We start from the raw sequence: 144,179 nt of genomic DNA, 5'->3' as shown, positions 1-144,179 counted from the left end.
CCTTCTGTATTGCCATGAAAGAGTGCAGAGTGACAGACGTTTGGCACAGCCATATGACCTGTTGTCTGGACAGCTGCTGAGTCACATTTGAGTGTACCCCACCAGTGAGCCTGTGGTGAGCACAGCAGAGATGCTTTCTGAGGAAGCAAATGGTGCATCATTGCCATGACACAGCACTGCAAGTTTTTGCCCCAGGTTGTACACACATAAATATCTTGACAGCAACATTTTGAAGATTAATATCTGCAGCAGCTCTGGGCTCCTTTTGTTGAGGCACTGGAAACCTTCTCTGTTAGAGAAAATGTGCTATGATGTAGCATCTGAAGTCGATGGGGATTCCCTCTAGAACAGCATATTGTTGGCTGCTGGTGCACAAGTGATCCTCCTGAGCGTCAGAGCACAAGGCTTTCAGTGTGTATAGTACAATCATGTGGGGCTGGAGCTTACAGCACATCCCCCCCTTTCTAGTGTATCTTACACACTGCATCCAACCTAGCTCGAGAATAGCCTTCCAGCTGAAATTGTCTGAAAAATGAGGCACTTAAATAATGACACCAGTGCTCAATTCTGAGCGAGACTGCAGAGTGCTTGCATGTCCTCGGGTGAGAGATTCACTCTCCTTTTCTCAATGCTCTGCTTGCAAATCAATGCTTAATATGTTACTGCTCCCTAAGAGGATTAACAGGGTGCATGTGAGGTACATGGAAGCTATTGCCTTAAAACAAACAAACAAAAAAACACCTTCCAGCAGCCCATCCCAGATGTGCTAGGCCTTATTGCACAGAGACATGAGGATGCATAAAGGGTGCAAGGATTTCCTGGGGGGATTAGGTTGGCAGATCCTGCCCTGATGTCTGTGTCCTGCCACAGTGATAGGAGAAGTTTATGGGGCACAAATATGCCCTCCCTCTCTTGTCCTTCTGTGACTCTGGTACAACATATGCTGGTGAAGATATCTCTGAGCCATCTTGTCCATATCCTGTTGTAGAACTGTAGTCTATCTGTCCATCTAAAACATTTCCCACCATGTTGATGCCACCTATCCCAGATGCCTGTGGCAGCAAATTACAGAAATTACTAATTATGTGGTGTACTGGAAAGGAAGGACTGTATTCCATGTGGTTTAGGCTTACCGCCTACTGATTTTACTGCATGTTCCCTAATTGTCTGACTGCCTGACATTCCCAGGGAAAGGTGGGACCTGTCCCCCAGAAAAGCAGGTCCCACAAATCAAGTACCTCTCAGCCAAAAGCACCTCTGCCAACTTGATTGTGGTTGAGGTCTTGTTGCCAGTAAATCTCTGATCCTTCTGCAGGTGGGCTCAGACACTTTCCAGGAGATCCAGCAGCTGTCTGATCTTCTTGGTGCCTCTCAAATAGTATTTTTGCCAAGGCAGACAGAACTCTCCTGAAGATGCCTGGATGAATAGAAAGCACAAGGTAAGGTTTCCCATGGGCAAGGTGGTTTGGTTGTCTCATATCTCACATGGAGGAACTGAGAGGATTGGTGAACTCCGTGATCAAGACTCAGCCAGGAAACTCTAGTCAACACTTTCAGTTTCAGGCTGTCATTTTGTCTTGTCTCTTTATTTCACCTAAAACAGAGGGAATACTTTTAATAGTTATCTCTATTTTCTCTTTTGGTTTTATTTTCTTCTTTTTTCGTTCCTTTTTCTTTTTTAATTTTCCCCTCTTTTCTCTTTTTTCCTTTTCTTCTGGTCTTTTTTTCTTTTTTTCTTTTTTTTTCTTTTTTTTCTTTTTCAGAAGCTTAGTCTTACTGAAGCATGTAACAGAAGGGCTTCGCAAGACTTTCTCACCTGCTCATTCAGTATCTTAGCCAGTACAAGAAACACAGTTTCCTTAAAGTACCAGACAATTCTTTGGGCGTAGGTCAAATATGTCTACGGTGTCTTGAATGCTTTCCTGAGGATTTTTTTTCTGCTCTGCCTGGTACATCTTGCTCATTCCTGAAAACAAGACTCTCCTTCTAATCAAATACATTTTTTACAGTCACTGGTCTCCCCCATCCTGTAATTCTGCTTGTCAGATGATCTGGTTCTTCCTCACTGCCTCTTGAGATTTGAAGTAGGGAAACTGCTTTGTGCATCACTACCACAGGAAACTGGAAGTCCACCAAACCCAGCATGCTGTGGGAGGAGCAGATCTGCAATTTTAAAAGGACAGCATCTGTGCTCCCAGTGCTCAGCTAGGAGGTAGGCCAAGAAGCACCAGGTTACCCCTCTTCTTCCCTCTTCTAATCTGAGCAAATGAAAGGAAACATGTAAGCAAATTTGTCAAGCAACACTGCACAAATTCTGCAAGCTTTGCAGAATTGCTCTTCTCACCTCAGTTAAGTCATTTGAGGAAAACCACCTGAACTCAGAAGTGAGACTCGCATAAAGTGTTGGCATCCGTCCAACTGTCATGGAATTTTGCTGACTTCACAGTCCTGGTGACACCAGAGGTTTAATTACTGCAGTCCAGGAGGGATTTCCTTGTGTTCTCATATTGTTTTACATTTGGCACAGTTTAAGAATGTACTTGCTCTTATTTGAAACAGCTGCTTGCATTCTGCTCTGCAAAGGACTTATAGATGTTGCCATGGCTTTCTGACTTGTCTTTGCTGCTACAGGGATTTCTTGTGGTGCTACAGGACTTGTGGTGGCACCACCAAACAAGAACAGCATGACCTTAATGTGCAACCTGTATTTACAGGGCTACTTCAGATTGTCCAGTGCTCTTGCCATGCAGCCACCTTGCTAATGGCACTGGTAAACTGCATTTAAAGTATAATAAGGTAGTGTAATTTTTTAAAGTACTGAACTCATTAGAAGTCTGAAGAGAATGCCTTGCTATCCTTGCTTCAGAATCAAAGGTACTCATTTGCAAATGTGATCTGTTCTGTTATGGAAGGAGGTTAAATTTTATGTATGGATTCATAGAAAACAACTTATTCTCAAGATTGAGGTTTTACCAGTCAAATATCACTGTCCTTGTGACTTGGAGTCACTCACACCCGAACAAAATGTTTGTTTGAAGACGAGGGGCATAAGTGTGCTTTTGGAGGGTTGCTTTGCTCATGGACACTGACCCTGTATGTGCCTCCATTCTGCAGTAAAAGCATTGGTTTGCTTGTCACAAGCAGCTGTAGCAAAAGCAAGAGATGTCTGTACACTGTAGCTAAAACTCCTTGAAATATACTGTTGAAATGAGTTCTGCTCCCTCTAAAGAGAGGAGCAGGGAAGCAAAAAACATTGAAGAGTTTGTTGTGCATCTCCAAAGGGTGAAAAGGTTTTCAGATCTGAACAGATCTTGATATTTTTTCTTTTGTTTCTATATGGAAGCAGTTTATAAGAATTCAACAGGTAGTCCTGTTACCAGTGTTTAATCTCTGACTGTTTTTGGGGCTAAGACTCCTTATATTCCTCAATCCTCATGGGTTTCAAGGAAATCTTGCTGCTACACTTAGTACCATAGAGTAAGATTTGTTATTCCAAAGCAGTTTTCTTTATTGTGGATTGAATAGTGCATGTGCAAATTCCTCAGTCATGAAAGATTTGCTCCCTTGCATCCCAGAGAGCAGCTCAAACTGTACTAATCAGCCTGATTCTTCACTCATGCACACAGATGATCAGTGGATTCTGCAAACTCTGCTGCTCCTAGAAGTGTGACTGCATCAGCAACAGCTAGATCGCATATTAATAGAAAGCAATGTGCAGAAATTTGATCCCATGAAGGCTGCAGTTATTTTGGTTGGATTAAGCAGTGAATATTATGCATAATTTCAGAGCAAACTCTAGATGTTTTAAAAGATACTGAATCATATGAAATGCCTGACATGAAACAGATAAATAAGGCAACCACAGTAGATCAGGAATGAATGAAACTACGGAGAGTAGTTGCGCAGGGCTTTTGGAAAGAGCTACAGCAGTATCTTTTAAACTGTTTTCTCCATTTAAAACAAGCAGAGCAATAGCCCTGAAAGTCCACAGCAAAGAAATTTGCATGAAAGTTTTCAGCCACTCAGTAACTGTACCATGTTGCAAATAGACTTTTGAATATGTTCAGGTTAGAAATTCTCTCACACAACACTGAAGGTTCCTGGGTGTCCCAAAGGAGATGTTCAAGCATCCTCGTGTCTCACCATCAGGCAAAGGCAAAGGCTAGGGAAGAATGTCAGCTCTCAGGATTGTTCCTGGGGATTACCAGGAATCCACTGAATCCACTGAACCCACTTGGATGAAATATATGGGAGCTACTGGTGGCAACCACATCCGTGCTGACACACAGCAGTGCCAGGGCTGGGCAGCACACGGAGAGGCAGATGTGCTTTTGTCTCTGCCACTTCTGAATTTCAACCAGTTTTAAACTTTGCACTCCAGCTCAGAAGCAGTTGTAACACCTTCATCTGGGGTGATGTGGGAATGAACCAAGTTGGGATGCCTGATTCCTGTCTGTGTGGAGACACAGACCTCTCCGCTTTAAATGCTACTAGTTGCCCACTCCATCCCTTCAGATGTTAAACAATAAAATGTAATTCAATCTTGAAACCATAGATGACTGGTAATATACGGGAAATGAAAGCACCTTAATCAGCCAAATCTGAGCCAGGATTACTAATTCACATAGTGTAAAATGGTATCCCCAAAGTGTTTTGGAAGTTAAGGACAGCAATTCAGCTTGACTGCTTTGTGTGTGATTACCATAAGCACAGTAGGCTCAGGTGCTGTATTAATAGCTGTGTATGCAGAAGTGAGAAATGTTACAAGGCCAAGCATCAGTGATATCCATTTGAAAATTCATGCTCAAACATTCCCTATTTCCAGTTCCAGATTTACTGATTAGTTAATAACCTGTTCTAAAGTTTACTGTTCAGCCAGAAAAAGGAAGCCAGGTTCTGTGCCAACCATGATCAATCACATGTGAGGAACTAATGGCTTGACATGACTGACCTGGTACCCAGTACCAAAAGTGAATCTCTGGGACTTCAGAGAAGCAGGATTTGTTGGGGGAGAACAGCTGGATGGTACCATAGGACTGCAACATGTTATTGACCTTCATTTACTGACCTTCTCTGGTGCACTGGGGACCACAGAGAGGAGATCTCTGGGCTGTTTTCTCCTTTAGAAATGGTGTTTATCATCAATTTGTCAAGTGAAGAAAAAAAATACTACTTTTTTGTTTTGAAGCACAGTCTCATTGTCTAATTGCAGTGAAAAAAAGGTAAAAGACAACCAGAAATGAATATACAAAGTTAGAATAGGAAAAAGTTTCAGTTGACCTAGATAAAATTTTTTCTGGAGTTGCAGTTTGGGGAAGATCATGAGATTTTAATTTTTGTCTTGGAGAAAGCTGTAGCATCATTAATAGTTTAAAACTCAAGAAATTACTCCTTGTCCCATTGTTCTAGCATCCCATCCACCCAAGAGTAAAGATGGCTCTGGAGGCAAGTAGTGTGTCGTGCTCCAAATCTCCTTCTCCACTGAAAAGTAGAGAGAAGCAGCTCAGCCTGCTCTGCCCGCACTCCCCTGTTTGGTAATAACACCAGCATGCAGACAGGGTTATGCTGGCCTTACTTTTTCCTATAAAAACTCAGAGCAGAATCTAAGCAATGTATGGAAGCTTCTTATGAAACCATACTTGATAGGCTCATAACTAGCTTTTACAGGACAGAAGAGAAATTAACTGAAATGCATCTTTTTTTCCTGTTTATCACTGGTGGCAAGATTTGCGCTATGTGGGAATGATGAGAACCAGAGCTGTTCCTTTGTGTGGTAGATCAACTTCATGTGGGAAGTGGATGTTTTCTGCACCCAGTTCAACACTGGCAAAACAACAGGGTGTTTGTTTAGCAAGACTAAACCCATGTCTGTTCTCCTGCCCAAAAATATCTCTCACAACTTATCTTGTGACTGAGGTCAGCTTCAGATAACTGAGTTCTTGTCTGTGCCTCGCTGTGGTGCGAATGAGCAGGCAGGGAGGAAGGTTTGCTTTTATTCCCTAAGCTCCCACTGATGTCCCTGTGGCCTATGCAAAGCAAATGTGTCATGTGCCCCTAAGCCCCATGGTGAAATTCTTCACAATTCTTATTTATCTAAGACCCCACTTCATTTCAAACATCACTCCCACCAAATTCAATGAAAAACAAACACAGGAAGCCTCTAGATCTTGCCTTTTAACAGTGTTGCAGTACTGCTGGGGTATTACAAGCATGGCAAAAAATAAGGAACCAGGAAAATATATCTGCTGCTTTAGCTGATAATTTTCAAGAAATTTCACCTTTGAATTTTTATATAGGCTTTTTATAGTTATACTGAGTAGCAAATAACTTCTGAGTACATGCTGCAGAGATGTAAAAGCACGATTTCTTTTGGAACACAACCCTTCAAGAAGAACACATATGTGGATAGAGCTCCCTAATAAAATTCCTCCATAAGCTACGTAAGTAGATAATAATTGTACAATTATGAAGCCACTATAACCTGAATGGTGATTATCTTTTTTCATTTTACAATAACATCAGCAGTATAGAATAAGTCAATGTGTAGGTCTTTGCTCCTGTTTTGAAGAAATGTTTCAGACAACATGCTGTGCCTAACTACAAAAAGTTTGCCCACTTAGAGGGGGATTGTAAGTCTTTGGAAGCTTGGAAATAGGATGAAAGACCACAGACATTTTTGAACTCCATGCCTTTCTCATGCTTAATATCACGTCCAGTCATCTAGTTGGATGGCAGTCATGTGTTTGCTATGCCTTTGAGATAGTCAACTAAGATACTGCCTGGTATGCTTTACATGCCTGTACATTTTTGCTGGAGATAACTGTGGAGAAAAGACATCTTGAGGACAGATCAATAAATAGGAAAAGTAATCAAGTCACATCTTGGCATGTAGCCCTAAGCAGCAGTGGAGAGGTCTTTGCCTCAATTACTAGCCCTTTCTAGTTGCAGAGGAACTTCAAATAATTGTAGCAGAGATGTCCTGACACAATTTAGGCTCCTCTCCTCATTTTCTTCTACATGTAGTTTATAGTATCTGTCTTTTTGCTCACAGCGAAGGAAATATAACTACAACTTAGCACGAGCATAAATTGTTACGGCATCATTGGCCAGGATGCAGTTCTCAGGACCTAGACAGTCTGATTTTTCAGTTGAATGCCACAAAAATCCAATTAGTGATTTCACGTTGTCTGAAACACAAGTACAGTACTGAGCTGGGTTCAGTACTTGGTCATAAAAGTGCGGGGCAGTTCCTATGAATAGCATGCACGCTGATGTTCTGCTAACTAGCACACTTGTTCAGGCAATATGTTTGTCATACTGTACGGGTCAGTTCAGTCTGGCTTCTCATGTGCTCATTTCTTTGATGACATTACGTTCAATTGTATGAGGATGGAAATTTCTCCAAGGAGGTGGGATTTATCAAAGATGACAAGGTTACTCCTGGGATTTAAAGGGAGATATAGAGCTCAGGCCACTTCATTTCACAAAAAACAAAACAAAACAAAACAATAATTGACTTTCATGAACTCATTTCTACCTTCTTTTTCAACCAATATATCTTCTGCATAGCAAAATGTTACATAACTTTCAATTCTGCAGAAGATGGAGATTGCTCTGAAATTCTTTAAATACCTCTACACCAGAATGTTCTTCCTCAAAAGTGTGCTGAAAATGCTGTGAAGGCCGCAGGGTTTAAGCCCTCATTTCTTAATGCACTGGACGTGATCAGCAGCAGACCTTTTAATGGATGAGAGGAAATGTATCAAACCTCTCTCATTACTATTCACAGACTGTTTTGAAAGATAAGTACAGAGTGGCTTGCTGTCCAGAAGGGCATATGCCCTTATTCTCTTGTAAATCTTCCCAGGGAGCATTTCACAGGATACCAGCCTGAATTATATTGCTCCTGGCAGTGATGTCAGAATGCGCAAATACTGAGGTCATCTACAAGAAATGTTGTCAGCATGGCACAGCAATGTTCAGCTTGTAAACCTATGCTTTCCTTGTCTTAAAGACAGCCGAATAGCTGCCTTTCAGTTTCTCAGCGTAATTGCAGGAGCCTTTACTGTTTGCTGCAAACAGGCAGGGCTTCCTGGATGCTTGCCTGGGCCTGGGGCTGCTTCCTCCTCTTGCTGCCAAAGGAGCCAGATGCCTGTGGGGGACAAATGACAGGGTGGGGGCAGCCTATGACCCCTGGCAAGGCTGTCTGCAGCCCTGCTGCCTTTACTGGGGTTTCCTCCTGATACTGTTGATGCCTTATGTCTGCAGGAATTGAACCCACATTGATCTGTTTTAGTATTTTCTGTGTCTCCTGAGTATTTTTCAAAGAAATTGAGAAAGAGCCACCTTTGATTTTTCTTTGACATGGGACCCTGCTCTGTAAGTGACCACTGATAAGAGTGAAGTTTGCCCTCCAGGACAGACCTCAGTAGTTTTAAAATCTCTTCACCACAGCACCATACTACAATAAAGTACAGCATTAAAAGTACAGCTTCCAAACACTGTACATCCAGATGTTGCTGGGAAGCCTGATATTACAATATTTGAAGTGGAACGAAGCAAAAACTAATTGAGGCTGAACATCTGGGCAGAGAGATATATGTCATGGACATATAGCAAGCTGCACAAGGACTGGCTGTGCTAAAGGGCAAAGTGCCTTGGCTTGTAAGGAAGTGATTTCCCTGAAGCAAAACGTGTGCACAGGCAGAAACCAAGGGGGCTGCCACTAAGGTCATTTGGCCTTGGCTCTGGAGAAGTAGAAACAGGCAAGGAGAAACACCCCTCAAAGGTCATGGTAAGAAGTGCCTTCCTCCCACAGGCTTTTGCAGGCACATGTTAATGTCTTGAGTTTGATTGGTCTGCACAGCTGTTGCACCCCTGTTGCGCCCCATTCCCTTTATTCGTATCCATCCTGGAATGTTCTCCCCATTGACTCCTGACCCCCAATGGCTATGTTTTGCCACAGTGCTCCACTCCTGCCACCCCACTGGTTCTCCTGGTTGGTTGCCCCCCTCTGTACCACTTTCCCCTGTACCCATTGGCCCTTGACCCTCAGATCCACCCCTTATTCCATGTATTTAACCCTGTGTCCTCAGTCTATGTCCCTGGACCCTCTTTGAGACCCAAGAAGCCCCAAGCCCTTCCCTTGGATTTCCTTGCAAAGACCCATTCTCTGCCTGTATTGTCAGTCAGTTTTCTTTTAAGCAAGTGTGTTCCGGGCTCCAGAAGTGCAGGTCGTTCCCAGAGGAGACCCATTGAAGAGCACAGCTTCACCCACAGCAGGAGCAGGAGCTCCAATGCTGTTCTCCTGTCAGCTTCAGGGGCAGCAGAGTAATGGAAAGGAGGCACCGTGCAAGAAGAGAGGAGCGGGTTTTGTCCCATCTTCCCCTGCCTCTGCCTGGTTTCATTCACAACCAGAACAAGCATGTTTTCTGCACAGAACTGGCCTGCTGGTGACAGATGGATGTGCCTGCTAAATTTGGGTGGGCTTTTGATCATTTTCCCAAAAGGGAGAGGAATTTTCATCAGAACTGCAAAGCCCAGTGCTCTACTGTAGGTCAGAGAGAGAAGGATCAGTGGACTTTGCGAAAAGTGCATGGTAAACACCACAGGCAGCCGGTAACTGGTGAAAATCCTCAGCATTTCTGCCTGAGCTGCTTTGCATGTTTGAAGTTGCATGTCAAAAAACCTACAACATGGAAATTTCAACTACCCACTGCAGTGAACCCATTTATACTGTTTCCAATATTTTTTCAGAGCTATTTTTTATGCTGGAGAGATCTAGCCCACCTCCTGTTGTTCTTTGCTTTCCAGCATTACCAGCATTTCCGTACTGCTTCTGCGGCATGAGGACAAAGCTAATCCTTATTTGTCCTAACGCAAAGCTGGTCCCTGAGCATCCCTTTGTCTCTCCCTGCTTCTGCTGTGTGGTCCTGCTTCACAGCAGGATACCACTATTTTGATATAGAGGAAAATTAAAGGCTTTGCCCTTCCTGATGAGTCTGGTACAGTCTGTTGTAAGTTTGAGATTGACCTAGGGATTCTCTGAAGGAGCAACACCTCCAGGTAATAAAAATTTACCCTTAATAAAGGTTAAATTTGGAGGTAATAAAAAAATTACCCTTAGGGAAAATAATTGCTGGAATTTGTAGAAGAAACAAGACTGGATGCATCTCAAGGTTTGTTTCAAGTTCTCAGAGATAAGGGGGCAAACAGGTCTAGAGACTGAAGCATATCCTGGCCTGGTGTGATTAGACTTCTCTTACTGAAAAGGGGGAGAGGCACTTAGCTTGGGCCATGCTGTCTGCAGGACTCTGCAGATTCTGCAGTTGAGAAAGGGTTTTGCTACCTATGCTAAGAAGCACAGTGCTATGGCCACTTTAGTAAAAGTTCCCAAATTAAGTTCATGTGTGTCTACATGGAGGCATTCCTTATGTAGCGGTGGGATTTGCTTTTCTGGAGCTGCAAACTGCTCTGCCACCAGCTGTCCTGCTGGTGTCCTCTGCAAGAAGGCACTCACTACCTCCATCCTTAGGTGAATTAACAAGCACAGACTTGGTAGTATTCTGTCTTACATAGAGAATTTTTTCTGCCTTTGACAAGAGAACAACACTACATTATTGAAAATATTCTAAATTTAGCACAGGCACCTGGAGTACTAGTGCTTTGCACCTCTTTGAACTGAGACAAGTCATGTAATTGAGGAGTCATGCCAAACTGAATCTGCTGTTGAAGCAGAAGAATTGAGTGTAAAAAATATCCTCATAATCCTGGAGAAGCCAAGTCCACTGTCTTCTATTCTCCATGTCAGACAGAAATTTAGAAAGTCTTAGAGAAAAACATGCCATCCGTGCATATCTAAAGTGTTGCTGAACTCTTTTGTATACTGTTTCAAATATTTTAATGTAGAGATAGACACAAGAGAAAGATTAGGATTGTTTTTGTTTCTGTTGATAAAATACATCTTGACATTTCTCACAACATGGTGAGTCACCTCTGACCTCCAACCAAGGTCACGGTCTTCATTTGCTACCTGTTGTACAAACACAGAGTAGATAACAGCATTTGTTCTGATTAGTTTACATATAGTGTAAATAAACAAGGTCAGTAAAAGATTTAGAATGACAGCATACTTTTATATCCAGCTATCTGAGGCACAGATGAGTTGGAAGTCAGCTGGAAGGTGTGGACAAGTGCAGTTTTCAACAGTACACATCTAAATCCTCTGGGGAGCCCCAATGAAGGTAAATGGCCTGTTTTACCACTTCTGTAATTCTGACTGTAATTTGTGATTCTATATATGGAAACTGTTTATCAAACATACCATTTATACATTTATAAGTACTGTGAACAGTGTATCTTTGGCTGTTTGTGTGTTCTTGATTAGTTTGGGGTTTGGTGTTTTTGTATTTTCATTCTGAACTGCATAATGTGCAAACAAAATTTTTGGTATTGTTTTTAAAGCCCAGAGACCATTAGCAATGTAAAATCAGGGTTTATTTCTGTTAGGCAACAGCGATGAGTCTGCAGTTATTGATGAACCTCAAAATCATACAGTCTTGGTGCTTGATGTTAGCAGCTCCCAGTCAGGGCCTTCCAGGTTAATAGACAGCTGCCCTTAGTGCTGCTAAGTCGCCCAAATATGCAGAGAGTGCACAGCACTTCACAAGCCACCCACCTTTTTCTGACATGTTTGACACCCGCTGGTTGAGGAGCAGTCTGTTTTTCAGTTTCCTGGAGTCAAATGAAAGAAAATACTAAGTATGCTGTTTTCTATCAGAAATGCTAAATATTATGCTGGCAATTACAGAGAAAGATATGAAACCAGAAAATAATTGATTTTGTTCTTGTCAAAAAGGGTCTTTCCCACCACTTTATTTACCCGAGGTGATACTGATTTACCAAAATATGAGTATTGGTCTAATACCGATACTCAACTGTGACGGGCAAAAGACTCTTTAACAATTTAAAGTTACAAAGGGTATGTTTATTCAGCCCTGGGCAGCAGCGTGGGGTAGCCCCCTAATATGCACTGCGAAATTACAGGTGGTCAAAGAGTCTATTTATTGACAAAAGGTTTAAATAAATACATATTCATAATACCAGCCCCTCCCATCCCTTGCTTCCTATGGTAATTAGTTTCAATAGCTATTAAGCATGCTTGGTTGGCTTCTTGAATTAAGTCTGGGGTCGTTTTTGTGGGGAGGGGTCTTAAGAGGAGGAAGTAAGGTGAGTCTTCCTTGCCCTGACCTTTTCTATTAATGACAATACAAATGGCTTTTGGGGCAACTCCAATTTTGCAAAGAATGAGTTTCTGGTTGCAATTGTTTGTGTTCTTTGGACCTAACTATTAGTTTCATCCTTTCCCATTGCAAACACAGCTAAGCAAACATAAATTGACAGGCAATCAATTATTTAAGTTTCAGGTAACTATCTCAAGCCCAACTTCTTCTAACTTTTAACTAAAATCCTAATTTCTTTAAGATTAGTGTTTCATTACAAAGTGACTCCCTGCTAGAGGAAGCCCAGGAGGCTGGTATATCTAGGAGGGGGGCAGGCAGGGGTAACCCAATATCGTTCATCCTATGTTGCTTCCAGCCAAGCTCCCTTCATTCAAAATTGCACTTCTCATTCCTATTTTCCTTCTCATTTGTTGTGCTGTCTGGCATTTCTGCTTCATGTCTTTGTATTTGATTAGTGAATACATTCATTGCTGTGTTTACACCTTCTATTTCTCCCTGGCCTCTCCTAGCACTGATGAACTGATGGTAGAAGTCCTATTTGTACATTTAATAATTTCTTATATAAACCCTGCAGGTTTCATTCTTAAACGAACATCACATAAACATGTACAGTAGTTTCACGAATACAAGCCGCACGGATTATAAGCCGCACTTCCGGTGCCTCGACAATGTTGCTGTCTTTGTCAATAGATAAGCCGCACCCCGAATATTAGCCGCACTTTCGTTCGTCGCGAGAATCCGTGCGCAGCTTTCACAAATTGGCCAATTAGTAACAGGATCGCGGCATAGCGGGCTTTACTGGCTCGGGGCGGGGCCAGGAAGGCTCGGCCCGCTCATGGTTGCCGACGGGGCCGGGTGGCCCAGCTCAGCGCCACGGCTCGGCGGAGCTGGCCGGGTGGTGCTGCCGCCGCCGCCGGGCTCGCTGGCCCCCCTCTCCCGTCAGCACAGCCCCGCTGCCATGTTTGCTCGCCCTGCCGGCGGGGCTGCCGCCGCCGGGCTCGCCAGCCGCGCCGCGCCACGTTCGCTAGCCCTGCTGGTGGGCTGCCGCCGCCGCCGCCGGGCTCGCCGGCCGCCCCCTCCCGTCTGCACCGCCGTCGCGTTTCCTCGCCCTGGCCGGCACTGCAGGCCCCCGCACCGCCGGGCTCCCCCACGCTGCTGGCCCCGATTCTGCTGGGCTTCCCCCACTGCCAGGCAGCCCCACCCGCCGGCCTTCCTGCTTCTGCCATGCTCCCCTGCACTGCTAGCCCCAGTTCTCCCGGGCTGCCCCGCCCTGCTGGCCCGGGTTCTGCCGCCCCCCTGCCCCGCCCTGCTGGCTCAGGCTCTGCCGCCCACCCCCACACTGCTGGCCCCGCCTCTGCCTGGCTTTCCCACCTCAGCCGGGGCCGGCCGGGCTCCAGCTTGGCTTGGGGCTGCCGCGGGCTCTCACTTCCGTGTTGGCAGCTTTTAGAATTTTGTTAATGTATTAGCCGCCCCGGAATATTGGCCGCACTTCCGGGTTTCCACCAAAATTTTGGTCAAATTGGTGCAGCTTGTATTCGTGAAATTACTGTAATGTGAAACACCTGATGGTGAGTTTGTGTAGCTGCTGTATGCAAGGGGCTTATACAGGGAAGCTTCCTCTGGGGGCCTCTACCCAGCACACTGAGAAGAAACTTTTTGTGGAAACATTTCTGTTTAGTGTGGAAGACTACTTCTGAAGCATACCTGAAGCACACTGACTACTATACACGTGAAGTTGATACACCTCTCCCTCCTCACCAAGCTGAAGACCTGATGCCACAAATGAGTCTGTTTATCAGCAGTGCAACAAAACTTGGACCAATGATGGCACAGCTTGGTGATCTTTTCCAAAATGGCATCAATTCAAAGCCAACGCTTCCATGCAGCCCCAAAGGACCTCAGTCTTCTGAGTAGTGAGGGGGTGTTTCCAGGCAATTGCTTTCCCTCTCTCTCTTCTTGATGACACCTCCTCCAAAATTAACTGCTTTATTCTGGATGTTCAACAGGTGAGACTGGGAGCAATCCTTCTTGCTTATGTTATGCTACCAGTCAATGTAATTGGCTACACAAAAGCAGAATCAATCACTGTTCTCCTTTCCACCATGTGCTGCTCATAGAAAGAGGGTAAATTACCTGATTCCATCTGGTGTGGGTGCTGCATTTTTTATTGAGATTCTCCACGTAAGATCAATACAAACTTGTTGGAGAGTAAATGCAAAAAAATAGACCATTTCATCTTGGCTTTGTAGAGGACTGCATGATGTGTGAACAAGCTCCTTAGGGTCCAGTTTTTACAAAATTTTCAGAGTGTCAGGCCCTATTTTGATGTTACGTGTATAGATTTTCTTCACCATCTTCACCATTACTGCTTTGTCTTGCCCACTCTTTTATACTATTATATGTTAGGAAGCATTTTGCTTAGTGATGTTACTATTACTAGTTTATAGCAACAGCAGACATCTCCAGACATTTGGCTGCAACCACCTCAGACCTAGAAAATCTTCCAGGTTATGGTAAGAAAGTCAAGTCTAGGTGAATGATGCCCTCACTGAGCAGATCATATACATAGTGTTTCAGCTGGCACATTTCATGAATGTGTTCAGCTGAACAGAAATACCTGTGTGTGCTGAATAACATACACCCACTGGTACAGGCACATCGGCTAACACTACACTACACAGAGTGAACATTTCTAAGTGTTTTAAAATTCACAATCAGGGAGATCTTACTGCAAACGAATTGCACATTTCAGTCTGAGTTTAGTAAATAGAGTGTCAGTCTGGAAGACATCTAGCAAAGGTGAGTGGACTTCTTGCTCTACCTGTAAATAGGTGTATAGTCAGTGAGGTATATATTAAACATACCAGATTACAGGGTAAATATTGAAATACCAATCCTTTTGGCCTCACAAAGATAATGAAAGAAAAATATTGCTATGTGTCTCAGTTGATTAGTTTGGATAAAGATGATAAAATCATCTTTATCTTTGGATAAAATCAGGGAGAACATAGCTGTCAAAAACATATGTACTACATGTAGTTTTAAGAATTGGTAGAATTTTTTTATTCAGTTGGCTTGATACATATTCACTTAATAATACCATATATTTTATTCACTTAAATATACCATATATTTTATATCTCATTGGCAGACTTCAGAACTGTGTTTAGACATATAAAAGTACCTGTGCAAGCAGGATCACACACATGCACATAAACAGACACACAGATCTAGAGAAATATATTATATATTATATTATACTATATTATACTATATTATACTATATTATACTATATTATACTATATTATACTATATTATACTATATTATACTATATTATATTATATTATATTATATTATATTATATTATATTATATTATATTATATTATATTATATTATATTATATTATATTATATTAATCAATAAATATATCATATTATTTATATTATTAGAAAATTTTACCAAGTATAATATGGCAGAATGATTGCAATGGTAAACTATAACAGGAATATCCAATGCACGTTATGAAACACAAATGTAGCAAAAATGTAAATGAGACATTATAGGAAAATCATTAATGCTTTCTATTTCTGTCTTCAGAGTATGAATCCTGCCTTGCTCTGAGTCTATTTTTCCCAAAGGTTAGTGAAGTGCTAATTACAAAGTGTGAGGAGCAATCTATTTCCTAACAGATTTTATTTTGAAACCATTTTTACTCTGAGCCTCCTATCTACTCTCTCCATAATTTACTCTCTTCAGTGTTGTTCCTTCATGTTTTTTGGAATTAGTCTTTTAAGATTAAGAAAGATTTAGCAAAAGAAACCCATTCTGAATTACTAAAGCAACAAAACATTTCTATCCAAAGAAAGACAAAACCGAATCAATTAATAGGCATGGAAAACATAGTAAAAATAGCTAAAAAAGTGTTTAAATTAAACTTTCAGGGATTGAGCCCATCATTATTTGTTTAAGCAGTAGATTTGGTGACCAAAATAAGAGCAGAAATAGGCATAGAAATCAAATCATAAAGATTAATGAAATATGTATTTCTGCAGACCATACATGAGACATTTTTAACCAGAAATGAGTTTTCTAGCCTAGAAAAACCGTCCCACAAATTTTCTAAGTTTAAATATGATTACATTTTACAAGCAGAACAACAAACCTTTTTAAAGGTTTGAAAGTAGTGTAGTTTTTTTATTTTGTTTTGTTTTTGTTTTTAATAGACCATAGAATATAAAGGGCAGTTAATAAATCGGGGAATTTGTTCTCATGAAGGATGTTGCCTGTATCATATGTCACCTGAGCATCGAGGAAGTGATGCTCTGCAGCATCCAGAGGGGGAGGCTGAATTCTCCAGGGACAGCAAGGACACACTCAGTAAAAAGAAGGAAGAAACTGCAGGTCTTGAATCTTAATCCTACTTAAAATGCTGAATGCTGTAATTGTGTTGCCTATTGTTGCTAACAGTGGCTACTAGAGGCAGAAGATGTGACGATTCACATGTGTTGTGGATAATGTACAGGAGAGGAAGATTCCCACAGCATACCAACAGCAACACAGCAATAAAAATGCATGTATGGAGTAAATCATGCTATCCCAAGGTTAATCAAGAAAACTGGAAATTACTGTTGTGTAACAAAGCAATATAGAGAAAAAAAATTGAATTCTTGAAGACGTTGCAAAAGAAGGAAGGATAGTATCAAAAAGCTCTTATTTGCACTTTATTGCACTGAGTCTATGCAAGACGTGTCATGCTTTGTCTCCTACCTGAGCTATGTAGAGCGGGCAGCCACCAAAAAATACCCCCAGCAATTTGTATCCCATCAAATGTATGGCTATATAGATCCCATTCCTCATTTATAAGTGACATTTCACACAGAAGTGACTTACTGAAAAGTAACCTCCTGGGAAAATAGCTTCATGATCATTGATCTGAATGTGCATAGGCACAGCAGGCAGCTAAAAGGGTGTCATTCAGAAATATATCTTATTATTTAAAACAAATGAGCTTTATGCCATCTTTGTCATTGTGAAATACAGTACTATTTCTCTGACTTTTGTTTTAAGTAGTGTTCTGATAGCTAGTTAGGCATACTCCATTCTGTAGTATTGGGCTATGATTTATTTGACTCAGACAAAATGTTTAATTTAATTTTTCACAGACAGCTCTCACACCTGCTCTCCCCCCTTATCCCCCACCAACTGTGAGGAAAACCTTACATAACTGCAGCATGGCAGTGATGTTTGGCTTTGCACAGAAAACAGTAGCTCTCTTTTCCATTAAGGAGACTACACCCACTTTAATCATCTGCACTTTACTGATGTATTTATGTGTATGTTTAGATTAGACCAGAGAGCATATTTTATTCATTATGAAGAAATTAGAACCCAGGTGTGATATTTCAGTTCTTGCCTGGAGTTACAGTGTGTCTCTTGGCTATACACTTCCAGTAAGGTGGATGCTTGCCTGGGGGAAATCTTGCTGAAAAGTCAAGACCTGCAGGTATTCTGCCTCCAGTCCCTTGGTCCTGAGCAGATCTCAGGCCCCAGCGCTCCATTCCCTGAAACCATTTTGGGGATCCTGTAGCTGCACTGCCCTGATGGAGGCAGAGTACACAGAATGTGCTTCTTGCACCTTGGTAGACCTTTCTCTGGGAACCCCAATGGGAGTTCTGGTTCTTTCCTTGATGAAATAAAAAATTTAAGTTTTTAGTCAAAAGTCTAGCAACAAAAATATACTTATAAAATAAAATTTAAATCACAATTGTGATTCAAAATTTAAAATGTGTTTAACAGTCTATTAAATAATGCTGGGCAATAAATGGGGGGCTGAATCTTATAGCTGTCTGAGACTACAAATTGTTGCTCTATTATGAGTTCATCAGCAAGCTGTTCCCTAGCATGACAACATAATGCCTGTCAGAGGAGCTAAAGGCTGCAATTATCCACATAGATTAGTAAAGCCATGATTTCTGAGAAGTAATCTGTGTGGTGTAGAGTCCACAACTGATACATGAATTATGACAAGGACAGACTGATTAACAATGTACTTTGCAGTAGCATGCTACATCTTCTAAATTCAAAATATTGTAAATTCAGGATGAAGGTTTCACACAACTAATACATGGATACATGGAATGTTCTTTTCAAAAAAGAAAAAAATTAATAATTCCTTTTTATTTTTTTCATTTACCCCACCAGAATCACGAAATCTAAGTCCACTCGTCTATTTCTCTCGAAAATCCCAGCCTAAAACAATTTTTTAAATCCCTGAGATATTCTACTCTAATAATACACTTCTTTTAAGCAAATCATCACTTTCACACACCTCTAAGTGTGTTTACAGAGAGGCAAGCACATGCTGCCATCCCATGTTTCTGATTTCCCACAACAGATGACAATGAAAATTCCTGAGCCCTAGCCATGACTTATGGATGTCCTTTCCTCATTGCTGCCCCTATTTTCTTTTCTTTCATGTTTTTCAATGTCCTTTCCTTAGGGAGAAATGCATTTATTTAATAAGCACTGAATTTAGGGAATCTGTTGTAGCCTTCTCGAAAGGGCTGAAGCCCTGATGTGTAGAAGCATTGATAAGCCCATCCTCAATTACAAAGGTACATTCATCTTTTAAAAAGGAAATTGCAATCAAAATTTAACTGAAGTAAATAGGAAAAATACAGTAATTTCACGACCATAAGGTGCACCGGACTATAAGGCACACCTCTGGGAGCCGGCAAATTTCACAACTTTGTACATTATATAAGATGCACTGGACTATAAGACACACTTTTTTTGTGCAGTGAGGGGCTGTGCCGCGTGCAACAATGTAATGAAATAGTAATGGAATCGCACAATCGCAGGGTTTACTGGCAGGTGCTCAATTTGCAAACCTTTTTCACAGATTGGCGTAGCCTTTAAACGCAGCCCCAGGTGCCCTCCCCATGCTGTGAGCCTCGGCACTCCCGCCTGTCCGTGGCGCTGGTTCGCAAGGCGCAGCTCAGGGCGGCCGTGGCTCGCGGCGGTCTGGGGCGGCTCGGGGCTGCCCATGATCTGGGTTGGCTCAGGGTGGCCGTGACTCATGGCTTCTGTGGCCGCCTGCTCCCTCCCTCCCCGCGCAGCTCACGCCAGGTCAGTGGTGGTGCCTCCCTCTCTCCCCGTGCAGCGGTCAGGGCCGGCCCGGTGCCGCTCCGCTCTCTCCCCGCGCGGCACGTACAGGACCGGCGCTGCCTCCCTCTCTCCCCGCACAATGGCCCAGGGCCAACGCTGGCTTCCTCCCTCCCCGCACTGCTGCTGGGGCCGGGGCCAGCGGCAGCTCCCTCCCTCCCCACACGGCTCCTGCCGGCTGCGGCTGCCTGCTCCTGCCCCTCCTTGTGACTCGGTGCTCCTGCGGCACCGCCCCCCCATTGCGGCTCACACTTCCTGGTTGGCAAATTTCGCTACTTTGTCCATTATATAAGGCGCACCAGACTATAAGGTGCACTTCCAGGTTTGGGGGAAAATTTTAGGCAAAAGGGCGTGCCTTATAGTCGTGAAATTACTGTAATCTGAAGAGATTGCTTAAGTGTTGCAAACTCATTTTCTGAGCTGTCTGGGGAAAAGAAAACCACTTATACAAGATTCCAACCATGAAACATTCACAAAATTACATTTCATTCAGAAAGATGAAAACACACAAAGATGAGCATTTCAAATGAAAGTGGTTTGTTTTCTTTCTGCCCTGGAAACGTTTCTGGTGAACTTATAAACTCGATGTATGCATGTATCCAGCAAAACTTTGCGTATGTGTGCATACACACACTGCACACACTCACACATATCTGCTCAAATGAGTACCTGACAGCCTTTCCTTTCTGACAGGCAATATCAAACTAGATACAAAGCAGTTGTGACATCCTCACATCTGGCATGCAGGTCCGGGCAGCTGACATGATATTCACATTCTGCTGGAATGAGGAATTAAGTGATTTTTTTCTCTCTTGAGGAAGTGATTTTTTTATGGGAAGGCTTTTTTCCACTGGGATCATGTGTGCAGTCTGTAACATCTAGTATGAGTTAATGCCTGAAAACTACTATTTTTGTGTCTTGCTGCTGGTGCTCAGGTTTTCCATTGACACAAATACTGTGATTACCTTTCATTTGAATAGCACCTCTATGTCAGCCAGGGCAGCTGTTTCTGCCAAGCAAACACAAAGTTCAGTGAGCAGTGTAAGGAATTGCACAATTGTTACAGAAATCTTCATGAGCTCTTGTTGAAGACAAAGAAACACCATGATTTTTTCCTATAATGTGCCATTATTAGCTGGGAAGATGCTGAGATTTCACAAAGTTGTAAGCACATACAATGCATGCAATAGCCTAGTTCTGGCTTTGAGAATAGCAGCCTCCTATACCTTCAGCTGCCCTGTGACTGTGCATTTCAAACAGCACTTCCCAAGCTCCCTCTAGTCTTCTCCAAAGCTCCCAGTTTTTGAAACTGAAGTAATTAATCAGTTAGGCATCAGTTACTAGTAAAATTTAATCAATACCTTCTCATATCAATACCTTCTCATACCAAATCTTCAAAACCAATCTAGATGATGGCTTTGCTTCAGTTGTGACTCTTGAAGTTCCCACATCTGTGAAGTATAGAATCCCCTGAGCACTGCCTTGCTAAAGAATTTTGGCTTTTAGAAGTCATGTCAAGACATGCTCCATGTTGATTTGAAAATACAAGAGCAAGATTGGTGTGAATGGTTTTATCTAAGTTTTAGAGGACTGTGTGCATTCCCATGCTCCAAATCCCTTCTGCAAAAGCAATTTTTTGTGTTTGTCCTGTGTTTGATGAACTTTTGGAAGAAAGTAAGTACGAGTAGCAGAAAACATGCTTGTCGGTAAATACTGATTGTATGAAAATAACTCATAACTGTGTTATATAAATTCCATTCTCTCGGATATTTCCTACTATCCTCTCCAGTGGGCATTATGAAGGCATACCATATACTGGATGTTATAGCCACAGCATGATGAGGAGTTATGAACTCCGTTTCTGTGGCCCTGGGTGAGGGTGCACTCAGGGTACTGTGCAAGGAGAACATGAGGCACCTCTGAGGGGCTAGCTGAGATTTCAGGTCCTAAGGCACATGGAAAGACAGGAGCCAATGAGGTGGCTTGGTCTGCAAAGAGGAGTCTACAGTGCAGTCTAAGAATTTCCTGCAGTTGTGCAAAGAGTGCCTGCCAAGGTGGTGGGGTACCAGCAAACCGGTGAGATGAGTCTCAGTGTTGCAATTTGCAAACTCGGGACAGGCATCCTACTCCCTAGGAGGGGATGCAAAACTTCACAGAGAGGTCTCCAACCTTACAGGCTTGAAAGGCTTGGCTAGGCAAAGCTCCACCAGCCTGTCAGAGATATGGAGAAAGTCCTGCCTCAGACAGTGTATCCCTTTTCGGACAAGGAAAGATCTCCAGGGTGCCATCCCAGCTAACATTTCTGTGATCCTCTATATGAACATATGGATCATGCCACCATGCTGCAGACCTTAAATATGCAATGTATTTCACTCTCTTATTTAACAGTTAAATTCACACTTTTTTCTGCTTAAATTCACAGATCTTTTCTCCAGTCCTCAGTGCAGGAGGTGTACAGGAAACTGGTCCTTCTGGCCCTTCTCAGGACTGTTGTGTGTGTTCCACCAGGTGTCTCTGCCAGAGACTTGCTGCCCTTTCAAGCTTTGCCCTCTCTCCGATCTATCAGATCATAATTGTGGTGTTGCATTTGGTGGTGCTAAATTTAAATTGAAGATAAACCATGGTACAGCGTAGCTGTAATTTTTCTTCAGAGTAATGACGTACCTAAGCTAAATGTCTCAGCAGCAGAATTCAGTCTGAGAGTTCATCAGGCTGTGACACAAGTTTCTCAAGCAGAAATGAATCTTTTGTGTGTAATAGGGAAGAAGAGAGTAAGGAAAGAGGACATTGTGAAATAGTGGAGAAGCATGTCTCTAACTTCTCACAAACCAGTTTGCACAAGATTTCTGAGATGCAGAAATTAATCTGCAGGGAAAGTGATGAAGCAAGATCACACCAAGCCACAGGTGGAAATATCATAAATATGAGCACAGAAGGAGTATCTAGATGTCTATTTACATCTGTCTATTTGTCTATCAACCATCTATATTTTCATAGCAATCTCAGAATTATAGTCCATCTAATGCCAGCACCTTGACTGCTAAAAATCACTCTTACTTCAGTCAATCAGCTTTTGCAGCCACTGCCAACATGAACCCCTTTAACATAAACAAGCCATGGTGGTAATCCACATATGAATCCCTAAGTCTGCCTACTTGTTCATTTCCTTTTGTAATTTTTATGGGAGAAAATGGGAGAGTCCTCTGAGAAGACATGTTAGCGAAGTTTACAGTGGAGAGAGAGGGAAAATTAGAATAATCACCGGTGGGCAGTATTTCAGTTTCTACAGTTAAAGGGGATTAATTAAATTACATTAAATATATGGCATACAAGAATAGCAGTCAGGGTCAGTGACAGGAACAAAGTGATGGGAGGTGGCTTCTCATTAGCAAAGTAGTGATAAGAGAGAGGAGAAGAACATCGTGGCAAAGATATAGGAAGTGAAAAGTACCCCTTCAGAGAAGTGTTTGTCTCTAACCTGCCTTTAAAATTGTCACTGTGCAACCTCCTAAAGTAGTTTATTATTACTTAAGAATCCCTAATCTTCTTTAGGTTCTATTTTTGATGATGCTTTTCAGTTACCTCCCAAACTGACGTGGTTATTTGTTGCCCTTCTTGTTTTCTAGTGTTTCCAGTTTACTTCTTCTTTATCATGCTTTCTTTTTTAAAAATAATTTTAAATAAACACAAAGTTTTCAAATTAAATCCGGATGACCTATTGCCTTTCATCCTTTCCAGTAGTATTACATTGAAATCCAGTACATTTTCTCTAGGACTTAATCTAAAAACAGCAGGCACCTTGCAATGGAAGATAACAATAACCCATCATGATTAATATCTATGCATTTTTCATGTATAACACATGTGAGTTTTTCAACTTCATCTGCATTTAAACATGTAACTGTCATCACAAATGTCAGCCAGTTCCAAAGGAAATTCCAGAAGAAAGAAAAAAATTCCTCTTTTCCATACTTCATCTCTGTAAAAAGAGATTCTCTTGTCTTTTTCCTCCTTATTATTAGCTCTGAAACAAAGAAAATTCTAGACTGATGCTTAGGCCTCACATCTTTCTCAGAAAAGTCATCCTATTACCTTTCACAGATTGATACATGTGTGTTCATAGTACCAAGCTTTTTTTTATTAAATTTACTGCAATTTGTTCCTAAGTAAAAATACTCCAGATGTGACACAAGGACACCTTGGCTTTAACCTTGTTTTTACCCTAAGTTATTCTCTACCCACTACATAATTTTCCCTTTGACTTTTGGTTACACTTCCTGTGTACCCTACCTTCACAGCAGGAGTCTGCACAGCTGTTACAGGGGTGTGATTGCAATGAGACACCTGCATTTTCTGCATAGTGTCTGCTCTTACCATGGAATTTCAATATGTGCAAAAAAACACCATCTCTGTTAAGGGTATGGAAAAATCTCTCTTACTTTGTAAGTGGATGGCTATTTTAGCTCTGGCTGCTGTCACTAAAAGGGTCCAGCAAATGTGCCTCTAAAAATACAGAGATTATTTTTCACCTATAAATAGATGAGAAATGAATACAAACCTCAGGGAGATTTTAACAGTCACAGGCACATGTAATGGCTTGCCTGTGGTAGCTGTAAGCCACCTTGCTCTTAGAGCAAGCAGCAAGAATGTGCAGCTGGGTGATGGATAACCACTGATGAGCAGCATGCTCAGCCTTTTTGCTCAGTATCATTTGTCTGTGTATCTGGCCTGAGTCTTTTGAGCTAAACAGAGCTATAGGCTTCAGTCAAAGATGGTATGTCAGCCCAGCCAGTGAAATGGTGAGGGTTAACTCCTCCAGGCCAAGAAGGCTCAGGCTAGTGTACCCAGCCTTTCAAAACCTACTTGAAATTCTGGAATAAGCACAAGGCCAGTGCTTGTCTGCTGGTCTATGACATCTCCTTTACAGAAAAGGTCAGATAAATCAACCAGTCACAACCTGAACTGTGTTTTCATCTCTTACTGTGGTTTAGAAATACATACAAATTTTCATAAGCATCTATCTCCAAGTAGTGTTTTCTCCTGAGCAAGACACAGACTCCAAATGTCAGATTAGTATTTGAGAATCTCCTTTTTATTTCTCAAACAACAACAACAAAACTGCCAAGAAACTGAAAATACTACTCATTACAGGAACTGAAATAACCAAAATTTTAAAAATGACCATGCTTGCTATTTTTACATAAAAATGCAGATATGCCAGGAACTCCTAAAAGTGCATGAGGGATTTTGCTAGAACTTCTTGATTTATGTGGAAATGACAGAGCCTTCTAAGTGCCTCAGATCAATACCGAGCTTGACTTGCTGAGGCCCACAAAGGAAGGTGGGGTTAGAAAAAACAGGAGCCTCTGAGTCCTCTCTCTGTTGCTAAAGTGCTAGCTCATGTGTTTCTATTAACATCAGTAGTATTTTTAGAAATGTTCCATGTTACTCTTTTCACTTACCCTTTCAAACATATTTGTTTTCTCTTGCCTGTTGGCTGAACTGTAGCTACTGTTTTCACCTTTTACAGAAAAAGTTACTGACTTGTAGAGATACTGCAGCTTTCCTCTTGATGTCTCCTGACTGTAAACTTAGAGCGGCCTATCATTAAAACTGTGTCTGCTGTCCTTTCTTCTGATTATCACTGTCTCTTAGTCCTTAACTTTTACTAGGCCAATTAATTTTCAGTGTGCTGTCTGATGTAGTGTGCTCAGAGAGGATGTTTTGGCTTATAAATATTTTAATTAAAGGTTAACTCAAATACCAGGGTTTAACAGCCTCTAGAACTCAATCTACAATATGTCTGACCTGACTAATCATGCTGTGGGCTAATTAGTAACACGACAGGCACAGTGTTAGTTGGAGGAATGAGGGAAGAGCAGGAGCTGTGCACTGTGTAGGGAACTCAGTTTGCTCAGTGATGTTGGGAGAAGCACAGCTTTGCTTGGGTAGAAGTCAGTGTTGTGAAAGATCAGTTGCAATGAACCTCATCATTTAGCCTAGTGTCTGTGAAAGTTTCCTTCCTGAAAAATCTGGGATTTTCTTTCAGCAAAGCCTCCCCTTCTTTATGAACATCTTCTGGATTGATAAAAATCTGAACTTTTCATAGGAAAGAGTTTCTGGACTGGAGACACTATTGCTGTATCCACTTGGAAATGAGATGGTGGTTTTGGATTAGATCTTTGAAAGCATAAAAACCAGAAGCAGTCCAGAAAATGTAATTTTGCTTGGGATTGAAAATAGAATACTAGGAGGGAGGATAGGACATATCTGCTTGTGATGCTGTGTAATTCCTGATGTCCCCACATGCTGATTGTTCTGCGGCATTCTGTTTCCATGTCTCAACAGGGATATGGCAGAAATTAGAAAACCCCAACCAGAGGCAAGGGGTGATCAGAGGAAGGGCAGCCACTTTCCAAGGAAAGTGAGAGTTTGACCTTGGAGATGACCTGACAGAGCTCTGTAGACTCTGAAAGGCACAGGTATGTGGGCAGAGGAAAAACAGCTCCATGCCTTTTTCATCACATGCTGTGCCACAGGAATGGATCTTCATATGACCTGCACTGAGTGTGGGAGCTCCTGGGCACAAGGGTAGTGTCAGGTAGGTGTTAAATTCCCACGGTATTGTAAAAGGCACTGAGTTTCTCAAAGCAAAAGCCACTGGAAACTGCTACCCAACTTCCCTGGCTGACAACATCCTGTGCTGCCAGTTCCTCCCAGGACAGTGTTCAGGGGAAGCTTCTCAACACACTCACTCTGCCCTGCCCTGAGCACTGGATTTTGGCATCTGCCAATGATGGGACACAAGATGAAAATTTGGTCTAGTCTGGTACAGCACTTGCTGTAAAATAACTTCTTGAAATTCTTTACCTGCTTTGTTTTGGTGTTTCTCAGCAGAAAATGTGTTTTCCAGAGAGAAAGATTTTGTTCCAAAGAACAAGGTTGATTCAAAAATAAATAATAGCTGAAACCTCATTGAATGTTTAGAATTTACTCTTAGCATATTTTTCCCCAGCATCAGGGAGGTGCTTTGTAACTCATTTGAGTGTAGCAATCATTGGGAGAGCCCTCATTGCCTGCTTAGTCAGGCAAGTGGGAGGTTTCTGAATTCCTAAACACTTATATTGTAAAAGCCTATTAAAAACCTTTCTAACTCTTCTTAGTAAGAAAGGTTTTTTCCACAAAGGACCACAGTTTTTTCAATGGGAAATGGAAACTAACCATTCTTCCTTTAAAGAGCTTTTTCAATGCACATACCTTTTTTCTACATACACAGTATTAGACTGCTACCAGTGAACTGCCCCTCAGACATGCAAGTATAAAACACAACCAGCATTATATCAACAGCTGTGTAAAACACAGAATACAAGGTCTATATTTTTCTCAAAAAACTGAACTTGTAGGATAGCCAGTCAAGAATTTTACATTGATTGTAAAGGGGAAAATAAATCTCTCAAGATCGAAAATCCTGTATTCCGTATGGAATCAAAGCTTTTTTTTTTTTTTTTTTTAAACTCAATATATAGAGAGAAGGTAAGGCTCTAACTCCTGGTACACCAAAGACAGTTTTACTATATATTTACTATAAAAGAAATTACTTTTTAGTAATTAGTATGCATTTACTAAATTTCCTAATTTAGTATACATGTACTATAAAGAATATTAATGAAGCTATCAAAGATGCAGTGTCACAGAGTCATACCAGGCTACCTTTGTGGCAATGGGCACAGCCCAGGATCTGCCATGAAGTACAGTCAGGGAAGCTGTTGAAATTAGCTGTGGACACTCAAAAACTGTAACTTCCTAGATTTAGCTGAAACTACTCTCAAATTGATAAGAGAAGAGACAAGAAATGGGATCAGATGCTCTTATCCTCATCAACATGTTTTCTACAGGCCTGGTTCAAGGAGGCTGCTATTTTCCTTTTGGAAAATTCCTAAGGGAGGGTGAGAATGGTAAACAGCACCTGCTTCAGCCCAGGGACAGGCAAGGCAATCCCTGTGGAGTATAGCCTGCAATTAAGAGCCTGTGTGGCTGTTGAAGGGGAACTGAAATGGCTCTATAACCTCCCTCCTGTCACCTGACTATACAGAGTACTCTGCTTTCACAGCTTATGAGAAACAGGGCCACACATCTTTTAATGGCCAAAGGACACTACAAGGATTTAACTGCAGGCATGCAAACTGTTGAGGCTCTTGTTTCTTGCTCATGTGAGATAGGCTCTGGTGGGAGTGCGTCTGTGCTGACACTAGCAAAGGTCATGTGAGCAGGCATGGAGCTGACCTAGGAGTCCAAATCTTCTGGGAGGTGGGCTCTGGATAAATCTTCTGCAAACGCCGTCAGGTTTGAATGCACAGATCGATGATGAAAATCTTGTTGGTGCATCACAAAATTCACTGATACTCTGAAGGCAGGTGGCCCGCTGCCCACAGAAGCACGAGGCTGTAGCCTTGTCACTGAGATTTATGGCATTAACATGATGGATGTGTTTCTGAACCAGAAATAGATAGCTGCCAATTGCAAAAAGAAAGGAAAAGCCATTCTTCCTAATGGAAGCAGAATTTTCTTCTGGCAACATTTTTGCAAGAATTAATGATGGTTTTCTAGACAAGTCTCTGGTGAAGTTACCTGCTCTTTTGGGAGCCATGCACAACATTTTGTTACGCTGCTAATGTCTAAGTACTGATGGTGTTTTATGTTTACATGTGTGTAGTCCTTGCTCCAAAGAGCTGATGAGTTTGTACATGAAAAGTGCAAGTATTTAGTTTTTCCAGAGAAGAAGGATATTCAGCTATAAAATTTACCAGGTATGGTACATGACACCAGGTCTGTAATCTTGGTAAATGCTACAGTCTTCTGGCTACCTACAACACCTGTTTTTCTTTTGTTGTAAATCCTTGTTTCCCCTTTTGGTGCCTTTTTTGCTAACAGTACTTACTTTGAAATTCTTTTTCTCCCCTTAGCTTTTCTTTTTTTACAGCACTGGATAATTTCAAGTTTCTCATTCTTGGCATTGACTACACTTTATTTTTTATATATTTCCAAGATATTTTTAGGTTTTTGGAAGCTCTGTGCTAGATTTTCACCTTTGACAAAAACCCCTGCTGGGAAGAGTCTGTTTGGAGACTCCAGCTCCTTGAAGGAATGTGGCTTTTGCCAACAGGTGTCTACCTATTCCTGGTGACTACACAACAGGGAGAAACTTTTCTTAAGGATTTGTATGCTATACTCTTTACACAGTGCACATTGCTCATTGCTAAGGCGTGTGGGGGAAGGAGGAAAACTGGGAAGATGGTGATAATGAGCAGGAGGGGGCCTGAGGAAGAGGAGGTGACAGGTGATAATGACTGGTACCATTGGAGTATGGATGAGGGAAGAGGAAGGAAATAAGGGAGCATCTGGAGATGGTCTGGCACTTCTGCAGCAGCTGGGTGTCTGCAGCAATGCTAGTGTTTGTTGCCTGCAAACAAAGAGGCCCCAAGGGACCACAGCAGCCATTGCTGGTCTTGAGGGCAGGTGGCCTCAGGGGAGGAGGAAAGTGGCTGAGCTCCGCAATGCCCTTGGCCCAAGGTCCCAGTGGGGAGGGTTCTCTTTCCCAGACTTCTCACTGTCTGCTGAGCTTTCCTTAGGCTTGCTGGTTTGATCTTTCTCCTGGTGGTATTTCTGTCTACTGTCTGTGCTTGTTTCTGGCAGGTTGCGCCTTGTGCCTCTCCTTGTGGTGTATAGAGGGTAGCAGCCTGCTCCAGGCATCCAGCTCTCCCCAGGCTGGTTCCTGGCACTGTCAACAGAGCAGACGTGGGAGGCTGTCCTGTGGGAGCACTGTGCTGTGCCCAGCCTCCCTCGCAGCCTTCCCCAGGCACCCACACTGGCCTCTCTAAAAGGTGTGTTACATGGACCTGGAAGTCACGCCTGCACTGTTGTCATCATGATTTTTAAGTAGGCCATAGGAACTGAGTTATTCCTACCTCAAGAGCTTAACTCCTGACACATCTTCAAAGGAAGAAAAAAGGGAGTTTTGATATAAAACATTGAAGTGAGAACATTGGCTCAGAAAATTGCTCTATTGGTTACAGTTTTTTAAACAGGAGGGGTTTTTTACTCTGAGTTCAGCTGGCTTCTGCTTCTAGCCATTTGATCTTGTTAAGCCCCTGCCTGCTGAAGAGCTCTCTGCTCATAGTAATTACCTGCCCATGCAGCAATTCCTGGACAGGGAGCAAGTCACCTCTCAAACTTTCCTTGGCTAAATTGACTAGACTGTGCTTCTTCAGTAAATAGCTTCTCCTGAACTTCCTGTCACTCTCCTTGCTTTGCTCTGACCTCTTTTCAGTGCTGTAATGCGTCCATCACAGTGGCTCCCAGCAGAGGTGTGGGATTCCATGGTTTCTGTACAAACACCAGTTTTGAAGTATATATATAAAGCTATATCTATAGATTTGAAGTAACACATCCATACTTCTTCTGCTAATAGTTTGTGCATATTGGTGATTTTGTTAGGTATGCTGGCAGGGCAGGATCAGTGAATTACCTGCTTGACTCTGAACCTTTTTGAACCCTGTGTTTCCAAACTATTCCTGTATTGGTGTGTCCTGCAGCCTTCAATCCGAGATGTTATGCATTATGTTAGTATGAAATTGTCTTACTACTGGAATACAGATCTGACAATAGTCATGACCTCATCTATTCACCAGTCCACCCATTCTGTTTCAACTTCCGAATTTCCAGCTGTATGTTTGTCATCATGTAAATGAAAATGCATCAAATAGCATTGGACTGTGAACAGACTCCTTTGGCCCGTCGGAAATGCCTCCATTTATCATCTATCATTGTAACTTCAAGGCCTAACAGCAGGCAGACATCCAAACATGAATCTGCCAAGCTGATACACAAAAGTATCTACGGACCAATTTTATATTGGTGGGTATGGATCCAGGATCTGCATACTTCTTAATTCATTCCAGTCTTCAGACCATGGCCAGTCAGCTCTGGTTGATTAACAGTAACTTTCCAGGAGTTAAACACTGAAGTATGTCATGGAGGCATTATTAAAAAGAAAAAAGAAGAAGAAAAAAAAGGCAGTACCTTTCCTGGATTTGGTAAAAACAGAGTAAGAGCTGTGGTGTCTCTAAGGAAGGTATGAAGACAGAAATGCTAGTTTCCTAGGCCTGCATTTCTGTGCAAGGCAGAGACACAGTTTAGGCCAGTTGGTCAAATGCCCTTCTGATCTGAGCTCCTTGCCCAGCTCCTGAGACGGCTCACATCCAGACATCTGAGACCAGCAGTGGTGGTTAGTTCTGTCCCCTCTGCCCTCCAGCTCCACCATACAGGCGAGAAGGACCCAACCTGGCCCCAAGAATGCTTTTCCCTCTGCCTACTGCTTTCTGCACTGTGCATGATACACAGGGCGACTTGCAACTTTGGGTGAAAGTACAGGGTTGGTAGCTCTTGCAGAACTAAGCAGGTAAAAGCTTGCTTTGACATAAGAACTGCAGCTGGCACACTGGAGCGTTTGAGGATGAAGAGGGGCTGGAAAAGACAAACAAGCAGCAATGCACATGGTGACAGTACCATTGGAGGACAAACAAGGATGCTTGAGCCTGTGCTGTGGAGAAGTAGGGCATGAGGCCAAGGGAGCAGGCTGGATTGGTGGCACAGGTTGTTTTGAGCTGCAGTGTTGAAGGAGTGGAAAATAACCAGAGAATCTCATTAAATAATCCTGTACTGCTGAATACGTAATTCTTTGTTCATGCAAATGTCTGAAGAAACACTTGACAAAAAAAAGGCTTTCACTGTGGGAAAAGAGGGAGCCCAGACAACATATCAGAAACTTCTGACAAAAGTCCTCCGTTGCTTTCAATGAAGAGAAATAAAAGAAAAACCAGATTGGGCTACTGAGAGGTAAAAATTTGAACAAAGGCGAAGTTCAGTGGGTTTGTGCCATTGAATGATTTATATCTTCTCAGATCTATCATGGTGAAGATAATCAAATAGAAATAGGTCACCATGGATTACAGGGAAATGATCACTGGAAGGTTACATTTACTGTGTTTTTCTTCATGTATTTACTGAGCACTTCACTGACTCAAGGGATTTTGCACATATCAGTGCTTTTATGATGTTTTACCTTTTATGTGACAGCTCAATTACCTATAAAGTCAATGTAAACAGCTAGCGCTTTTTTTCTCTGCAGACACTGGGTTTTGAATCAGTGGCACCAAACTGGGACCTGCTGGACTTTTGTGCATGTGATCTCTTCACTTCTCTTTCTCAATGAGCTGTGGACTGACAGCTATTTTTGTACTCAGTTTTACTATACCTATCCTTCAGTGTGAGTTCTTCCACAGTGATAAGATGTTGCTCCTAAAAATGAAGCTCAAACAGACTGAAATGACTGGTAATTTCTCACTTGTGGAAATCAATTTCTAAATAAACCCTACCCTTATACTTCATTCAGTGGTGGAAAAGCAAGCCTGAAGAAATAATACTTTTAATACTTTTTTTTTTTAAAGTAACAAAAAACCAAACCAAACCAAAAACCAAGCAAACAAAAAACCCAAGCAGAAAACCAAAAACAGAAACAAAAAAACCCCCACAACAACAAAAAAATAACCAAACCCACACACCCACACACAACAAAGCTGAGCTATTTATTGTACAATATATTCTAAAGGCAGGAAAGAAGAACAAGCTTCATATTAAAAGATATTCTGTGTCTCAGAAGCAACGCAAACAGCCATATGATGTGGTAGTTTCTATAGTGACGACTTGCTTTCCTTTGAAAGTTTGCTAAGCAATCAGACAAAACCAGCGCAACTGGCTGTGCTGCTGTGTAATTATTTCCCCTCATCATCCCCCCAAAATACTGAATGCACAGCTTTTCTACCCTTGAATTGGAAATGCCCCTCCCTATGGAGTAGCCTTTGTTACATGAGAGAAAGGAGGGGGAGGTGTCACAAACAGCTCAGCCGTGCTGTGGAGAGCAGAAAATCAATCATGTTGCTGAACTGGCTTCTGGCTCGTGGTGTGGCATGTGGCTGGCTCCAGTAGGAGCATCCCTTCCCTTCCCTTCCCTTCCCTTCCCTTCCCTTCCCTTCCCTTCCCTTCCCTTCCCTTCCCTTCCCTTCCCTTCCCTTCCCTTCCCTTCCCTTCCCTTCCCTTCCCTTCCCTTCCCTTCCCTTCCCTTCCCTTCCCTTCCCTTCCCTTCCCTTCCCTTCCCTTCCCTTCCCTTCCCTTCCCTTCCCTTCCCTTCCCTTCCCTTCCCTTCCCTTCCCTTCCCTTCCCTTCCCTTCCCTTCCCTTCCCTTCCCTCCAGCCTGTGCTGTGGAGTGACAGAGCGCAGCTACAGACCCTGAGAGACAGATAGATTCTGGTAGTTTCAAGGAAAAATAAAAGAAGGTGGTTTTCGGTTTTTTGGTTTTGTTTGTTTTTTGGTTTTTTTCCCCTAAGCCCTTTGATCTCTTCCAGCGTGTTTGCCCTAGTTTAATTTGATAGGCGTTCAACAGCAACACTTTTCTGCTTTGTGATATGAGCACTTCTACCGTAGAGCACTGAGTGAAATCACATTCTTGACTCCTTCTGTAACTCCTGACTTTTATGAATGCCTGGTTGAACACTAATTCCTAGAGAACAGAGCACCAAAGCCAGGCTCAGCAGAAGTTTAATTCTTTTTTCCCACACAGTGGCTGCTCCTTTTTTAGTGGCGTTCCCCTTGATGTTGTCACTCTACACTTCAAGACCCAGCAGACGATTCCCTGTGGCTGATTGACAAGAAAGGAATATAAGCACTTAGGTCATCAGGAAAAACTCAAACTACTTGGTCTCCAAAGAAATATGACTCACCTGACAGCACAGACTGCTGCAGTAGCATTGAGTTTAACCTCCCTTCTAAAGCAATATTTTTCCAAATATGTCCTGGATAGTAGAGTAAATAATTCAGCAGTGCATGATTTTTTTTATTTTTTTCAGTGCTCCTTCTTCTTCCAGAATGGTAGTGAGACAATCCTTATTTCCTATCCTTGAGCTTCCCAGTAAAACTTCCCCTTCCTTCCTGAACTCTGGATTTATGGCAAACATTCTGAGAATTCAGTGCTTAAGACCAAGACCTGTTCACTAGACCATCAATCATGTGGCCCTGTTGTCTTGTTTTTAGGGCTTCATGGTTTTTTTGGATTCATATAGTTTGTGATTAAAAGCTTGGGAGATTATTTTATTTGGAGAAGGGTATCAAACCTGTTTGGGTATCAAACCTGTGAATTTGACACTTGCTCTCTTCAAGTACCATAAAAACAAAATGAAATTGCACCAATAATCACAGAAAATAAGTACAAATGTAGAGAGTGTACTCCAAGGAACCATCAGAGAAAAACATCTGCATACCTTTGTTAGAGGTACTTTAAAAAATAAGTTGGCACACTGACTGTGAACTGTTCTTGTAACAATTAGTTTTATTTTTGCTGAATAATGTTCTGATAATAAAATGGAGTACAATTATGCTGTGACTTTGGAAGGACGCTCATGGTGTTGATGTATTAATATTCTAATACTGAGTAAGACAAAATCTTTGAAAAGGAAAAAGGGTTATTGCAGGATAAGTTTTTGGCAAGAGAAGTATCATCAAAATTGTTCTTAACATACACTGAACTTAGATAATGTTTTAATTAAAAGAAAAAAATGTGCTAGCAATATAGATCTTAAATACCTTGAAGTTGAGGAGATTGAGTTGTGAATGAGATTCTTGTCTCAGTAATTCATCCTCAATCTGATGTGATATTTTGCTTCTGCACCTGTGACAAATACAGCTGTTCTAGACATACTTCATAAAGAAACACCATAAATTAACTTGATGTCCACACATAAATATTGAAAAATCAGTGGCAAGCTGATAATAATAGTGGTTACAGCAGTGCTCCAGAAATTAGGAAAGCCGATTTTAATATCTCACCCTGCAATAGACTCTCTCTGAGACCTTGAACAGGCCTTTCAAGCCGGGTCAACATGAGCTGATCTGTGGTACACGGTCTGAGCTGCAACGCTCTCACTGATGTAGCCATCCATAGGAAAAGGTCCAAAGTTAGTCTGGCATGAGGTCATTTGTATTTGAGTGACTTATTGACTTCTCAGTGAGGAATATACCTTATGGGTAAGAAAATTGTGTTCATGACTGAGAGTCCCAGTATTTGTCAAAGCTGACCTCATTTCCTTCTGTGGGGTCAGAATCAAAGTAATGCAAGCTGACTTTGAAAGTCTAACTTTACAATGTCATTTGAACACTGCTGCTAGCATCTACTGGTTTGCTTGCAACAGCAGTAGAAAATGCCATACACAATATTTCTGTGATTTTTATATTGTCATAAGAATGTTGGGAGAATAGAAATAAATAATTTCGTAGAAAATTTTATTGGTTTACTACCTGGCAGGATTTGAAGTGGATATGCTAAAGAAGAACTCAGACTTGTGATTTATTGAAACATTTATCACCTCAGCTGACTTCACCTGAGCACAGAAATGTTTGTGAGATTAACATGCAGGCTGAAGTGGAGCTTGGAGAAATCCTACTTGTTTTTTTGCTTTTGATGCACAGGCAGGGTTTTGTGTGAAACAGCGTATTTGTTTCAGAGATCCCCTTCCTGATACACACCCAGTCCTCTCAGCAGACATGAGCAGTGACAGACCTTGCTGCTGTGACTCATGTGACAGCTCTGTAACCCCATGCTTTCCACAACCTGGGAGTGAGCTGTCACTCCTGCGTTTTCTGTGCTTGCAAGGAGTTGGGTTTCCTGGCGTCTTTCCTCCCAAGATGCAGCCTGAGAACCTCTCATGTAGTGCAGTGCTGTCACCTGGTAGTCCCAGGCAAATGGTGGATTGTGTTTGTTTTTCTCTTGCTATTTCACCCTGGGTGTGCTGCTACAAGTGCAACTACTTATTTCTAACATATAAGGGAGGAGCATCTCCCAAGGACAAGTGTCTGCTTCATTCCACCCCAGGGTAATGACTCTTCCATTACATTTTCACATCTTTCATGCTTCATTTTGCACATACAAGTGCTCACTTTCAGTGAAGGCTCAGTTACTTCCCTGTTATAGAATTGAATTTTAAATTGCCTGCAAGATTTTTTCGTCATCTGAAATCAGAAGAAAGAAAAATTGTAACAAGATTTTTCAATTTATTAAATACACCTCTGCATGTCACCCAGTGCAAATATGGCCTTTCACCAGGAGCAATAAGTTTGCAGCAACCTTACCAGGAGGTCACATGTGATGCAAAACAGGCAGCTTTTGCTTCAGGCAAGGGCAGATGAAGGTTGTACACACTCTCTTGACTGATTTATATCTGGCAGCAGGGAGAATGATTCGTTATAAGAGTGCTTTCCTGAGATGCAGGTGAGCTGTTGGGGCCTCTCTGAGGTAATTGCTGTACCACGTTGTATGTCACTAGAGGAAGCCTGAGGGCTAAGAGTCATCAGATGATAAACTGGTAAGAGATAGCAGGCACAGTCACTATGAATGTGTCACTATGAATGCTATGAATGTGTAGGTTGTAGGATATGGGACCAGCCTGCGGGTACAAGTACCCAAAAGTATCATGTCCCAAAGCTCTCTTTCCTGGAGTATCACAAGAAAATCTGATACACCTGTCATTAAAGAGACATCCAAGAGTATAAGATACTCTGTTTGCAATGACATTTTCCTCATGCAAGTACTTAAAATGCCCCATCCAGAAAAAAAAATTCTTAGCATCAGAAAACCGGAAAGCAGTAGTAATTTTCTTAGATTAGATGCAAAGATGCAACTGAAAATATCCTGGTAACATAAGAAGGAGCTCCCAAATTCTTAATGAGTCATTATTTGTCTCAGATGATAATACTGCCAGAAATTGTTAACACACTGAATTAGCAAGAGTATTTTATAGCTAACTGTTGCTCTCTGATGATACCTAAATTATCTTAACAATGATGTAATATTGTTAGGTGTTGTTGGAGACATTAAAAATTCACCTGGACATGATCCAGGCCAACATTCTGCCCCTGACCCTGCTGGGATCGGGACTACAGGACTTCTAGGGGTGCCAGCCAGTCTGGAGAATTTTGTGATTCCTCTTTGCCTGGTGCTAAAGCTGCTATTAATCACTCCCTTCCCCCTCCTTTCCTTGTCCCCCTTCCCAAAATTAAGAGATTTGATAGTTACATCTATCTTCTGGTTTTAGTGAGCAATTATAAATCAAACAGAAGTTTTGAAGAGGGATAGATAACATTTTAAACTTAAAAATATAGGACCTGGAAAGACAACCAAAGCAGAAAACAGTAGGTTAAAGCAAAAAGAATGGAGAAAGGAAGGGTGAGTCCCACCATATCGTCCATTAATGTGAGTTAACTGCATTGCTGCTCTACTCAGTGCTGCTGCCAATGCTCAGTCACGATTTGTTGGAACTTAATTATGCCAGATCTTAGCCCGTGTGATAAAGACAACCTAGACTAAAATCAAACATTGCCTTTAATTTAGCATTTTCAGCTGTCAAAAAAAAAAAAAGTATGTTTCCTCATGGCTAGGTGCTGATTATAGGACTTGCAAAGGAATGGATTGCACAGGAATTTGAAGGAATTTCCTGATTGCTAGAGAGGCAAATTCTCGTGGAACCACTTCTGAAGTTACTGGGACCAAAGTAGCTGGGGTTAAATATTTAACTTCTTGCTGTAGTATGTGAGATTTATCATTTTCCTTGTGCTAAGAATAAAATACAAGGGGCTTTAACAATCCTGATTAAAATCCTCTCCAGAAGCAAGTTCAGACATTTGTGATTTCTCCCTGTCCAACCTCTCTGAAAGGCCACCTGTTCTTTTATAATTTCTCAGTTTTCCGGGACAACATTTTGGCTGTGTTGGCCAAATGAGAAATGCCTTTGAATGAATCTTCTGTATACTGAAAAGAGGCAGAACTGAAGCAGCTGTAGTAACTGTGAGAAGACTACATCTCCACTCATTGGAAATAAATCCATGGGCTGGAATAAATGCTGCACAGAATGAAATTTCTGTGATAAGCTCTCCACAGCAAAACAGACAGCAACAAGTCTAATGCAGGAACATTCCTTGCAATGAAATTTTGTTGTGACCAGATGTCCATGATAATGATTTTACAAGGAAGAATATGCAGGCAGAGGACAAAATTTAAAATAGCATTCTGTTATTCTCGATTTTTACAAGATACTTGCAAGGAAAAAATATTTGTGGGAATTAAAATAGGAAACACTGAAATGAATCATAAAATTTTTAAAATCAACACTAATAGAGGAATGCTAAAAGGGATCACACAAGTGATTGATGCAGGCCTGGCACACCTCAAGTCTATTCAGATAACAAAATGACTGGTAGACCTGAAACAGGCTGCCAACACCACTTTAATTAATTTGCCAAATCCAGCCCTTCTCTTGCTCTGGCACCTGTGCCTGGTCCAGTAGCCAGAGTGTGGATGCTGCTGCCATGGGAAGAACAACACTGGAGTGTATTGTGAGGACTTGGTTTGTGATCATTCCTCCTGCACAGCCAAAGTCCTGCTTCCCTCTGAAGAGGTGGCTGGAAAGTGGAGGGGGAGCAGTGAAAACCCTCATCTGTTCTGACAGCAAGATTTATTGATTCTTGAGAATATTGCATTTTACAGTGATCTGCCTTTTCCAGTTAGTGCAACTTGAATCTGAACCTGGAAAATTTACAATGCTTTTTTAGATCAATACAAGCCTGCCCAGAAGCATATAATTTACACACTGACCAAAAAATTGAGAAAATACAAGTTACATATTTCAGCTGCAGAGCAAGGAATAATAAATATGCTTTGGAGATGAAGTCTGATTTTGCTATGGAGTGATCCAGCTGTTTGAGACATCAAGAAGAGATCACAAAATATGCTATAGCCTGCAAGAATTCTTGTGTAACTGCAGCCAAAAATTTTGAATGAGAACAACACTGAAAACTCACCCTTAAAAAAGAAAAAATTAACATCCTTCCTAAGGGAAGACAAGCATTAGTCCTAATAACACAGCTGAGTTCTGAGAAAGAAATTTCAACATAAAAATAAAACTTTTCACATAAAACACATTTTAGAAATCCTGTTCTCTACTTATATCTTAGTTGTTCTTTGCCAGAGGGCTAGTGTTTCTGTGAAAAATTGTGTAGGTGCAGCCCTTCCGTACTTAAAATGGTTTTATTAAAAAAAGATGGAGAGTTTTTTGGGTTTCTTTTACATGGGCAGATAGTGATAAGACAAAGAGGAATTATTTTTAAACTAAAAGAATGGAGATTTGGATTAGATGTTAGGGGGAAATTCTTTACCCTGAATATGGTGAAGCATGGTAACATGTTGCCCCACGACATTGTGAATGCTGCATCCCTGGCAGTGTTCAAGGCCAGGCTGGATGGAGCTCTGAGCACTCTGATCTACTTGAACTGCCTGTTGCAGGGGTATTGGAATTAGATGATCTTTAAGGTCCATTCTAACCCAAACCATTCTAAAAATCTCAGGGGCTGTGTACTTTTCTTTGAGTTCAATTCTTTTGTTTCAGCAGAGTTTCCCCTGTCTCCCCACCCCTGCTTAACCTTGATCAGCTGGGCTGCTCAGGGCCTCTAGTAAACTCTGGTAAGCATGGGTTGTATGTTTTCCTAGAGTGCCAACTTAACTCTGAGTTGTATGGAAAGAAGCCACTGTCACTTCCTTCACTGTGGTTCTTGATATTTTTCCTCCAGAAATGTGTTCCAAACATACTGTCAAGCCCCCAAAGCCCTCTAACTTCAGGTTCAATAAAGATGTTGTTGTTCTGACTAGTGCCAAGGTCATTAGAACTTGTATGAATCATCAGTAATTGGCATACAGCTAGCAGGACAACCTAAGTACCAGTTCAGTTGCCAGGTGTATGTATAAATAAGGCCTGTGCCACTGACTTCTGGCCCATTTTTCATATTTCAGCCTTTTGCCAGTCTTGAAAGCTGTGCCCATTTAGGGGAAGCCACCACAAGGTTCCCATTCTGCTTCACCCAGAGGAATGAAGCTATCCATCTGTGGTCTGTGATGGGGGCAAATGCACGTGACCTTGCCACTACACACTTGCAAAGCATTACCAGTGGGTTAGTGGGTAGTAGGCAGAAGATTTGCTTAACTGTGATGCCTTCCACAAATTATTTAATCCAGTTTCAGGTTCCACCTAAACCCCTGAAAAACTGTGAAGTCCCCTAAGTGGTGCTCTGAGGTAGAACTTCCTTGGCTCCTAGTCTGGCTGTAAGGAGGCCCTCTTAGGAATATCTGCATCAATATCTGCAGCCACAGCATACAAGTAGTCTCATGTTCATCCCATCCTCCTCCTGATAAATCATTTCCTTTGTCAGAGGCACTGGTGCAAAGCTCATCCTGCACCTCTCTGAACACAAGATGCATGCATTTTAGACTACAGCATTCTTTAGGCTGCTGGTAAACAATGCAGATCTAAGATTCTGATTGGCTAGTGTTTAATGAGTTGTTGAAATTAAAGCAAAATGGATTTTTGCCTCTGTTTTGTAACATGCCATGTCCCAGCACTGCAGTGCGGACCTTTCTGCCAAATACTGCTGAGTTCTAGAACTCACACAGACCCCATCTGGATTCTGAAGCACTTCATGCAAGTACCTAGGAGAGATGAGGAGAGCTGTGAGATACTAAGAGCAGAAAAGATATAATGAAAATTACAGAAATGTTTATAGAAGAGACAACAAGAAAATGTATTACGGGAGCATCAAGAGAGTCATTTCTAACAGGCCTTTTTCTCTTTCTTTTCTTTTTTTTTTTTTCTTTTTTTTTTTTTTTTTTTTAGTGAAATGTGCTTGGCAATCCAAAGGCAAGTTAGGATCCTTCAGAATAAACTCCTCATCTGAGGCATTTTATAGTTTTCCATCACTACTTTCCCAATACAGTTGCAACGGATTGCAAAGCATTTCACAGATGCCAAGCCCCTGTGATTCAACCCTTTCGCCTGACATTCTGCAAACAAATGGTTCATTTTCAATAAAGGTCATAAGTTAAAGGGAAGCAGGAGAGCTATTAAATGAAAATGTATGCTATCTGAAACACTGTGACAAAAGCAATATAGTTCAGATATTGGTAATGCAATGTAAGCATTGGATGTAAGTCCAGCAACAAAGCTAGAAAAACAACATTTCAGCCAGCAAAATCCTGAAAGAAGAACGGGAAGTCTGAAAAGGAGTTTTAAGCTTGTCAGCCTCTGTTTTGCCCCAATAGTTTGAAATTGCAGCAGCAGGGATTCTTGTTTACAAAGGACATCTTTCATCTCCATGCTGCCAGAGACAGTGAAAGGCACAACACATTCATTTTTTTTCATGGACACTTTGAACAGTGAGGCAAATCAGAAGGGAAGGTGTAGCAAGGGCCTTTGTGAAAGTAAGGGTGAAATGCTATGGGATAATAGGTAGTGAGCTGAAAATGAGCTTGCAGGCCACTCTTTACAGAGCCAAACTTGCTGCATTTGTTGCTGCATTGTGATGGAGTGGCATTTCCCCAGGGAATATCACATGTATGTGTATGCGTGTGTGTGCGCTTGCTTTTCTCATTCAGCTTTCTCAGAAGTAGCCCACAGATGACAGCTGAAAGGCCCTGGTGAAGATCCTGATTAGTGTCCCAATTTTTGTTGGGGATGCTCATTTGCCAAGGCTAGCATTCATTTAAAATTTGACTGAGAGGTTGTTTGCCCTTTAATAGAAGTTATTTACTGTTTTTTAAAGGTTATACATTATGGAGTGTGCATTTAGACTCAGCTGAAAAAGTTTAGTGTAGAATTATTAGTTGTCCTTGGTTTGTAAAAGAATGTTGGCAAATCTTCAGTTTTACTTCTGCAAATGAATGCTAATTGTGTTTGCTGTGTTTCAGTTGGGATTAGTAATACTTTGTGTTTTCATCCCAAATCAATCTGAATTAGCTTCATTCTCTCAGTGATTAAACAATTGCCTCATTTCAATAGTGTTGCTTATATATAGGATGAAAATAGAGACTTCCCCTCTTCTTGTTTTTGCACATTTCTGCCTCTGAGTCTGAACTGGTGAGTATATAGATATATGTGTATATGCATACATATATATATATAGTCAAAATACCAGCAAGAGTCAAACTTGTACATATGCTGAACCTTCCTTTATATCTGCTTTCAGAATTAGGATTTTTCTATGTATGCAAAAGCCAGCTAAATGAATATATGAATTTGAATTAATGAATTAATGAATACCCATTTGCATGCAAAAATACATCTGTATGTGAAACATAGTTTTAGAGGAAGGAGTTTAAAAGCTAGTAGTGGAAATACAACCTTAAAGTAAGCAGAAGTGGGAAGAGGATGAAGACAACCTAATGTGATGACTAAAAAAAGCTGCAGAACTGTCATGAAACAATCTATGGTACAAAAGCTGACCTGCATCAGGGTGAGTGATAGCAAAATTACCATGGGTGGTTCAGTGTGTAATGAATTTCAGGTTTTTAATGCTGTGTCAGTGATGGAGTACATTATTACATGGCCAAAGGGGGTTGATATGAACACTTATTAAGTCTTATGACCCTTCAAGCAAATTCAGTATTAGAGCTGCAATGTGCCAAATCTGTCACTGAGTGTTACGCTAATCTCCTATTGACTTTTGTGGCAGTTTCCTTTTCAAAGTGATGGCAAAAGGCCAAGGGCTCTGAGGAAGATGGCAATGTCCCAAAAAACAGCGTAAGTGCAAAAATAAGAAAATTTTGTTATCCATGAACTTTAGGTATGTTGGGATTCAAACTGTTCCTCTATCTTTTAATGTGCTTTGTGAAGCATATTCTTGAAAATATTCCAGTTGTAAGATTCTCCAACAATGGAAAGTGAGCAAATCAAAGATTTTGGGAGATGACACAAAATATATTGATGGAAAAAGAAATTAGGACAGCAAAAGTTAAGTTCAGTGATTCTGAAATAAGAGGGAGGAGCATCTGAGAAAACTTTAGAGGGTAGGGCAGGAAATAGGAACAGAAAATGTTTCTGCATCCAGGCACTGAGTGGAAACTGCCTGGCCAATATCTGCTCTGAACTTTTACAGTACAAATCCCTTACCTTAGAAAATGCTGCAGCATCAGGCTTAAGATCCTCCCTTCTCATTATTTTGTTTTTGAAGCTTGTCCTGAGATACTAGTTATCTATTGGTTTTGTTTCATGCAAGTGGGGCCTCCATTGTCTTGATTAGCTGATTCAGTAAATGTTGAGATTGTTATGGGTTTATATCTGCAAAGGCAAGGGCAGTTGCTAGTTGCTCTAAGGTTGTTTGTTGTAAAGGCATATCAGTCTCAAAAGACAAAGAATCCCAAATATTAAGGTACATGCTAAAAACTTTCTGGTGTAGAGACCCAAACAGAAGCAGCTAATTGGTATAAAGTCTTTCCTGCAGAGGCAGAAGCTGCAGTCTGGTACAGAGTCCCGAGCAGAGGCAGAAACTCCCTGGTCTTTCTTCATCTGTTCCTTTCTTCTTCTTCTTCTTCTTCTTATCTCATGTGGTGGAAGTGATGATGATGATGATGGAGGAAGAGAGAGTGAGCGAGCTCTCACTCCAACACTTTATCAACAAATTACCCAATCAGTTAAAAACATGAACCTAAAGCATTTCTTCTAAACCCATTAGAATTCTAGTTTATAATATGAAAGTTTATAGATAACTTGTGCATATAGCCTATCTGCTCTAGCTGAAGAATGTAAGCAATTTTTTGACTGCTTTTATTATGCCTAGAACTACGTTTTTGAGCTCTCACTGAAGCTTGTTTTTGAAGCTTGTTCTTTACATTAGATTCAAAGGCTTTTGCTCTTTAAGGTACTTAAAACATATTTTAACTTTAATTTACTTACTTACATACTTAAGCTTACACCTCTATTTCATGTATGAGTGGCTTAATATACTTTAATTTCTCTGAAGGTTTTAAATTTAGCTCCTGCATTCTGTTCTCTCTCTCTGAGGGACTCAGAGAGGCCTCTGTGTTCACACTCCAACAAGTAGAGTTCAGGTGCTCCTCACACACATCATGATTTGGTGGAGGGCATTGTTTCATTACAGCTACACTGCCACCGACTTCCAGTTTCCTATTTTCTTGCATTTCATCGGAGGGCTGTGCAGCTGATTATTTAAGTGCCCTCTTATTAGCAATCATTCTCTTGTGTTAAGTAAACAGACTTTATTAGATATAAATTGCTCTATAAGTTTTGGTAATTAGAAAGCCATTAGAAAGCATAGGCAGAAAAAAAGTATGTTAAAAAGCTCATTTAGCAAAATGGGGCTATTATAATAATCATTACAAAATGAGGAGAAGAGGTTTGATCAATTTTGAAAGTCCCTGATTGCCTGAAAACCAATGTTTTTGTGCTCACATTCTCCCTAGAGTAAACATGCAAAGAAATAGATAGTGGTTGGAAATTACGTTGAAGACACTTAAAAGCATCTAGTTAGGAAACGGAACAGAGGGAAGAGAGGAACATGGTGCTGAGAGGATCTGAAAGATGGATTGAACAAAATTTAAAAATCAAACTGAAGAAAACGGCAGAGATGAGGAGGATGGCACTTAAAAAACCTGAGGCTTTCCTGCAGGCAGAGGCAATCTAGGAGGCTGCTCGAGCAGAGGGGGTGGTCCCTGCAATACACCACAGTGCTCACCTACTTATTTATTTGCAAACGATGAATTCTGCTCCTCTCTGTGGTTAAGTGATGAATAAGGAGACCAGCTCTCACCTGAAACCCACACAGGCCTGTGTAGATGTTGTGTCTCCTGCAGTCTTTCAGATCTTAATATTGTTTCCCACCCAGGATTTTAAATGAGATTTTTTTGGACATGGATGAATACCTTAGGGAATGAATAGTGTCAGGGGCAGGACACCTTTGGTTGCTTATAACAGAAAAATCTGAAGCAGCATCTTGTGACCTTATGTTTTGTGGGACAACTGTGTAGCCAAAAGGGTTCTTGTGGAGTATAAATTAGCAGTGAAACATATAGATAGGGCCATTTCTTAAACGTAATAAAAATAGGGGTCCTGAATTATTCAGCTCTGTGTTTTGCTTTTGAAGCTCATTGCAAAGCATCATGTTTGCTTGCAAAAACCCTAAAGCTATGAAAGCACAAATATAGAACTGGGATACCACGTGCTCTTGAAGACCACTCATTTTCACTGCTGATCAGCCTATACAATTGGAAACAAATCTGGGCCACTGAGTTTGGTTATCTGCAGGACCAAGAGATCCTAACATGCTTGTGATCCTTCCAGCTCATTAATGTTTTAGGGCTTACAGGATGCTTCTCTGTGCTTGGAAAAGAATAGCCTTTGTAAAAGCATGGTGGGTTGACAGAGACGTGGGCTGGCAGAGGGCAACCTGACTGTTCATGGTAGGAAATGCCTTTCCTTGGGAAACCAGCTGCCCAAGAAGCCACGGGCCTAGCTCTTCCTGGGAGTGTGAGTCCAGTTCTGAGGTCTGAAAACAGGACCTGTAGCAAGAAGAGGGAAAATGGCATAATCTATTACATTTTTAGTCATCATTTTATTTTAACCAGCTACTAGCAAATATAATTTGAGGGTTTAGTGAATATATTTGTTATCTTCTAATAGAAATCCAAATAAGTAACTCTTGCATTAAGTATATTAAGACTTTTAAATTTTCCATTAATCTTGTGAAAACTTTTTTTCCCTTTAGACAAGCTGTTTATTGTAATAATTAATAACAAAGGTGCTGAAACCTGAGATTGGCTTTCTATTACTCCCTTTCTCTCATGAATGTCCAGAGATACACTTTTAATATACCTCTCAGATACTGTTATTCCTATGGAATTTTTACATGTAGATGAATACATTTAGAAAAATGTGTAGCATGTGTGTATACTTGTGCACACACATAAAGATAGCAGGTGCATGCAGATACTCCTATTTATTTTTCTATGCAGAACAGATGTAAAAACATACATGAAGAACCACAGTGCAAGTGTACAGTGTTTATTTTTTAGCATGGCTAAAACAAAGGCACGCTGATGGGACAGAAAGAGAACCAGGGATATCCACTGCACAGGAAGGAGCAATTTCATCCACATGGATCAGGCAAATTCTGACTCATTTGTGAAACACAGTGCTGTCTTGAACATGCAGGTTAGGAGGAGGTAGATGGTGAGTTAAAGCGAGATTAAACACAGCTAATGTACATGAACACCCTCTCAGGTTACCCTTGCTTTATTCTCTTCCTTGTGCATCTATTCGTTTGGGCAATTGTTTAATTCTGTTATTGGTGGAAATATGTTGGCCTTGAATACTGTATAGCTCATGGTTTTGTAGGAAGAGCCAGAACCAAGACAGAGAAGGACATTTCATCTGTGTGAAGTATTCACTGCTGTTTTCTTTCCGATTTCTGCCACATCCACCACCAAATAGTTCACCCTGGAAGTGAGCTAATGGATAATGAAACAACACAAATGAATAATGATAGTAATCATAAAGTATACCTGAGTGTAAATGAAGCAAAACTGAATAGTTCAACAAGAAGTATTTTTTCCCAAGGAAGGTACATGCTTCTAGCTAGGCAGTAAGTAAACAAAGGCTTGTGGTAAGTAAACAAAGGCTTGTGACCTCTGTGTGAGAGTTTCCCTGCTCTGTATAGCATAATGTGCTTGTTTCTTACATTAGTAAAACATATTTTCTTTATCCTGGTAGACTTTCTTGAAGACTGGGAAATTAATAGGCTTATGATTTTTGTGTGGCTATGAACACAGACCAAATTTCGCAAAAATTTTTTATTCCCAGTTCTTTTGCAATAGATGTATTGTCTGAACTTTCCCAGATCCCAGGGTGGGCAGCATCCCCACAAATATACACACTAGACTAGGAACTGGCTTCATGCCCTCAAAAAACCCAGGAAACACTGCCTGGAAATCTTAGACTTCCAAATTCCCGATGACCCCTGGGTGCACAGTCCAGCAAGTGTGCAATATACGATGTATCAGGCATCACCTCATGTCACGCCTGGCACTCTGTTTTTCACACTGTTGGAGCTTCAGCATGCGTAATGGTGGGGGGAAAAAAAGCTGTTGTCCAGCTGTTGTCCAGCCTGGCTGCAGCTGCAGGATGAGTACAAGGGGGATGGACAAGGGGCTGCACAGCCACTGGAGTCTACTGTGTTCCAAGACATGCCTGAGGCTTTTGTGTATGCATGTGTGGTAACACAGAGCATGTCTCCATACCTTCTCCTCCTCAGTCTGTACAACAAATCACAAGCCTGACTGCAGACACACAGCAACTCACAGGGTGGAGGAAAAGGGATGATGTTGGAGGGCTGTAAGTCTAATACAGAAGATGGATGTGCAGTGGGAAAAAAAAAGTGAATATAGGACTGCTATTTTTTAATCTTCAGAATCACACTGGAACTGTTAGAAGTAGGTATTATTGTGTAAAAGATGCAGGCAGATGATCTCAGTTCTGAAGGGTTTTTTTGTTTGTTTGTTTTGGGTTTGTTTTTTTCGTAAATGAGATGGTTTCTGTGCTAGAAAGGCCCTTTGAAGTTAATCAAACTGTCTATAAAAGGCTGGCACACATTTCATTTTAATATGTTATCCTATTCTGTATTTACAACACTTCCCATATAGCAGGCAGGATGCTGATCTCCTCTCTAACTGTACACAGAATAACTCCACCAGCTTTGATGTCAATACATGGCAATGGCTCTCTGACACTCATTTATTTATCAGCCATCACCTACTAAACTTTGGCCACCTCTGAAATATTGTTTAGCCTTAAGAGCAGCAGGGCCATCCTAGTCAGTTCCGTGTCCTTAGGCCCAGGTTTTGCATGTGTGCAATGCTGTACACATGCTGTTCACCCCTGATGGGACCTCTGTGCCACAGAGCTCTGCCAGCTTCTCTGTGAGAGCTGAGGGTACCACCTCAGCCCGAGCTGCTCTACCCATACAGGCTCACTGGCCCCATCTGCTCTGCGAGATGCAGCCATCATCAAAGCAAAAACTAAGCACATGATGTAGTGCAACCTCCAGACTGATGGGCGGGGTTTTTGGGGGAGAGGGTATGCATGGAAATAAGATGGCACAGAGTAGAAGAGGCTTCTTAGCAAAGAAGAAGAGATTTTAACATTGCAGACAGCTAAATGCATATTATCTTGGTTCAAAAGGCCATTATTGTCTGAAGCCCTTAAATTCTGAAAAGCAGGGATCAGTCATCTCTTCAGAAATCTCAGTTCAGAGTCTGCAAGACCCCCTTTTTAAAAATTCTGGCAGATGGGTTTTCTCTGCCCTGTGTACTAGGTTTTTCTGAACCTCTTCTGGCAGCTCAATGTAGTCTCAGAATAGCATCACGGAGTGGAAACTCAGCACTGTTTCTTACTTCATGAATAAAGATTTGACAACTGATCTAGATATTAAGATCAAATCCAGTCTCATCATGATTCTTTCATGAATTTTCTGACCCAACTGCTACTAAACTTTGTCTGAGTATGCAATCAAATAATGCCTGCTCAAGGAATGGAATTAGTAAATAAGTATATATCAGTCCAATTAAAAAAAAGCAGTAGCCAGTCTCACACTAATGTGATTGGCTGTGGACAACAAGACAGCGGCAGTGTTTTCTTCTGAGAGAAGAAGGACTGCTCTGTAAATTGGTTTCATTCTAATGTGTCCAAATGCTCCCTACCTCCTCTTGCATCCACTGAAAACAAGTTATTTTGCATAACTCAATAAATAAAAGATCTGGCCAGTATTTTGGAATCCAAACATTTCATTTATTTTCTATTACTTTAATCCAAACACATGTCACAGAAGCTGTAGTTGCCGTGAATCAGTGTGTTACTACTGAGACATGAAGCATATGTGCCTGGGCCTTGAAAGAAAGCACCACTCCTTTGTAGATGTTTTAGTTTTGCGAGTCAAAGCACTTTTAAAAAATGCATTAAATCTAAAAGGTAAACACTATTTATCAGTAAAACACAATATGATCATCCATTTTGATAGCTGAGTGATATCTCTTATTTATAGGAAGATCAGTGTGTGCATCCAACCTCTTTTTATTATTACTGCATTTCCAGCATAGCCAGCTGAGGCAGGAATGTGAAACCCAGGGAAATTAAGACCTCTGAGTTTTGGCAAACTACATGAAAGGCTTTACTACATTGGTACTGGATAATGAATCACACCACTGAATAGTCCATTTATGGGCTCCTTTTCAGTGAAAAAACAAGTCCATAAGATAGCGATTAAAGAAATAAGGAAAAAGGACAAATACTTTGGTCTCATAATGGCTCAAATTTATCATGAAAAATTAACAAATAGTCTGTCTTCTTTCTTTAAAGGAAAGGAAAAAAGGTACTCATAAAGGCAGGAGTATGAAAATGTTCCTTTCCAGGACCTCAGTTCATAAGAGTATGACTGTTGAGTATAAAAATCAAAACTGCAAGAAGTGTCATGCCACAAACTACAAATTCCATCACCAGTCTCCTGACATATCATTACATTGATGGAGGACAAAATCAAAGTGGTCTGGATAGTTTTTTTCAGAGTTGTACTCACGGCATCCATCCAAAAGCTCCAGCATTATCCAGAATGCAAATGAAAGGGGAGCTGTCAAATATCTTATGGAATCTTAAATCATCACTTTGTGTTAAAAGTCTATAACTATACAAAGTACACTGCATCTCACTTAATTTTTTAAAATGTTGTACACATATGTCAAGCATGCAAACAGCCTTAAACCCCATTTTATCTAGCTCATCCATCACCAGCATTTTTTGTTTTAGTGGGGTGGAGTTGGTTCAGTTGAAAAGAAGGAATAATAATTATGAAGGGTTTAAGTGAAAGCAAAATTACGTCCATGGCATAAGCTCCTTGTTTGTAACAAAAGAAGGAATAGACTATTTCTTCTATATTTATGTTGTTACTGTAACATAAATTCTATATTCTCTTCTATAAATGCATCAAGAGAAAAAGGGCTAAGAAGAATCTCCATCCTTTTTTGGATGTGGAAGAAAAGAGTTACAGCTCGAATCCTGAGTTCAGTTTTGGGCCACTCACTAGAACAAAAGAGGTGCTGGAGCATGTCCAGAGAAGGGCAATGGAACTGGGGAAGGGTGTGGAGCACAAGTCCACTGAGGAGCAGCTGAGGGGGCTGGGGTGTTCAGCCTGGAGAAGAGGAGGCTCTGGGTTGGGGTGGGGTGCCAAATGTGACTTACGACACTCTACAACTACCTAAAGCAGGTCGCAGAGACATCAGAGTCAGTCTCTTCTAAGCAACAAGTGATAGGACAAGAAGAAATGGCATCAAGTTTCACCAGGGGAGGTTTAGATTGTGCACTAGGAAGAATTGAAAGGGCTGTCAAGCATCAGAACAGGCTTCCCAGGGTAGTGGATGAGTCACCATCCCTGGGGGTATTTAAGATGTGTAGATGTGGCACTTAGAAAGGGATTTGGTTTAGCTGAGGACTTTGCAGCATTGGATTTAATCCTCCTAAAGGTCTTTTTCAACCTAACTTTCTATGATCGTTCTATGCATTTTCCAGTTTCAGGTGTATTTTTCAACAATTAGATGTAGACTACTAAACCACTATTCTGCACATCATGTGTCCTGATTACCAAATACTGTGCTTGGACATATGCTTGGATTATAAATTTACTGGATTACTGATTACACTGAAAAATACAAGTGACCAAACATGCATTTAAAACAATGTAGAAACCATCTTCATCATTTACCTAATAATAAAAAAATAAATCAGTTAATGTCCCTTTGCAATGTCTGTGCCAAACCATTTCCATCTGAAGAAAAATAATTGTATTGATCACCATGGCATCACTCTTATTCTCTAATGGACCTGGAAATAGCTCTGATCCTCATCTACAGATGTACTTACAGAAGCCTGCAGTAACTGTTTCAGAAACTCAAATCTGTTACTTCACCAAAGCTTTGTCACAAGTTAATTAATGAAAGAGATTGCTGTGCTTTGATTAGGAAAAATAATACCCAGTAACTGAAATAATCCAGGATAAGAGATCAGAGTTAGAGATATTAGTCCTTCTCTTTTGGAGATGAAAGAGTCCATGACAATACAAAAAGAAGATGTGTGGCTGTTACTTTCTTTATTTCTTGCCTCTTTTTCCTGATCATTTTGGTGGAACTTAGAATGTAGTCAACCTTTTAGTTCAAGATGCTACAGAAACATTAACAAAAAGAGATATATGCCCCCAAACAGAATATTCCCAAGTGAAGGTCTGGGGCTTTTTGCACGTATTTTTTGGATGGGAATGCACAGATTAGACTTTTTTTTAGCATGTTGAGGGAATTGCATGTAACCCAAGGCTTTGTCTGGAATATTAACTATTACAGGATGACTGGGTTTGGAAAAGATCTTAAATTTAGTTCCAACCCTTCTACTATGGGCAGACAGACCTTTTGCTAGACCAGGTTGCTCAAAGCCCCATCCAGCCTGGCTGTGAACACTTCTTGAACACACATTTTTTATTGCTGTTGAGTAGCAATGCAGTTGTGCCATGTCAAATCTGTGCAGTACCTCCTTGGGTCTAGAGTGAGAGCCACATGCTCTTGTGGGGCTGTTCCATTCCAAGACAAATTATAGTGTTGTGTGCATCGTACAGGCTGTGTGCTTCACCAAGGAGATGTCTCAATGATTCTTACTGTTCTAGATGCAATAATCCAAATTCAGTCTAAAAGTGGGTGTGAACTGTGAAGATGCACAACATTGGGTTTCAGGGAGTAATGCTAGAAATTCTAATTGTAACTGGGGACTGTTTAAATTAGAGGGTAAACTATTGTCAGTGTGCAGTTAATTGAGAGACAAGTTCTAGCTATAGAGAAAACAAGGAACAAACTACTGTCAGGTTCTCTGAATGTTCTTTGTGTCTGACAATGTTCTTTGTTGGAACTCATGGTTTGAATTACCAGGCAAGCCTCTTTGTATGGTGACCTTGATGTCAGGATTGCTTTTTCTCAGGTGTTGAAATAAACAGATAATATTCCCTTCTGCTAGTAGCTACAGGGAAGCTCTTAGCTCCTTGTATCAGGCTTCTCAAAAATCCCTTTGTCCAAGCTCTGCAATAGAACAAAGACACAGAACTAATTAAAAAAAAAAAAGAAAAAAAAAAAGGAGTTTATTTTAATTTAGTAATATTTACTCTTTCCTAAAATTTTACGCTAATTATTTGGGTTTTATTATTTCTTCATCACTCTGAATAGAGTATTTCTGCTCTCAACTTATTGGTGACCTTACCCTTAGTGTCATTTCTATTTTGCCAGTTTGACAGTGCTATGTTCAGAAGTAACTGGGGTTACTCTCCATTCTCAGCTCAATACTCTGCTGGAGACAATAAAATTTACACTGTCATAGCACTTCTAGGAGTTTTTTACCAATGTTGAATTAAACTAATAGCACTGAAAAGTTATGACATTTGAAAAATCCAAGGGAAATTGCTAAAGAAATTGGCTCTTGCAGGAGAAAATTTGTAACTAGTGGCAAAGTCTTTTTGTCATCTGAAGTATAGGATAATAAGATTTAAATTATCATCTGGAGATAGATACATTCACCTTAACAATTCATTTCACAGGGGTGGATATATGATCTTTGTATGGACACAGATTTTAAGTTGATTCCTGTGTGAAAAATATAGTGCAGAAAAAGATTGGGAAACCATGACAGTCTGTAGCTCATCAAATATTTATATTTTTCAGAACTACAAAACCAGTGATTCACCCTGTGGTACATCAGAAGGGAGCTGGGGCTTGGCTGGTTACACCTGCCAGGCAGTAAGTGGATGCCGACAGTAATCAGCAGTCGGTGGGGAGCTTCTGAGCATGCCTAGTGGAGCGGCTTATTGTTTTCAAAGCCCAGTTTCTATCTTGAGAGAAGGAGGGAGCTGAGTTGTGCTGCATCACTCTCCTTGCAATCTGTTCTGGCACAACTCCCTGCGTGTGTGAGGGAGTTCAGCCATCCTCCAGCACTGCCCTTGGATAAGAGATAGGAGTAATGAAGTCTGAGTACTCAAAGCACTACAGCAGAAAAAAAAATTAAAATATTGATGAGTTTTTAGGTGGTGAAGAAATAGAATTTTGTAATAGATAGTATTCTGTTTTGTACAAGACTGAAGCTGGAATGCAATACTAACCTATTTTCATTACAAGGTGTGTATTAGAAGTCTCAAGACCCCCCATTTATCTGGTTCAGGTAAAATGCAAGAAAAACGAACAATGCAAAGGAAATCTTGAATGCTGCTGTTTGAGAAAAGCAATTTCCCTTACCTACATCAAAGAGACTACTCTCTGTCTAGCTGAGCTGATTGTTAGCTTTGCTTTATCATCACTGCTGAGCCTTCAGTTGGACGGGGTCCTAGTGCTAAAAGCCTGAAACTTCCAGAGAAGGAGCACATTTGGCAGCAGTCGCTGATGGTATAGCACCTTTCAAGGCAACTTGCTCATAATCAATCAAAGTGGAAATTTCTTCAGAGCCAGGTGGTACAGACTGTGCTTGTCATCTGCAGCCACCTGCAGAGCTCTGGTTTTAAACCAGCTGTTAAGCCCATCACACCATCAAGAAGAGTAGCACAGCAGGAAAATCTTAATTTATCTTTTTTTTTTCCCCCCCAACCCATTCTTGTATTATGCTTCATGGAAAACTTCATGGATAGCATTTTCCCTTAGGGTTACAATAGCAAATTAAAACTTAAAGCAGGGAGTTTTGTCTGTGCTTTCCAGTGTTACACATTGTGGCAAACATTTCGATAACAAAGAGAAGTCGGGTTGGGCTACAGGCTGCATTTCCTTCAAGCTGTCAGGGAAGCAAGAAGCAGCATAGCTATTCATGACAGGCCTAGAGCTGTGAAAAGCAGAGTTGTGATACCTCCATTTACCATGTCCAGCTCTGCTCTTGGGAACACAGTTCACAAGCCTCTGGTGACGGTGTTTCTACAGAGATTACGCCCTTGGCTATTCATCCTTTCACTCTGCTTCCATGAATGAAGTTTGCCCAAAGATTTCTGCTAAGTGTTTTCTCCAAGATGGAGAGTTTATATGGCATTTAAATACATATCCAGACACCCTTCTTACTAATCATTACACTGAAGTTTTCCAGGTTTATGATTTCCCAAACATATTCTGTAAGTTTTCTCTCACACAACTGATTTAAATGAGAGGTTAATACTGTACACCTCCAACTCTATGCCTGCAGCACTTACCTATTTTTCTTGCAGGCCAGATATTGATCAGTTATCCCAATTTTTTCTTTTTTTTAGTTTTATCACAGACACTACAGTCACAGGTGAGTAATCAAATAGCATCTTATAGCAGAGGGACCATGTGGTCCCTCTGCTGTAATCCACCAGACCAAGGCTTGTGCAAGAGAAAGTTATTGTTAGACAACACCTAAACCAGCCTACCAGTCAGCCAGGCAACTGAAATTACAACTGCATGTTACAAATTCCCTTTTGTGTTATAGAAAATGGCAAAGACTTGTGGAATTTGAGTTCTCTTTCCAGATGGGTTTCAAAGAGCGTGGGAATGTCATAATCACACTGTCTGTCTGAATTTTGTGTTAACACATTTTCTGAATTTTCATTCCTGAATGTTGAGTGTGTAGTACAAAATGATGTTCCAGAGGTAACGCTCAAGGCAAAACTGCTTAAAGGCCCATCACTTACTACGAACAAAAAATTGATTTTCCTTCAAACACCTCATTGGACAGTTAAGTTTAGATGAAACTCAGCAATAAAACCACTAAACAATTGACAAACTGTTCATGCTCTTCAGTTCAGTTACTATACTATTCCAGCCAAGACAAGGTTAATTTTTGCAGTAGCCAGGAGGGGGCTTCTATGACTTGAGGGTTATTCTAGACCACATCATTGCCAGGGGTGCGGAAAAGGGACTCTCTTCTGAGGAGGACGGGTTCTTTCCTGACAAGGAAGCATGGCAGAGGAACAGTGGAGTAATGCTGGCTTTAAGCCAGAGGAAATAGTTGAGTGGCACCAGTTAGGAGCTGGATGGAGCAGTCGACTGTGACTGTGTTCGGGTCAAGCTCTGCAGTGAGCATTTTGCAAGTGAATCACTCTCTGTTTTGTACAGTTTTGTTATTAATATTGTTGCTGTCAGTGTTTGTTTTCTTATCTCATTACTGTTTCCAGTAAGTAGTTCTTATCTCAACCCTTTACCTTTTTTGCCTTCAATTCTCCTCTCCATCCAGGGCAGGAGAGAGGGAGGAGGAAGGGGAGCAAGCAAGAAGCAACATGGTTTGGAGAGTCTCAGTGGAAACACTAAACTAGGGAGTAATATTCCTAAATCATGACATGCATCAATGACATTCAGTATCTTCTAAGAAACAATGAGTTATCATCAGCTGAGCAACCAAACCTACTTCAGCCTTCATGCAAAACTAGTAACTCAGTTACTTTCCATATACAACACAAAATTTAACATAAGCTTAAATTATTTCTTCAAGTAACTTTTTTTTTTTTTTTTTGCATCTTATTTAGTGTCCTGAATGATTCAGCATCCTCATTTCCCACTATAACAAGTGGAGGAAAAGGATGCTCCTGCGCTATTCTTCTCATAGAACCCCAGTTAGGCTTTTTGCTCTGAACACCATCTTCTTCTCTCCTGACAATACAGGGAACAGAAATTAGGAAGAATTTATTAGAAGTATATAAAGTAATTTCCTTTCTAATTAGAAACCCAGGTTTAGTGTCTTTCTTAGAGAACATGACAATGAACATGACAATTCCCAATAGTCATGGAGCATTTTCAAAGTTAACCTATCATGGCTTTGTTGGGAAATCCTGGCATCATCACTACCTAATGTACATGTATGCAACATTAAATTGCAATACAAAAGGATGGATTATTGTGTTCTTAAGGTTGCAATGAAGACAAAAAATTAAGTTGTTGTCGTCTGGATTAGAGAAATACTACAAATTTTAACCTGGCAGTATCTTGAAGCTGCAAAACACGAGAACTATCATTCCAGTAAAATAACTGTAATTTTTGCTGTGACTTCATCACACCACAGATTAGTCCCAGTGTCAGCAAAGTCTTGGAAAGGTACACAAATAAATTTGAAAATCAAGGCAATAATTTTTTAAACTGGACATCAAGGATGAAGTATCCAGATTGAGGATATCTCATTTTCTGGAAATGTAGCCTTTTAAGATAGCTTAAGCCATTTGACTGAAAAAAAATAAAAATACTAGACGCTACTCAGAAATTTACACATATTTACAGCTATGAAATGTTAAGAACATTTACAATGCGTGATTCATGCACACCTTATTCCTTAGAATATGCCTATACAAAGATGCTGCTTTTTTCTTCCTCTTTCTCCTGAAACCTGAAACACCTGCAGCCAGTCTCAGCTTATAACAACACCCACAGCTACATCTGGGGCCCTGCCTGCTGACTAAGGGCCTGTTGTTCAGCCTTGGGCCATGTGTTTAGCTCCATTAAGGCAGCACCAATATTCACCCTGGTCATTATCACTTAAGTCAATATCAGTTTAGTTATTCAGGAGATGAAATCTTACCAGCGTGGTTAGTGTGTGATAACAGCAGAACTGCAAGCCCATCAGATCACTCCCTAACACTATCTATGATAGGTGTAAAAATAATTCTTCCAGGTGGTTCAAAGCAGTTGGCTGTGTGCCTAATAACTCACTGAGGCACTGTGGGATTGCATAATAAAGTACTACTTGTCATGTAGTATTTTAATTATTGTTATCAGCTTCCAGAATTTCAGTAAACTGGGCATAATGCATAATGACTTTATACTAAGCCAGAGGCATTGTATCACCAGTAAAAAGATAGCTATGCTGTTTTTGTTACTGGATATACTATTATACCAAGACAGTAAACCTTTTACTCCCTCGGGAAAATAAAAAAACCCTGAGTTTAAGGCAGACTTTTCTTCAGCATGTCTGGATCTTAAAGTCTGTGTGAATGAAAAACTCTCAATATGATAAACTCATTTTGTTAATATCATCACAGCCTGCTCTAAAATTCATCTGGAGAGTAGATAAGATGACCCATCAGGTCTGGAGACTCCAAAAGGAGGATGATCCTCTCATGTTACATAATTTCACCTTCACTCCTTGCATATGGACATCTCCCTGCTTTTTCAATCAATGACATAAAGAGGATAAATGTTTAAGGTAAAACCCTCAAACAACTAAGTAATGCTAGCAGAAAATTCCTTCAAACCAAGATACACATGTAGAAAATTGAGCAGAAAAAAATTAATGTAAACAAAAACGCAGTTGAGAAACACTTCTTTGCTGTTCTTGAAGAATTTATATCCACTTTTACAAATAGCTTTCCAAAGCCAAGAAAATCTGTGGTTTATAAATGAGAAAACAAAAGAACAATGAAGGCCAACTATATGATTTAATATAAATACATCTTTGTGACAAAGGTAAAATACGTGATTTCCCTTGGCAGGTGGGCTCCTTTGATTCTTTGAGAATTATTTAAGCTTACACTGCACACTAAAATAATATTTTATTAATTTTTACTGCCAAAAACAGCAGAGGGCAAATTCAGTTCTTGGAAGACCAGCTGGTTTTATTCTGGCTTATTTATCATAAAAAGAGCTGTTAATTAAATACTCAGTACAAAATATCACTATAGATGCATCAACCCAAAATAGCCCAGGTTGGCTTTCAGTATTTATTAGATTCTGGTATATGTTTTCCTGCTCATGCTCAGAAAAAAAACCAACTCAACCAAAACAAAACAACAAAAACAACAAAACAAACATCCCAAAAAACACAACCAACAACAAAAAATCGAAGCAAAACAGAACAAAAATACTAGGGGGAACTCCTAAATGGGAATTTATGCTGAAGACTCTGAAAAACAATTCTCATGGAATGAAAATGTTAGTGGCTGCCCTGGTCAGACAGCAAGGCAGCACCAATTTGGACATATGTTAGACACCAGTCATTCCACACTTGCTGCTGCTGCAATAGTAGATGTACAGGCTAAGCCACCAGTGGCACAATGCAGAGATTGAGGGAGGAAGCAGTCTGCAAGCAATTTTGAGAACTTTCTCCCCAAAGATGTGCAATTCATGAAGATCATAGTGCACTCCAGAATCCAAAAATGCTTACTCACAAGAGCATCCCCATTAGCTTCTGGCCTTGGACCCAGAGCACGCTGGCACTGCTTGAAGAGAAGCTGATGGGCAGCACTCTGTATAGCCCTGATGTCATATCCTTGCTTCAGACAGCCAGTTCTGTGGGTTACAGCAGGGGCTCCTGAGTGCTTTGTAGGTGCATGGGAACCTTCGGGTGCCCTCTCAGTGCCAGTGCTCTGCTCTGTGGGGAACGTGGACAACCATGGCTGCATGCAATCATTTTACTTATTGGAGGGGATGCCAGTGCACACCTTGACTTACCCTTTGTGCAAAGCCCTGGCTTTTGCAGGGCTGAAGGGGAATTGTGCCAGAACCAACCTTCTTCCCCGTCTTCCCCAAATGATGAATTCCTACACTTACTTGCAAGAAGAATGCATGGAAAGAGAAGTGATCATATTTACTGTTTCTTTCAATATCTATTCCATCTGTCTGAGTCTCTTCCTACATCATTTCATCCTTTATTTTTGTAACTACTTTCCAATTTCAGTTGACAATATCATGGCCCTCTTGCTAGTCACCTCTTTACTCTTACTCTTACTCTTACTCTTACTCTTACTCTTACTCTTACTCTACTTTTCCTCCTGGAAGGAGGTACTAATTATATACATTAGGCTGCACCACATATGGAGCATTCTTTTCAGCCAAAATAAACATGACTCTTTCTTGATTTCATGTGTTCTTATTCAGAAACTTCTTCTACTAAAAGTATTTCACAGCCTTGGTATTTACCCCTTTTATATGCTGAATACTAGCAGAACATGTGCTTACCCTGCCAGCAATTCCATTTGGAATTTGGAGCCAGCTCCATTTGGAGCCTGACTGCCATGTTAGCCTCCTAACTAGCAAAGCAAATGGCAAAAAAATCTTACCATCAACCCTGATCATTCTTTAAAAAAAACCGAAAAAACAGGGGCATTAAACCAAAACCTAGACTTCAGAAAAATACTCTGAGGAAGAAATTAACTCCCTGTCCATTTTACTGCAACTTCATCAGTGTTCTTTGCACTTCATCTCTGCCAGGTTTCACCCCAACAAAGCCCCACCACCTGCTCATTCACTCCCTCACCAGCATGATGGGGGAGAGAATTGGAAGGTTAAAAGCAAGAAAACTTGAGATGAAGACAATTTAATAGGTAAAGCAAAAGCCTCATGAACAAACAAAGCAAACCAAGCAATTTATTCACTACTTTCCATGGGCACAGTGTCTTCAAGGAAAAGCAGGACTTCATCATTCAAAAGGAGTGACTTGGGAGGACAAATGCCATGATTTTGAACATATCCCCATTCCTTTGTCTTCCACCAGCTTTATATCCTGAGCATGATATCCCTGTGGTCAGTTGGGGTCAGCTATTCCAGCTGTGTCCCCTCCCAACTTCTTGTACACCCCGGCACACTCACAGGTGGAGCTGCGTGAGGAGCAGAAAAGGTTTGTCAACACTGTTTTCAGCACAATCCAAAACACAGCCTCGTAGCTTCTACGAGCACAGTCTTCCAGTCTTTTCTTCCATTAATTCCTCTTCTCAGTACTTTGCAACATAAGGTGGTGGCTTTAGCAGTTTTCTTCTAGATGGAGACTTACTGGTCCTTCTACCACAGCTTTAATTTAGTTTTCTACAAAAATGCCCATGGACAGCTGCTTTATGCTCCCTACTGATTTTGTTACTATCGAATCAGACTGAGACTTTAACAGAACCTAAGGAAAATGATGTGACCAAACTGGAGGACTGAGCCTATAGCTTGAGATGTTGAAAAAGCAAGAGATAATCAGAGACTCCTCTGAAGATAAACAAATATTTTCATTGAATGAATCATATGTAATGATTTTAATGCTGTTAAAAATACAACGTATAAACGCAGGAATATAGCAATGAACAATTTCATGACCCACAGGTCAAGAGGATTTGAGTGCCTTCTCTCAGTAATGACAAAATATTCTGTGACTGGCTACTCAACACAAATCCTCCAAAGAAAACATACAGAGCTTGTGGTAAGGATATCCAGATAAATAAAACTGTTCTCTCAATTTATTAGTAAACCTATTTCCTATTACAGACTTGACACTTTGTGGTTTGTGGAACCAGGATTTTCTCAGGGAAATATGGAAAAACTGTTCTGACCATGTACTGCCCAAATACAGTGCCTTTATATTACTCAAAAATGGAGATTACATGCAATGCATATCCATGACTTTGCTTGGAAATGTTGTATTCATTCATGTCTTTTCACAAAACCGAGTGCCGTGGCGCTTTGTGTTGTCCCAGAAATAGCAATACTTCTGTCCTGCTGTGGAAGAAGATATTCCTGCATGTAAAAAGTAGTATTTCCAGTATTACTGGGAAGAGGAAGAGGTTTTCTTGTATCATTTATGTGGTATGTACAAGTTTATACTATTGTCCTACCTAATGACAATATAATAGCTGCTATATCCTAAGTATGCCTGAAGTAAAATAAATCAACCTAATACAATTTTGCCTTCCTTGAGCTTTGAAGAATTCAAAATTGTTTTGGAATCAGCATAAGAAGTTGGAAAAAACCCCACAATTAAAGAAGTTCATGCTTTCTTAGGGAAAACTAAATGGAATATTTAATAGAATCATAGGATAACCTAACTTGGAAAGGACCCCCAAGAATCATTGAATCCAACTCCTGACCCTACACAGGACAACCAAAAACCAGACTACAAATATTTGGAAAAGAATATTATTTAAAGAGGCTTATTTTCTGCATTTTGTAATGGACTTGGTCATGGATCTAAATTATTGCATTGGAAATCATATTTTTCAGCAATGGCTCTAACACTGTTGCTCTATTGCTTTTGCAAATAATGAGAAAGGACACAATTTCTACGTATCTCAGAAATATAACACCACTCTAGAATTACCCAAAGAGGTTATAATGCAACTTCTGACAAAAAAATTGCATTATAACCTGACAAAATTCATGACTGTTTTTAGGAGGAAATCATGGCAGACCCTGTCTATCCCAAAGCACGGTTCCAGCTCCACAAGGACTCTTGGAGCACTGCCATAGCAGGACTAAAAGGCACACTCTTGAGAACAAAGCAAACACTGATGGTGAACCTTTATATCACAATGCCCAGTGGTGGTGGTCTCTGCCAGCTCCCGAAACAGGGGGCCTTTAGCAAAATGCTCAGCTTACTGAGCTCTCTGGGCACCCTTTCTGTACACCCTTCACTCAGGCCTTTCAGTAAATTCTGCAGTGCAACTCTTAGTCAGCACATTCCAACCTACTGCAAAATGCCAATGACTAGGAATGACTTATTAATTTAAAGAGCACCTTAAATTATCTTTGCTTTATGTCAGCCTATTGGAGTGCCTGGAGCAGAAAAATAAATAAAAACAGAAAACAAAGGGAAAAAACAAACACACAAACAAACAAAAAAAGCGCCCAAATTATGCTGCAAAATTGTACAAATGCTAACATTGCTATTAAGCCAAATTAACGAAGTGCACAAAAGGAGAAAGGAACCAGATGGTCAGTCATGTAGGTGGTCTGAGTGAATAACTCTGAAATTTGTTTTGAGATACATACAAAATCAAGTTAACCATTTCTACCATTTATGTTGTTCGAGTATCAAGTTCTATTGAAGAAGTCTTTGTGGAAGTTGAAACACTTAAAAAAGGACAAGATGATTGTAACAGTAAGACTAAAGGCTACATCAGTAGAATGGCTAAACACTGTTTAGGCAGTATCAGTCACAAACCATTCTTTCAGGAAGAGGACTCATTTTAACTTTTGACATAGTAAGAGCGCTAGAATGAAAAGCTGCCTCAAGACCCTTGCATGAACACAAAGTCCTGGACAAGGGTGCAAAATTATACACTACTCTGGTTGCAGCTATGCAATACATGAAATTGCTGTAGCTTTGAAGAGTTATGATGCCTCCAGTGTAGGACCAGGGTCTGTTGTACCTTTCCAATAGGAAGATGGAGCAGTTCCCCAGATTCTGTGCTCAGAAGCCTGTCAGCACACTATACAAAGTGATGTTTGCCTAGATTTCTTTCTTCCTATTCTCTATGCAGTAGCAATTTGCCATTTCTATTGTAGTGTGCTTGAGCAAATAGGACTCTAGTAAAATAATAATAATATGCAATTCTAAATCCTAGAGAACTACCGGAGCTAGCAGGTAACCTCTGAAAAGTATTGTAAGCCATATCTTAATAATACCACCATGAAAATATTACCTAAAATATCTGTTTGCTGTTTGGTTCCCAGAGGCAGGTTTAGACAATTCAGCTTGGAGAGAAAACAACAGCTGCCCCCAAACTAGGCCAATGATAGTGTACTTACTCATGCTAAACCTATGGCTTAATTTGTCTCCTCTCTCAAGTCAAGACTAAGCTCTAAAACTGGTTTGAAGTAAGCACATTTGGAGACTCTAGACTACGGGGTTCTTCAGGTTGGTGTGACAGGAGATAAATTGTATTTTACCCCTTGCACCCAAATGAAATTCTGTAACTCGCAGTCCTTCAGCAAGAATTAAAACCCTGACTAACTTATCTCCTGAAACCCCAACTATATCCTACATCAACAGACCATTCTCTCTCTTGTTCAGAAGGGTTGATAACTGAGTCCTGAGCTCAAAGGATGCTCAAAACTACTGCCTGACGCCAACCACTTTGTCTTATCATTATTTTTGCAGCTGATGATGTTTTAATTATCCATCCAGCTTTGTGGTACAATGGGTACTATTGCCTTCAGTGCTTTTATTATCATTTATTGCTGGATTTTAAGTATCATCCTAATTAGTAAACATGATCTAATTACTTAAAACTGCTGTATTTTCCCTCCAACAGTGAAGAAGCAATCATCTTATTTTCATGAAAAGCTACATGTTCTTTTCATAGTAAATGTCAAGACAAAATTATGCAAAATAATTATTTTTAACTTTGTCTCTTTTTAATAGTCCAGTGGAAAATCTTTTTCTTTTCATATAATTCTCATTGCAATTAAATAAAGAACTTTTCTCTGGTTTTACTTGTATTTTTTTCACTAACGAAAAAGAGGAAAATTACTGTGATAAAAAATAATTAATGTTTCCACTGGGAACTAAGGCAAAATGTTACTTGGTGTTATTTTCCTCTCACTTCAAGACAGAAAGCTAAAAGTGAGAGAAAATGGTATTTTTAAAAGCAATAGTGTTGCTTTCTTCACTTTTTTTTTTCCGTTAAATTGAACTTCTTTTCTGTGGAGAAAGTGGAAGGAGCAGGAAAAAGATGAAATACCAATTGAAGTGGATATTTCACCATAAGTAAATAAAAGCTTTCTTTCTTTTGCAATTTAAAAAGCAATCATAAAAATTGAAGCAATATATTTAAAATACCTGAAATGAATGTTGGTCAAATTATTTTTATTTTCCATGTAGTTAAAGACTGCTATCTTAAAATGTAAAGTATTTCCCCAGAGTCTCTCATGGAGTCCAAGTCTCTGCTCACACAGGTACACTCTCTGTGGTGACCCTGGCTATTGCCATATCACTGCTGCAGGAGAAGCTCCTCTGGAAGTGCCAGCCTGAGGATGGTAGAGATGAAGATGCTTCCCTGCCTAAAAAGTGGGGGAAGGCAGGAGGAGCTGTCTTCATGAGCCGCACATCCAGGTGTTGGCAGAGAAGGGCTCATTGCTAATCACACCATGGCCAGCAGCTGCAGGGTGGCACTTCTGCTCTACTGGGGTCAGGGTGATATGCTAACTGTCCCTCTGCACCTGTGCTGCTGCTGCTGCTGCATGCTCTGCGAGCTGCCCCAAAGGAACAACGTGCTGAGGAGACTCTGGGAGGTAAAGGCTGAACCACATAGGGATGGTAGAGCTTCTGATTGCAGGAAATGTGGGGTGAGATGGAGGGAGGGTATTGAGAATGATGGTCACATTGTTATAGGTATTATCTGCTATAGTATTGGCACATTCTTGACTTCATCATGTATCAGAAGTAGCCCAGGCTGGTGGTGGTCTCCATCCATGGAGATGTTCAAACCCTTGCTGAATACAGCTGTCAGAAACCTACTCTATGTGGTTCTGCTTGAACAGGGGGATTAGACAAAACGACTTTCAGAGGCCCCTTCCAACCAGTCATTCTGTGACCTCAGGTCTAGGCTGGCAATCTCCACCTCTAGAAATCAGGCTTTCCTGCCTATCCTTAAGAAATCCTACCCACCTAAGGAATGCCCTTCCTGAAACACTGTGCAATCCTCAGACTGGCATTTCTCTGAATGAAGACGGCTTTCTGAGACACTTCAGTAAAGTTCTTAAATTCAAAAAAACACAGCATATCCTGAGTTTGGAGGAATCCAAGAGGACCACTGAAGTCCAAATCCTGGCCCTGAACTCCCCAAGAATCACATCATGTGCCTGAGTGCACTGTCTAAAATGCTCCTTGAACTCTGCCAGCTTGGTGCTGTGACTGCTTCCCTGGGGAGCCTGTTCCAGTGCCCAAATACCCTCTGGGTGAAGAACTTTTTCCTGACATTCAGCCTAAATCTCCCCTGACACAAATTCAGTCCATTCCCTCAGGTCCTGTCACCAGCCACCACAGAGAAATCACAAGGAAGCTGTTCCCCTCACAAGGAAGCTGTAACTGCAGTGAGGTATCTCCTCAGTGAATAAATCAAGTGACCCTCCAGACTGAATAAATCAAGTGACCTCAGCTCCTCCTCAGCTTCCCCTCAAGGCCCTTCACCAACCTCATGGCTCTCCTTTGGGCATCCTCCAATAGTTTTATATCTCTCTTATTGTAGCACCCAGGACTGCCCCCAGCACTTGAGGTGAGTGCAATCTGAAGCAATCCACATGGATACGTATTTTTTTTATGCTAGGGATGACACTTGAACTGAGACAAAGGGCCAACCTAAAGGCTTGTACATCACTGAAACTTCATTTAAAATTTGAAGTTTGGACTTGAATGAAGCTTGAATACTAGTAGGTAACAAATGGCACATACCACCAAGAAACATGTTTTAAACTTTAAGCACTTTATTTAAACTGCCTCTTTAAAAAAAACAACATCTAAAAAATACAGCTCTACATATAGTTTTTCATCATATTCCACTCTGGGACTCCAATTTAATATTGAACATTATAAAAATACAAAATCCAACCAAAACAATCAAAAGCCAGACAGGCGCGGGTCTCAATCACTGTCTCTTTGAAACAGAGAGATATATTTCAAAGCCCATGAATGTTGCTGTTTCTTCTACTGAAGGGGCATATCTGTGTGATTAAGCTGCAGATAGGCAGGTGGTATCACTCTGAAACAGTGAGGGTCACTAAGTCAGTTTTATGCAGTGTATCTCCACATTTTACTCAGCAGTGGACCTGATGCTCCATACTGCAGAACATAAATTAGTTTTCAAGGAGGGAAAGTTAACAAATCTACCTGACTGAGATACCGACAGAGCAAGTCAGAGTGTGAACAGTGGCTATAAAGCTGGGACCCTGCAGCTTCCTCAGAGGTATGTTCAGGAGGATGAAGCACCTTTCTTGTCTACCTTCCATCTCAGATGATGTAGTATATGCTTGTGAATAGACAAGGTCAGAGGTCTGCATCCTTTCAAAGTTTAGCACAAAATAATTTTTTTCCAAAGAAAATCTGTTGCCCTCAGGGTTTTAATGTGTGACACATCACCAATCACAAGACAGCTTGACTGTAACAGTTCATCTTTTATCATACCATTTTCTAACTGCATGTTGTTTTACAGTGCAGTATAAAATAGAGGACTACCTGAGCAGGCTATTTCAAATGTAATTGTATTACCTACCTGTATGTAAGCATTTTATTCTCTTCTAAAATGCATTCTTTTCAGCTCTTTTCAAAATTCATAGACATCTTCTCAGCTATGTTTCCACTTTTCCTTAGACTGCCTAAAAGCACATACAGTGCCTTTTGAGTACTGGTGTGCCGTCTCTGACTATCACATTTAAGCTGCTGTGCTTGTGAGGCAAGTAACTGTTTTACCTTTATGTCCAGGAACCATTGTCTATTCTGCAAACAGTTGGCAAGTCCCCTTGGCAAGCCCCTTCCATGCTTGAGAGGCTAGCTGCTCTTGTTGGTGATTGAAATAAAGGCATATCCCAAAACTATGTATATCATTGCAGTGATGGAAGTCTGCAGCTGTCTTTCTCCAGTGGGCACCACGTGGCAAGTCTTGAAGGTATCTGTAATTATAATAAATTATTAGGAAGGGGGTCATATAGGAAAAGGCCATAGGGCATGGACATTACTCCTAAGTAGGCACCTTCACCATCTCTTGGAACCTGATAGGATTAGCAAGGAAACAGCAAAGGGCCAGATGAACAAGAATATCCAAAGAGCAACATACGGTACCTTTGAAAACCTTGCATACCTTAAAACTGCTGCTAGTTCTTCTGCATCTATGCCACTGTATTTGTTCTATCAGCAGTGTCAGCTCTAATGAAGAATAAGCACTGCTGCCCTTTACCACTGTGTCATCTCAGCCACCTGACATGGATGAGAAAACTCTTGCCCATACTCTACAACCTTCAGAATAACGACAGTTCAGAAAATGTCTGCTCTGGATGCAACACCCAAGCACAGCACACTATGTAAGCCAAGACTCTGAGTGCTGTATTTCTGCAGAGGAACTATACATATCAAAACCACTAGGTGCTATAGACAGATACAACACTATGGACCAGTACTTATAATGACCCTGTTCGAACCTTTGTGGGTTGAAACTGTAGCCTCTAGGCTAGTAAGACAAAAAAGCTTAGTCGTGACAACCTGAAATGCCTGCGAATTAGTCCACTGTGCCCTGGAACAAAAGAAGACGAGACTTATGCACCGGTTCATCCAGGCAAGCACTCTGTTCCTGAGCAGTAGGCAGAGAATTTGCACACCCAGCACTGTAAGAAGGTGCAGACAAAGGAAATGTCTTCTCAGCCAGGGACAAGAGATTATCTTAAAAACCAAGCTATAAAAGTTTACATCCTTACCTATGTCACAGTGAAATTTATCCCACATCACTTGAGCCATATAAACAAGAGGCTTAGTGGAAATGAGTGGCTTGCTTAGGTCAGTAAAGGGAGAGAAACATCTCAGATTTGACTTCTCTATCCTACATTAGGAGAGAGTAACACACTTTTCAAAGGTGGTTATCACTGAGCATTGGGGTATAGATTAGTATCTGTGAAAAGAGAAATTAAACCTTTGGTTCTGTCATTGTGTAAGTTTTCTGCTATCATTGCTCCCTGGAGTTGCTTGAGACTGGTCAACATTACTTACCAAAGCCCTTTGAACTTTAGCTTTGAATAAGCTAAGAATACAGGTTTCAGCCCACTGTCCAAAACCAGTGTTTTTCTGGTGTTGTAGATCCATGGGCATTGAATACGTGCAGAAAGGCTAAGTGTGCAGTATCTTACTAAGTGAACTGCTTTCAAATTTAAAAACTTAACAAGAACATTTAGATTGCTGGGTGAGGGTGTGTGTTTAAGTATGACTCAAATTTTGCTGCAGTGCTACAGCAAGATGTAGGAGAGGACAACTGGCTTTGGGCAACGGCACTGCTTTTTCATCCGCGTCTGGAGCGCTGCTAGTCCCGATGCCGGCTTTCCCACACGAGCTCCCCAAGTCTGCCAGGCCATTGTCACCTGCGGGTGCTCACGGCCTCATTTGAAGGCTGGGACCCGGGACGGGCCCCAGGGTGACCGGCCGGCAGGGTGACGCCCCGAGGGGCACGGGAACAAGGGATGGAGGGGCGCGGCGCCGGGGTCCCGCGGCCGGGGCACAGCCAGGGCGCGGGGCGCACTCCTCGGCGTCCCCTCGGGGCGTTGTTCGCCCCCCGCGTCCTTCCTGCTTCCGGGGGCCGCCGCGGGGAGGATTTGCCGCAGATGACATCAGCTGTGGATGCTGGAAAGGCGGCGGCGGCGCGGAGGATGCGCCGGCTCCCCCCCTTCCTCCTCCTCCTCCTCACCAGGTCCCTGCCCTGCACCGTCTCCGTATAAAAGCGCCGCCGCCTCCCCACCCGCCCTCACTCCCTCCCTGCCGCCTGCGGAGCCGCCGCCGAGCGGCCCCTCTGCGCCCAGCGCCCCGGAGCCGCGGGGCGGAGGCGATGGCCACCGTAGTGGTGGAAGTGGATTCGGAGCCCTCCTGCAGCATCCCCAACCCGACCTCCACCTCTCCCAGTCTCTCCCACCGCTTCCTAGACAGCAAGTTTTACCTGCTGGTGGTCGTCGGCGAGCTGGTGACTGAGGACCACCTGCGGCGGGCGATCGCCAATATCGAGCGAGGTGAGGCGGCGGGAGCCGGGGCGCCGCCAGCAGCGCCGCGACACCTCCCGCCGGCGCCCTGCCCCTCCTGGGCGCGGCCGGGAGCCGCGATTGTCCCCGGACCCATCCCGCCGAGCCGCGCTAGAGGCTCTCTATTCCCCGCGGGGTCCCGCCGCAGTTGCCCACCCCTGCCCTCCCCGCGCGGGGCGCGGGCGCTGCGGAGCCGCAGAGCCCCCTGCCCGCCATGGCTGGGCGGAGGGGCCGCGCCGGCAGCGCAGCGCCCGCCGCGGAGCCCGTCTGCCCGGAGACACCGGCGGGTGGGCGTGGCACGGTCCGCACTGCGGTCCCGATGGCAGCCCGGGGCGGACAAAGGGCGGCTGGCGATGGGCTGGCGGGGTTGGGCTGGGGCTGTGGGGCGGCTGCCGCCCCTAGTCCTCCAGCGCCGCGCCGAGCCGGCGGGGCTCGGGGCGTTTTCCCTCTGGGCAGCAGAGGCTGCGCGGGCGGGAGCGCAGCCGCGCCTTTGTGTCTAACTTTGGGCGCTGGGACTTTTCTGTCGCCTGGACAATTTTTCAGGACCCAAGTTATATACGTGTATGTATGTTCCAATAAAGAAAACCCGTATGAGTAACGAGGCTGTTAACACGAGTGCTCAGCCTCGTTATTGTCCGACTGCGGGCTGCTCTGACTCGGCGTTTATTTGTCCTTTTCTTAAGACGGCGATGCAGGGTGGTATTGCAAGTGAAATGACAGTATTATAAGTTTTCGTTGGGGTTTCCGATACAATAGATTGCAGTGTGTATGCGGAGAGGGGGGGAAGAAAAAAAAAAAAGCCAAGCTGTTGCGGTATTAGTAGAATAACGCGTGAAGAAAATAATTGCCCAACCTTACAGTTAGTTAAACTCAGTTGATACTTGATTTTATAACATGGATTTTTTGTTCTGGGATGATGAAAACAAAGATTTCAGCAACTGCCATTGTTAAGAGTGGAGAAGAGATCCCGGAACGGGGAATTGGTAGCAGCCTTGTCATGTAGGTGTGGTTCAGCAGTCCAGCTAGGACTTCATCTGTCTCTATTGTTGATTTCTCAACCATTGTTGCTTTGGTTGGTTATTTCTCTGAATTCTTTTTCATTACTGCTTGAGGTAAAAGGCATCCTCATCTCAACTAACCAGTTTAATCATAACCTGTTCATCTTTATTGCTACCATTGTCTATTGGGGAGAGCTACTGAGGCAGGTGCTTTGTCATTCAGAGCTTCTTCAGCATTGCACTTCCTTAACTCTATCTAACTTTCAGTTGTGCTACAAGAGAACTGGCTGCATTTTAATTAAATTGTCAAAGATTATAAAGCAAATTGGTAAAATTTCTTCCTTCAAGACAGCTTATACCCTTCCTCTGAAGAAAGGCTCTTCATTCTCTTCTTGAATCTCCTATTGTACAGTTGCTGCTGCATAGCTCAGTTGCTGCTATCTCCTGCCACTAAGCATAACACCCACTTACAGGTTTAGGTGTTCAGAGGGAATGCTTTCACCTTTTAATTCATCATTTTGGATTAGAAGTCACCTTGATGCTTCTAGTATCAGACCATCTGATTATGATTTTTGCCTGCTAAGAAAACTCCATGGTGAAATTTTGAGATGCATTGTTCTGGATGAATACAGTGGGAGTCTGACGCTTTACCTACATGAGGCAATTACAGGCTCAGCTAATATTCTTCTCTTTGGAAAGTCTGCTGTAGCCTGGAAAAAAAACACTTCTTGGTACCTTTATTCTCAATAGAGCTTTAAAAGCATTTTGGTTCTTGGTAACTCTCTGCCTTACTGTCTTCCTGGTACATCTCCTGAGTACCATCACTGAAAACTGTGGATTCATGCGCCAAACTGCAGAGCAACGTGTCAAAGAAAACATCTGCTGATAACACATCAGTGGCGTGATGCTACGCAACCTGGTGGAATGCAGAGTCATTTCTTAATATATCGTGGGGAGGGAATGGCGTGGCAAGACGCATTTTCAGTAATTACATTTTGGATGTGATTTTGCTAAGGGGGCAATCCTCCAACCCACCATCCACCAAAAGCAAAGAGGGGAGTGAACAGAAATCATCAAGATTTTTCCACTGATTTAGCAGATGCTACTGGGTGTGCCCTGCCTGCTGTCTGATTAGTCCTGTGTCTAGTGGCATTGCATTCCTAAGACTGCAGAAAGAAAGAAAGAGCGAGCTCCAGTTCAGCCATGTTTACAGCAGTTATGTGCCCACTGCTAATCCATCATTGATTGGATTGACCTTGGATTTTAGTTCCACGTTTACCTTTGTTCTGCCCAAAACCTGATTTAGTGATATCATTCATTTAATACATTCTGCTATGCTATAATACACATGCATAATTTTTGCATCCAGATTGCTGAATCATACAGTTGCAAATTTTGGATAGTCTACCTAAATTCCAGCTTCAGCTTCTAGGAACACTGCGTGCATAGCGCATATAGGCTTTTTTCTCCTTAGTTTTCTTTTTTTTCCTATTTATTTTGTGTCCAGTGCATTTTGGACCTTGCCTGGCTTAGTCAGGCAATGATTGAGCAATCTCGACTACACCAAATCAGAATCTTATCCCTACAGCAAATTAGGATTGCATCTAAGGCAGCTAGGGATGGTGGATGAGTCCCACCATTTAGCAGTGTTGATGAATTGTAGGCCATATTGTTTAACTGACCTCCAGAAACCGTTGCAGTTTCTCTACCCAGCTTGGTGTCACAGGCCAGGGGAGCTGTTTATCTTCAAGCTTCTTGAAGTTCTGTACTCATTCATCCAGTGTACTTCAGCTTTGTGATCAACATCAGTTTAATAGTTATTGTTTTCATATGCGTGCTATGTGTATGGTATTATATCATCTTGGTGTTCCTTGCTCCCAAATATTCCAACACCTGGAAGATATTAAAGCCTGTTTAGATGTATTTGCCTGCCAAAACTTGTCCCAAAAACATACCATATGGCCAAGAGCTTTCTGAGAAAACCAAGTAAGGAGACTTGCAGAAGAGTCTTGCCTCTGAACAACGATGCGTCAGTCAGGAAGTGGAGGTGGCTGGTTATAGCTCGCTTATTTTTCTCAAGTGGTTATGGAACACACAGGCAATACTGTATTTTCAGTTTTTTCTAGAGATTCAAATGACAGCTACTTAATTGTTGGTAGCACATTACAGTAAGCTTGCTACTACCTTTACTTGGATACTGACAAGGAAAAACCCTTGCATGCATTCTTCTTTCGGAGGCTTCAGACTCTTGGAATGCAGATGTTCATATTTGCATGGAGAACCTACTCACGGCTGCAATGGGAGACTGGCACTGCAGATCTGGTTTCACTGCTAGTTCCTCTTTTCTCCTTATGCTTCATCCCTGGCAACATGGCTTCTGCCAGACTATGTTCTGACATTTCTGCTGCCTTGGAACAGAAAATACATATAGCATGGGAAGTGGCATTGACAGTAACCTCCACGACCTGAAGCCCTGGCAGAGTTAACAGCAATGTTAATTCTAGACTCATTCTGAGGGGTTGGACACATACTTCAGGCATCTTGTTGTCAAACCCCAAAGTGGTCTAACCCAATAATTCCATGAAAGGCATGGTCATGTGAGGAGGGCCACCAGACACTTCCTCACCAGCAATCCATTTTATGTTTGCCAGTTCATTTGTGTAGATGTAATGATAGTTTTTTAGGACAAAAAAAATGAGTGCAGTTTTGATTTGCAAAATTGCAGCAGTGCCTGTACTTACTTGTAGTGTTACTGCCTGCTTATTATTTCAAAACTAGAAGATTTTTCAGGACAATTTCAAAACAAAATTATAGAAGAATCTGAAGTATGTTCTACTTATTTCAGTCCTTAAAAAATCTGCTTTGGAATAATACATTTTTTGGTCATATAAGTGTCACATGTCTCACTTTTTAAGTAGCTGGGGGGAAAACAGTAGGGAACAGAGATGTGTGGTTTGATTTATCAAAAAAAAGATCAAGCACAGCATTTTCAAATCTCAAAAGTGGAGTTCTGACACTTCATAAATAAAAGATCACTTAAATTTTAATTTAAAATTTGGTATCCTTCAAAGAATGAAGAAGTCAGCAATTTAATACTTTGTATTTAAATATTAATTAGCAACATCCTAGGTAGTGCTACCTTTTTCTTCTCAAAAGGACAACATGACTAAATTGTCCTCTGGGTGATTCACTCTTCTGTTTTTATAAAACTCTATATTTTGATTTTTAAAGCCATGTCAGGGACATTGTTAACTTACTGTGTAGTGGCTGCTACTGCAGTTCTAAAGCTGGGGCCATAACACCCTTAGGAAAGGCAGATTGGCTTTTTCTGATTCCTGTCAGAATCCTTCCAAAAGCATTTTCAAAAATAGCCTTGGAAGGATGTGAGACTGGGCTTTGAATTTAGAAATATGCAAATAGCTTGAATGCAAATAGAATAATTCTCGATTAAAACTTCCAGTGCTCATGTGTCAAGCTAGATGTGTTTTGTATTTTGAATTTTAGGAATCCGGTCATGGGACACAAACTTGGTCGAATGCAACTTGGATCAAGAACTGAAACTTTTCGTCTCTCGCCATTCAGCTCGATTCTCTCCTGAAGTTCGAGGTGAGTTTAAGATCAGAACTGCTAAAATACACTTTGAAATTGCCTGGCCCATTAGTTTTAGGGCCTTTTTAGACTTAAGAAAACTCACTTTTTGATTGGTGCTACATGAAGTAACTGTTCAGTCTAGTAGTCCAGTGATGGAAGCTTATTGTGGTAGGTAGAATACATACAAAACAATAACTGGAAAGGTTAGCTGCAGCAGAGCCAAACTGCAGCTCAAACCGTGTATTTCTTCTCCAAGGACTTCGACTTTGCTGTCTTTCTTGGTATGAGAAACTGAGCTATGGTGAGTCTATGTTCACTCACAGGAACTTTCTTTGGTTTGTATGAGGAAATCAGAAATGCATAGGTCTAATAAGACTAAATCTCTTTTGCTGCCTGTTTTTGAAGCCCATTCTTCCTTAAGAGGATTCATTCAATAAAGTGAAACATTTGTTTGCCAGTTGTGAAGTGCAGAGTTTGGGTTTGTTCTGGTTTCTTGAGAATCAACCGTTTGGTAAGTTTTAATACAATTGCTGAAAGAGTATGGATGAGTTTAGTCAGGGTTCTCATGTGAACATACATGACCTTTTCAAAGTCGTAGAGGTTTCTGTCATTGATGGAATCATTGTGGCCATGTGCATGTTGACTGCTGTTGTACAGTACAACCTAGTACTGACGAGTGTTGGAAATTCCAGCTTCTGGAACATCTCTCATGTGGAGTAAAAGGGCTATGAAATTTTGCATCATGCTGCTAAATCAACTTCCTGAGGTCAGTTGCTATATGTTGTTGACAAAGAGACCCTGATGCCTTGCTAGCATGACAGCATTGACCTGATGGTTTTTGAATAATGTACAAAAATGTCTTGTGTAACTTTTTCTTCTTGCAGCATGTTAAAGCAGTTTTTACTGTATCTCCTCATATCAAGTGTAAAGCACTGCCAGAGTTAAGAAAAAATTATAAACTTCTATTGTTTGTCCTCTGGTTTGAAAACCAACATAACTAATAAAACCAGACAAAGCATGAAGATTTTTGAGTAAAGACATATAGCCCCTTATTTATGTGGATGTAAATTTGGGCCTAGAATACTTGTCTTTCTTTTCATTTTAAATGTCATGAAGCCAATTCAAATTCTCAGTGCATTTGTTGCTTTGCTTTATAGAGAGGAAATTTATCTTAAGGAAATGCAAAATGCAATGTATCCCATTTTTGACATACCTGTGTTTTATTTTAAAACTTAAAGATCCTATAGCTCCTGTAGCAAAAATATTACAGCATGAGTAGCATTTTTTACTGTCTTATTTAGATGATACATTCTAATACCACTGCGTGAATTAAAATAAAACAAATACTCTACTATCATATAATAAATAAGACTGTGCACCCCTTTTGCAGCAGAAAGAATGTAGAATTGTTTAGGAATTTTTCTCTGGGAATTGTATTTTTGATTGATTTTTTTTTTCCCCTTGTTTGTCTAGACTTTGCTGTTTAATCTGTCATTGTGTTGAATTCCAGCTTAATTGCATGTGACTGGAATTCATCAACATCTCTGACAAGCAGAAATGAATGTGTTTTTCACTACTGCTCAATCTTTAAACAATAAACTGCCAAAATCTCTGTTTAAAGAGCATTAAGGGAGCCTGAAACTTGAATAAAGGCAATATCGAGGGATAAAGTTATCTGCTTTGACCAGCTTCTTGTCTAAAATTTTGTGGAGAAGTGCATTTGTACCTCCAGAATTCCACTGTACAGATCAGAGAATTATTTTTTTTCTGCTTTTCTCTGATGATGAATTCTGCATGAGACTCCTTTGTATGCTCTTTGCTGTTTGGCAGAGAGAAGGCTTCTTTGTTTCCCCATTCTAACAGATTTCAGAACATTTAATTTCTGTTACAGCACCCAAATATTAATTTTTGGGTGTTCAACCACTGAAATGGTAGAGTATGATATTAAAGAGATGATTGTAAGTATGTATTCCTTTATGGTCCCAAACTCAGAAACTGAATTTAGGTAACTAGGTGACCCTTTGTCCAAGGGAAGTATTCATCCAAGGTGATGGGGTTGCCTGTGGAATGTAATTAAACAACCTTTTTTTTCCCCCAGCCCTTTGAGTGTGAAGTCTCTGTTCAGCTCGCATATCAGGGACAGTTTACTCTTGAGGAAAGCTCCTGTTTTCTTCAGGTCTGACTGCTGGCTAGAGCCTGTTTGATTATCATGTTTAATTAATTATGGTAATTGCAGTGCTGGCTCAGTACATGTTTGTGTGCTTCTCAGAACAGCTTGAGGATATGGACAGCAGCAATGTGAAGGGTAGGAATCTTTCTGCAAAAGGAAGCTTGGAGGAAGTGGGGTCAGTCCTGTCTCCATGCTATATGCCTATGATGTCAAAGGAGAGATGTGCAAGAGATTGTCTGTCAAAGCATTTGTGTGTTTCCACTTAAAGAATTTAAGGTCTGATCCCTTTCCCTGTGTAGTGAATAGCAATGCATATACTAGTACTGCAGGGAGCATGATTAGATCCCATGACTTTTTTGTGTTCTTTTCAAGGGGACGGGTTCTCACTGTTGTATTTGTGCACATCATATTCAGCTGTTGGGTAATTTATGAGTGATTTATGATTCCTGAAAAATAAAATTCAGAATGGAAGTGCCAGCAGATCTTTTCTGCCACCTTGTAAAGCTGCTGAGTTAGCAGACTCGTTAATAATAACAGATTTGGAGTGGTGATGTTGCCAGGTGCTGGTGAAAAATGAGTAATGCAACTGATTAAATGGTTGCCACAACAACAGGCAACATGAGTTTGAAGGGTGCTCCAGTGGTGCCTCTGTTTTCTTTGTCATGTACTGATAACTTCCATCTTGTGGTAATATGAAAAGGACAAAAAAGTGCAAACAATGTACAAGCTGGAAAAGGAAATGTGCATCTGGCAGTGAGGCAGAACAAGTGGAGAGTCTTGGAAAGAGCTCATTTGAAATTGCAGCTGTACCTACCAATCTTTGCTTAATTAACAAGAAAGTTTCAGCTGCGTAAAGCAGCTTCACAAAAGACCATGTTTTTGCATTGAGGGAGGGCAAAGCTGTTGAAGGCCCTTCTGTAAGACTTGTACACTCGTATTTTATCCCTCAAGTTCCATCTGGGGACACTTAACTGTTGCATTGGTGGATATTCAAGCCCTTGTCTAGATAAAATCCATTTTATTGAAGTAGCTGTTCATCCCCAACCTTCTAATAAATACTGTTCAAGCTATGTACTATGGCTGTGTTTTACTTTGTCCTGTGGTTATCAAGAACAAATATATGTATTTCCTATCTGAATAGGACCAGGAGGCCTCCTGTTGCCCATTAGCCAGTGCAGACACCAACTGCTGACTTGAGTCCTTCCTTACCTGTGCCTAAGACTTTTTTATTACCAGCCTGCCTGCAGCCAGAGGGGATCTTGGCAAAGTGCAAGACATGTTTTATTTCCTCTTGGCAGCCACCTGCATCATCAGCAGCAGTGAGCTTGCCTCTTTCAGGCTTCCTAAAAAGTCTTTGCTCTATGATACTGTCATTATTCTAGAAAATCTTAACAACTTCCCTTCTGACAGTAAGTTACAGGTTAGGACTGCTCATAAGCTGTAGAGAATTTTTGGGTCTGGGAATTTTGTTCATTGATGTGCACAGCTCCATACTTCGCCAAAGTGGTGTCTAGTCCCATTTCCTTTGTCAAAGCAGATCTAAAGCCAGTTAACAATACACCTGGTAGCTTGCCATGTGAGATTGTAGAGTCACTAATAAAATCCTGAACAACATGGGTTTTGTGCTAATTTACTTGAAAACTGCAGTTCATCAAAATAATTCAAGTCAGGACATAGGTACTTGAGCTAAACCTGTAATTTCAAATGAAGGAAAAAGGGAAAATAGACAAGAAGTAATGACCAGATTTTTCAGGCACTATTAGAGTGCCTTAAGTGCCTAGGAATTAATTTTGCTTAAGGTTTCAGGTAGCCTGGTAAGCACATTTAGGGACATGCTACAAATATGATTCTTCAGGTATTTGGAGGCTGTGAGATAGCTGGAGTAGCTATTGAGTGGAATCATTTTAGCTCATTATATGTTTGGAGAAGTTAATGTTAGTTGGCTCCTAGACTTGCTTTGTGTCTCAAAGTATTTGCGCATTGAAAGAAAGAAAATGGAGGCAGACTCAAAAGATAATTGAGCTGACTCACGCTGCAGTGGCTGCGAATGGTGTCCCTGCAGGGTGACCTGCAGCTGCTACTGGTCCAGCACTGCAGCCCTGGAGCTGCCCAGCAGCACAAAGCCAGCAGCCCCTGGGTCCTGGTGGAGGATGTTGATGGGAGCATACACACTGCCCTGCTCCTGAGCTTTTGTGGGGAGATGCTAGGATTTTGGTGGTTCAGGAGACGATTACAGCCTCTAGTGTAATAGCCTATGTGTTTGGATACAAGAATTGTCAAAACCTTCTTTTCCTAGTACTATTTAAAATGCCAGAGAGGGGCTAATAAGTGTCTTTATCATCTTTTTTACAGTAAGGTGTTCTACTTATATGACAATCATTCTGGAGTTAGCTTCCATTCCTGCTTTTTTTAGGAAAGATCTCAAAGAAAATTAGCATGAATTACATTGCTGCCAGATCACCAGTATCTGCTAATCCTAAGCTGTTAGTATGAATCTGCAATATTAGTGAGAGATTATTTTTAAATGCCTTGTATCAAAATTAAATACAGTAAGTTCAATTGTTATAGAATAGCCCATGTTTTATGGGGACAGGTTTTGGCCTGTATGAAGCAGCTACCAGAGGCACGGGATTAAGTTAGTTATGAATAATGATAGAATTTTAACCGCATTATGAAATTTGAATTCTCATTCCTCTTTATTAGAATGAAAACTAAGCATACTTAATGGTATATTCACAAAGGTTATATTGTTATGAGTAATCTGATAGAATTATAATTCTTAATACATTGTTTGTGAGATTCCTATTTTATCTATGTGGGATTTCTGAAACTGAAAACTTCAACAATATTTGATTTCTGACCTCTGCCCGGATGACCTACCTTTTATCTCTTTCATCATGAATTTATGATAAATGTCTAAGCAGAATATTAATTTTGTTAAAATTTATGTACTCCACTTCTGTGGAATTTGTTACTTTCTCATCTAATTTATCAATTACTCAAGAGAAACATTAAAGGTTTTAACTGGACGTTATAATGAGAAGAGACTTGATCCAAAGGCCTGTGAAATAATTGGATTGGATTTTGGATTTGATAAAGTACTATCTAGTATTTTGAAGTTAGAAAAAAGACAAAAATACCTCATAATTAGCAAAAAAGTGAACATTCTATCTTCTTTCTTGAAAGACGGAACTATTACTCTATTTGAAGTGAATTGCCTACTATTATATTCAGGAATAGAACCAGACCCAAGTAAGAAGAGTTGAGACACTCCCTGTCTCCAGACTGGGTGGAATGGGGAGCTCATGTTTATTCCCTCTGCCATCTGTAGAATCAAGAGTTGCCACTGTGGTTACAGATATCAACCTTGCAGGAGCATGAAGTGCTCCAGCTGTCATCTGCCTTGTAGAGACAGGTACAAGAGGTGCTGGCTGCAAATCCGTGTGATCCTGACTGCCAGGAGTATCCCACAGTTCCTATGAGTGGGGGAGAAAAGCACTGCAGTCAGTAATAGTCACAAACAGAAAGCTGGATAGTTCTGCATCAAAGGTGCATGTTTTTGCATCAGCCCCCCAGATGCTCCCACCAAAAAGACGGGATGGTTAGTTTGGGGTTGTAGCTGCTGGTTAGTAATCTGTTCCTAGAACTGAGAAAAAGAGCAGTGCTCCTGGTGACCTGGATTTGCAGATTTTAATCTGTTTATGATTCAAAACCAGTTGGTGGTAAAATAAAAAATTGAGTGTAAAATTGTATTAAAATAACCAATTCATAAACAAACTTGTGTGAATTTCAGTATTGTTTTGATGTTGCAATTTTATGCATTTCGGTACTTGAAAGCTTGTCTGTAATGGTGAGATCCTGTGTCCCTCTGCATCTGTCTCAAGCATAGCTTGGTCTGGGACGTTATGCCCATTTGTAACTCTGAAAAGCTTGGGGTTTTATTTAAAACAAGCAATCAACACCACAAAAGACACCTCCCCTTCCCCCCCGCCAAGGCAAAACAAAACCTCTTGCAAAAGATTAGCCGTATTCTTAGATTCTGAGGAACCACGCAGCCTTTCACCTGGAAGTCAACTCCCTGCTGTCAAAGACTGCCTTTGGAAGCTGGAAGTGTAATGGCAGTTGTAGCTCTTCTGGAGAACAGACTGATCCCAGCTTTGGCTCCCATGTCCTGAGTCATGGATAAGCTGTTCTAGGCCTTGTAACCTCTTCATGGTGGATTGAGGATCTCTCTGATACCTGACAGACGGGAAAGAGCAAAAGTAAGAAAACTCATAGTTCCAGATAAATGTGAGTTAATAGGTGAAGACAAAACCACAGAAACAACCAAAACCAAACCAACTAGCACAGTGAAGGAAATGGCTCGGCATGTCACAGGCAAAATAATGCCAACCAGTCTCTGAACAGCCCCTACCTTAGTAACTAAACACCCTACCTTCCTCCTCTACTCTAGCTTTTGCTGCTGTGCGTGATACTGCACACAGGTATTTGTGTTCTGGTCAAATGTTTTTGCTGACACCGTTTTTGAACTTCTCCAAGGGATGAAGTTTGACAGAGCCCTAAGTCCAGCTAGAGGAGTCTTGCTTCTGATCTTAAGGCTTGGAAACAGCACATATCCTGTAATGAGTATTATGTCCCTCCAGCATGCTTTCTCAACCTCAGACTGTGCCCTGTAGTTTTCCTGGTCTAGAACTTGCACAGCACTTAGACAAACTTAAAAAAAAATTATTTTGTATGTGACTAGTATTTTAAATAGATATAGAAAGCAAACCTTCAAGAGTACCTTGAGATAGGATTTCATGCTTGTCACAAATTAATAATTTAATGGCATTGGTCATAATAATTTTTATAGTGCTATTGATTTTTGCAAACCTATCATTACTAGCTGCAAAGCTCAAATTCTAAAAGTTCATTAGACATGGAAGATTTAAATATTTTTCAATACTAATTAGGCTTTTGTACATTTACCATTTCTAAGCAACTTTACATATTTTAATCTTTCTGTCCACTGTTTTTCAATAATTCCATTCTTTTTATGTTTCAATCTGCTGTCTTAACTAGCTAGCTAGCTAAAACCTGCTTGAACTTGTGTGAGGTGTTTTTTTAATTGCGTCCTACAATATGAATTACTGAATCAGATCAAAAACACATCACCTTTCAACATAACTCATGAAAGACATAAAAGTTACTCAAAAGAAGTCTAAATGGAGATGGCATATTTCTTAAGCAACCCCTTAAAAAGTAGGGATGGGCATCTTTGATCATAGCACCATCTCAATGGCTCAAATAGTTTGGCTGCACCAATTGTATTCTTGAAGTGAGAATACCTGCTCTGTGCCTATCAACCCTCTGTACCTATTAAAGCCTGTAATTATTACAAGAATCACATTTTTTCTTCAGCTTTGATGGGATAGTGTCATTGTATGTCAAGCAGTGGATTATCATGTGAAAGGAGACTTTGCCAACATACTCATTTTGTGATGAATAGCAGGATCTAATAGTATTAAATCTGTTAGGAGCTGTTGAGTGGGGGAAACCCCTTTACTGGGTTGTGCAAATGGGTGCAGGTCATGGGCTCTCCGCAGACATTTGTAGAGGAAGGAGACCAAGGATACCAAGCCAGCAGTTTTCCTTAAACATTATAGACTTACTATTCAGCCTCTTGAACAGTGTCATGCAACCATTCATTAGACTCCTGCATACCTAGAAAGGGATTGTTTTCATTTCTAGACTGTTTCATGAGCTGTGTGCTCCCTTTGTAATTAAATTGTTTTAAATTGAAAGTATATTCTGGGCTGAGGAATGAGCTTCTTGCAGAGAATCTGAAAAGCACTTATAGATTCATTTTATTTTATGCATCTCTACTTTTTTGAGTTTCACACAGCACGTTACATACTTGAAAAGTCGATGCTCCTCTGACTTTCATTCCTAACTGGAGTATGTTTTTCATGCAGCATTGGAAATAGCTGGGCATTTATGAAATTACCTGTGTCCTCATGCATTCTTTGAGTGTTCTGAGAATCAAGTGATTTTTTAACACAGTGCCTGCTGCTCTCCAGGGTAGCAGTAGTGTGTTGTATTCAGTGTGGTATATTCAGGGCAATATTCCAATCCTGGCAGATTTAACACTTTTTGCCTTCTTATCTTGAATTTTAGTCACAAAAAAGCCCCCAGAGACGATGTTAAAAGAAGGGGCCACCCTAAAATCTTTCTTTCACAATTGGAAGTGAAAGAGTGGTATGTAGGGCAGTCCTGTGTAGAGCTACCCTGACAGCCACAGATGAGCTGCTACCCGCACCCAGGGGAGTGCAGCCCCAGACCTCAGTCCCTCGGAGAAGAGTGATCTCACCAGCCTCTCAGGGAAGACCCATCAGGAGAGTCTCACCACACCACCATTTACCTTCACCACAGCTCTGAGTTAACAGGGTTCTACTACCTTGTAGCTTTGGTATCCCTGCAAAGGTGGTTTTTGCATGGACACAGCATAGCTCAAAGGCTTTATTCTGTGACACTAACATTTAAAACTACTTTTCATATTTTCCTTATTTTTTTTCATTTCTTGAGCTTATTTAAACCTTGTATCCTGTTCCCTTCTTCCCTGAAATGGATGAAATGCTGTTTTCAAATTAGCAGATGTTTTCAAGATTTGAGAGAAGCTTGTGTTCATCTAAGATGACACTTTTCTTCCTTTACCCATGCTCTTTGTCCTGGAGCCTTCCTGTATGTCAGAGTAAGTCACAGTAAAATGTGAATGGCAACTTGTCAGTATTGGATCTTCCAGGTGCACTGTCTTTCTTGGAGCCACACCACAGCTGACAATAAAAAATGTGTACTTTCTCAGAGAAGAGTTTAGGAAAGCTGTGGTCAGGGACAACTCTGCTCACAAATTATTTTGTACTTTTTTCTTTTGTTTCTGGCTTCCCTATGTTATTAAATACGTTGGAGTTGATTATCTGACACTTCCAACTTTTTTGTTGGTTTTACTTTTGAGCAGATGGACATCTCATAGTCAGTGATTTTTAACTTAGTCTAAGCAATAATCAAATTATATTTAGATTAAAGTCTTTGCTGACCCCCACCAAATATTACTCCCATGTACTGTCCCATGGCTTGCAAAGATGGGACACTCTCAGAAAACACATGGGTAATATTAGACCAGTTGGTTTTTGTTAGATAGTTTAGGTAACTCGATTGGTTGTTGGCTGTGGAACTGGACACAATTAAACACTTCATCAATAATTACTGAAGGGTAGAAAAAGAGAAAGAAAAGATGCTTTCAACCCAGCAGAGACAGTTCTGAAACCAGCACAGATGTGAATCAGCTCTGCTGTTGTCCTATGACAACAGTCACTTGTAAGTGGAGTTACCAGACAGGTATTGTCCACAATTTGTGGTCAAATCACATAGAACTTCCTGAGTTGGGAGGGAACTACAAGGATCACTGGTTCCGGCTGCTGGCCCTGCACAGGACACCCAATGAATCACACACAGCATGTGTCTGAGAGCCTTGTTCAAACACTTTTAGAACTTTGTCAGTCTGATGCTGTGACCACTTCTCTGGGGAGCCTCTTCCAGTGTCCAACCACAGCCTAGGTGAGGAACCTTTTCCTGATATCCAGACCAAACCTTCCCTGACCCAGCTTTGTGCTGCTACCTCAAATTCCATCACTGGTCATGAGAGTGAAGAGATCAAGACCTGCCCCTCTGCTTCCCTATCATGAGGATGTTGAAGGTCACAGTGAGGTCTCCACTCAGTCTCACCTTCTCCAGGCTGAACAGCCAAGTGTCCTCAACTGCTCCTCATATGGCTTCCCCTCCAGAAGAACAAGCAATCTCAGTCTTTCAGCTCTATTCGTATTTCCTCGTTACTTATGATGTTTTTTAAATTGTTACTCTTTTCAAAAGTTAGTCTTTCCCAGTGCAAAATAAAGGTGTAATGCTCTTCTTCTGGTTCAAAATCCATTCCCACCAAGTTTCTACGTAGAATGTATGATATCAAGTAAAGGTACTTTATTGAAAAGAAAAAAACTTCACTACTACTGTTTATTGAAAAAAACTAGCAGTTAAAACAAAAAAAACTAACAAACACAAACCAAACAACTGACGATCTACATCATGTTTCTTAACCTTTCCCATCTTCGGAAGTTGCCTTACAAGGAATTGTGCTACCTCACGCTGCTTTTACCACCAGATGGCATTCTCAATGCCCATGCTCACTGCTGTGTGGTAAATGACCACATTCTAAAGTCAGTATGAATACTTATGTAATGTTTTTAGGTCTTAGTTCTTAATGTGAGACATACGTTTCTATTTTTCTCTGAGATCTTGCTTGGAGTTTAAATTTCAGAGACTTCAGCACTGTGAAAGATGAATCCCTCAGTGTGAAATGAGCTCAGCAAACTTCAGACCTCTCACTGTCAATGAAGGAAAAGCTCATTCAGGTCAAGAACTTTCTCAGGTTGAAGACCACAGATAGTGATAATTTTATGAAAATGCTGAACATTAACTCGGCAGAGCTAGTAGGGAAAAAAAGCCAGATCATTACACACAGCTAGATGTGTGCATAAATCTACACATCTCTAGATATAGATAAAAAATTGACAGCCTGACAGATCATGAATTCTCTGTGTTTTCTGGGTATCTCCAATAGGCCTGAGCTTCTCCTGTTTAGAAGCTGCAGTGTAAACCACAGTAAGACCTGGAGTAGTGCCTCTCTCTCTCTCTGTCAGAGCACAGCATGGAATAAAAAACCTGAGGTCTGTCAGTAGAGTCTGACTCACTTGTCAGATTTAGTATATCTCAGGTTTTTCCCTGTCTCAGTCTGTGCTATGACTGTCTGTTAGGAATATAGGAGTACAGTAGCAGGTAGTTTGACAAAGCAAATCAGTATTATCTGTCTAAAAATACTTGTAAATGTTCGTACAAGTTAAGTCCCAGTGTGGCATTTTTCCTTTCTCAGAGATGGAAAAAAATATCACAGCTTTCTAAGTGAGTATAGAACACATATCATAAATCAGGAGACCTGAAGTTTACTTCTTAATTTTTCCCCTGAACTGTGTAAAGACAGACTGTGGCAGTCATACTCAGATGTTGTGGACAATCATGATTTGAATTATTCAATTGCAGTAATTTAATCACATTTAATTCTTTTGTCTTGCTTCAGCTTTCCATCAAGGCCAAGTGTGCCAGTAGGGAATCTAGTATCAGTGATTCATGCAGTGTGGTTTTCATTAAAATTCAAAATGATGCCATCAACTCTCTTTGAGTAAGCTAGTAAGATACTAGCCAGATGTTAATGTAAACACTAAAGGGATCACTCGAATTGATTTGAAAATAACAGTAATAGAGATGAAAAGCTGAGATTAGCCATTTGTGAAATTGTGTAACTTCTTCAGATTTTTGAGTTGTATTTAGAAAAAGAACATATGAGGACCTTTTTGTTAAACAGCACCTGTATACATCTGCATGGGCAAAATCTTTTCATATATGCAAATACTGGTAAATGGACAATCAGATACTTTTCATCTCATTTAATTGTGGTGGAGTAGTAGGACTCTTGATGCTTACCAAAAGCAGTTCTTCGTTACCACTCATTTAAAAAAAAAAACAACCCAAACAAATAAAAAAGCAGAAAATGCCCAAAACCCTAAACAGCAGTTTGTCTTATTATGATTACTAAAAAACACTTTGACAAATTCTGCTTTGAATGGGTGTAAATTACAAGGAATTTTACTAAAAAGACAGGTCTCTCCAGATCTATCCTGTTACACATTACGGCAGCATTGGAGTGCTGGTGAAGAATTGTAATTTGTAGATCCTATCTCTAGAGAGGAAATGGCTGTGGGAACTATGGTTTGTAATGGGTTTTACATACAGTAATATGCAACACTGCTGGGTTGCTGTGACACCGCTTGAAATAAAGTATAGCAATTATCTTCTGTGGTATCCTTGCAAGTCTGCATGGTGCTGGAGCTAGAAATAAATTGACTTCTGTTAGACTTCAGCCTCTGTAGGAAGCTGAATGTCTCAACAAAAAGTGTAAGCCAAGCTGGTGAAATACTGCCTGCCATCTTTAACAAAGCTCCTTGTCAAGTGGGAGGGAAATGCTTTTAAGTGCTGCCACGTGGCTGTGGAACTGTGTGTTTTGTGATTGCTAGAACATTTTTGCCAGTCCTAAATCCCGGAATGCTTATAAGATAAAGGTTAAAAAGTCATGGGGAAATTAAGTAAATGACATTTTGATTACCCCTCTGAGTTTTGCTTAATGTTTGACACAACCTTCAAATCCTGAGGAGAGAGAAGTGGCAAGGAGTAGTCTTTTGCCTTTTGTCACCTCAGTTGAGCCATCCCCCCACTCTGCACAGCTGCTTATCTCATGGCTGCGGGTTAATTAGAAGAATTTGAGGTTGAGGATGTGGAAGAGAATTTAAATTGCATCTGTATGGATTATGATCTGGTGGAGTTCATTAGCATGCAGGCACAGTTCCTTTCTGCCTCTCTGCCCAGAGCTTGCAACTTCCAAGCATTTCCACACTCCCTCAGATCTGTTGTGCCTTATGGGCCTGGCCTGCATTTTCATATTAGCACAGTTTAATTAGGCAAGGAGAGATTGCTGTGACTCCAGAATGATCTATGGTTCTGATAGATCAATATTTATTACAGAGATTTTCTTTTCAAATAAATGTCTGCTCTGTTGGACAGGTTTGCTCATTCAGAGGCCCTAGAGCCATTTAGGAAACAATTAAATCCTCTCTGGTGTGATGTGGAATATTAAAAAGGATTAACACTGACGTGTTCTCTCTAGCATGTATTAACACCATGTATTCTCTCTAGTTTCATCTGCATTCCTCTACTTTGCTATTCTCATCTGATATGTAGGTTTGATAGAGGGAGCTGGGTTCAGGAGCTGCTGCCATTTCCTTGCAGCAGTGTGGAGCCGAGTGCTAGGATGTCATATGGGTTGAGGCATTGGCTAAAACTTGTAAAGCCCAAATGTAAGTATGTAGCTGTAGAATAATTTACCAGCACTGTGCTGGGAAGAAATTTCTACAGTGTAGTTCCATTAAATTTATTCTGATTATCCAAATTTGATGTGAAAGGTAAGTGTGACACAGTCCAGTATTCCAAACAGTTGTGTGAGTGGCCAGGTTTATGGAGCCCATCCAAGAAATGCCAAATGAGGACAGCTTGCATGACCAGGTTATTGTTAAATTTATTTTCATGACTTTTCTTCTCAAATTAATTTTAGTATGTAAGTATGTAAATCCTGCTCATTTATGAACATTCACAAAGGTCTTGAAACAGAAACCATAAATCAAAACATTTTAGTAGAAAAAGTCAAGACTGAAAGTTTAGTGCATTTTCCTTATTTATGGCTTTATTTAATGTATGTTTATAATACTGTATATTGTAAATATTTCTGTTTTTAAATTTGCATTTTTCAGCTTAATGAGTTATGAACTAAATGGTAATGTAATTTTGTGGAGGTGTAGCTATTTCCAAAAAACACAGTACAGATCATAAAGTTAAAAAGTGTGCTCAAATTGGCAGATATATCTGATTTAAGTAGTGCACCATATATGAATCTCTCTTTTCTTTGCTGGAGCCTTCAAGTATGAACTGAATTTGTAGCAAGTCTTGTGTGTAAAGTTTTTCCTTTTGGAAATTAGTCAGAAATTTGCACTTGATCCTAACAAAGGCAGGGTCATCCTTTCCCTTGTTTATTTCCCTTCTCTGTAGGTAAGTACCTTTGTCTTGAGCTAAGAAAGAATGTTTGTGCACCTCTACAACTTAGAACTATCATGTCATAGGTCCATTCATTGACATCTAGTAAGAATTCTCCTTTTAAGTGTAATTCCCTTAAAAATTAAGTGTACCAGACTTAAAATGTATTGTGGTTCATACAGAAAAAAATTAAAATTCTGCAACTCTGCCGATAATACACAAAAGCAGAAGGTTCCAGTGAACTAATGGCAACGTTTCTATTTCTTTGATCAAGAGAAAATATTAAAAGTCCTGAGATTTCTATTGCCGAAGCAGAAGAGAATAAATACTGCGTTGTTTTATTAATCTTTGGGGGGGAAAATGCAAGTATGTTGTTACTATGTTCCTTAAGCATGCCCCTGTGTTGCTTTTTTTTCAAATTATGACGGTGATTCTAAAAGTGTACTTGAATTGTGTTTATTTAATACTGGGAGGGTTAAATGTCTCAGCAGTGCCAACACTTTGTCATGATAACGAAGTACCAGTTCACAAGTGCCTGTAATTACACAGCCTGTGTGCAATCAGCAAGATTTCTAAAGGGAGTCTATCACAACTAAAATAACACATTCTTCATTGCACAGTCCTAATTTCATCTGACATTTTGCCAGCCAGGGCATAAACTTTCTACAGAAAGAAGGACAGCATCCCTGGTCTCCTTTAGACTAAAGAAGGTGGAAAATTAAGTTATTATAAATCTGCTTCTAATTATGTTAACAAATTATTGCATCGTATAGACGAACCTGCTGTAGATCTTAGATATTTCTTTTGTTGTTTTAGCAATTTGCTCTATTTGTTGTGCATGAAAAATGTTTTTGATAACGCATATTGATCATACTTGCTAATGAACCAATGCCTACAATTACTGCACTTAAGAATATATCTTCAGAACATACAATGTTAGACAGTTGCTAATGAGCTCAGCAGCAGTTGAAGACACTAATTAAATTAATCAGGATTGTTTTGTCTGCCAAAGTATAGAAGGATGGATACTGCCACTGGAGAATTCTTGAACATTTAACGTATGGCTGTGTTTTTAAGGAAAAAAATTGGTTGTCAGTCTGTTTCAGAAACACTGATAATGCAAAATGTTTTCTGTTATAAAAGCAGTAGATATTTAGTACCTTACTCAGATCAATTTATTATGAAGTACCATGACACTTTGTGGTGTGAATCTTAATAATGCCCAGAGGCCTTCACGTGAAAATTGCTCATTTAATTTTCACTGGATTACTTTTTTCATTTGAACAACAATAATAATGTAAAGTGAAGTGCAGAGCTCAAGTGACTTATAAGGCTCCTTTCCCAATATTCTTAACCTAATTTTGAAATATTTATATTTTTGAAATGCAGCTTCACATTTCAAAGATAAATTTAATTTTATTTTTTCTGGGCCTTATGTGGAAAGCCAATTGTTTAGTTTTGTTAGTCCAGTCAGAGCAGTGTCCTTAACACCAAAGTATATAGGGTATTTTTTAAAGGAAAACTTCTGTCAATCCAGCAGCTTGAAAGAAAGAGGGCAATAAACACAACTTGCACTATGTCAGTGATTTGCAATGTCAAAAAAAGGGCGGCAGAATAACACTTACATCTGTGTGGTTGGAAGCCAGACACGTAAAAGATGTACTTTGTCATTGAGATGGGTATTGCTAATGGAATTGCCTGTGAGAGCGTTGTCTGCCAGATAATGAATAGATCAGCTCTCACACAGCCTCTCAGGCTGCAGACACCATCCTCTCAGGCAGAGTAGGGGTGATGTGTTAGTGACAGCAGTTCTCAGGGGAGGAAAACGATGGAGACTGAGGAATACATCAAGGGGGAGATCAGTGGTAAACAGACAGACTAGATGGCTTTTACTCACCTTCTATGCAATCTCTGGATGTCCCCTTTGGCTATAAAAGAATAAAATGGCAGAAATTTACTGTCATATCATTTACTTCTACATGGGCTGAAAGAATGTCCTTCAGTTCCTTAAGGTTTAATTATGTCCAGTTTTTGTGGCTGCTGCTGGAAAAAGCTCTGAAGAGGGAGGGAGGCATTTTTTTCCCTTTTTTCCCCTTCATTTTCTGCCCGTTAGTGTGCTCTTTCCATCAAAATGCACCCAGGCACCAATCCATGGGGCTGTAGCTGTGGTCTGCTCAGACGTCTTGGGGTACCTGCTCATTCCTTCTGACTGGCTCAAGCATTGAATGAGAATGGCCAAGGCCCTACCTAAGATGGGGATGGCCAGAGACCCCACAGTTTTCACAGCTACCAGCTGCTGTCTTGCTCTCTCAGTTTTAAGTGCAGAACACAGAAGCCAAAGTAGACACAGGTATTAAAATGAGAGCCAAGTTTGCCCACTACTTTTCTGCATTTACTGATTGAAAATCGTCAAAGTAAGGCTGCAAGGAAAGACCTCCAGAATCATTCTGGGTGTTCCGAAAAAGGCTTGGATTTGTTTCTTGTGCAGCTTTGTTTTGAGGCAGCTTTTAAAACAAGACCACCCCAAAGTGCTGGACTTGGTACATTCATCCAGCCTGCAGCCAGCCCAAGAAGAGAACGGGTCTAATGCTGACTGGGAGGAGGAGAAGCAGGTGATGCAAGACACTAGAGGAAACTGTCTTTTCCCTGATGTTACTCAAAGGCTCACTGAGTGGGCTTTATTCATTAATAGCAAAAATGGTTTATTGATTATATCAGAGTATAGTGTAACTAGTATTGCCTTAATTTTGCTTGCCTTTTTTTTTTTCTTTTCTTTCTTTCTTTTTTTTTTAATTAGTAAGCAAAATTAATCTGTACTTTAGAAAAACCCATTTTTTTCTTATATCAACTATCTCCAAAGTAATATGTTTTTTCCTCTGGAGACGATGCTTATTGATAGCCTATGCTGAAATTCAGACTTGCAAATAGATTGTGTGTTCCCATGAAAAGAAAAACATTATATAGTGCATTATGCACTTCATGTTATGTGTGCTCTTGCACATAATTTTGAGGAGAATTCTTGTGAAGCTTAAACCTTTAAAATTTTACCATGTGAGTGACTCCTTACTAGTCAAACAACCTGTTCAGATCAGTCATCAGCATAAAAATGTTTGTGGATGGAGAAGTTCATCATTATTGTATTTCTTTATAATTGGGTTTGGGGCTTTTTTGTTATCTCATTCCTTTGTTAACAGCTCTCTTCCATGATGTGTGCCTGATAACTGAGGAAAAATTGCAGCAAATCTTGACACGATCTCATATTTCAGAACACTGAGCAGTCTATTTAATTACAAGGATATCTGTATTTGCTAACAAAGTAATAAAATGCACAAATACCAAGTCAGTCCCCAAGTGGGAGACCACGTGTACACAGAATGCTTAGGCTGCATAAATAGTTAGCACTTTATATGTGTATGTATAATTTGTGAAAATGATATAGAAGCCAAAGTCGACACAAGACCCTTGTGAAAAATAATTTTAGTATTAAATTTTTAATAAATTTTAAATTTTAAATTTTTCCTTTTTAATGAAACATAGGGGATGGGAAGCCATGCCACTGTGCTTTGTATTAATAGATTTCCATTCTGAAATTCTTTAGAAAGAAAGCTGAGAAAATTTTCATAAATATCAGAGGAACTCATATAGTCTATATATTATTAAATATGACTAGACAAAGGCTGGAGGCCTTTGTATCTAAAGGTAATTCTCCTGTTGCCACATTGTATGGCCCATATTGTTATGTGGACCACGGTGTAGTGCGCACTAACAGAAATGAAGGAGTAGACAGAAGCTGACTTCCCCTGTAGAGCATCCAGATGTGCCCTTGTTCTGGATGCATGGGTCAGGGAGTCAGAGTCCCTGGTGAATGTTTAACCTGTTGGAAACCCTTGTTCCCTTTGTCACACTTGCTTGGACTTGCTCACATTTCTTATGTTACTCCACATCTTTTGAGGGTTTCCTGTCTAGTTAGACTCTAAGCCCATCAGCATAGGAAATACATAATTGTCATAAAAGACCATTGGATTACTGTAAAGGCCAGAACTAGATGATTCGCAAGAAAATTTTAAGCTGAGGAGGGTAATTTTAGGTGAGGTTTTGTGTTTATTGTATTTATAGAAGAAACAGAAGCAATTTGAGCAATAGAAATGTAACTGAAAACCAATTTTTTTCTGAACTTTAATTATTAATTTCAAAATGGTACTATACTTCCCATACTTTTTTCCTAAGGGAAGCAAATTACTATATTGAAATTATAAAACACTCAGAACAAGCTTATGAATAAAACACCTGAATATGTCTTATTTGCATCTGAATTCCTGGGCCATTCCCATGATATGGTTATGACCTAGCTTTGATAGGTATACTACAAATGATATTAGAATGTCAGATGAATTCTGATTAGAAATCAGGAGGAAATAAAAGAAAACAATTTTTTTTTGTCAGGAAATTATATCATGTTTTTATCCATTGTATTGATTTCCTTTGCTAGACCACTTCACCTATATTGCCATGGATCCTGATGTTGTCTTATAACTGTTCCGGCTCCACACAGAAAGCAGAGATGGCTGCTCATGATAGGCCTATGTGCAAACCTTACTCAAACTATTTGATGCATTGTTATAGAAGGTAGCCAGGATTTTTTTAGAAGAATCCAGCAGAAATACGACACTGAGTGAACATCAGATAACAATGTAGGAAACTCAGCTACTTCTCATCAGACTTTAACTCCAAACCCTTCCCTAGCTCTGTTGCCCTCCTCTGGACCTGCACCAGCACCTCCATGTCTTTCTTACAGTGAAGGGTCCAGATGTGAACACAGGATTTGAGGTGTGGCCTCAGCAGTGCTCAGTACAGAGGAGCAATCCCTGCCTTGCTCCTTGCTGACCACACAACTGCTGGTACAGCCCAGGGTGCCACTGGCCTTCTTGGCCACTTGGCACTGCTGGCTCATGTTCAGGTCCTTCTCCTGTAATTCTGCCTGTAGCACTTTCTGCAGCTGTTGTGACTGAAAGAGAGTACCTGGCAATTTGTGTTGTTGAACTTCACACTATTGGCCTCAGCACATCAATCCAGACTGTCCAGATATGTTTGTAGAGCTTTCACACCTTCCAGCGCATCAACACTCCCACCCAACTTGGTGTCATTCACAAACTGACTGAGGCTGCACTCAATCACCTCCATCCAGGTCACTGATGAAGGTATTAAACAGTACTGAGCCCTGGGGAGCACTGCTGATCACTGACCACCAGCTGGATGTAACTCCGTGCACCACCACTCTCTGGGCCTAGTTCTTTACCCAGTGAACATTGTATGAGCTGAGACAGTTTCTTCAGAAGAATTCTGTGGGAAATGGTGTCAGAAGATTTGCTGAAGTCCCGGTAGACAACATCCATGTCCTTTCCCTTATCCACTAAGTGGGATGCTTTGTCACAGAAGGAGATCAAGTTAGACAAGCACATTCCTTGGGGCACATTGCTTAGTTGGCTCCCTTACCCCTTGTGCCAGAATATTATTTTCCACACATTGCAGGAACCTCCTAGGGTATTTTGTCTCTGTTGTGTTGCATTTCCAGCAGACATCCACCATTTGATGCTCCCCACGAAAACAAGGGTCAGTGATTCTCCTAGCTGCTTATAGAATATTTTGTCTGCTTCTTAATCCTGTCTGGGTGGTGTATAACAGACTCGTACCAGGATATCTGCTGTGTTGGCCTTCCCCTGATTCTTACCCATAAACACTGAACCCTGTTGTGACCATCATTAAGCTCAAGATAATCAAAATACTTCCCACCCAAAGACTCTCCTTCCTTGCCTATCCCTTCTGAAGTGTTTATAGCCATCCATTGCAGCATTCCAGTTTCACAAGTTGATTTTAAGGTAACCTGTAGGACTTGTTGCCTTTTTTTCTCTATGACCCTCAAAAGTGGCTGAGAGCTAGACTAATCACTGGTTACCAGTAGCACTTGAGATGGTATTGCAAGAACTTGAGAGATGTCAGAAGCAACAGCATTCACCCGTAGGGATGAGTAGAAGTCTGACCAGGCAGCATCTTTATATTTAGCAAATCCCTTTGTCTGGTCTTGTATTTGTTATGCATTTATTTTTGTGTCAGTTGATAAGCTCTGTGTGGTAAAAAAGGAGATCACAAAAGACAGGCATGAATAAAATCAGACATGCTAGGAGGTAAGAGAGGGAAGTGAAATAACTTTCCTTTTCATCTTTCACTTGTCCTTAAGTTGTCACTGGATGAGTACCTGATATGATTGGATTTGTCTTCAACAGCAGAGGAGAGCACAAACTAGAAGGTAGTGTTTGTGGACCAAAGAAGGGTGAAAATCTGGGTTCTGATTTGCACATACACTTAGAGAAACAAGCTGTGAGAGTTTAAAGGCAGTGTTTAAAATAATTAGCACCTTCACAAACGTCTTTCCTTAAAATGCGTTTTCAACAGTAACCTAAGGCACAATGAAAAGCTAATACATGGGAGGAATAGGTATGAAATCAAGAGATGTTTTCTGAAATTTTTAAAATAACTTTAGTATTATAAAAATTATAACTTTAGTAAAGTTCTACTACTACATGGTTCTGAACTTCTTACTCAGGTGACTCATTCCATGGTCATAGAAATTTGGCTGGATCCTGTCCTTCAAAGATGTAACACTTGCTTCTATTTTCATGTTTAGTGTTTGTTTTGTTTTACAGAGATGTAAAAAATAGCGCTTTTAAGTTTGCAGTTGTTTAAACTTTACATCTACCTTCCAGTTTGTCTTCTTAGTCTGATTTTGTTGAGAAGTGCTTGAATGAGATGGTTAAAAAGGACATGCACATCAGCATGTGCCTGGACCTAAATTAGTAGAATTAGACCTACACCTTTAATTAAACTTGGCTTTAAGTAGTCTACTGAAATACTGTTTCTGCTTTCAGCTGTGTTCAACAGCTCTTAATCCATCTGGTAACATAACCAGAGAGTTTATGCTGAGACCACTGCTTTACACATGGGCTGTAGAACTCAGTACACAGGAGCTGTTTAGTTCCTAAAGACATTCTCAAGCAGAATTTTTTGGACCTCTTGCTAAGTGCAGGCTAAACATAGGATGTGAGCGTAGTGTTGCTGTTCCAATTTACATGAGATGGAATCTCTACATGGGGACAATTTCCATATAACTTGCAATGGGAGTATATGAGAGAGGATTAGTAATTCATGTCTGAATTCAAGAACCAAGTCACAATTATTTCTGAAGTAAAAAGAAAATTCACATTGTGGTGTACAGTGAATATATTAATTCATTTAACATTTGTCACCTTTAAGTTTCTTTGGGCTTGCTAAGGAGCAAGTTAAGATACTTTTGGCAGTGTGAAAATCCTGTATTTTTATCTTGCAAGACACATTTTCTAGGCTGTTATTTTTAATTAATCCAGTGAGTTTGTCCGCTTCACTGAAGTCAGTGAAGATAATGTATGTTGTCTAAAGGCCAGTTGGATCTGCCTTTATTCTGCAATTTAGCATGTCTGTTTGGTTTCTGGCATGTGATGGATGGTGCATGAAAAATGTACGCAGTCAAAGAAGGAGGAGATTCTGTCCCTCTGCTCCACTCTGGTGAGATCCCACATGGAGTGCTGCATCCAGCCCTGAGATCCTCATTACAAGAAGGCATTACTTTACAATTTTTGTTGGAACATCCTTTTGGGAGCAAGTCCAGAGGAGGTCACTAAGGTGACCGGAGGGTAAAACACCTCTCCTGTGAGGAAGGGTTGAGTGAATTGGGTTTGTTCAGCCTGGAAAAGAGAAGACTTTGGAATGACCTATTTCAGGCCTCCCAGTACCTGCAAGAAAGATGGGGAGGGACTTTCCATGAGAGCATGGGAAATGCAAGAGCACAAGACAGTGTGGAGTGGATTGAAACTAAGAGAGAGTAGGTTTAGGTTAAATATTGGCATGAAGTTCTTTGCTGTAAGAGTGGAACAGTCTGCCCAGAGAAGTTGTGGATGCCCCAGCCTTGGAGGTGTTAGAGGCTGGACTGGATGGAGCCCAGAGCACCTGGTCTAACAAAAGGTGTCCCTGCCCATGGCAGAGGGATTGGGAAGAAGTGATTCCTAAGGTCCCTTCCAACCCAAACCATTCTATGGTTCTATACTCTTACATTCTCCTGTGATTGTGTACTCTTATCTTTGTAGTACTTCTGTTATTTTTATTGCAAATTATGTACAATAGCTATAACAGGAGCAATGATCCTGTTGCATAGCAAGTTATAAAATGCAAGTATTTCCTAAATGCTCATTAAACAACTTTACAAACAGAAAAGTAAACAATAAACAGACATTGCCTTATTTTAAGTGAAACTGTTTGACAACTTTTTTCACAGCACCCAGAAAATTATAGCAAAAACTAGCAAATATATTAGCCAGGGAGATTCTAAGTAGACAGAAGACAAATTGCATCTGGGTAGGAATTAATTTGTGACACAAAATCTTCAGCAAGATGTCAAGAGACGCTCTGTGGACAGAACCTTGATTTTGTGTCTTGCTGAGTCACCACAGTTCCAAGTGCATCCAGGCATCTTTATAAGACATTTGTAAAGAGAGATAAGTAACTGCAGGATCTAGCAATCCTTTGAACTTTTGTTATCAGGGACTGGAAGGGAAAATAGTAACATTGGTATTGCCACTTTCTGCAAAGATTATTTATCCAGCACTATGTCAACTCTGAAGAAGGGAAAAAAAGGGAAGGAATCAAGGGAAGGACTAATGCTGAGCTATTTGTAGTAAGGGTGTGCTGAAGACCCAGAGGTCCATTAAGAATCAAAGTACTCTTGCTATTAGTGTCCCAACCATCAGCTTTAGAGGTCTGATGTCATACCCATAGGATCATTGTGGCCAATTCAAATCCCAGTGCTCCCTCATTGCCTTGCTCACCATGGAATAGTAGTGGTTTGCAGTTTTTTTGTCAGAAATGTTCTTCAGTATTTAGACATGATATATATAATTTAGAGGTACAGCAGGGCATGGATGACAATGCTGCTTGGAAGTAGGGGAGAATGAACAGGATTAAATGTTTGACACTTGAAACTGTTATGGGGTTTCCCTCTGACTTTCCTGCCTTTTCCATTTCTCTGCAGAACCTGTATTTATAACTGCCTTTAGCCTCCGAAGCAAGTTTCAAATTGTGGATCGATGCAAGTGAAAAAGGACCTAAAGGATATGGCAATAGGGCTGAGGTAGATAGTCTGGGAACTGCAAATCAACGTTGCAGGCGGGAAATGCAGACTTTTATAATATGTGAAACATAGAGCAGCATAGGATACTGGGGGAAGAAGATGGAAAAAGTTATTTAGCCTCAATTTCTATTATACTATTTTTGGAATCATAATTTTAAGTATTTAAGCTAGGCTTTATTCACATAGGTGATTACCTATTTAAAACTAGGTGACCATCAGCCGTAGAAGTTTTTAAATTACAGTTTTTGACAGATGAGTACTGTTGGTCTCACCTGGTATGGTACTCAGTATTAGGGACTGTGCAGTCTTACCAAGTTTTCAGTCTTTCAGTATTCCAGCAGCTGATTCAGGATAAAAAAGGGTATTCATTTTCTCTGTAGAACTTCAGTTTGTTTTGTAGTTCATTGCTTCCATTGATTCTGTTTGAAACGCAAATAATGACAGAAAGGATAGGCCAGCAGCTGCAGCTGTGAGATACTCACTCCTAATGTAAATGTGGCACATACTGGGACTGGCCTCCTGTCCTTGTGGTCTGGAGGGGTTTTGTCAGGAATAAAAGCAAGCAAGTGGTCCCAGGAGCTCAGGGAGTGAGCTGGAAGGCACACATGAAGGAAACCAAAAGTATAGTTTTGACCTTTGTTACTGAAAATAAAGATTGCAAAGCTGCTCAGAGATTTTAGCTAAACACATTTTAATTGAAAATGCCATTTTAATAGAATTCACATTTTGATAAAATGCCCTATTTTTCTTTATGTGTGGGATTTTTCAGATGCAAGCAAACACGTAAAATCTTATCTCTTTTGTGTTGACCCCACAATTTCCAAATTGAAATGGTGTAAAAAATTAATTCCATTTAAAAACTCTTACCAGAAAGGCATTGTTTTTCATCTAATGTAAGACTGGCTTTATCAGGGACGTTTTCACAAGGTCTCCTTTCCCCTAGTGTGTTCCAGAGGGGGGTAAAAGGAGGGTCTCCACAGCTGAGGCACGAGCACTTATCCTGGCCATAAGTTGTAGCGGCAGCTGTGGCCTGATGTGCTGATACTGCCCATGTCCACTCCGCTGAGGGACTTGGAGACACAGAATATCATGGATGTCTCCTTAGCTTCAGCACACCTAATGCATGCTGGGCTCATGGGCAGCTCATGCTGCTTTTGTGCTGCTTGGTTATATTGCGTGTTTGTGTCAGTTCATTTACCTCTCATGTGGGTTCTTGCCCCTGAAAATTACAATTTGGACAGAAAGGAGGCAAGGATCAAGGAGAGAAAGGAATGAGTGAAGAAATGAGGGCGGTTTTGTATTTAATCAACACAAACATATTCAGCATTTTGTGATGTTGGTGGTGCAAAGGAGATAAAATTCTATGGTTCAAAGTGGGACATCCTCCTTATTGTAAGGTAAGAGAGCCAAACCTTCCCAGGAGATCTGGTTTCTTACTGCTTTCCTGTTTCCTTCCAAGTCACCAGGACTGCATGTATCCAGCAGTGGATTTGACCAAGCAAAGACAGATCCTTGCAAGCTATCAGGCTGTACCTCAGCGGTGTAATTTGTGTGACCGATGTTCACATCTTGGGTTTATGGACAGGAAATTTAAACACTGGAATTAAGTTGCTCAGAGCCAGAATTAAGATCTTTTGTGATTCAAAAGGGTTTAGAATTTACTGCCACACAAACTATGGAGATGTACTGCAATCCATAATTTAAATTTAAATGAACCTATTGTTTAATATCTAATGGTGAGATAAGAAATGAATGTTTTTCTTGGAGATGAAAATAACAGAAAGAAGGGCACTGCAGAAATTCTAAGCATGCATATGGATGAAGAATGACATATACAGTAAGTCTGATAATAGTGGAGTAGATAGTACCCAGATTCTTGGAATGGGTAGAAAAAAATCTGAGCATATTAATGTTGGCATAGATCAACGTTCAGAGAAAATGAGAGTAAATCACCATCTCACAGGTATGTTAATACATAGGAATGTTAGTACACAGAAGTCAAATGAGGGAAAAGAGAACTGCATCAGTGTAATTTGAACTTAAGGTCAGACCTACTAATTGATTTTTTGCTCATGAATATATCCTTCCCATGCACTCAGTGTGCATATACAATTCATGTGACTTGAAAACTGACGTAGGCTCTGAAGATAAAAATGAACTCTTAATATACTAAGAACTCTCATCTGACTCAGTTGAATATTATAAGGTGCTTCTGAGAGTTTCTTGCATGAAATGAAATATTGCAATTCCACTTGAATTCTCAGTATCCCTGAGTAAATGAAAGCAAGTAATAGAATTCAAAGGACAATTGCCTGGTATGTTTTATAAATATTTTGAAATAAGAGCAAACGTACTGTGTCTTGATGATATAAAGTATAAGTCCCCATGCTTTCCCCTCAGTGAACAGCAGGGATTTGTTTAAAATTGCAGATGAAGATCTAACACTCACAAACAGCAAATAGATTAAATCTAATAAACAATGAGAGCTATGCCAAAGAACACATGTTTTCATTTTCTAACAACCAATCCAAGGACAGTTTCAAATAAGTGTGCCAGTTTTCTGGAGATTCTTTCATACTATTTTTTAATTTTTGGCATATAAGAGAGGAACCTTTCCCTCAGCTGCAAATGTCATTATGAAGTTTTTATTAATGAACAAATCAAATATTAATGCTCGAGTCTAATACTCATACCAGACAATATATTTGCTTAAATTTGACTGGATTCTACTCCTTGTCACCTAAATTAAAAACAAAAGCACAGGCACTCTCTCACATTATTTGCAGAAAAGAGGCCAAAGAAGACCTGTTGGAAATCCAGCGATCTTGCTGAGATCCTCAAAGTGTGAATTAAGGGATGCTGGGGAGGGGGTCAGAGACATTGTTTTGAAATCTAAATCTGATTTATTCTTACCCTGTTAGTGATTTCCTAAAGCACTTGAAAGCTGTCCCACCAGGTTTTTCCTGGAAGCAATGAGAAAGTAAATTTACCTCAGCAAATCTGCTGATTGTCACAGAGGGTGCGTCCCAAAAATGGGGTGTAACCTCCCTTTGGATTCCCAATGTAAACTATCCTGAGAGTACCAATGTCCTCTCTTGTCTGGATGGTACCTGCTGTCGTCAAGGGTGATCTTAATGTGTTTCTAAAATCCCCATGACATGCAGATGAGTAAATGGGTCTTCTTCTGGCTCTGTGCTTTTAACTGTATACAAGCAGCTCTAGGATAAGCACTGAATGTTTCCAACACTGCAGTCCTAGTGAAAGGATAAACATATATTTTTTTTTCAATTTGCCTTTCTTAGCTATGTGCAGAGAATATATAAACCTCTTTATGGAAATATGTATAATCTCCTACCCCATGCCTACCAGCAGTCATATTCAGTTTTAACTTTAGCATTCATAAAAATGAATGAAAATTTTCCCCATGACCTATTAAAAGCTGAGTAGCAGAATATGGGATTTAGCCACATGGCTAGGCTTATGTGGGGACAGCCACTGTAACCAATGGCTCTTTTTATAATCGCTGGGGATTTACTTTTTCTGGGTGTTTAAAAATCAGCTGTTTCAGTGTCAGTTCTTTTGCAAATGAGAAAGGCACAGGTTATCTGGGTTGGGTAGGGTTTTCATCAGCCTAGGTAGGACTGCACAGTAGTGACGAAGTGAGATATGGAGCACATCTTGTGGCAGTGTGAGCTAGAAGCTGAATGACAGCAGTTTTATGTATAAGCTAACGAAAAAACAAAACCTGAATAAAAACCTGTGCAGTGACTGTCCATTGAAGTAGAGGTCTCCAGAAATTACCTTTAGCTTAAGAAATACAGGCTATATAGAATACTCAGATACCACAGTGAAATCTTGCCCTTTGAGCAAAGATGCTTCCTTGTGCCCTGCCACCTGTGCAGACCTAGTGCATACTCTTCACTCTAAGACAGAGAGAACTTGAGAGCTTGAGGCACATTCTGAGTTCGTACTCAGTGCTTGACTGCTCTAATGCTACTTTTAGACTTGACTTACTTTGTTTACTGTGTATACATCTGTTCTTGGAAAACAATGGTACATCATCATATCTGAATCAGGAAGATTTTTTCTGTTGCTTTCCTAGAGGTCTTCTTCAGAGCATGTTGAAATGGACCTCCTTTTGTGCATACCTGTCCAAGCGCACACACTGTTAAAGCCTCTTAATATCTTCATGGAGTCTTGCCAAATGCTACAAAATTCCCATTTTTGCCACTTAGATTCTGCAGAATTTTTGAGGGGAAAGCCTGCAGGAATTTTTGAGACTTAGATAAATCAAAATGTAGATACTGGTTTTTGATAGATAATTTATACTTAAAAAACTACCATTTATCTACTGAATTTACCACAGTCCCTCATTCTCAACTATGTGAACACAGAGCATTTTTAAATGTTATCTTGGATTTTCTCCTTTAAGGAGCTCACAAGACGTGTTCTTTTTTGTGGCTCTTGTGTTCCCCAGTTTATTTTTTTTAATCAGGGGAGATACAACATCAAGATGATTTCAACAGTATGACCCTACAAGTCAGAGCTGCAGGTGAGAGCCTCCAGACATCAGAACTTCAGGAGCACGTTCCCAGGTGCAGTCTGCACAGAGGCAAAGACAAAGCCTCAGGCTTGCTGGGGAGAGGGACCAAAACCTATACTAAATCCTCTTGGTTTTGAAAGAACCTTTATATCTCTAGTATCCACTCTGTATTGCTCAAGAGATGCTACTTAAATAAATTGTCAGTATCCTTAGGAAATTCCTAGGTGGAATATGGATACAAGGCATCTTTTAAAACACGCAAAATGATAGGACTCTATTTTAATTGCAATCCTCATTGCTGTATGCTTGTATGCTTGCACATGAGCTCTATTAAAAGTACTCTCCAGCAAATTTATAGATTTCAGTTTTGACATTTAGAAATGTGTCATCTTGGCAGTCCTTTGCTGGAGGTTACTTGGTATCAATTGCCAGATGTTATTAGAAATCTGAAATTTGTTTAAAAGGTTGGTGATCACCATTCTTTGTGCTTTAACCCTAAGTTTTTTAGGTTTCAGATACAGAAACTGGAGTTGCCAGAGGTAATTTTTTTTCACAGCATGATGTGTCATCTGTATGATGAACCCAGCTTTAATAATTCAGTTGGTGCCTGCAAACAGTTGTTTAGTGATTGTGTCCCTTCTGTTCAAATCTGCAGTAAAACTCATTTGTGTGCTGAGTCACTAGCTGTTTTAAATCAGCATGACCCTCCTGATTTAATTGGTATACACTGAGAAGACCTAGTTAAAAATACCTTTGTAAATTTAATACTTATCTTCTATAATACTTACAGACAAGACAATGCTGACCAATAAAAGAGAGATCTCATGTGTTTTACAGTATCCTAGTTTCTCTTTTACAGATGTCTTTATTTTCTCTGATGGTTCTCCTGAGGAGTACTTAAAATCAGCCCTGCAGTAATTTTGGTTTTGGAAAGGACTAGGTGAAGCTGATCATGTTATCATTTGATAACTCAAGAAGACAAGCTTACATAAAGTTTACCTCGGAAAGCATCACAATATATTAATTAATAACTAAAAGATTGTGTATTGGAACCCATGATTTTTTAAAAATCCCCCAAATTTTTCAGAAAGCTCTGTCGTTCGCTTAAAAATATTCAAACTGAAAATAAAAACACATGTTCTTCTCAGTGGGAGAGAAAGTGTCAGGAGACTAGAGCCGTAGCAGCTTAGAGATTAGTCTCCCAAGAAGGGCCTGGTCTGTGCATGTGTTATGGAAGCAGCTTTCTAGTTACCAGGCACCAGGTGGTCACCTATGGTTGATCTAAGAAGCAAACATTGCCACAAATGCTATTAGTAGTGTGAAATGAGATTAACTCCCCGTAGTATTTGCAATATCCTTGAGGGGTTTTTTCACTGAAGCAGCACAGGGCTGATAGCACCCCTTAGACAGTGAAAGAGTTTAATCTTTCATTGTGGTATGCACATAATTTTCATCAGCATTAACAGGAGTAAGCATGCACAAAAAGGGAAGAACAAAGCTTGGAAATTTAAGCAATCATAGCATGCTAGAGGTTTCCAAGAGTTTCACAAAGGACCAGGCCAAAATTGTAAGACTGGTCCTACTGAGGGATGTTAAGTATTTTCACAGATTTGCCAGTTTTTGCTGTCACTCTTGCTGGTTCATTGATTTCTGGTTTCAAGTCCTCTGAATTCTGTTGGTGGGCATTTTTTTCTTGTATCAGTGCATATGGGCTATCACTGCTTCTTGTTTATGCACTGCTTTTTATTGTTCCAGTTTCAACCACAGATAAGGGGACTTGGTTTGTGAAATTTACTTGAATATGGGTTTGTATTTCATGAAGATATGTGCTGGCTTTTTCCCCTCTCCCTGTTTTTGATAAGCTAATTTGTGGATAGTATTGTCTTTTTCTGCTTTATAATATAGTTCAGTTGGTTGTACTATCATCCAAAGCACGTTATCCAAAAATTACAGGCCAAAGACTGGAGGGTCTACTTTATGGCTTGTTTTAATTCCAGAAATTAAACTCAGAAGAGTGTTCCCTTTGTGCAGAAACTGGTATGCCTTCTCATTCTCTTCTCTGTAAAATTTAGCATTAATTAATAGTAGTTGCCTGTATTGTACACAGAGGCAATTCATTTTATATTACATTTGCAGTTTGTATTAAACCATCAGAGTGAAGAATTGCACACATGCAGTAAAGAATCAGTGGAAGAAGGTGTTTGGAGATTTTTAGGAGGCTCTGCCTTGGGGTGGAACAGTTGCTTTGCTCTTTCAGACCAAGAAAGTGGTCGCTGCTAGAAAGGGACAGTGAATTTAATCCAGAAATTGATTAGCAACACTGTTTATATGTGAAGCAGAATAAAAGCTTTGGGCAAGTTTTGCTATGGAGCCAGGAAACCTGGTGGCTGCCAGGGGAAAAGCTTATACCTGGTTCTCATTAAAGGCTTACAAACAGAGCATCTTGTTACATTTTGTAGTGCTTGCTGAGACTCAGGGATATTCCACAGCTGGTGAATTAGTTGATACTAATACTACATTCAACAGAATGCCAGTTTCCTAAAATGCACAAAAATAAACCCAAGTATTTAAAAAATAGAGCTTTTCTACTCTAATAGAGCTGTGATGATTCGGTCATTTGTTTGGGGAATAACAATAGAGCTGTGATAATTCTATGATTTGTTCAGGGAATACAATAAAGCTGTGATGTTACTTGAGAAAGAACTTCGCAGTTCTTCAAAGAGCACAACTAGCTAAATTACGTTTAAGGAGATATTTTGACTGACAACATAGGGGCTTACTGGTACTTACTAAACATTAGAGTACAGGGATCAACGATGGATTATTAACTGTGGGATTTTTTCCCCAAGAAAAAGATGCTGATTCCCAGACTATAGGAAGATTCAAACGCAAGTAGTTTTAAAATACTGCAAAGTAAAGTGTCTAATCTGCAGTGCAAGGCTCCTGGAACAGTCTTAGTGCTTGCAAACATATCTGTCATTCATTATTCGTGAGCTTCCAAGGTGAGGAAATCCTCTCTAATTTGAACTAGGAGGAAGAATAAAAATTGTATCTAAACTGAGAAATTTTAATAAATACATGGCAAAGAAAATGGGCTTTAGGGAAAGAATGGATTCCCTATGTGTGAAGCCAATATAGGTTGTATTGACTTGTTAGATTTTCAACAGGAATGGCAGATGAACTTGAAATTTAATTGCATGTAAGATAATGATACCAAGACCAGAAACATCCTCCAGAGAATTTTAATTGGAGCTTTGGGTTTGGCTTCAGCTGCCATAGTGATGAAAATCCATTAGCAAGAAGGCTGCAGCAATTTAGAAACATTAACAGAAACCTTCTGAAGTGATCAAAATTCAGATACTTCTCCCTAAGGATGTATAAAAGACTAAAAATGTATTCAGGTAGGGATGTCTGGGAAGACGAAAAGCGAACTTCTGAAATAATTTTTTTTCTGAAATGCTCATTTCAGTATTCATTCCTTTGCAACACATTTTAAATTTACGTCATCATTTCCCTGATGCTGCTGTGCTCCATTTTCCTTATGAAAGTGGGAGTTGCAGTGAAGTGCGAGGAGCATCTGCAGAGTGTGCTGCAGAAGAAAGGAAAAATCTTCCCTCCCCAGGCAGTCAGGATGTTGTGGGCTGAACAGCACAGCCAGGCACTGCAGCACAGGGAGGTAAAGTGAAATGATACTAAAAAAAAAGAGAAAAGGTTTCAGCAATGACAACATTTGTAAGGAAATAAAATAAATGTAACTGAGGTTATTGGGTATTCTTTTGAAATACAGGAAGGGTCTTGGCTACTTGGTTAAAAACCACTAAGGAGAACCATAATAGCTGATGTTTCCTACCTTGATTTCAGAAGCAGATCTTTATAATCAAAGCACCTTTTCCATTCCTCATTGACCTCAGTGGCAATATCCCTATGGAGTACACTTAGATTTGAGGTAGATGCTAAGTTAATGGAGATTGGCACAACCGTACTTTGTTTTAAGAAGTAGTTAAAATAAATCTAATAGATTGGTTGGTTTGTTTTGGGTTTTTTCCCCTATAAAAAGCAGCCCTTGGAAAAAGTGCCAAGCATGTTTGGTGCAAAAATCAGCTTAGCATCTTTAACAGCCCAGTAAACAGTTTTGTCTGTAATGTGAATATATCAGTCACTTGGTATAACAAAAAAATTACTAAGTTTCTAACCAGTCCTGTGAATTATGAAATATGATGTGTTCAATAAACCATGCAATATGAGATTGGGATATTGAGAAAGAATTCTTCCCAAATAAGATTTTATTTGGCTATTTGACAGTTGAGATGTGAGAGATACCTTTTCTGAATAATTGACTGAAGTTAAAATATTGCAGGAACTATTTGAAATAAATTATACTGGGAAGTGGTCTGCTCTGCTCAGGATTATTTTAATTCCTGCGTCCAAGATGTTTTCCAGAAGTAAAAAAAGAAATTTTCCTTCTTTCTGGAGAGAGAGGGTTGTGGAAGTGGTCTGATGTTGCGCAGCTCTCTGTCTCTCCCTGGTTAGTAACCCTCCCAAATGCAGTTTCAGTTGAGGACTTTTATTGACCTTCAGGATTCATGAGTCAGCTCTGCATTACTGCAGTCTCCCATTGCGGTGTGTTCTGCCTGCCAGTTTCTATGCAGTACTAGGACACTGTGCTGTGCTGCTGAAGAATAAATCCCCAGGTCTACAGACCAGTTCTGCAGTACATCCTAGAGCAATGCTCTTTTCTATGTAATTAAGATTTAAGGATCGGAGAGAGATTAATGAGACATAATGAAAAAGCCTAAAAATATAGGGCTACTATGGTATATATGCCATTAATTTACTCTCGTGCTCTTAAGAGCTTCTTAAGATTATTACTTGTGTAATAGAAAGATATGTAACTCAAGACAAATGCTTAAAGAGAATCTCACATTTGCCTGCCTGCCTGCCTCAATTTTGTGACATGCAGAATCTGTGAGAGGAAAAGATGAAATTGCTTGGCTTCTGCCTAAATAGTCCCAGACAAATTCCTTGCAAAATTCACTGGATGTTGTTTTCTGTTGCTGTTTAAAACTAGGGTTTCAAGATCTGCAGTTATAACATTGTTAGAGTTAATTAACAGCAATATCTTAACAGTCAGAGAAGTAATTTGTGAAAGAATTTCAGCTCTGGGAGGTAGCTAACAGGTCCAGTTAAAAAAACAAAAAAAGCCCCCATTATGCATAGCTTAGCTTTTTAAGTATTCAGTATTCTCTAAAACACAAAATTATTATGTACTTGCAGAACCAAAAGGATTGTCTAGCTACAGCACTCTAGTCGGCTTCTAAAGGCTCATGTTTCTGTTTCCATATGACCTTGGAAATTGTTTCCATATATGTATTTTATGGGATTAAAATTCCGTCATACTTACTGGATCTGTTCAAAAGATAAAATAAATTGTGAAAGTAGTTGTTTAGAGATCACAATGTCTATAGAGTTTTATATACAAAACCAGTATGTGGAAATATTCTACAACATGGTAAAGATACATATTTCAGGAAACTCTGAAACTGTGAATGTTTTGGAGGAAGATCTTAAATTTTAATTATCTGGAGCATTAATAAGTGCTATATGTTGCCTTGAAAATAAAGGAAAATGCTATATAATTCATATAGAAAATATAAAAGGGCAAACCAATTCATGACTCAAGCAGTCCTCTAGCATCTCTGAAACTGCCTGTTTCAAGGTTGGAGGAGTGATTCATCAGGGAGATAGTGGCTTCAGGTAAATGAATTGTTGGTGAAAATCCATGTCAGACACTGAAGTTGGAAAGAGGTGTTGTCTTCTGAAAGCTACACTGACTGCAGCCATGATGTTGGTTAAGGCAGTTCTCATTGCATAGCCCTCTAATAAATATCCATCACTCTTCTCTTTCTGCCCTGCTGTTAAACTACTCTGTTCTTTAAACACTCCTTTTTTTCCTCTTTCTGTAATCACAGAAGATCATTTATTTATCATTTATATGAGTAGGATCATAAAACTGCACTTTCCTTTTGGGAAGCATAATTTCAGCTGTTGCAGTTCAGATTTATGTCCTGTGCTTGCCATCCTCTTGCTGAAGTCACAGTACTGCTAAATACTGGTGTACAAGGCTTCTGGGATTTAAGCTTTACTTGTCATGTGAATTGCAAATGGCACAGGTCAGTAGAAAAACAGAAATTACAGGAGTTCAGAGACAGCTATGCAAGGCTGTGGCATCATATGAGAAAGCAAAGGCTGTTGCCAGGGATCTGTTGTCTCTACAACTGGTTAGGATATTGTGTAGTTTCCCTAGAAGGATGGAATCTTATGTGTTGGGAATAATTGGTTGTCATAGGATGGATCAGGAATGTTTGATTTTGTAATCTAAGAAGGACTCCAACAATCAAAGACTGTCACTCCTTTCACAAAGAGGCTGGTCTTTTTTCCTACTGGTAGTGAATTTTAGTGCTCCACAGCCATAACTTGTAGCTGAAGTCATTGAACAAATTGATGATGTTGACTGACTGTTGGTATATCTTTTCTTAAGCAAAGTCTAGGGTGAGCCCATATATTGAGAGCATTGGATTGCACTACTGTTACAAGTTCAGAATATAAACAGCAAATGGGGGTTTGGTTTTTTTTTTTACTCTGATTTTATTGAGGTCTTCAGAAGTATTGGTTTTAAATTTCACTTCTGTCCAGAAACTCAGTGAAACAATAATGAAATCCCTAGGCTTCTTGGTTCAGTTTTTGCAGCATATTCCCTCTTTTGGGAGATAGATCTATTCTAGTAGACACTAAAATTATAATATGTAAACTTTTTTTATTATTTTACTTTAGACAGAATTGCTTCAACTTTTCTTTTCAGGGTAGTCTTTGATTTTTAATGCTTTAGGAGTCCTTCATAGTGTCCTGAAATTGTAAAGTATCTAGAATTATGTGAGAAATGCAATTTTCTGAAGGTGAGAAATGAGAGTTGAGAGTACTAATTTGCCCAACACTAACAGATGGGAGTGAAAGGGCAGCAGTTTGCTTCTTACTTGATAAATGGCTGTATTTTGACAGCAGATTAGATGGCACACAAAGTTGGCAAACATGCAAGAAATTAATATTTAGTGTGAAAAGATGATACACTTAATCTTCTGATCAACAGGGTGTGGAAAAGGTGATGTAATGTCTTGAATTAATTTCAGGATATTTCAGGGCAATGGTCACAGAGCAGTGAGGTCCCTGCAATCACCGGTAGTTCTTGCAACAGCTCCTAGCACGGCTCAGTTCATAAGTCTGAAAATATTAGAGATTAAAGTTTGAGGCAGAAAATACAAATCCAGCTATGAAAATTAGTGCAAACAGGTTGCATTCTCTCACTGCTGTCTAAGAGTCCTGAGAAAAGATTGGTGAACTGGGTTCATATACTGTAACTGGAGGCTGAATCTTGCAGTCACTGTTCAGACTGCATAATCATCTTCTGTCTAGCCTCCCACTTTCAGGGCTCTGTTATTGTCTGGAGGTATAAACACAAATGAGATCTGACAGATAAGGACTCACACAAAACCAAAACTGAAATTGTCTGCAACAGGTTTTATTTCATTATATAGATGTGAGCTTAAAAATGAAAAAAATACAATACAGGAGAATGCAGGACATTTACTCTCAGGACTTGTAGTTAATAAATTGTTCAAAATCAGATGTGGGTAGGAAAAATGTTTAACTATCGCCAGGCTGCAGCTGACCCAAATGAAACGCAAATATCAATTCCATTTACAGTAATTTCACGACCGTAAGGCGCACTGGACTATAAGGCGCACTTCCGGGTTTGGGCCAAAATTTTAGTCGAAAGGGTGCGCCTCACGGTCGTGAAATTACTGTATGTGGGGAGAGGGAGATAATAAATTAGAGATTTATGCTTTCTGGAGAGTCACAACACAGTTCAGTATTCCAGCTGATCAGATGCAAGAAAAATTAACTGAACTTTGCAGAGATAACACGTAATTCCCTATAAAAAGCACGTAACATTAGATATGCACCTGAATCTGCCATCGTGTCCAGAGCAGGCAGGTTTAAATGATGGCAAGGAAAAGAGTCACATTTTGCAGTTAGTGTCATTCTTCCACATCTTTGTCTCCATCAGAGGGCTCAGCAACATGAACTCATTATTGGATTTGTTCACAGCTGTCACATCAGCTCAGCATCCTAGCAGGATTTTATTTTCACTTAGAAATGTGTAAAGTACTCTGATACTCGTACATATTTAGGAGTTATTGCTGGGAGAAAATTATTATACCTTCCTTGCAGACAGCCAAAATTTAAGAAGCCATTGGGCTGAATTGAGCCCTGGAGGCAGTGAATCCATCTTCTCTGGCATAAATGAAATTATGCCTGTGTTATGCACACCCCATTGTGTCAACTAGTTACAAGAGTGAATGATTACCCTCCACAGTCCCTGGAATCACCTGCGGGGCTTTCAGACCTTTCCTGGAAGGTGCTTTCTGAAGTCCTGCTCTTGTAGTCTAGTGCTGGGTTTTAGACAGCCATTTCTCCGTCAGGTCTGCAAATAATTTTCTTCTTACTTGCAGATACAGAACTCTGGAGTTTTACAGCATCAGAATTTGCTTTGGTGACTCTGTAAAATCCCTGCCTTGCTCAATGCTGGACACTTACTTACTCCTTCAGCTTGCAGTTTAGTTCAGCAGGAAGCTTAGCATGGTTTGGTATCCCTTTCTCAACAAAGAAGGTGAAGAGGATGGAGTGCTCTGTACCATTTATGCAAAATTTCTTCAGATAATTGATAGTCTGCTGTAAAAGGGGATGTTGTTCCTTTCTCTGTGGTCTGGAATTGTTGCAATGTAGTGCCTCCTCAGGATATTTAGGGCTGATCACAATTGCAGTATTATTTACCAATTTATAACCATGTATCTTTGAATTGAAAACAAGGAGAAATATACTGATTCAGTTACTACAGCACATAGCAACCATCAGATTTCCAGTTGTCCAGACTCTGAGTACTCTGTTAATAGTATAGAACAACCATGAAGAACCCAAAGTTAACACGTGGTTTTGGAGGACAAATTTGAAGTCCACACTAGAAATAGCAGATGAAATAATGAGCAGTTCGAAGTTACTTAAAATGTATGAGTCATTAGATTACTGTAGGCTATGCAAAAAGCTTCTGTATTCCAAAGAAATTTATTGCTTTCAATGTATTATGTGCAAAGGATATGATAACCTTCCAATAACCTTCATCAGACATGGTAAATCTGAAACAGATTGTAGCTGAGATTATTCCTGAACATCAGTTATTGCTTCCCAGCACAGTGGCTGACAAGCTCCAATACTGTCCTTCAACAGTCTAAGCATGCCTTACAACTTTAGGGATGGATGTTTCATGGTTCGTGTTGCAGGATTTCTCCCCTCAGTGCCTGGAAATTCCTCTAAAAGGTGGGAGGACCTGGGCATTGAAGCTGCTTTCAAGTGCAGAGCACTGAAGGTTCCTAGCTGCAGTGGGGTCATTGCATATTCATGGTGTGTGGGAAGTGTCATCAGCCAGCCTTGCAAGCTGTACCATCTGTTAATACCACCCAGCAGGGTGGCTGATGCAACACAGCCCTCATGTCTGCTGGCAGTGAAAGGGACTTGGAAGTTCTTTACCACGAAAAATGAGAGAAGTTTAAAGTTGCCAGAGAAATGTGTTTGAATGCCAGATCAGATGTCAGAGAGTTAGCATGTTCAGGGAGAAGGCTTACTTCCAGGGAGAACACTCCTTTCACCCTTTCTGCTAAGAAAGACCCCAGGAAGGATTTGCTTGCTTCCTCTGTTTACTTTGTGTAGGAATTGTATTGACAGGGAGCAAATGAATGTTGATGTCTTCCTGGAGTGACAGGAGAAGCTGGTGGAAACCCCTCTATTGAGTAGCCTGTTACAGCAGGCACACCCATGGGCTGGGTTGCACAGGCATGCCCAGAAAAAGCGTGTCAGTAGTGACACTTGGTTAAATAAAACTTGAATGAGGAGTTGATTTCTTTCCCTTGCCATTCATTTGCGTTTTGTGTTTGTACAAATTTAACATAGTCAGTTAGAAGTGTCCCTTATGTTCATGCTACTTGATTGGCCTGAAAAAATTGACTGTGTAAGTTAAGAAACTGTTCTGTCACTTCTGCAGGAAATGTGGCTAACACCATCCCCATCTCAATAATCACACAATAAATGTCATTGATATTTGGATGAGTAGGGGGGCATTAGGATCCTATGGCCATAGCAACTGGGTTGATGACTCCAATTTTAAGCAATTTTCACTTGCTGTTTACTTCTCTCTGTTCTTGTTCGGAATCAAACATCGGCCAGACTCTTTGCTCATATCAGATTTTAATTTGAAGCTTTAATTAATAACGTTAAAAGATGAGCAAATACTTAGATTTCTTTGAAACATAAATAGTATTTATAAATTAATCTTTAGAAGAAACTTCGGCTTGTTTCCTATAAGCAGACAAAATCTATCCACCCAATCACTTCCATGCAATGTGGAAGTTTCTTCCTTTCTTCCTGTGTCAAATCACAGAAATGATCTGTCACGTGTGGAGAGAGGCTGCAAAAATCCAGTAAAGCAACCCCAGATGTACACAAGTCTCAGGTTCTCCCACTCCCATCTGTACAGTCTCTTGCCAATTTATGAGGTGCTGCTTTCTGCTCCCACACTGTGATAGTTAATTTCTGTCTGATAAAACTGTTCCCATGGGAGACTTGCCTTCATTCCAGCTGAACATCTCAGGATATCAATCTGGGCAGCAAGCCTGTGTTACTCTTACAAAATTGCAAACAGTTTTTCAAAGTCTTTTGTGTTTCTCAAGCGGTGACATGGGAGGTGACATGGGACCGTGTTACTGACATCAGCAAGTAGCTGCAAACTTCCCAGGTGTTCCCTGGGATGGAAGCCCTCATAGTGACTCACACCCTGCCAGTGTGAGTCCCCACCCCGTCTGGTAATCCCTAACATGTTTATGCCAAGGGGCTGAAGAGCGAGACAGTCACAGTGCATCTCTGAGTGGGCACCATGTACATGGTGCAGACAACTTGCCTGCCTCTGGAGATTAGTGTCAGGCAGGGCTCATGAACCCACGTGACCACTGGAGCAGGGTGTCTGGTGGGATGTAAGTAGCCACCACTGGTGTTGGTCAGCAGGAGCTGTGACTCCTCAGGTCCAGTCCTTCCCAGCTACTCAGACAGACGACTTGGAGCAGCTTCAGTTAAGTCCAAAGTATGTGCTTTGAGCTTGATGAAAGCTGAGCATCTTTGTCTGACTTTGCATGTGACTAATTGCATTTCTTTTCTACCTGTGTTTAATGTGTTCATGTCTAATGCTATCTGGGGCTTAGTCTAGCCTGAAGCAAAGTATGTGCTTAGTGTCACCAGCTATTAAGCAAGAAATTCCAGTGTCTGCTAAAGAGTGATGATTCCTTTCATTTCCTTAATAATAAGATTCAATAAACTCTGCCTAATCTCTTAATTTAAGGGAAATCTGACAAACAACTAAAATATCAGATCGTACAGCATCTTCTGAAGGAGTCTGTGGTAACAGAGCCATCTGGATGTTTTATTGACTGCAGCTTTATATGTGCATTTCTGATACAAAAGGAAGTAAAACTGTAAAAATAAATTGAATTGCAAAGGGTAATATCAGAACTGGATGTTGCAGAGGGATGACACCTGCCCTCTTCCCCTTCTGTAATACATAATCTGTGTCTTTCTTTTAAGGAACTATAGCAGAAAGAATATATGTTAAGAAAACTAGGTTTCTTCAAACTAAGTCGATATTATCCCTAAGTTTCTAGGCACTGTCATGCGCAAGAGAATGGACTACAACCCTATCTCACATACTTGAGAGCACTTTTTCCTTCTCCATCACTTTCCATCATTTGGTTGTAAGCTCACATACTTACAAATGTAGAGGTTCCCCAGAGCAACAGCAACAGATGCAGCACTGTGGGAGCTCAGGGGGCAAGGAGGAGGAAGAAGAAGGTGGGACTGGTGCAGGCAGGGCAGTGAGGAAGGAAGAGGGCATTGCTGGGGCAGGTATGGCAGCACCGAGCCACTGTGGGAATGGGTGGCTGCCCTTCCTCTCACACCATGCTCTCAGGCATGTGGAGCTCCTTTCAGCCTGACTGTCCTCAGCCTTGTTAATTGACGTCTCTTTACAGAGGAGGTTTTCTAAGTTGGCAAATAGGTCTGTGTCCTGTACTCCCTTTTAAGCCTAATTAATTATTTTAATTGATTAATATTGCGCCAAGAAGTTTGCTCAGAAGGGACAGCTCTTCTGGTTTTTTAGACTAATTACCAGTCTGGATTTCTGAATGACAGTCCAATGCTAATTGATCTCACTGCAGTTCTCACAGAAAGAGACCCTGATAAGAACTTGCCAATTAACATAAGGGGGGGGAAAAATCAACAGTCCTCTTTTGTTTTTCTGGCATTCACTCCTAGTCAGATGAATATCACAGACTAAGTATGAGAGCCAGTAGGCTGCAAGGCTGCTCCAAACTTGTCCAGACTTTACTAATTCAGGATCTAGATGCTATTTGTATGCCCTGTCACTCTTGTTGCTTGACATTGCTTACTACAGCTTTTGTAAGCAGGAGTGAGATGAAGTAGGGCAGCACGGCAAGTGTCTAACCATCCCTATAGGGAACTTTTTGCAGTGTCCCAGTGTTGATCAATACCAGTGGAAGGCTAAAGGGAGCCTTGTGGCAGTGTGGGTTTTAGTTTTCACTTGGTTTGTCAGGGCCAGATGCTCAGCTGATGGTTGTTACTCCCTTACCTGCACCAGCTCTGTGAGAACAAGGTGAGTTATGGGTACTCCTTGAGGCAGGTCAGCCAGATGACCAATGAGACATACAGCAAACCTTGGAAAGTCCTGGTTTATACCGTGATGGGTGAATTTAATTTTTATTTTTTCCTCTCTGCACTTGCAGGTCAGAAGATTCTTCACCACAGAAGTGATGTCTTAGAAACTGTAGTCCTCATCAATCCTTCAGATGATGCAGTTAGTACTGAGGTAAGTAAGAAATACCTTGTTGGACATGGCATAAAAGCTCCATTAAGTGGACATGATGAGGGCACTGAAGCAGATGTAGTTAAGGTGATTGTGGAGCATCAGTCACTCCCTGCCAGATTAGAGACTGACAAACTCAAAGTCTTAGCAGACACTGAGAGCAGGTCCTGACTGTGAATAAAAGGGTATATTTGGAATAAATATAATGAAAAATGTCATCCATCCCTTGATTTGTTCCCTGGTTTCGCAGACTCCTGACAAATTGTCAAAAGCATAGAAACACACCTCTGATCCCAGCATTCCTTTTCTCATAATGTATCAAATTCTGTTCTTGATAGAGTGGAGGCAGCTGTGGTTTGGCTGCTCCTACTTTTCTTCTGCTTTGCCATTGTTTGGTAGCTCTAGATGACTGTTTTATGTAGAAGAAAGTGTCTGAAGGTGCCCAGGGACAAATTTGGGTCTGAGAGGAAGTACCAACTATGTGATGGTGACTCTAGGTTGATCTATCTGTCCTTCAAAAAGTATGTGACATGATTAGTGAACCCAAGAGAGGGCGCGTAAGAGGACTGCCAATTCCTTATGAACTCAGTAGAGTCAAAGAATTGATTGTGTAGCTCAAAGACAAAATTGATTTATTTAGTGAGTGAGACTGAAGGTTGAAATAATAGGGATAATTGCATTGCTGGTCTGTGCTGGGAAGGACTGCCAGTCTCATTTCTCTTGGGAGATAAAGCGGTTCTGCTGGTGGTCACTGGTGAAAAAGCTACTGTGCTGTTGATTGTTAAATGATGTTGAATACAAACAAAAGAAAGGACTCCAAAAAAGTTAAGTTTCTGAACCTGTAGAGGTTTAAAAGCCACCTTAGTCAATGGGAACTTACTAGAATAGAATGTGTGAAAATCTCTTACAAGCCATTAGAGGTGCTTGGTAAGGATAAGGGGCTCACCAGGATAGCAGCTCTATGCATTCATTCTGAATAAAAAGCCATCAAGTGTGTGCATGTGTGAAGGGGTGGAAGAGACGAAAAACTGCCAAAAGCAGGGAAATGCTATTTCTGTTAGTGTTGCTTGTCATTCCTTTGATGGATGACTACATGGAAGAACATGATCTGATACCCATTAATGATTTCTGAACCATGGGCTTACTCCTTTGGCTCTGGAAGATGTTTGGCTATGTTACTGTAAATTTCATCTCGCAAGACTATGAGAGACAATCTTTGTTTTCATCCTGCCAAACTGGTTACAGTTAGACAGATGAGATTTAACTTGGTTAAATCTGAGCAGGGTTCTGCATAAACACATTTCAGAAAGAGACCATCAGAAAGAGGTGGCAGAATTCAATCAGAGATCGGAGCAGATATTCTCTGTTCACTATGGCAAATAGAAAACTTAATTTCATATATCAGAGATTTCCAGGGTCCATATGGGGGAGACCAGAAGAGAAACTGGATTCTATTCACTCAGGATAAACACAAAGAGTAAATCTAAGTAAAACAACAGCTGAAAAAGAAAACCAATCCAAAGAAACAAACAAAAAAAATAGAAAGAAATACAATATACCTGGTAATCTGGCTGTTGATAGCCTTACCTGGTGGTAGTCCACACATGATTGTGCCTGAAGCTCCTGTTATGTTCTGTAAAATGCCAAGCACCTCCCTTAAGAAAGAGGACCCAAAGGTGAGAAATTGTTGTTTCCTGAAGAAAACCCCAATGAACATTTACTTCCTTTTTAGGAAGTCCCCACTCTGTTGCTTTAATGATCCTGTGACCGTACCATAGTTTGGGAAACCGCTGGTCTGCTGATGTGGCAGTCTCTGTTCACACTCCATCTTAAACTCTGTTTTGACTGAGCCTAAGTCTTGCTGTGCGCTTCCTTCAACCAATTCTGAGCTTTAAGCAATGGTTAAACTGAATGGAATCATCATTTTGCAGTATTTCTTCTAAAATTGAGTGGTCTTGAAATCAGAAGACGCATTTCTGATGGTCCTCCAAAAAACCCTGTTTGTACCCAGACACAGAATTTATGTGTCTCTTAGGGTCTTCAGTGTGTACACAACTGTGTACACAATCAGAAAAATGTTTGCACTTACCTATATTTTTGTCTGAAATAGAAATAGATACACTTAATCCATGCGCGATATTTCTGAATTTTTAATTATTTAGTGCAATTAATGGCAGACCAGCATTAGTCCTACATTTAATTAAAGGGACTTTCTGCTGCTCAGTATCAGGGTCGCTTATTTAATAAATTAACATTGAAGACATAGTAGAGCTGAGATTTCTTTGAGGTACATACTCTCCAGTGTGCGTCTTTGTGTTGTATTGGAAACGTGAGTTCTTCAGCAGAGATTCAGGTTAGCCTTCCTGGCTCAGCCTCCCAGCATTTGCAAGAGTTATTTAGAAAAATTGATCGCTTAACAATCAATACAAACCTTGGAAAGAATATCTTGCTAGCAGAGCTGAGTTGATTGTGTCATCTCCATGGAGATGGAGCTCAGATGCAATATCATGTGGAGTTGTCCCAGATGGACTCTGCTCATTTTCTCAATTAGTTTAATATGTGGATAGCCTTGTTCTGAAATCACCGTTCTGGTTGGATTTAATTCTTCCTTAATAGAGGAATTAGTGCACTTGAAATTCATACCTTACCGTAGACTGGATAGTTTTTTCCGTGTTTGGTAAGATTTTTAAGTATTTGCAAAGCATTTACTCGACAAGATAGAGTCTTACACAGGTTTTGTTTAGTTTTGTTCCTAAATTTAGAATATATGGCTTTCTCTTAGCATGCACATAAGTCTCCCCCTTGGGAATGGTAAACAATAATTAATAGGAGTAGTAAGGGTCAAGTAAAGTAACAAGCATCTTAAATAGTTTATTAAGGTTGTCCTGATACAATTCTGTAAAAGTATACCAAGAACTATAATATGAATAAGTTGGTCGTTAAAAAAATTATTTCTCCATTCAAGTTGTATTCTGTTCTGCTCCTTGCTGTTTTTTCCATGTCATTAATTTGGTTTGTTCTTCAGACCTTCTTTCTAACTGCATCTTTACCCTCCTTTTGTTTCATGTTTTCCCCTTTCTCATTGTCTTTTGTAAGCAGCACTATGACTCCATAATGTTTTGGGAGTCCTGTTCCAGTGACTGGTTTTAAATTAGGAGGGAGAAACTGTGTGTTCTCAGTGGACTATTGCAACACCTGGTTACTCCCATTCTTGATGTATTTCTCTTCTTCACTCTAGGTACGCTTAATGATCACTGATGCTGCAAGGCACAAGCTCCTTGTTCTTACTGGCCAGTGCTTTGAAAACACAGGAGAACTCATTCTTCAGTCAGGATCCTTCTCCTTCCAGAATTTCATTGAGATCTTCACAGATCAAGAGGTATGTTTGGAAAAGTGTCTTCCATGCATTGTTACATGCTGGCAGAGATTCCTGGAAGACTGAAAGTAGCTCTCTCTCTCTCGTTAGAGTTACCAACTGGCAGCCTGGTGCTGCTACTCTTTGCTCTTCATTATAGGCTTTTACAAAACATTTTTTAATTTTACTTCATATTTCAGGTAAACTGCCTAACAAAATAATTAAATATTAATTTGGGAAATTAAATTACAACTTTCGGAAAGAGAAAATCAAGGAACCCTCGACAATGGAAAGAGATAGTGGTGTGTTTAAAATAAGCAGGTTGTTAATCTGAGGTGCACATACAAAGTAGTTGAATTGAACTTGACACCAGATTCTTGCCTGTGGCTAATTAGCAAGTGGCATTGATAAAACAGAGGGTGGCTGTTAGAATAACAGTATTTTTTTTCACCATCTACCTGCTTAACTTTTTTATAGTAGTGTCTAAAATATGGCAAATGAATCTGTAAAACTTGTGGGTTTTACATACCTAAAAGATAAGCATGAAATATACCAGTATTTCATGCCATTTGTTCCATGGCTTGTTGCTTTGCTCTCTTTCTTAATGTACTGTGTCTGGAAGCTCACATAGGGCAGGAATCCATGGTAAACAAGCTGTCATACTTAATTTAGCTGCCATGTAAAGTATGTATTTAAATAAACTGTATGGCTGTATCCATACGAATTTAGTTTCCACTGTTAATTAGGAGCATGTCAGTAGACTGAGATTTGAAAGTTCAGTGCTGAAATAGCACAGTTTGCCTGAGCTCTAGTTTGACCTTGTATCCATATGAGCTATTCTCAAAGCCTCTTTGTTCAGCAAGTGGCTGGGGAAAGAGCTGGATTCCCACTCTCTGAGAGTCCTGGCACCTAAAATTCACTGGCACTTCTCAGAGTTACTTTTCTATGAAATTACAAACTCAAGTTCCATATGTCTCTGTCTAATTAACAACATATAATTACTTTCGACTACATGCAAAACTAGGGGCAAATGCTACCATTACCGTTAGGAAACAAAATTATTGCTTGGAGAGTGGAAGGATGGGGGTTGGCCATGGGTTGCAGGTGCTGTGGGATTGCTGCACTAGTGGGTGTTCAGAGCACACTCCCATGGGCTATAAGTAAGGCTCATTTGGCTCATCTCTGTGGCTGGCAGTGTGCTCACCAACCAGCTGGCGTGGCTCTCAGCAAGTGTTGGCTTCCAGCCTATTGCTTCTGAAGCCTCAGGGACTCAGGGTGTCTGCAAGCTTTCATAAAACCAAAGAAAGATCATGTTTGTCATGCTGCAGTTCATGTGTGCAACATTTTGTAAAAATTGAAAAAAATAATTGGAAAAGAAGGTCTAGGAAAAGTGGTTAGTGGTTTTCTACATGGTGATGAGATGAAAGAATTACTCTGCTGTCCTGATCCTAGTGGACTGCAGCGCCAGATTTGCAGTTGGACTCAATGGCCTTTGGCACCCTAAACAATTCTGTGATTCTATAACCATGTAAGGTAGGGGTGTTTATGGCCTCTGCCCATTTTGACTTCACTGGGCCAAACCTGAACTAAGGTCAAGAACGTGCTTGCAAATAAGTAAGTACACTTTGGGAGATACTTGTATAAAGTCTAATTCAGAAATCCATCTCTAGCATGCAGAATGCTCTTCAGGTGAAGCCTGAAAGCAGGATTTTCGGTTTCTAATGTAAAATGTCCCACTCCCCTGCTCCTGCATCAACAGCTAGAACAGGAAAATCTTTCTTTGCACCTTTGTCATTCAGGGTAGGAAGTAATAATTGGGTGTTCTCTGAGCAGCCAACTTACTGTTTGACTACACTAGCTGTGACGCCTTTAAAACTTAAGCATCCCTCAACAGATGTCTCTCAATGTTTAAAAAGACATTAAAATTTACAGGTTTGAAAAGACATTCAGCTTTATCTTTTTGCTCACACAATGGTTTTGGATTAGGAGAAGGACAAAACATGATGTTTGACTACATCTTTGTTTTAGTCTATCCCAAGTGTCACCATTTGAAATTCAAATCCATTGATACTTTTTCTGAGGCATGACTGAATTTGCTATTCCTAACAGATACAATTTGTGCCTGGAATAAACTTTGTTTAATTTTTTATTAGCCTGGGCTTCCAGTGGCTTAACACTGTCTGCATTATGCATGCCAACTTTAAGGAGCAAAAAAGTCAGAATTTGGAAGTATGAAGCAGAAATCCAAATATGGTATAATATAAAATGGAAAGGACAAACCTTGACACCATATATTCATTAGCCCAGTATGTTACCATATGACTTTTTTTTAATCTAGGCAGAAAATCAGCTTTTTATGAGAAACAGTCTGTACTCCAGCTTAATTTCTTTATGTATGCAACAGACTTAGATTTGTTTATTCAGAGGAAATTATTTTTTATTACATTTGGCACCCCCTAATAATGTGTTTTCAACCCTGATCAGAGACATATCATGGGGAGTGCTATTGATATTCTAAATCCATTTCAAAGCTGTCATCCATGCTTCCCCTCTTTTGTTAATTCTGCAATAAACAATAGCAATGGTTCCCCCATAGTCCTTATCAGCATTTTCAGCCTTTTCTCCATTTATTCTTTCTGCTTTGTTTTTTCATTTACTGTAATTCAGACAGGGCTATGTCTGACATATGGGTAAGATTTATTTAAACTCCTGTCAAATGGTTTAGATACTCAGTAACAATGATACAGGAAGGTAGAAAATATTTATTTTGGGCTTTATTTATCTCTTGGTTGGAATGATTTCTTTTAATAACAGTCATTGCATCTTTGTTGAGTTCTATGTTTGGTAAATGCTAAAAATAAGTTACATAACACAAAGAAAAAAGTGAGATCTATACAGAGAGGCCCAAAGAGATCTAACACAATCAAACATCATTAATCTTTTATATCTTCATTTCCTCTGTTGATACAGCTTGTGGTCCAAGAATTTCCAATTATTCAGCTGTAGTGTTACCTATATCAGCCTTATGAAAACTGTTCTTAAAGCCTGAACTGACAATGAGTCTCTGCAAAGAAGGTTATGGCATTTTGCATGATGTGCTGGCATGTTTTCCACTGACATTTTATATCTGAATTACTTCTTTATAGAAGTTTGGTGGTCTCTTTGTTAAGGGCAAGTAGAACAGAAGTTAGCTACATTTAACTTAATTGTCAGTTTTAAAAAGTCAAATGAAAGTATCTGTGGAACTGAGATGAGGTAAAAAATATGTCATACTTTTTAATGTTTGTCTACTTATCTGGAACCATCAAATACTGGTTTTGGTACTGGAATGTTAACTAATATTGTCAAAATAATAGAGTTACTCTAGGTTTCAAATTTTGTGGTCCATAAATATTAAATTAAATTCGTGACACGAGCATTTTTAACCCTATTTTTTTTTCCCTTGATCTTTCTTTGGCTCTGAACTTGAGAATCTCAGAAGTACAAAACTTAGAATCATAGATTCACAGGTTGGATGTTCAGGTTGGAAAAGACAAATTCACAGAATTGTTTGGGCTGGAAAATATCTCAAAGATCATCAAGTCCAACTCTTACCCAACACTACCAAATTCAACACTAAACTATGCCCCCAAGCACCACCACATCTGCACATCTTAAATACCTGCAAGGATGGTGATTCAATGACTTCCCTGAGGGAAGCCTGATCAGGGCAGCCTGATTCAGCCTCCTTTTTTCTAGGCTAAACAACCTCAGCTCACTCAGCCTCTCCTTGTCAGACTTGTGCTCCAGGCCCTTCACCAGCCCTGTTTTCTTTCTCTCAACATCCTTAAGCACCCCAGTGTCTTCCTTGTAGAGAGGAGCCCAAAACAGATCCACAGAATATTAGGGTTGGACGGGATGTCTGGAGATTATCCAGTCCAAACCCCCTGCCAGGGCAGGGTCACCCAGAGCAAGTGACACAGGAACATGTCCAAGTAGATTTTGAGTATCTCCAGAGAGGGACACTCCACAGCCTCCCAGGGTGGCCTGTTCCAGTGCTCTGCCATCCTCAGCATAAAGAAGTTGCTCTTCATTTTGAAGTAGAACTTGTGTTTTAGCTTATGACCATTGCTCCTTGTTCTGTCACTGGCCACGACTGAAAAAAGTCTGGCACCATCCTCTTGATACCTGCCTTTGAGATACTGCTATGCATTTGTATGTATTCACAAGAACCCCTCTCAGACTTCTCTGGACTAAACAGGTCCAGCTCCCACATTCTCACCTCTGAAGAGAGATGTTCCAGTCCCCTCATCATCTCTGTGGCTTCTGCTGAACCCTCTGTAGCTCTTTGTCTTTTGTGACCTGTGGAGACCAGAATTGAACACAACACTCCAGATGTGGTCCCACTAAGGGTGAGTTGAGATCATCTCCCTCAGCCTGCTGGTTACACTCTTCCTGATGGCTTTTCAGGAATGGTATTCTCTAGGGATACAATTTACCATCTTGGCCACGGGGACACACTGCTGGCCTACAGTCAACTTGTCATCCACCAAGATTCCCGGGTCATTCTCTGCAGAGCTCTTCCCTGCAGGTCAGCCCTCAACCTGTCACTGTTACTTGGGGCTACACCTCCCCTAAATTTACCTTTTGTTTAACTTCATTCTCTACACCCAGTTCTCCAGCTTTTCAAGGTCATGGCAGCCCAGCCTTACGTGGTGTATCAGCCACTCCCCACAAGGTCAGCAAACTTGCTCAAGGTCCATTCCATCCCTTCATTCAGGCTGTTGATAAACGGTTTGAATATGACTGGGTTCTCCTTGGCTGATCACAACTCTCTGAGCTCTTGCCATTCAGCCAGTCCTTGGTCTACCCCACTGTCCATTCATTTAACCTACATCTCCTGTGCTTACCTGTGAGGGCTGGAGGTGAGGCTGACTGGCCAGTAGTTTCCTGGGTCCTTTTTCTTGCCCTTTTTGAAAACAGGAGTAACACTGACTTTCCTCCAGTCACCAATCATCATACACCTCTCCTTTTCTCCATGATTTTTCAATGAGTGCCTTAGCAACATCTGCCAGCTACCTCAGCACCTGTGGGTGCATCTCATCAGGACTCATGGATTTATGGATGTTAAGTCTGCCCAGGTAATCGCTAATGCAACCCCCTACAACCAAGAAAACTCCTCCTTTCCCCAGCCTCCTTTATCTCCAAGGTCTGAGGGCTGGTCTCAGCAGTAAAGACTGAGGCAAGCAAGGGATTCAGTAATTCCACCTTCTGTAAGTCTTCCATGACCAGGACACCAATCTGATTTATCAGTGATCCCACATTTTCCTTAATCTTTCTTTTGCTGCTGATATACATGCAGAAGTCCTTCTTGTTGTCCTTGATAGCCCTTACTAGAATCAATTCTAGGTAGACCTTGACCTTCCTTGTTATATCCCTGCGTATTTTGAATTTTGAATTTCTTTCTTCCATTTGCGATTTACTAGAAACTCCCTGTTTATCCATGCAGATCTTTGGCTGACCCCTTTGGCTGATTTGTTGCACATGGGAATACACTGGTCTTGGGCTTGGAGGAAGGATGTTTGAATACTGACCAACTCTTTTGGACACCCGTATTTTCTAGAACCCTGAACGATGGGATTCCTCCAAGTAGTCTTTAAAGAGGTCTAAGTTCAGGATTCTAGTCCTGCTTACTGCTTTGCTTCCTTCTTACAGGATTCTGAGTTCCACCATCTCATAGTCACTGTTCTGAAAAACTCTCCTGAGGCCAATCTTGATGAATGTGGGAGCAATACTGGCTTTTTAGGAGCCAGCCCAGAGAAACAGTGGTGTGGTGGAATATATCCCATGAGAGAAGGAGAAAGGATGGCAGCTACCTCTGGGAGGATGCTGGCCTCCTCTGTGTTGCAGTGCTCTCTGCTTGTTCTTTGGATACGTGGCTGTCTCTTCTGGATGGGCCAGCATGGAGACTCATGAGCCCATGGTAGAAATACAGTGGCAGCTGAGGCTGCATTATCCCCACAGTCCTCATACTCTCTCAGTATAACAGTTAATACCATCCTTCTATAAAGTATGGAATAAGGAAGGGGGAATCTTGGATCCTGTTGTCCTTTGGGCAGTACTGACCAGAAATAAGGTCCTCCTTTGTATTTTAAAAAATACAGCAGTAAACTAATTGTGATACCTGGTTACTTTAGCGTCTAGGATAGGGAGTCACCAGTGCAGAACCAAATGAAAAAGGTTTTATCTATCTGATCAGGAAATATTACGTATTGACATTGTCTTTAAAAACTGAATTTGTGTGCATCTTCTTGTGTTTTTGTTTTATAACCCTAGATTGGTGAACTGTTGAGCACCACGCACCCTGCCAACAAAGCCAGCCTAACTCTTTTCTGCCCTGAGGAAGGGGACTGGAAAAATTCCAACCTTGACAGACACAACCTTCAAGACTTCATTAACATTAAACTCAACTCAGCTTCCATATTACCTGAGATGGAAGGACTCTCTGAATTCACAGAGTATCTGTCAGAATCAGTAGAAGTGCCATCACCTTTTGACATTTTGGAACCTCCAACCTCAGGAGGCTTCCTGAAGCTCTCCAAACCCTGCTGTTACATTTTCCCAGGGGGAAGAGGGGACTCTGCGTTGTTCGCAGTGAATGGATTCAATATGCTTATCAATGGAGGATCTGAAAGAAAATCTTGTTTTTGGAAACTTATCCGGCACTTAGACAGGGTGGATTCCATCCTGCTCACTCACATCGGAGATGACAATCTGCCAGGAATCAATAGCATGCTTCAGCGAAAGATAGCTGAACTAGAAGAGGAACAGTCTCAAGGGTCTACTACCAACAGTGACTGGATGAAAAATCTGATCTCACCGGATTTAGGAGTTGTGTTCCTTAATGTACCTGAGAACCTGAAGAACCTGGATCCTAATCTTAGAGTGAAAAGGAGTGTAGAAGAAGCTTGTTTTACTCTCCAGTATTTAAATAAATTGTCTATGAAACCAGAACCTCTTTTCAGAAATACAGGAAATACCATTGACCCTATAATTCTATTTCAGAAAATGGGAGTTGGCAAACTTGAGATGTATGTGCTTAATCCTGTCAAAAATAGCAAAGAGATGCAATATTTTATGCAGCAGTGGAGTGGTACTAACAAAGATAAAGCTGAATTCCTGCTGTCAAATGGCCAAGAACTAGACATTCCATTATCCTATTTCACCTCAGTCTCATCTCTGATTGTGTGGCATCCAGCTAATCCTGCAGAAAAAATAATCCGAGTTCTCTTTCCTGGAAACAGCACCCAGTATAATATTCTAGAGGGACTAGAAAAACTCAAACATTTAGACTTCCTTAAACAACCGATGGTTACACAAAAAGACCTAACCGGGAACATTGCTAGTCCAGCTGTGAAACAAGCAAAATTGAAACAGCGAACAGATAGCAAGGAGAGTCTGAAGCCTGCTGCCAAGACACCACCAAATAAGCCTGTCAGAAAGGAATCTAAAGAAGAAACACCAGAGCCTGTGAAGCCTAGTCCAGTACCAGAAAAGCCTCAGAAGCTGGAAAGCAAAGAAAAAGTTCCAATTAAAAAAGAAAAACCAGCAAAAGTAGAGACCAAACCAGTAGTGGTGGAAAAAGATGTAGCAAGTAAGGACGAACAATCAGTGAAATCTGAAATTCCTGAAAAACAAAGTACAGATGTAAAACCGAAAATGTCTAAGGAGAAGACACTGAAAAAGGAAGTCAAAGCAAAACCTGAAGAAAAGAAAGAGGACAAAGAAAAGCCAAAGAAAGAGGTTTCTAAAAGAGAGGAGAAAACACCCGTCAAAAAAGAGGAAAAACCAAAAAAAGAAGAGATCAAGAAAGAAGTTAAAAAAGAGGTGAAAAAGGAAGAGAAGAAGGAAACTAAAAAGGAAATAAAGAAAGAAGCTTCAACAAAAGAAGTTAAAAAAGAAGCTAAAAAAGAAGAGAAGAAGGAAATCAAGAAGGAAGACAAAGAAACCAAAAAGGACATCAAGAAGGTTCCTAAAGAAACAAAGAAGACAGCTACTCCTTCAAATGAAGCAAAAAAGCCAGCAGCAAAGCCTAAACCACAAAAGAAGGAGGAACCTGCTAAAAAAGAAGCAATACCTGCTGGAAAGCCAAAGGAAAAAGGAAAAGTTAAGAGTGTGAAGAAGGACCTCAAAGTCAGTGGAGCACAAGCTGCCCTTGCAGCAGTTGGAGCCGCAACTGTAGCAGCTGCAGAAATTACAGCCGGCGGAAAGGAGCTTGAAGCAGAGAGATCCCTTATGTCTTCACCAGAGGATTTAACAAAGGATTTTGAGGAATTAAAAGCTGAAGAAGTAGAAACAATAAAAGACGCAAAATCTCAAGTGGCACTTATAACGGATGATCTGAAACTCACAGGCACAGTACAAAAAGACGTCTTTGAAGTACAAAAAGAAAAATTGGATAATGAAGGACCTGCTGAGTCATCCGATGAAGGCATAACTACCACTGAGGCTGAGGGTGAGTGTGAACAGACACCTGAAGAATTGGAACCTGTGGAAAAACACAAGGTTGATGACAATGAAAAGTTTGAAGATGAGGGAACTGGCTTGGAAGAATCATCTGAAGCAGATTATGAAGAAAAGGCAGAGACAGAAGAAGCTGAAGAACGAGATGAAAATGAAGTGGAAAAAACACGACTGGATGCCACAAAAACATATATGGAAGAATCAAGAAAAATTGCAGGTGGCTCAGAAAAAATAATGACTCAAGTAGATACTAATATTAAAGATGAAAAGTATATTGAAAAGGCAGATTATGAAGCATCTGATGAACGAGCTGAAGAAGACAAGGAAGAAGCAATAGAAAAGGCAGAAACTGAAGAGACTGAAGAAGATGAGGAAGACAAAGCAGAAGACATCAGAGATGAAGAGGAAACTGAAAAAACAGAAGCCGAAGAAGATTATGTGATGGCTGTGGTAGACAAAGCTGCAGACTCTGGCGAAGCCGAGGATAAGTATGGCTTACTCATAATTACACCCACTAAACGCTCAGAGTCTCAGTCCCCAGTGATTGAACCAGCGTCTTCTATCCATGATGAGACACTGCCTGGTGGATCAGAAAGTGAAGCCACTGTTTCTGATGAAGAAAATAGAGAAGATCAGCCTGAGGAATTCACTGCTACTTCAGGTTACACACAGTCCACCATTGAAATATCCAGTGAACCAACTCCAATGGATGAAATGTCAACGCCCCGAGATGTCATGAGTGATGAAACTAACAATGAGGAAAGCGAGTCACCCTCTCAGGAGTATGTGAACATTACCAAGTATGAGACATCACTGTACACTCAAGAGTTCAGCAGACCTAAACTTTCTCCACTTCCAGATGCTTTTAATGGGTTATCTGAAGGATCCAAAACAGAGGCCACAGAAGGTAAGGATTATAATGCCTCAGCTTCCACCATCTCACCACCCTCTTCATTGGAGGAAGACAAATTCTGCAAATCTGCATTCCAAGACGTATACCGGCAAAGAGAAAGTGAAATCCAAGACACTGACAAATTAGAAATCAAAGAACCCTATCAAGAAGATGGTGGAAAACATAGTCCAGCCAAGAGTCCAGCTGATAGTTTGTCCCCTCCATCGCCTGTTGCCAAAACACCACTGAGTGAACGTAGTGTGAACTTTTCGCTCACTCCCAATGAGATCAAGGTTCCTTCTGAGTCTGTCCCCACTGCTAAATTGCCTGATGTACACCAGGAAGTTGCTGAAGAGCACTGTGCAAGCCCTGAAGATAAAACATTAGAAGTAGCATCTCCGTCACAGTCTGCTGCTGGTAGTGCTGGCCACACACCTTATTATCAGTCTCCCACTGATGAAAAGTCCAGTCAGCTTCCCTCTGAAACCAGTGAAAAGTCAACAGAAGCTCCTGTTAGCTTTGAGTTCAGTGAAGTCAAAGATGAGTCTGCAAAATGCAGAATAAGCCCTATGGATGAGCCCGTGCCAGATTCAGAATCTCCTATTGAAAAGGTTCTCTCGCCTCTGCGGAGTCCACCACTGATAGGTTCAGAGACCCCTTACGATACATTTTTGAGTGCTGATTTAAAGTCTCCCACCAGAGATTATGGAAGTCCTTCTGAGGAGAAACCTGAAAAAGATAAATCACCTGTTCAGATGAGCCCAGGTTCTGAAGCAAGCTCTGTGGGCCTCTTCCAAGAAAAACAAGATGAAAAAAGCATGGAATTTATGGTAATTAAGGAAAGCTTCAGCCTGGAAAGGAAAATGGAGGATACAGAACCCAGCAGCTCTCAGTCTTCACTGGTCTTGGATGAGCGGAAGTTAGCGGGTGATCTCTCACCTACTCAAATAGATATCAGTCAGTTTGGTTCTTTAAAAGAAGATACCAAAATGTCAATCTCTGAAGGCACTGTCTCTGACAAGTCTGCAACTCCCGTTGATGAGGTTGTTGCAGAAGACACCTATTCCCATATAGAAGGAGTAGCTTCTGTCTCTACAGCATCTGTTGCCACTAGTTCATTTCCAGAACCAACCACTGATGATGTGTCTCCTTCTTTGCATGCTGAGGTTGGTTCTCCCCACTCCACTGAAGTTGATGATTCCCTCTCAGTGTCAGTTGTACAAACACCAACAACTTTTCAGGAAACAGAAATGTCTCCATCTAAAGAAGAGTGCCCAAGGCCTATGTCAATTTCTCCACCAGATTTCTCACCTAAAACTGCAAAATCAAGAACACCAGTGCTTGATCACAGATCTCCTGAGCAGTCAGCTATGTCAGTAGAATATGGTCGGGAGTCACCTGAGCAGTCTTTAGCAATGGATTTTAGTAGGCAGTCTCCAGAATATCCTGCTGTAGGCACTAGTATACACCATATATCTGAAAATGGACCAACGGAAGTAGATTATAGCCCTTCAGATATACAGGAGTCTCCTTTTGCACGGAAGATTTCACCTGTGGAACAGTCTTATTACTCTCAAGAGAAAGATATTTCAGAAATTATTTCAGTTTCTCAAATTGAAGCGTCATCCTCAACTTCATCAGCTCATACTCCTTCCCAGGTAGCTTCACCACTGCCAGAGGAAACTTTTTCAGGTGGTGTTCCACCCAGAGAGATGTCACTGCATTCTTCTTTTACCTCAGAAAAGGTGCAGAGCCTAGGAGAAAAGCTGTCACCAAAATCTGACCTATCTCCGTTAACTCCAAGGGAATCTTCTCCCCTGTACTCTCCTACTTTTCCAGATTCACCTCCTGCAATCACAGAAGCAGTGTCAGCTAGTCACACACCTTTGTTGTCACAGCGAGTGTCTTCTGTCAAAGCCTTTGGTTATCAGGAGCCCCTATCAAAGCACAGTCCAGAACCTTTACTCAGCCCAGATAAAGAAGATTCAGAGAAAAGCAGCAGGTCACCAGAAGAACTTAGTTATTCATATGAGACCAGAGAGAAAACTACTAGGTCACCAGAGAATATTAGCTATTCCTATGAGGCAGTTGGAAAATCTACTAGGTCACCTCAAGACATGGATTATTCCTATGAGACAAGCAGAAAAACTACTAGGTCTCCTGAGACCACAGATTATTCCTATGAGATAACCAGGAACACTACTAGGTCACCCGAGGGTACAGACTATTCATATGAGATAATTGCAAAAAATATGAGGTCATCTGAAGTCACAGATTATTCTTATCAGATAACAGGGAAAACCACCATGTCACCAGGGGCCACAGATTATTCCTATGAGACGGCTGGGAAAACCACCAAATCACCTGAAGCCACAGATTATTCCTATGAGCTAACTGGGAAAGCTACCAGATCACCTGATACTATGGATTACTCCTATGAGACAACAAGGAAAACTTCTAAGTCACCAGAAGCCATTGGCTACTGCTATGAGACAATCGGGAGTACCACCAGGTCATCAGAGGCCATGACTTACTCTTATGAGACAACTGGGAAAGCCTCCAGTTCACCTGAAGCCACAGATTACTCATTTGAGACAACTGGGAGAGGCAGCACTGGGAGGTCACCTGAAGCTACCAGCTATTCCTATGAAGCAAGTGCACATTTTACTCCCAGTAAATCGTTAGCAGAATCCCGTCAAGATGTTGACTTATGCCTTGTGTCCTCTTGTGAATATAAACATCCCAAAACTGAACTTTCGCCCTCATTTATCAACCCAAATCCCCTTGAGTGGTTTGCAAGTGAAGAACAGTCTCAAGATCAAGAGAAGCCACTGACTCAGTCTGGAGGAGCTCAGCCTCCTGCTGGGGGAAAGCAGCAAGGGCGGCAGTGTGATGAAACCCCTCCCACATCTGTGAGCGAGTCTGCCCCATCTCAGACCGATTCGGATGTTCCCCCGGAGACTGAGGAATGCCCTTCCATCACTGCAGATGCCAACATTGACTCAGAAGATGAGTCGGAAACCATTCCAACGGACAAGACAATTACGTACAAACACATTGACCCGCCACCTGTGCCAATGCAGGATCGCAGCCCTTCCCCCAGGCACCCTGATGTCACCATGGTTGATCCAGAGGCTCTGCCAGTTGAGCAGAATTTAGGTAAACCTTTGAAGAAGGACCTCAAAGAAAAGACAAAGACAAAAAAGCAGGGTACAAAGACCAAGTCATCTTCTCCTGTTAAAAAAAGTGATGGTAAATCAAAACAAGTGGCTTCACCAAAACCAGCTACAAAAGAATCTTTAGACAAAATTTCCAGAACAGCTTCTCCAAAAAAGAAGGAATCTGTGGAGAAGGCAACCAAAAATATCTCCAATCCAGAGGTGAAGTCTCGAGCGGAAGAGAAAGATAAGGATACCAAGAATGCAGCAAATACAACGACATCCAAGTCGGCAAAGACTGGAACCACAGGTAAAGACAAATAGCAGTGCCCTAGTGTTATGATTTTTTTAGTTGTTGCAGTGTAGTTAGTTTGCCATCATATCAGCTGCGAGTGTGGTTTGTGGCATATCCTCAAAGAAAGTTCAGGTTTGAAGTATAAATCCAGCATGTAAATGCCACATTTAAATGCATTAAATTCACTAGTTTTACTTCTATAATCTGAGAAAACTGATGTCAGTTTGCCCAGAGAGTACATTAAATACAAAGAATTTAACACAAGCTGTCTAAGCAGTTAATCACGTAATAGAATTGAAAGTACCACTTTTGTAAGTGAAGTAAAATCCGTAGCAAAGAGAACCCCTGAATTCATTGTGAGAAATAAGTAGATACAATTCTCTTCAGCATAAATTAATACAGTTTAATATTGTGGGAGGCAAAGTCACTGTCTCTTTTGGATGTTCTTACTACTTTGCTGGATTGATTTTAAAAGCAGCATTTAAAAAAATTTAACATTAGTAGAAACATTTTGAGTGAACTAACCTTGTACATCACATAATGTGGTCTTATGCCATCAGCAATGACTAAACATACAGAAAGTTAATGTAATTTTGAATGTCTGTTGTACATTTTAAATAGCAATAAAATATTAATTAGATCACTGAAGGAGGTATTGTGCTAATCTCTTGTTTCTGGCAGACCTTGTTAGGGACTATTTGGAGGATGGCAGAGCTTGTTAAGGACTATTTGGAGGATACTTTGATTTTTTCTTTTGTGAGGACTGATGTTCTGTTGAAAGCTTCTTTACAAGGAGCAGTTCTAGGATTCAGCACCAACAAACCAACATTCAGCTGTCCTTAGCTTCCCCCTAGTTTTTGTGATAAGTGGCTAATTTGTGTATGCAAATAAGAGTACAGCAGGCAGACAAATACTTGACTCTGTTGCCTGAATTGCTTTGCAACTTTCTCCAATGAGAAAGTTGCAAATATTCCTCCTTGACCCTCTCCGTGCTCACATGTAGTAGCTTCCTGATCTGTAAGGCAGCCTGAGCACATCAATTGCTATCATGTCTTGCTATGTGCCTCCGATTTTCGGACTGCTTCAAATTTTCATGGCTTCCTGTGTGATACTAGATTTTATAATCATTCATACCCTAGACTTTCCAAAAGCTGCACTTCTTCATCAGGAAATAACACCACCATTTACTGAATGGTAATTCACTAAATCACAGCCGTGCATATTAATAGTAGTATTTCTGGGGAAGGTTCAGCCAACTTTTTGTTACGTGGTAGTGATTTTTTTATTGTATTATATAGTTTCAGGTTTTCAGGTTTTTTCTCCCATTACAATCATAATTGGGGTACAACAAAGCTGTAACATGTCATTATTTGTAGGAGGGTAATTCCATAATTGTACACATCTCACCTCAGTGGTTGTAAAAGCAATTAATAAAGCATGCTTTTAACCAGCCTGTGATATATTCTTTTGTTGTTTGGTTTCCAAAGGACCTGGGAATACTAAGGTGGCAAAATCTACAGCAGTGCCTCCGGGACCTCCAGTGTATTTGGATCTGGTGTACATTCCCAACCACAGCAACAGCAAGAATGTTGATGTTGAGTTTTTCAAGAGGGTGCGGTCATCCTACTATGTGGTGAGCGGGAATGATGCTGCAGCTGAGGAGCCAAGCAGGGCTGTTCTGGACTCCCTGCTGGAGGGCAAGGCGCAGTGGGAGAGTAACATGCAGGTAGGCTCTTCACTCCTATCCCTACCTGGAAATCTAAACTTTCTCAGCTGTGAGAAACTAGAGCACCTCTGGAGAGGATGGCAGCTGCCAGAGAATGGGACCCTGTCTTGGTTTGAAAGACAGGTGTTTGTTAAGGAAGGCATGAACCTCCTTTGGAATGGAGAATGTGATGAAGGAAAGAGAGAGCTAGGACCTGCATCTAACACTTTTTCCCTAGACCAATTCTCCCAGTATCTCTGCCCTTCCCAGAGAAACCCCCCCGGTAAAAAGAAAGAATAGCTAGCTGCACTCCTCCCCTGAGGTATGGCAACTTCTTTTACCTCTCTTAAGTACATGGTCATTATTGTCTCCTAACAACATGTATGGGAGAAAATTCCCTGAGAGAAAGAAAGAGAAGGAAGAATCCTAAACGCCAGCAGGGCCCCAGGCTGAGCACCAGTGAAACCACTGCTGATATGTGAAGCACAGATCTGCAATGCACTCAGCTGCTTCTACATCTCTGACCCTTCAGACCAGTTCCTGCTTTTTAAAACAGCTGAGAGCTGGCTTATAGGACCAGTTGGCTCTTTCACAATTTTATTGCACCACTTACATTATCTTGGCATATATGAGTTTGGCATTGTTGCAGTTTTAAGTAGGGAAGACATGTTTCACACTTTATAGAGTAATTACATTTGGAATACATTTGGAAACTTATTGTGCCTTTCCATTTTGATGAATAATTAAAAAAAATATTTGTCTGTAATCTGAAGAGTTAGTGCAGATTACAACCTGATCTTTCTCCCAAAAGCTGCATCTCACCACCTCACAAAACCAACATTTTATTTTTATAAACTACTTATTTGCAGCCATTCTACCTTACCTACATGTTGATTTTCTTTAATCTATCTATTTATTAAAGTATTTATTACATAAAAATCCACTCTTTCCTAAAGGGAAACATACTTGTTGGCTGGGGCTTCTCGAAAAGACATTTTGCATATTGACTGTTTCTGTGGTCCATTCAACAGCACTTTTATTTTGTGTTGCAGGTGACTTTAATCCCAACCCATGACTCAGAAGTGATGAGGGAATGGTATCAAGAAACCCATGAGAAACAGCAGGATCTCAACATCATGGTTTTGGCAAGCAGCAGCACTGTTGTTATGCAAGATGAATCTTTTCCTGCATGCAAGATTGAACTGTAAGAACAAGACCGTGCATCACAAGATTAAACTTTGTATCCAGAAATTCTTCAGTTTGAAAACACCTTTTCTGAAAATTCAATTCATCTATTTCAACTGCTGAACTATATACCTGCCAAACGCTATACTGTGTCACAGTGATGCAAGTCACTAATATTTTTCAGTCTTTGTTGGTTGCTAAGGGAAATAACAGTCTTCCCATAGTAGAGTACGAATTACTGCGAAAATACAGATCCAGTTGCATCTCCACTGAACATTTTGAAACCATGCACTATCAACCCCAACTGACTTTTGCCAGGTAGAGGCATTTGCCCTCTAAAGAAATACAAAGAAAGAGAGAGGGGTAGGAGGAGAAAGTAGTAAATTATTAGGTCTGCATTAGTCTCATGGCAATAGATGTACGCTTACTAGAGTCTGCTTATGTTCTCTCATGAGAAGAAAATTTTAAATTTTTATCAATATGAGCTATCACTATGGGGATCCTTTTTTTAAAGAATTAAGTTAGCTCAAAAATAAAAAGAAAGAGAACATGGCTAGGAAGGGATGTATGACCTAATCACTCATCAGCAGCTTTCCACTTTAATTTGAACTCTGCATACTGACACACCGTAACAATCATAGGCCAAATATGCATGTAGTCTGCACCCCATCCAGAAATCTAAAACCTTTCTTACAACGTGCAGAATTGTTGGTCTAAGGCATGCTTCCAGTGAAAGCCCACTCACTCCAGCCAGAACTGACCAGTCCACATGCTTGAACACCCATGTCCACTGTCGATTACCTGAAGCAAAATACCAAAGCGGTCGGGAGAACATACAGTAGACAATTTGCCTTAGAAAGTGACTTGAATGTACAAAGAAACTTGATGCACTTATTTTTTAATGCTGAGACAGCAAATTTATAAAACATCTGTGTAGGATCATAGTTACACCAGTAAAGAAGTGTGAGTGTACATGTGTGGTATTAGGAACTTACCTGACTGGTCAAATGGTTTGGTGCTATGAATTACGTATATTAGTTATGTGAACACTTCATTGATGCACCTGGACAGCTCAACAAGGCAAGATGAGCTTTTTTTTGAAGGCTTCTTTCGTACTGTGGAAGCAAGATTGAAGTGGTGTCCAGTATCAGAGTTATAAAACTTAGTGAAACATTCAGAATGATGGAAAAGGTCACCTGTGAGCCTGTACAGTGTTCAACCTTCCTTTGTCTTACCTGATTTTATTTGTTTAATTTAAGAGTGAACATGGGAACAAATGTACAGAAGCCTTCCTTTTTAGTGCTGCATGAATTTTTATTACATGATTTGTAACAAACCTTTTCATTTACAGGTAAATGCAAAGAAAAAATTTTCAGGTGAAGGCATTCTTTTTAGTAGTTTTGTAAGATAAATGAGTAGTGTTGTTTAAGATTCTAGTGAGAATGGATATTGAGGTAAGATTTATTGAAAACAGTCAACTGTCAATACCTTTTTGGGGAGAGGGGTATGGAAGGATACCCTCATTGTAAAATTATTCTGTTGATGATGACAGAAAACGGGATTTGAGAAGTTGATTGCCCAATATTTAAAAGGTTGTAACCCACATTCTCAACCCTCATTAAGATCTTGAAAAAGGATAGAACACGCAATAAGCTAAAGTAAGTCCCTTCCTTTTCCTTTTCCTTCCTTTCCTTTGCCTTCTCTTTCCCTTTCCTACCCTCTTTCCTCAATTCTTTCATTTCCTTCTTTCCTTCTCTTTCCTTTACTCCTCTCTCCTCTCATTTCCTCTTTTTTTACTCGTTCACTTCTTTCCTCTTCCTTTCCTCACTTTTTCCTTTACTGTTCTTTTTTGATTCCTTTCCTTTCCTTCTTCATGTCTCCCTCCTTTTCATTCTCTAGACTGCTTGCAGAGGAACAACACCACTGCTCTGTGATTTAAGACAGTTTGGATTTTTTAGTCTCAGAAGTTTTACCCCAATTAAAAAAAATCTTGTTGCATTGCAGAAGGTCTGCAAATCTGAATTTAAGAAAGTGTAAAGGCCTCCAGCATGGAGTTATGTGCTGGTTGTATGAATCACCATTATGGCTGGTATCAAGTTTTACAAGGTAGTGAATTACGACCTCATTTTATTTTCTTTACTTATAATTTATTTCAATTTTACATTGTTAGGATAGTTTTGTTTAATAGCTGTATGTTTGCACTCCTAATTTTTATGAGGGTTTTTTAATACTGGTTTAGGGTCTTGTAAATGTGGGCTTCTCGTGCCCATTTAATGCTGTGAATTACTGTTTGTCAGTGGTTGGGGTTTTGATTTATTTTTAATGTCTTCTCTTTTTTTAGGTTTCTCTAGCAATGCTGTTTTATTTATTGCTATACTCCTTAAGTAGTTAAGAATAACTCAGAGTGACTATGGCACAAAAGGCAGATGGAAATGTATTGTGAAAACAAGCATGTTTGCTGGGCTTATGTCACTCACTTAAAAATGCTTTTGTAATACACAGTCTACAAAGATATGGGCAAAATTTTTGGCAGAATAGTTGTACTATTTCTACAACGCTTTCTGATTTGTCTGTTTTATTATATAGGTCAGAATTCAAACATTTTGAGTGGGTGGGAACAGATTTTCTGCTTTTCTGACAACACCTGAAATGGTTTGTATCTCTGCTTTGGTAGAAAATTGTTCTAAGTGCAGCAGTGGTCTTGTGACTAATCTCACTTATGCCACTTACTCCTGTGAATCAGGAGCAATTTCACTACTGTCAGGGAAGTTACAGTCATCTGATCCTACTGTAAATTAAATTGGAATTAAGCCTTAAATATGCCCAAGCAAGTTTATGATGGCTGAAGCATTTGTTTTACTTCTGAAATAATAATGATAATTAGACAGTTACAGTTAACCTTAACATGTACATTTGCTTTTTTTTTGTTGCTACAAGAATATTAAAGCCCTGGTCTAGCTATTCTGAGGTATTGCAATGCCTGTTCCATCCACTCCCTTCCAAATGGCAATGGCACCTAGATTCAACACTGCGATGAGCTCCTCCATTAGCTCCTCTTGCCCTTAATGACTTTCCTGCCTGTGGAACTAATCTACCTGTGCTAATCCTAGTACTACACAACTAGTTTAGTGTAACAGTCATCAAAATGTACTGTGTACATTAACGATGAGTGCTGTTGATCAGCATAGATTTCTAGGAGCATGGTTTGTTATTGATTACTCTAATTGTAAAGATTCAATATCTGAGTGCTAAGAACACTCCATTTCAATGATGGTATTACCCATAACAGCATTCCCAGTCATGATCTTTATGCTATTAATATAATGCTTCATATAATTCAATGAAGAATTAACTTTGGGGATCCCATCCCACACTTGTACTTGGACAGGGCCTCTCGTTGCATGCCTTTTCAAAGTCCTGTGGTGGGCCTGACTCATTGACCTCTATTTTCACCCCATCTTTCATAGAAATCACTTTTAATTTTTTTTTTTACTTATTTTACATACTGTGGTGAATGGAGATAACTGTGTATATGAATGTTGGGGTTTTTTTAATTGTCTATGATAGCTTATGCATTTTAGGAGAGTTCTGGTACTCTTTTACTAAGATTTAATAAATTTGTTAATTGAATTTTCAATCCCTCCCAACACAAGCAAATGAGCTCCAAAGAGCACTTGCTGTGCCTTTGGAACATTTCTGTCATGCGCTTCTCTTTGTTCATCTGTCGCCAGAGGTTCTTGCTCAGTAATGATGTTTTTGAGAGAAATAGTAATTTTCTTGGTCTGGATTTACTAGAATACGAAAAAATATAATGTTTACACATGAAAGAAAAGCTTTCATCTTTTCACTTAATAATTGAACAAAACACTAAAATCAACTAGGAGTAAGCATTTCTTAGACGGCAATTATATTAGTCACCTGGTTTAAAAATGTTTACTATTTAAAATTTAAAAAACGAAAAATCTGTTTGTTGTGACTTTACAAAAAAAAAATTAGTAACTAAATAAAACAATGGCATAGAATATAGAAAGAAAAAAATTTAAGAAGCAGCTTCTCTCTACTAGGCTAACTAAGAGCTCCAGATGGCAGGAGCTACCTCTTCAAGACTGGGCTGTAATCTCAATGTAAAAGACAAAATCTGAAATATGCTTTCACGCATTTGCATGCAGCCATTATCTTCCAAACTATGGAAAGAAAGTCTTGTGGCTGGCTGAGAAGCACCTCACACACCTCCTCTCTCTTGTTCTGAATGGTGTTTGTGTCAGTCTGCAGCTGTGTATGGTATTATGTCTTATAATCCTGCATCACTTCTATTCTATCCAGTCATATCTAATGTAGAAAATTAGTTTCCAGTGAAAGTAATATGTAGTGCTTTTATGATATTTGTGTGCAATATCCCCTCTTCCATTGAGGATATTTGATGTAAAAGAATCAAACTCAGTTCCACAATAAAATACAAAAGTGGTAAAGTGGTGTTGACGTGTTTCTTGTCATTGTGTATGTGTGTATTTTTAAGTTCTCCCTTTCTCTTAGTCATGATCACCTAGTATATGGGGTTTTTTTCCTGAAGATCAGTGATTATTTGAATGCCACACAAACCACAATATCTCTTTAGAAACTGGAAAATAAATGTGGAAGAATACTTCTATCTTGTGGTGTAAAACATTACCATGATGTACCATGACATGGCTTCTCTTTGTTGTTCTCATTTTTGTAGTCCTCAGCAGAATGAGAAAACACCTCATTTTCAGTAAGTACACAGTCACAGATGATGCCAAATAACGTTACATCAAACTGAGCCCACCCTGAGGTATTTTCCAAAGTTGCAGCAGTTCAACAAGAGTGCAGCTTGTCTCCAGTAGATGGACTCTTCCTGACCATCACTGCCCATTCATCTAGGTTAGTAGAGGGGAACAGAGCATCTGGGGAAGCTGAGTCCTCAGTTCCGTTTTTTACCCCGTGTTAGAATTCCTCGACCGCTGTTGAGGGATGCTGTAAGATAAGGCTTTCTGCCTTTGTAGTTGCTTGCTGCTGCAATGCCTGCTGTACTGAGGTGCCGCAGTCAATGGTGATGGCATGAAAACAGGTTAAGGCTGGGGCAGCAAAATGCAAGGGGTGCCCACTCCCAGGAGAAGCAGAAGTTCTGTGGGATTTCCTTCACCCAGGAGTCTTAACACAGCAGTCTTCTTTTGCAGGCCCTTATTCATCTCCAAAGTCCAAAAGGGTTTATTTGTAGCTTCTTACGACAAGAAGAAATGTTGTACTTGATTTGAATTGGGGTGAGCATGGTGAAATAGAGAAAAATGATGACTAGATGAGGGAAGTCAAGTGCTGCAAATCTTATATCCTAAGTATAATTCTGCGTATGTGTGCATCAAGGTTTTCTAAGATGTTGCTGTAACTAATGCTACTTACAATCTATCAGAATGATTGTGCAAAGGAGACCAGGTCAAGTTTCAATCCCAGTCATTTACTTGCAGCTGCATAGCAAAGTTCTGGATTTGCATAGGTATAACAGGGGCCAGGCCAGCCTGTGTGGTGTTTGGCTTGCTGCTGCTAGATGCCACATGAAAGCTCCTTTCTTCAACACAGTTTAACAAATTCAATCAGCTTATGAGGTATTTCAGACTGCATGGGAACATGAAGGTTCCTCAGATCTTTTCAGTTTTATCAAAAATGGGGGATCTGCTTTGTGGCATCCTAGACATGGTAGACTGTCCATTCTTGATTTCTAGGGTTCTGTGTATGGGGGGAAATTTTAACTTTTCATTGTCGCAAAAAAGTTGTTGAGGGATCTCTGATTAGCAGCTACAGTGACATGCCGTAGATCCAGCTTATGCCTAACATTGCAACAAAACTCCTTGGCTTTCTAAAGCATCTCTGAGCCCATAAGCACTGCCCATGTCCTTCGTTCAGCAAGCAATTCTTGACTACAGCCTGCCGTTGTAGTCACTACTCATCTTTCACAGATGTGACTAGTCTGCACTAGCATGCACCATCCTCTGTTGTGCTGTGTGTGCCTTCTTTGACACCATCTCCCATAGCATGCTCCTGGAAAAGCTGTCAGCCCGCAGCTTGGACAGGTGCACCCTTTGCTAAGACCTGGCTGGATGCCAGGGCCAGAGAGTGGTGGTGAATTGTGCTACATCCAATTGTGCTCTAATGGTGTCCCACAGGGACCAGTGTTGGGCCCAGTTCTGTTCAGTATTTCTACTGATGACCTTGATGAGTGGATCAAGTCTACTATGATCAAATTTGCAGATGATACCAAGCTGGGAGTGAGTGTCAATCAATTGGAGAGTAGGAGGGCTCTGAAGAAGGACCTAGACAGGCTAGATTGATGGGCAGAAGTCAACAATATGAGGTTTAACAAGACCAGGTTCTGGGCCCTCACTTTGGCCACAACCCCAGGCAGACTCCAGGCTGGGGACAGAGTGGCTGGCAGAAAAGGGCCTGACAGCAGCTGAACATGAGCCAGCAGTGCACAAGTGGCCAAGAAGGCCAAAGGCATCCTGGCCTGTACCAGCAATAGTGTGGCCAGCAGGAGCAGGGCAGGGATTGACCCCCTGTGCTGATTGAATACCCACTGGAGAGGCCACAGCACCAGTTCTGTGTCCAGTTCTGGGTCCCTCAGTCCAAGAAGGACATTGAGGTGCTGGAGCACGTCCAGAGAAGGGCAGTGGAGCTGGGGAAGGATCTGGAGCACAAGTCCTGTTGAGGAGCAGGCGAGGGAGCTGGAGTTGTTTAGCCTGAAGAAGAGGAGGCTCGGGGGTGAGCTGATGACTCTCTGCAGCTCCCTGAAGGGAGGGTGTAGCTAAGTGGGGACTGGGCTCTTTTCCCAGGCAACCAGTGACAGGCAATAGGACACAGTCCTAAACTGCATCAGGGGAGGTTCAGGTTGGTCATTAAAAGGCATTCCTTCACAGAAAGGGTGATTGGGCATTGGACTGCCCAGGAGGTGGTGAAGTCACTGTCTCTGGAGGTGTTTAAAGAGATGTGATACATAGTGCCATTGTCTAGTGGTGTTAGGTCATCATTGGACTTGCTATTCTCAAAGCCTATTTCTCAAATCTCTTCCAGTCTAGTTAGTTCTGTGATTCTGTGATTCAGATTCAGCCCAAAACTATCAAAGGCTGCATAATGCTAACTCCCCTCATGATAGCAGGAGATTTGCTGGGTTTTGACTCTTATGTTCAGCATCATTTCCATGAGATATGAAATCCAGAGGAAAACTGCAGACCTAAATCAGCAGACACTATAGTGTGCACAAGCATTTTTCACTGGTCCTCACAGATCCTTATCATCTGATATAGTTGCTTCTCTGCAATTAATTCTAGCATTACCAGCCCCAGTATGAACTGCTGGCAAGGTGAAGGGTAACTGTGCATCTGATACCAGCTTCCATGCCAAAACAATCACATGCCATGATTTACGCACCTTACTGCAGATTGGTCCGTCACCTGACCTTGTAAATCACACATAAAAGATAACGGAAATATCTGGAGCTTATACCCTAATACAAACAAAGGTAAACACATATAACAATGCCTATATGCTCTCAAGTTGCATCCTCTGTACCTGTTAAGGTCCAGAAAACAATTTTGATTGAGCTTTTACAAACTTCATGCTATTTTACCTCAGCTCACCAGTGTTACTTCTTTAACAGCTGAAGGTAAACTGAACCACTGAGCCAATTACATAATATGAACTCTCCTCAAGTGTTTACAGTTTCCAAAGATGAAATTATACCAGCAGTTACCCTGTGTAAGGATCAGAATAGGCTTGAAAATTTCTTTGCCCAAATCACTTAAGGCAGAAATTGCCGAGATTTGCAATAAGCAAGATATATTGAGAGCTGAATTTTGTCCTGAGCTTGTCACTGGGGCTCTAATTCTAAGGCTATTTCTGTGCCTGGGACATGTGCAATTTGGAATGGGTAGAGTGGACTTGAGTTCATCAGAAAGGTTTAAGAGTAGAAAAACAGTACTACGCAATTGCTAGCTGAGTTCAGTGACAACTTTGATTTCTGTGGGGACACTGACCTAGAGTAGGTAGCACAATTTTCTACCACATTTAGATCTAAAGTTACTTTTGAATTAATGTTTTGTCAGTAATTTTTGACTTATTCTTCATTCACTATGGTTTTATTTTGGAAGAATCATCACTGTCCCAAGTTCAGATTGTCAGAAGTATAGCAGTAGCTTCTCTTCTACAGTTGAAGTCTTTTCCTCATGTCAACAGTTCCTATCATTAAATTATCATTAAATTTCTGGAAAGGTAACTTTAACTTTACTCTCCACAGATGTGCTCAAACATTCAAATATACTCTGCAGGGCTGAAATTGTAGTTTGTACATAAACCCAGGAACCTCAGCAAAAGTGGATGCTGTTCAGCAGACCACATCTTGCATTCATCTAAATCAGTGGTGCAACTCTCTTTTGTAACTGTCGACTCCAGCTTCCTGAGGAGGCAGGGGAAGAGAGGACACTTGCTAACCTGTGGCCTAGGCTGTCTTCTGTCTCAACAGCACAGTGATGACTGCTCAAGTCAGAAATCCCCTTGTATATCAGCCAACCTTCCCACAAAGCTGGCAAGCGTCATCATCCTAGTTCTATAGTTTAAAGGTGACCAGACAACCCTGGGATGGGTCCCAGCAAGCAGCTGGGACAGGCCACTTAGAGAGGGAACAGGTGCTTGACACCAGCACTGTGTGTAGGAGACAGCATATGACCAGATCTGAAAGCATCTTGTAACCGTATCTTGGCAAGGTCAGATGTTACCATAAATAGGGCCCATCTGTGCAAGGCTTCTGGCAACATTTATTTGAGCTGCAAGGGTATAAATATGTAATTTTCTTCTTGTGAATAATGGATAAGGACCTTCAGTTCTTTGCTGGAACTGTTCTGCCAGTAATACTCAAAGGAAGCAGAGTTATCCATTTGCTTGCCTCAGCAGCAGCAGCAGCATATTTGGTGTCTGCCATGGGTTTGAATTGGGATGCTGCTTTTTTCTCTTAAGAGCAGCCAAATTCTTACTGACATACCAAGTGGGCTTTGCGTTTCTATTGGCCTCTGTTTCTTTTGGCTAGTCTTGTTGAAGAGTCTCTCCCAGACTTGGGAAAACATGGGAGAGCTATTAACACTGTTTGGCATGTATGAGTGTGGCAATGCTGTACCACACACACTAATACACCACACACAATAATACCTACCACAGACAGGTATTATTTGGGCTGCTCATCTCAGCTCAGTGACTATGCATGCTAACGTACTACTGCTTACAGCAACGGGAGATCTTCCCCTGCCTTTAGCTATAAAACCACCAGGAGAGTAAGCAGGGAAATTATTCCAAAACTAATATGCACTCCTGTGGTTTAGAAATATTTAGGAATATACATGGGAGAAACTACAATAGCTTTAATCCTAATCACAGCTGTAGTCAAACAAAAACAGGATATGAAGGAACATTTTTAGGAGAGGTATTCCAAAAATACGAGCAAGTGTTACTATTAAGAAAGATTTTGGTCTGTCCCCTCCAGGAAATATTTAGCCAGTCCTATTTACATATAGAAAGGTCTAGACAGCTGTCTGAAACAGGACAGCAAAACCCAGAAATGTTTCAAAAAGCTTGAGAGCATCTTAGAGAGAAAGTGCTTGTTGGGTTGTGAGCTTGCATCAAACATCAAATCAAGTACCAGGGAGCAGAGCCAGATGAACTCAGAGCTTTTTGTTTTTGTAGAGCACATAGCAATTTTTTTATATGCACATATTTATGCCTTCACATTCTTCCCTTAGCATCAGAGCTCATACTTAAGCAGCAGCAGATCAAAAGCTGCTGTATGACTGCCCTGCCCCTCCTCCTAAATGTGGACAGCTGCATCACAGCAGGCGACAGCCAACACAGCAGAGCACATATGGCTGCAGGCATCTGGACAGATGGGCTTTTGACTACTTGGGGCCCAGCTTCACTACTAGGTGCTGGTTCAAACTTCCTTCAGAGTAATTCAGCAAGCAGGTAAAAAACAGGTTCTGTGTGCAACATGATTTATGTAAGGGGGCAAATAATCAAATCTTAGATTTCCTGGAGTGGGAAGGAGAAAAACAGGTAAATTAAGCCAAGTTAAGCTGACATTCTGTTGATTTTTCATGCTGTTGCATTCAGTACAGAGCTACTGTACAGTCTTCCTAGGGAAGATGAGCATATGTCTGAACAGCACTGATCTCTGAATTAGCTGTCTTACAATTTGTCTGTTTTATTATTATTAACCTTGCTCAAAGCCAGAAGGGAGAGCACCAAAGAAGAGAGTAACTTTCCTCCCCTCCCTCAAGCTTCATTTGCTAATTGATACATGTTTTGAGCATCCTGAGGTTGAGTTGTATCCATGGTCCTCAAACCCTAGGGTGCCCAAGCACTTGGCACCCCAAGCTGCTTACACCACTGAGATGTGGATGCAGGGCAGAGACATGACTAGCCTCCTTGGAGAAGAACAAATAAATGAGATGATACATAGGAGGAACTTGAAGGGAATCACAGGTGAGATCAAAAAGGAAGCAGCAATGAGGATTGCTGGAGAAGTCAGGTTGGTGCAGGTACATGTATTGGACATGTAAGGATTTGCTAGGTGTGAAAAGAGTTTGGCTACGCAAAACATTAGAAACTGATTGCTATTGAGACCATGGTGAAACCTCTGGTGGGGAGGAGCAGGACAGTAGCTACTGGACCATGGAGAAATATTTAGCTGGGGCCTAAGTGGAAGAAGGTCCCTGGTGTGCAGTTGGTCCAGCTGGTCAAAGTGTCAAAAGTGGCTTCTCACCAAGGGGATAGATAAATGAGAGGGCTTGGCTTTAGGTTTATGTCACAAATAATCTGGATCCTCTGATGCAGGTCTTGGGTTTGGTGTCCTTTATCTGGCCCCATCAATCTGATTTTCTGCCTGCAAAGCATTTTGCAAAGAAACCCCCTTCTCCCCAGGGCAGAGGGTGATATGGGAGGAGACTGGGGAAAAGGCAGAGAAAAGCTGTTTCCACTGGTTTAAGTTTATGCTTTGAACTGTGGTCAGAAGATTCCAACCCACATGCCTGGAATAAAACAAAGAGCCAACCTATAATGTTCATTAACAGGCTACTCAGCTCACAGGAGGATTTTTTTCCCCCTCCTATTGTTGTAATAGTTAAGTCTAAATAAATGGAAAACGGAGGGGCTAGTTGTGGGGGAAGTGAAGCCAACCCTGTGAGACAGCGGGAACACAGCAGCTGGCAGCTTGCTGGAGCTCAATTAGCATTAGCAGCCTGGTGTATCTACCAGCGGCCTGAGGGAGGAGAGTGCCCCCAGAAACAGGCTACTTGTGCTGCCAAAAGGCCAACAATAACCAAGGAGAAATGTGTAAAATTGTAGTGTAGAGAAGATCCCAAGAGTTGATGCCTGCAGAGAGAAGCTCAGAGGAATTTGGATGCAGGAGTATCTCAAAACCTTTGGAGCTATAGCCTAAAGAACTGAAACACGTTTCAAGGAAGAGACATTATATTCTCCTTTGACTGTCAGGAGTGACTATGACGTCTTTAAAGCCACCAATTTTAAGGAAATCATTCTTAGCAGTGTATTCGGCCTTCTACCCTTCCTTAAGGCTCCCTAACTGCTAGTAATCAGAAAGCATTTAGACCAAGAAAAAAATTTACAGGAGACTTTTCTCAAAAGTCCACTGCTAGACAAGCCACAAAATGATCCATTTATCTGACTGGAGACAGCACTCTCTTATTGCTTTATGGGAGAAACTATAGGGCTTGCTGACAAGATGGGGTCAAGGACCTTAGTATCAAGTTTCTTGGACACGAAAGAGCAATCAGGCTCTGAGTTTTCTGGGAATTCTAAGAAAGGTATCTGAGGTATCATGTATGCTTTCCTACACTTAAAACAAGCTTCACAGGTGTGCAGCATGTTCTCACTGGAGTAACAGTGGGTTT

At 40.7% G+C, this 144,179-nt stretch overlaps 1 protein-coding gene and 1 long non-coding RNA gene across 2 annotated transcripts; one reads left to right on the top strand and one right to left on the bottom strand.

Moving 5' to 3' along the window:
- Positions 1–64,550: 64,550 nt before the first annotated feature.
- On the bottom strand, positions 64,551–67,447 carry LOC117010609. Its single transcript, XR_004420720.2, has 2 exons — positions 65,555–67,447; positions 64,551–65,460 (listed from the first exon to the last, which is right to left on the bottom strand). It is a non-coding gene; the product is annotated as an uncharacterized LOC117010609 (long non-coding RNA).
- A 138-nt stretch (positions 67,448–67,585) lies between these two features.
- Positions 67,586–136,688, top strand: MAP1B (microtubule associated protein 1B). The gene is made up of 7 exons (XM_033085256.2): positions 67,586–67,845; positions 72,357–72,458; positions 113,048–113,130; positions 116,366–116,506; positions 122,798–129,344; positions 130,817–131,055; positions 132,087–136,688. The coding sequence occupies exons 1-7, from the start codon at positions 67,668–67,670 to the stop codon at positions 132,240–132,242; spliced, it is 7,446 nt and encodes a 2,481-aa protein (XP_032941147.1). The 5' UTR covers positions 67,586–67,667; the 3' UTR covers positions 132,243–136,688.
- The last annotated feature ends 7,491 nt before the right edge of the window (positions 136,689–144,179 follow it).

The sequence above is a fragment of the Catharus ustulatus genome, chromosome Z (assembly GCF_009819885.2).
Source record: "Catharus ustulatus isolate bCatUst1 chromosome Z, bCatUst1.pri.v2, whole genome shotgun sequence".
NCBI lineage: Eukaryota > Metazoa > Chordata > Aves > Passeriformes > Turdidae > Catharus > Catharus ustulatus.
Note: the sequence above shows the minus strand (reverse complement) of the source record. Positions and strands in the feature narration are given on the sequence as shown.

What these genes read in the sequence shown, in the direction of transcription:
- MAP1B (XM_033085256.2), top strand. Translation starts at nt 67,668, where the DNA reads ATGGCCACCGTAGTGGTGGAAGTGGATTCGGAGCCCTCCTGCAGCATC. An exon ending in ATTCTCTCCTGAAGTTCGAG is followed by an intron (nt 72,459 to 113,047) that starts GTGAGTTTAAGA and finishes CTGCACTTGCAG; the next exon opens with GTCAGAAGATTCTTCACCAC. An exon ending in AGATCTTCACAGATCAAGAG is followed by an intron (nt 116,507 to 122,797) that starts GTATGTTTGGAA and finishes TTATAACCCTAG; the next exon opens with ATTGGTGAACTGTTGAGCAC.